At 40.0% G+C, this 144179-nt stretch overlaps 4 protein-coding genes across 9 annotated transcripts in view; 2 read left to right on the top strand and 2 right to left on the bottom strand.

Annotated features, from left to right (window-relative positions):
* Positions 1-4484, bottom strand: part of plp1b (proteolipid protein 1b) — a 5627-nt gene extending 1143 nt beyond the window's left edge. The window contains exons 1-6 of one of the 2 annotated variants that reach the window (XM_083889377.1): positions 4376-4484; positions 2185-2371; positions 1939-2095; positions 1438-1615; positions 1100-1173; positions 840-905 (exon numbers count right to left, since the gene is read on the bottom strand). In XM_083889377.1, coding sequence (XP_083745503.1) covers positions 840-905; positions 1100-1173; positions 1438-1615; positions 1939-2095; positions 2185-2371; positions 4376-4379 — 666 coding nt within the window. In that variant the 5' untranslated portion in view covers positions 4380-4484. Of the gene's footprint in view, positions 1-839; positions 906-1099; positions 1174-1437; positions 1616-1938; positions 2096-2184; positions 2372-2710; positions 2823-4375 lie in introns of those variants that run through there. The other variant, XM_083889376.1, reaches the window with a different exon arrangement.
* A 7702-nt stretch (positions 4485-12186) lies between these two features.
* Positions 12187-28145, bottom strand: nlgn3b (neuroligin 3b; the record flags this gene model as incomplete). Of its 4 annotated transcripts, XM_083890171.1 has the most annotated exons (6): positions 12187-12985; positions 15703-16492; positions 20158-20343; positions 21206-21355; positions 23088-23147; positions 27665-28145. In XM_083890171.1, 6 exons carry the CDS (start codon positions 28143-28145, stop codon positions 12187-12189), a joined length of 2466 nt encoding a protein of 821 aa, XP_083746297.1. The 4 variants fall into 4 exon arrangements, with proteins under 4 accessions (XP_083746297.1, XP_083746299.1, XP_083746298.1 ...); XM_083890173.1 differs by lacking the exon at positions 23088-23147 and having other exon boundaries at positions 21206-21348; positions 27655-28145; XM_083890172.1 differs by lacking the exon at positions 23088-23147 and having other exon boundaries at positions 21206-21415.
* A 9760-nt stretch (positions 28146-37905) lies between these two features.
* Positions 37906-46637, top strand: cchcr1 (coiled-coil alpha-helical rod protein 1; the record flags this gene model as incomplete). Its single annotated transcript, XM_083889631.1, has 19 exons — positions 37906-37975; positions 39842-40124; positions 40209-40373; positions 40500-40617; positions 40773-40967; positions 41216-41379; positions 41483-41597; positions 41761-41871; positions 42649-42795; positions 42952-43062; positions 43340-43446; positions 43541-43653; positions 43760-43832; positions 44631-44749; positions 44853-45041; positions 45750-45851; positions 46030-46175; positions 46265-46412; positions 46498-46637. 19 exons carry the CDS (start codon positions 37906-37908, stop codon positions 46635-46637), a joined length of 2616 nt encoding a protein of 871 aa, XP_083745757.1.
* A 15170-nt stretch (positions 46638-61807) lies between these two features.
* On the top strand, positions 61808-135383 carry LOC310927906 (glutamate receptor 3-like; the record flags this gene model as incomplete). Of its 2 annotated transcripts, none has more annotated exons than XM_083890319.1 (15): positions 61808-61895; positions 62794-62952; positions 79105-79344; positions 96217-96404; positions 109903-109956; positions 110598-110759; positions 111096-111263; positions 111515-111619; positions 114428-114535; positions 116655-116861; positions 118983-119356; positions 121372-121570; positions 126652-126899; positions 133875-133989; positions 135138-135383. In XM_083890319.1, the coding sequence occupies 15 exons, from the start codon at positions 61808-61810 to the stop codon at positions 135381-135383; spliced, it is 2661 nt and encodes an 886-aa protein (XP_083746445.1). The 2 variants fall into 2 exon arrangements, with proteins under 2 accessions (XP_083746445.1, XP_083746444.1); XM_083890318.1 differs by lacking the exon at positions 133875-133989 and adding an exon at positions 127644-127758.
* Positions 135384-144179: the final 8796 nt, after the last annotated feature.

Raw genomic sequence — 144179 nt, 5'->3', positions numbered from 1 at the left:
GTTGATTGGGTGGCATCCAAAGTCTCAGAGACAATATAATGCAAAAAAAGCTCTCTGAATGACCGAACACCACAAATTGTTGATTTTATTGAATGGACGTGAACTGAATGGCATTTAAGGCCACCTGATGGTTCAGAGGCTAGCATTGTTGCCTCACAGCAAGAATAGTGTGCTCTCTGGTTAATCCAAAAACATGCAAATTGCTTTTTAGGTTAATTGGACTCTCTAAATTGGACTTGCGAACTGTCCAGGGTGTACCCCGCCTATCGCCCTATGTCAGCTGAGATAGGCACAGCACCCCCGCGACCCTCCGGTGGACGATAAAGCAGTAGATAATGGATGGATGGACTCTCTGAATGAACCGAAAGTGTGAGAGTGAATGGCTGTTTGTCTGTGTATGTTTGCCCTGTGATTGACTGGAGACCCCATGTCTGCTGGGATTGGCTCCAGTCCCCCACTACACTCTTAAAAACAAGGGTTCCAAAAGTGTTCTTCTACAAGGGCTGAGGTTCTATCTGGAACCATTTGCTTCTGAAAAACCCTTTCCTGAAGAAAGAGTTCTTGGTAACACTAATGGTTCCAGTAAGAACCATTTTGAACCAGAGAACCCTTTAAAACCCCTTTCCCAGGTAAAGGCTTTTAAAAGGGTTCTAGCTGAAGAACCTTATATGGTTCTACTTAGCACTTTTATTTCTAAGAGTGTATACTCATGTGGAAGACAACAGCAATAGTAAATGTTTTGATGTACTGTATAAATGACATTTAAATGCTGGTATATTCTTTTATAAGTTGTAGAAAAGAACAAAAACAGAACAGAAAGATAGAAAACAGTTGCTCACCAGTGCCAACAGAGTGATCCCAGCACCAGCAAATGCAGCTATGTACAGGTCATAGGTGACGTAGAACTGTAATAAGAAACAAAGATCAGGGTATTATTATATATATACAGAGAAATGAACCAATGTTTCTGTCATTCTTTCAAATAAAAACACTCAGTTACACTCTAATTTAATAAGTCGTAATTTAGAATTGATTTCTTTTATTGTGCACTCTCTGATTTCGTAAGAATATTTTAAGAAAGTCAGACTCTTCCACTCACTTCGCTGGTCTTGCAAATAGATGCCAAGGTCATTCCACAAGCCTTCCCTGGCATCGCATTCCAAGGAAGCAGGCCTTAAATGAAACACATGACGTAAGTGATGCATCTCGTACTATCGCTGAATCATGATGAGCTGTGGTTGCGTTACAGCTACAGTTTGCTTGCAGATATACAGCACACGAGGGAAACGGCACTAACAAACGATACTTTATTATTTCATAACTAATTCAACAACCGGGTTTTGCACCTACTCCCTGATGATTAATTCACAGCCTTCAGGAGCACATTAACATTCTCATCAGGTGGACAGGTGGGCAGTCATTAAAAGAGCAACGCACCGTACTGCCTGGCATCCATGCAAATCCAGGCGTGCTGATTAATGCTGGGGGTCGTCTCAGCCAGGATGTTGATGTTGTGGCAGGTCTGCTCCATGTTGAACAGGAAGAAGACTGGAATGGCCGCGAAGGCAAACACTCCCAGCCAGATGAAGGCCAAGATATACGTCACGATGATGAACTGGTGAGATAGAAAAAAACACGTATAGTACATAAGGTCAGAGAAATGTGGCGTTGAAGCTCAGCGTGATTAATGTGCTGTCGCTAAAACGGCTATCGACCGTAAGTCATGAATCTGAGTCGAAATCATTGATGTTAGCATTGCTGTTTTCTTCTTCATTTGTGCACTAGCTTCTTCTTTTATTTTTGTCCAGGGCCTGGAATTGTGGAGCATTCGCAAAGTGCCAAGGACCGATTTTTGCTCTGGTTGAACATATACAGTACATAATATAGTTATTCGAATCCCAACCTCCTCCTCCTCCTCTTCTCCATCCTCCTTCTTACCGTCAGGCTGAGGCAGCGGCCACATTGGGTGCTCCTGAATTCGCCGAACGTCTGCTTGACAGCACTTGTGGTGTAGAAACCCTCAGCCAGCAGCAGGATACCATAAAGGAAGAAAAATGATGCCAGGCCATAGATCACATACTGGAAATATTTGATACTGGAAAATAACAGTGGGAAAAAAATAATCAACACTTGTATTCTTCTCTCTCCTAAGCGGTACATTTAATTTAATGCAGCATTACTCACAAAGAGTCCATGACCTCATAGTCCTGAACATTGCGGGCGAAGTAAGTCTCAACAAGGACTTCGGTCTGGGTCAACGCTTCGTGCCCACAGCCACAAAATAATGCCATGCCAGCATAGCACAGCAAGGTGGCCACCAGGGATGGGTAGGGCACTGCCCCAATGCACCGGATACAGCAATCATAACAACCTGAGGGGGCATAATATATCAGCACACAGGCGGCACACACCGCACATATAACCACACAGCACATTTATGCCACAGTGGGGAACTCTATCACCCCGAAAAAGGCCTCGCTCTGTCCGCAAATCCATGAGCAAACACCAAAACGAAAGCAACTTAAAAAAAATTAGACAGCACGAGTTCAAGCAGCAGTTCCCAGTGAAGCGTCCAAACAAAAGCAGTCGCCACTGACTTCACGGCAATCTCAATGCACGTCCTCTAGTGTAAGCTGTGCTGTGGAAGCAGCTAGCAAATATCCAAGGTGTTAATATAATGCGTTGGCAGAAATGGGATAGAGGAAAGCACCTAGGGCTTTGCAAAGCCAAGGCTGCCTGACCGGAAACATTTGCTGCTTCTGATCTCGTACTCCACAAGAAGAAAGATCCCAGCGCCAAGCAGTGATGAAGTGCAATGCTGCCTACAACGTATTGCTACTGTAAAGTAAGAGTCCCTGCACTGATTTCATCTGTACGTGAACGCTGTTCTGCTTGTACCAACGCTTCTCAGCGCGATCTCACTAACTCTGGTCCAGCCCTCTGTCTCCAGCAGTCACAGGCGTCACCAGGCAAGTGAGAGATGGCAGCGAACCATAAAGAAAGAGCATCTCTTTGTGGCTGCAGACACAATAACCTTTGTCTTTGCAGTGATTGGGGAGGAACAAAGGCCAGTGATGTTAAACAAACAAAGGCCATAGTGCCACACACACACACACACACACACACACACACACACACACACACACACACACACACACACACACACACACACACACACACACACACACACACACACACACACACACACACACACACACACACACACACAAGGTAGTATGTGGTGGCAGAGGAGGTCACCAGGACTGTCTCACCACCACTGGCAGTGTCACGACGAAGGACATCATCCATCTGCAGCTGGCTGAGACTGGTACCAATATCAATGCTGACGGGGGTGGAGTTCAAGTGTTCAAATAGTAGGTGGAAGCATAATGAGCAAGGGTGGGGGGGGGGGGGGGGGGGGATTTAAATATCCTCACAACAAAAACAACCCCACTCAAAATTGTGTTGATGCCGAAATGCCTAAGTGCCCCAGGCGACTTTCTCAGTGCATTAAATCTGATAATTTCACAAATTACAGGCTTGGATTTGGAAGGAAAAGAGGCTGTGAATTAAACAAACTGCCTCGAAAGTATAAATAGTAACAGCAGGAAGACGGCTAGAGTTCCAAAATATTAGAGTGCCTGCAGGCGCCCACTCTTCAGCTGTGCCCCGCTGCAATGGTGAAACAGAATGGAGCGTCGTAGCCTGTTTTTCATCGGCCGTGCAAAAAGGCATTCGTGCATTTTACAGCAGATGCCAGAAAATCAACAATGCAAAGCTGTTGAAAAGGCGCGAAAGTTAGCGCCCAAGTCATTTGTATGAGAGAAACATTTGTTATCACAAGCTGTTTGGGTCCACAGTTCTCATGCTAATTTGTACCAGTGACACTTGTGGGAGTTTCTGACCCCTTTCACATGAGTGACCTGGCATGACCTTGGCATGATTAGAGCCTCTGCCCGTCTCTGTCAGCCACTCTCAGCCAAGTCTAGTCCATGGTGATAGAGGAGGTTAAATAAGGATTCTGTCTTTGAAAAGTAATTAACCCTCGCACACAGTCCTCCTGTTTGTTGTTTGTTTTCTCTTCAGTCATCTGAAATCATCACTCTCTGTTAAACTGTGTTATATGTTATGTAAAAAAAAAAAGAAGGCAGGAGTGAATCAATCACGGTCAATAAAACATTCAATACATATCAAATGAACCACATGTGGATATTAAAATTGAAAACAAAGAATTCATTTGCAGCAAATATCGCTAAGAGGGGAACATGATGTCGAAAGACATATTAAAGGCGACATTAGTAAGTTATAGAAGTCCACATTTTCAAATCACATTAATAAAAGATTATACGAGTTATTAAGAATTCTGTGCACTCACCCATGTCCAGAAAGAAGTGCAGACTTATTGAAGTTTCACTGGGCGGCTTTGTGTCGGTGATATGAGGATATGAGAAGTTATTCCCCGCCACTCCTATATGAATCTGACTCCCGCTTTTGTCTCATCAACAATAGATAGACCACATCTCCCCGAGCCACATCTTAAAGTCACAAAGTCCCATTTCAGCTGCCAATCATTATTTATAGAGCCATGGGTCCAGGACTGGCCACAGAGAGCGTGTCACAAGTTCCATTATGAACTTTTTTTTATGGTATTTGGTGCAGTTTTACACAGTTTTACACTGTTTCTGCCAAATTATTGTGGCTATTTTTGATTATGCGTCATAGGCAATACATCGAAAAAGGGAGTGTTTACAATCAAAATTGACCTAATTTAACTTTAACACTCTGCAAAATGTATTTTTCCCCTCCTTTTAAGGGGGAAAGTTTGATTCTTTGAGATAATAAAGACAAATGAATTCACACAGCTATGCCAGCAATGTTCATGTTTTCAACAGAATTTCTCAAATTGGTATGCATTCATTGGAAGGGGTGCATAATGTTTCATTAGCATTCAATAGTTCATGTGGTCACCATCAGCATGCATGTGTTGTATATCCCCACACATACACACACAAACACACACACACGGTGCACGTCAGCAGTACAGCACAACATTAACATTAAGATTTCCCAGCGTCCTCGGGAGCAACATTTTTAAAAAACGCTCACGGAGGTGAGAGTTATGCACTGACAGAAAGTGAAATAAATCGAAACACCAGCGACTGACATTGATGAAGTTGAATAACAAGGGTGACATTGACGATCAGGTCCAGCTGCTGCTGCTGCGCTCCTTCTCTCCCTCCTTCTCTCCCTCCCTCCCTCCTGTTTGACCCAGTTGATGTCAATGCTTGCTTCAGTACAAAGAAGCCAGTGTGAAGCAGTAAAAAACACCACTTTTTTTTTTTTGGACTAGACCTCGTCCTATTTTTGCTTTCCATTTTACACCAAACATCTGGAAATAAGTCAATTTTTACACATAAAAACTAGTGTACGATAACATCCTTATCTTTTACCGAATTCATTTAGATTTAATGAAAAGCAAGCAATATTTGTTTTAAATGGAGGTAACAGGCAGTTTGAGGGACAACAAATTAAACTGGTAGTGGATTAAAAAATATAGCCTCAAACTCAAAATGTTTCTTTTCAATTTGTCTGGGTTTATCTTTTTGATTTTAAAGAAAAACAGAAGCAATAACAGATCAAGCAATTACTTTGTAGGAAAGGATAACTGGCACTGGCTTTGAAAAATTGTGTGAGAGAGACAGTGAGAGCATTAACTAAACTGCATTAGGGGTTTAAAGGGACACTGTGTAGTATTTATGGGTTTATATAACCCAAAATCCACTCTTTTATACATATTATGTGCTCCTGCATTGTCTAAGCGCTGTTTAATAGTTTTTGTTTCATTTTCGTAGTGTTTCAAAAAGTCATGTAAAATAACATGGCCGCGGTTGCATAGCCACTGTTAGCAGCGAGACGCCATGTTTCTACCGGAGCCTGTAAGGACAAACGCGAGAGAACAAATCAAGCGTCTCTTTACTTGTAGCGGAAGTCCCGCCTCCTCTCTCTCCGCTTCGTCTGCTACGGCCGCTGTAGCTCGCCCTCTCCCTCACCTCACGAACCTCATCTGCTGACACGGAGAAAGACGACGAGGACGACATTTGACCAGCTGAGGATACCGTAGCTCTCAGGGAAGGGAGGGGGTGAGCAGAGGAGCAGTTCTTTGTTGTAAATTTCAGCCTCTCCTCTAGATGGCACTATAAACTACTTACTTCCCCTTTAAGTGCTAGTGGTTTAAGTACTAGGGTTAGAAGGTTAGGGGTAGGGTAATGGGTGTTTTTTTTTTATTTTGTGAGAGAGACAGCATAAATTAAACTCTGCATTAGGGGTTTAAGTGCTAGGGTTAGGTCTAAGGGTTAGGGGGTAAGGGTAAGGTGTTAGGGTAAGGTGTTAGGGGTCGGGGGTTAGGGTAAGGGGTTAAGGTGTAAGGTGTAAGGTGTAAGGGGTTAGGGTTAGGTTCACTATAAATAAAATAGCGAATTAAGGGACAGGCTGAGGAGGGCGCGTCTTAGAGGTGTGATAGCTTTGATGATGTTTGAAAGAAAATGTGTGAATAAACGTCATCCCACAAAAAGCGCATGCAGATGGTCGTCGGGGATGAGAGCAGCTCAGGTGATGAATTATTGGGTCGACACTTAATTAGACCGTCTAACAGACATTAGTTAGTGCATGAACTGACTTTGAATAAACACAATATTGAATAAGCTCTGAGCTAAATTACAAATGCTACCAGGATGCATATATTAAAGACTGATTTGCATAATCAGGTGGAAAAATGTACATATTTCACGGCCCAACTTCCCGGACAGAGTGGCAACAATGTGGACTTGCACTGTATGGGTTTGCAGTAAGTATATACGTGATAGTCATTTTCTATAGCTACTTGCTATGTGCAATTATTTTAATAGGCATATGTTCAGGGAAGAGGAAATATTTGCACTCTCTTATCACTGTTGTATGGTAATGTGTGGTTTTTTGTCTTGTGACAAAACAAACAAGCACATGGAGGATGAAAAATGTCAGGCTCAGTGGGAAAATGAACTCCCTCTTTCCAAGGTGAGGGGCTCTGTGTATTTGTTTTACCACTTGATTAAGTTAAGATCAAACCGAGTTTTCCCTCCAACTGGGTGTTCACTACAGCTGACATGTTTGATTCCATTTCATGTTTATCTCTGATATGGCTGTATGTGTGTATGAAACCCTGGTTCATGTGTTCAAGGATAAACCAATACATTCCTGGAGAAGCAGAGTCATGGGAGTTAAACCAACATGAAAGGTATGAAATGTTTGCCACTTTATTTTGCTGTTAGACAGCCTTCTTTAAAAAACAGAATGTTGTAAACCGCTATGTCCATACAGAAATCCAAGGTTTTTTTTCATGGTCTACAGCTTCCTTGTTTGGTATGTTTGTGTCCCATTGAAGGATTTCAAATGCATAAATCAATTGAAGACATCTTAGACACCTAAGATGTTTGAATTTGCAGTGGAGGCAGCAGTGGGTCAACAAATCAAACCAAATAAATTTTATTTATATAGCCCACAATTATAAAACACAGTTTCACGGGGCTTTCACAGTGTTGGCAACCTCCTCTGTCCTTGGACCCTTGACCAGGGTAAAGAAAAACTACCAGGGAAAAAAACCCTTCTAACAGGGAAAAAAGTCCTGTGTGCTGTAATATAACATTGCTGGCTTTCTCTATGGGTTTTGTTACAGAGAGGAGGAGGTTTTTTTTAGAAAGGGACACAAACTTCCATACGGGAAAATCTGTCTAATGCCAGGATAAAGCAGGGAATATACTCAAGCAATTGTAGATTTTGAAGCGTTTATAGTCCCTGCTTGCAGCCATGTTGTCAGTGAGAGCAATTGTCACCGTCAACACTGTGTCAATACCTTATACCAGTGTTTCCCAACCCTGGTCCTCAGGGAACACTGCCCTGCATGTTTTAGATGCACACCTGATTCAGATGAACAGGTCATTATCAGGCTTCTGCAGAGCTTGATGACGAGCTGACCATCTGAATCAGGTGTGTTAGAGCAGGGCAGCATCTTAGGGCGCTTTCACACCACTAGTTGGATTATTTGATCCGCACCAGGCAATACAATAGTTATTATGTAACATATGACTCCAGTGTGGTCCGCTTTCACACCAGCAAACGAACCAAAATTGGCCCGATTGACGTTTCATCAATGTGTTTATATCTTCCGGTAGAAAAGCGTCAATTTTGACTCACTATGGAGCAACACGTTCGCACATTGCTACTTGCTCTGATCTTCGTTTATTACCTCTATATTGGCCATTTTTGGCAAAATATCCAATTTGAGAATGAGTCACGGCTGCGTCTGGAGAACAATCAGCTGATGCACTGGAGTCGGCGAAGATGTATAGCGCGTCATTTCAGGCAGAGGAGACGCTATTTTCATGAATGTGGTCGTGGTAACTATGAGATGAAGATTGCTCCAAAGACCTACAAGGTAGGCTATGTCCATGGCATTTACTGCAGAATATGGTTTGGACCCGAGTTCGCGTTCTTACCAGAGGGACCGCACCAGAGTCTGACATTTGGCGGTCTCGGTCCGATTGATTTGGTGCGGACCCGAGTGCGATTGATGCTTTCACCCTTTCCATTTTGTCTGCACTGTCGTTTTCTTTACCCTCGTCCTGTCTGATTTCCCTGGGTGTCAGCACCTGGTCCCGGTTCCCTCTTTTCTTCTTAAGTCTTAAGTTCTTAAGTCTCCTCGGGTTCATCGTCAGTGCCTTTGTATGTCTTCACGAATTTCGTATATCCTGTTTCCATGTCTAGATTCTAGAGTTTAAATCTAGAGTTTTTTCGTTTTTTTGTCATAGTTTAGTTTTGTGCCTTTTGCTTTTGCCTTGCGCATTCCTTTTTGTTCCTGTTTTTTTATGAGAGTAATAAACTCTCTTTTTACGCCTCTGACTCCGTCTCTTTGCCTTTGGATCCTTTCCCTGTTGTGACCACCCTGACATAGAGCTTAGCTCAACTGTTTCTCCATTAGGGATAGTAAGTAGTACCTGGTGTTTTTTGGTACCTGCTCTGACGAGCTGAGCCAATACTGAAATGTGACGTTGACAAACTACCGGAGAGTGTCATAAGTGGAAATGTCATGAGCACGACGGCAGACACAGGAATCAAACCAAACAAAGACCAACTGTAGATCAGTTAAAAAGTAAAAAATTCCTGAAAAGATGCATTAACCCTTTAAGGTACTACTCAACTATTTGGTCGACCACACTTTAAGTCACTATATCTCATTGAAAAATGCATCAAGCTGAACCTGAATGAGACATCTCTACCATTGTGTCTGTGAGCAGCAACAAAATTCACTCTTTGATGATGTATATCGGAGGGACTTTCGAAGGTAAGACTATTTTGTTGACATATTATCATTTCAGATGAGTTTTTGTAAAGAATTATGTAACTTGATTCAACAAAAATAAGTCTTATGAAGATCAAATATTTTTTTTCAAAACATGCTCTACCAAACATGCTCTACCAAACTTGACTTGTCATTTTATGGTAAAGGTAGATAGGCTAGCTAATGTTGGTAAAATTAGGGGGAAAACGGTTGCAACCGTTTGGTAGAGGGCTGTATCTGAAATATTGTAGGGTCTAATTTAAAAACATATATATATAATTATCAATTATATATATATTATATATATTGAGGGCCAACGGTTGGTGTAGTGGTTAGCACTCTTGCCTTTGCAGCAAGAAGACCCGGGTTTGGAACATCTTCGGAACAAGGGCCTTTCTGCAAGGAGTTTCCATGTTCTCCCCGTGTGTGCGTGGGTTTCCTCCGGGTTCTCCGGCTTCCTCCCACAGTCCAAAAACATGCGATATGGGGATTAGGTGAATTGGTCACTCTAAATTGACCGTAGGTGTGAGTGTGAGTGTGTGAGTGAATGGTTGTTTGTCTCTATATGTGGCCCTGCGATGGACTGGCGAACTGTCCAGGGTGTACCCCGCCTATCGCCCAATGTCTGCTGAGATAGGCACAGCGACCCTCTGGTGGAGGATGAAGCGGTAGATAATGGATGGATGGATGGCTATATTGATTGTCGATTGATTGATTGTTATTTTTCTTTTACTTTTTTTGGTGCGTACCTTAAAGGGTTAATCTTCAACATTTAGCAAGGAAATTCTCAAATACAAATATTCGACAAAGGCGTCTATTAAGTGTACTGGAAGAACTGACCTAATCTTTTTAATGAACTGATTCTAATGATTTGGTTCACTGAAAACAACTGTTTTTCTTCTCACTAGTTTGTGTTTGTCACAGCAGTTTAGTGCAACCGTGGTGTGATGACTCCGCCCACGTTGAGTAGGTACTGTAATGGAAAAAGACGTGACTGATACCAAACCGAGTAGAGTCGAGTGGTGCTGGAGCTGGATAGTGGAAAATCTGCAATTGTTTGTGTTCATGAAGACCAAACCAAACAAAACCACACAACAGCTACACACTGCAGCTTTGACTCTGACCATCAACTAAAACGAATCTTTTCTTTCATTGCTTTGTTTTGCACAATAAAAGTGGCCTTCTCCATCAAATCTTTGTCAGACTCTCTCTCAATGGACAATAAACACTGATGCTACAGAAGCAGAAATATTATCACTTTATGCAACAGATAACTCAGTTGGATGTTCAGTGTTATGCCAACAGTGTGTTAATGTAGCCTTGAGCTTCTGGCCTCAACGATAAAGATGAGAAGCCTGCTACAGAGCTCACCTCTGTTCTAACTCAACACGCAGCACAGCTTTTTTTCTTCAGTTCTGTTGTCGTCAGCCCCAGCATTCGTCAAAGATTTTAATATTTAAAATATAAAATTGTTGGCTTTGCCCTTTAAACACGACCCGGTGCAGTTTAATAATTTCACACATTTCACACAAGTGTTATACATATGAAATGCGATCAAATTCCACGTCTTTTAGTTCCAAAATTGTTTTAATAGTTGTCTTATTTTGATTAAACAACATTATGATAGGTTTCAAAGAAATCAAATCTCAAAGCTTGAAGTCCATCATGTCCATTCAGGAAAAAGAAGACCCCAGAATATATCCAGGTATGCACGGGGTCCACGATTGTTAGAGTTCACTCCTTTTTTTTTTTTTTTTTAAATGTGAATAATTGAGTTGGTATACATACAGTTACAATGTAATTACAATATTTTCTCTGGAGACCTTACAGTATTCATAAACAAACCACAAATAAAATGTTGGTCTAAGTTTATTCTGTACAAACAAGCCAAGCCAAAAGAACCATGAGTTGGTTAGAGTAGGAAAAAAACACATTTTAAGCAATTCTATTATTTTTTTTTTGAGTGAAGCATTAGTTATAGTCCTACAATGTATTAAGCAAAAACTGTTGGACACGTGAAACAAAGAAATATAGCAAGGATACTCAAATAGACTACAACAAATACACAACACTGCGTATGCAAAAACAGAAGGGCTAACTTCAAATAATGCCTAATTTACATTTTTGTAGCGCACTTATCAACCCACACACACACATACATGGCCACCATATTTTGCAGTACCAGATATTGTAAATAAACTGGATAGTTTTACCACATGTGCGTCCAGTAAAATTCCATTGTTGTTATGAGTCGACAGTCATTCCTTATGTGAGTGAGTTACAAGGCATTTGAAAGTAATTACAATAAAAACACATTTCCATAATAAGCAATGTACCATGAGAAATATGTATAAAATAGCTTGATAATAGTAATAATAATAATAATAACAACAATAACAATAATACTGCTTTTTTCGTCTTTTCCCAGATCTCATCTTTCTCCACCACGGGTTGTAATGTCACTTTGTCCCACGAGATCAAAATAGATATCACAGAGTAAGAAAAGGCGTCCCATACAAATCCAACTGTATAAACATTATACTAAGTTCTTGCTAGGTAAAGTTTCAAAAAAGCCAAGGTGGGAAATGAAATGCACTTTTTTTTTCCCCTTTTAGGCTGCCTTTTAAAATGAGTATTATAAAATGACTCTGCAGTTATACTTCTATTATGAGAGAGCAAAGGCAGGATGTTGGTGATTTAACACCTTTGGAAAAGACAGAATGAACATATTCAATTCTATTTTACCTACACATCCTAAATACAGCTTTACATTCCATGTTTTACATATGCCACGTTTCTCATCTCCTGTCAAGTTATACACGTGTAGTAGAGTGGGTGCTGGGCAGACCTGCAGAGCTGTAGCCAGCTGGGAAGGTGCTGTATGGACTCATGTTGGAGAGGCCCATCAGCGAGTTGGGGATCATGGTGATGTTGTTGGGGGTCATCAGCGGGATGTCGTCAGGGGAGCGGTGCTGGGTGAGGGAATAGTCCAGGCTGGGTGACACGTGGAGAGGGTTGTGAAGCGCCTCGCACTGGTTTCTCTGCTGGGACGACAGGGTCTCGTCCACAGTGTTGGTGTGGCTCACGTTGTTGCCTTTGCTGTCGCGTTGGGGACTGGGCTGCTGAGACGTGTCCTGCCTGCTGCGCTTGTCCTTGCGGTAGTACAGCGCGGCAAAGGCGAGGACGTTGAGGAAGAGCAGCGACGCCCCTACGGCGATGGTGACACTGAGCTCTGTGGAGTAATCTCTCGGGTTGGGCATGATCAGTGGACCCATCTCCCTCCCACCTTCTCCGTCACTGTGAGCAGTGGAGGCGGGGGACAGACCGGTGCTGCCGGACCTCTTTCCATTGGACTGTGTAGGATCCAGGGGGGTCACCTTGGTGGTGGTGGAGGAGTAGTGAAACATGTCGTGTAGGTTGTAGAGATGAGGTACCAGGTGTTTCCAGAAGGCCACTTTGGTGGCACGGTAGTGATCGCGGATTCGAGGTTTTAGGCCGATGTGCAAGTAGAGTTGATCATAGGGGTCGTACTTGGACCAGGCCACCTCCTCAAAGCGGTTGGCCTTCGTGTGGATGAACTTTGTGTCCTGTGGCACTGGCTTGTTAGGATCCCTATGGACACATCGTAGAAAAGTGGGAGCATAGTTCATGAATGACAATCATTCGTTGACCTTCAGCAGAATTATATTGCCACAGCATGAGTTATTAATACACATACCGCAGTTGTTCAAGGGAATGATTCGGATGAAGCGGATAAAACGCAAAGTATTTGCTTCACTTGTGTATGTTCGGCTTAATGATATCTATCTATAGAGCAAGTTGTGTCTGTGATGGGCATATCTCGTTGACCGTTAGAGTTAGGGTTAGGGTGAGGGTCAGTCAGATCGACCAAAGATTTTGGATATGCGTTGAGCATGGCCCGATGGTGTGCATCCTTGATTTTTGGAGTAATTTTAAATGTATCAGAGAGGGGCACCGTAAGATTTTCTTTCATAGTAAGCACAGTCCCCCTCTATGCTACTTTTTAAAACAATGCATCTGCAAATACTGTGTCCAAAAAATATGTGTTTGTTGTACTGACATTGTGTACAAGCTCATAACTTTAAGGACTGATGAGTATTTTATTGTGACAAAACATAGTTTTACCGTGAGTGTGATGTGGCCACAATGGACGCGGTTCTACAGGTCGCTAATAGCCTACTGTTCTCTTCATATTGGTATAATACCCTGCGATAATGTAGACAATAGCCTACTGGTAACAAGCGAAGATTGTTAATGTATTAACGCGTGTCATAGCCTAACCCGACAGTTTTCTTTAGCCCAAATAGCTCGACAGTTGGAGGTTTTTGAATTCATTAATACATCAGATGTGTATCGGAGCACTTGGATGTATATATCCAACCTTCACACACAGCCTTATTTGACCATAAATGAAAAATCTTCTTTGCCTCCCACGATAGGAATACATACTTCCTACGGGCACTGCACTAGTGACAATATAACTATATAATACTACATATCTATATATTACTAATAATAAACAATATTTTTAACAACATTGTTGAGCAAGGCATTGCTGCAGTGGCAGTTTACAGTGACTCAGTTGCAGTGACGAGTTCAATGAGGCACGGACCCAACATCACTTATATAAGTATGTTATGAGTGGACATCCAAACAATAGTTGTGACAATAGCCAGAAAATACAGATCTATACATTCAATTTAGTGATTTTAAACACTTAAGAAGAGATAACACAACAAGAAGGGCAGCACTATGTAATAGCATTATTTCTCCTCAAGGGCTCAGCATTCCCTCACTGACACGACGGCCTACAGTGACCTGTTCTATGCTTTCACGCACGGTGTCATTGCAGCTGTACATTCAGTTTGGAGGAAAACTCCAGCAGGGCACACAGTGACTCCTCCATTATAGAGAATCTCACTTATCTTAAAAAACAGACAGCAAATCTTTGTCTCTGTAGGAAGCTGTCAGGATTGTTGTAGTTTTTTTTTTGCTGATAACTGGAAAACACTATAAAGGTTTTGTTATGTTAATGTGAATATAGAAACCTATAGAGATATACATATTGTGTCTCTCTGAAATAAATGTAAATAAGAGGTTTGTCTGACCTTCGGCCTATGATTTAAAGCCTATTTCAATAAAAGACACTAATATTTAGTGCCAGTGTATTAAATATGTGAGTGTATATATACAAGCAAATATGGTTACACTGTATATATTGTACAGTACATTATTTATTTGCTGTGCTAATTATTTGCAATAAACAAAAGTGACATTAAGCAGGGAGAGGTTTATGAAGTGCATCTAAACTGCCTCTTCGAAGTTTCTCTCCGACATAAACCTGTTTGTTAAACAGCAAAGCGCTGCTTCAAATATTTATGTGAATTAAGCTGTAAATTTCAAGATCCATCACCTTAAGGAAAGAGATGAAAGATTGCTACTCGCAGATTTTGCAGAGAGTAAACACAACACTAACTCTTAAAAGATTGGTTTTCATTAGATGTACAGGAATGTGTGTCTCAGATAATTTGACAATACAGTGGAGTACATTTGGTTTTGATTACTGGTTTTTGATTAGCCGAATTTGGAGGTGCCACTTAAGGCTGAATACGACAGTTCTTTAATCAGGGCGATAAAGGAAGGGTGACTGCAGACAGAGGTTTAACATCTCAACAAAAATCAGCTCTGTACCTGTTAAGCCCATTGTGTAACCATTCACAAGAAGAGACTAGAATAGGTAGGCTCATTTCCCCACAAACTTCCATTCATATATCGTTATTTTTGTAACCAATGGTGTCGCCCCCTGGTGGCAACAGAGTCTTAAAATGTATTAAAAGTTGATAGATCAATTTTGGGAAAAGTAAGGCACTTAAAAAGTATTAAAAAGTCTTAATCACGATTTCATGAGGTAACGATGCGCAGGCATGGTCGCCCTGCAAGATCGCCTCGGGCCGCGTGCGTACACGTCAAAATCTTGTGATGGTAAACGTGCAAAATAATATCCGATATCGAAAAAGTTTTTTACAAACTAAATCTGTTGTGTAAGTTAAATATGTGTTGCTGATTACAGCTTGAAGTGGCGATAAGGTAAAGGTCTTGAAAAAGTCTTAAAAATGAATTTAACTTCCTGCATATCTCCTGTATGTACAGACTATGGGTTTTCATGGCCAACAAATATGCTGAAGGCTGTAAAATGGATGCGTGTCGTAGTGTTGAGCCAAAAATGACACAGGACTTCTCATTGCTGCCAGAAAGGAAAACAGACAAAAACAAAATTAGCATGCATTAGATGTTCTGCTGCTACTCACCCACTCTTGGCAAAGTTGGTCCAATAAGTCATCACCACAGCACTGAGCATAATATCATTCCTCGAGAAGTTACAGGGGAACAGATCAGTTGGGCCGACCATGGGGATGCCAAACACGTAAGGCACCTCGTCTCCGTGTGCTGAGTCTGACCACACAGGCTTCATGAGGCTCTGGCAGTGGTGGTAGAAGGCGTAGAAGTATGTTGGAGAGCCATAGCGGGCGTGCAGGTCAGCCGTTACCACCGAGGGCTCCACCCACTGGTGGTCAGTGAACAGAGCCACCAGGGTCTTCCTCCTGGTCTCCGGGTTGTCCTTGTCAGCCCAGTCTGTGTACATGAATTTAATCGTCTCCCTCAGGGTGTCCTTTCCTTCTGGATAGCCGTACAAACTGTCCACAAAATCCGACACAGCAAAATCAAAGTCGCTGCCAGACACGCCGTCCTCCATGTCCATCACGTTCTCCACAAAGCGCAAGCCCTCCCCCTGATTAACCCCAAGCATTATATCATAGTTGAGGAACTCGCCCTGCTCCATCAGGATCTCAGGGTCATCTGGGATGACGTCTCCGTCAATGACAGGGCCAAAGGCCACGCGGTATCGGGCGGGCTGGATGTCTTGCTCCACCAGCTCCTTAGCGCTCTTCTTCTGCAGGCAGGAGACCATGTCGACAGTATCGAGCACATTGCAGCCAACTCTCTCAGCCAGCATGCGAGTGTATTTGACCGGCTGGTAGTTGACCGCCCAACTGGACAGCGCAGAACCACTCTGGATGATGGCTCTGTGGAACAAACCTTGGAAGACAAAATTCAGAGGAAAAAAGACAAAGGCCCAGGAAATAGTGGTTAATACATCAGCCGACCAAATCCATCAAAGCAATTACATGACTTATATCCATCCTAGGGCCACGCGGTTGGCGTAGTGGTTAGCGCTCTTGCCTTTGCAGCAAGAAGACCTGGGTTTGAGCCCCAGTCGGAACAAGGGCCTTTCTGCATGGATTTTACATGACCCTCCGGTGGAGGATACAAATCGGTAGATAAGGGCGCTTTCACACCAACAGCAGTTGGTGCGCACCAAACGATCCATTCGAACCAAAAACTCTAGTACGTTTCGTTTTCGTTGGTGTGAAAGCATCAATCGCACTCGGGTCCGCACCAAATCAAGTGGACCGAGACCGCCAAAAAGAGGTGGTCTCTGTCCGCTTGACTCCGCACCAGACTCTGGTGCGGTCCCTCTGGTGAGAACGCAAACTCGGGTCCAAACCATATTCTGCAGTAAATGCCATGGACATAGCCTACCTTGTAGGTCTTTGGAGCAATCTTCGTCTCATAGTTAGCACGACCACATTCATGAAAATAGCGCGTCTCCTCTGCCTGAAATGACGCGCTATACGTCTTCGCCGACTCCAGTGCATCAGCTGATTGTTCTCCAGATGCAGCCGCGACTCATTCTCAAATTGGATATTTTGCCAAAAATGGCCAATACAGAGGTAATAAACGAAGATCAGAGCAAGTAGCAATGTGCGAACGTGTTGCTCCATAGTGAGTCAAAATTGGCGCTTTTCTACCGGAAGATGTAAACACATTGATGAAACGTCAATCGGGCCAATTTAGTTTAATTTGAAAATAGAAACACACCTGAACATGGGTGACTGAACATTCTGAGCCGGTGTAAACAAAGCAGATATTCTCCTCGTTTTCTAACTTTCAAAACAACAATAGTGAAAAGTAACAGCAGGGATTTCTCTTTTGATTTAGACTTTCCTTTTTGTGTCTTTTGTTTGTATTGGGCTGTGACTAAAAGTGTCTCATTGCGTTTACCTCGCAGTTTCCATGGTAATTCCATTGCTAAATTACAGCACCGTGGCGCACGTTGACTGTAAAGTTAAATCCACTATACTGCAGGGAAATACTTTCTAAATCACTGTAAGATATATGACGCAATTACTGTAGAGTTGTAATAAAATTCAGAATTACTATTCAAACAAGAAAATACAGCTAAATCATAAATTAGACTAATTGGTAACTTACTCTAAATGTACAGTATCTATGACACAATAACTTAATGTAAATATACATATACTACTATTGTAATGTGTGCATTAAGGTCAAATAAAATAGAATAAATTGAATATATGCAAAGAAGCCTGCATGTGAAGTACTTTGAACAGCAGCAGAGGAGATAAAGAATTACAAATACTGTGTCTAATAAAGCTTTGCTGAGAAGCTGCTCGGTCAAACGGATGGTAAAGTAAATAAACTGGTAATGGGATGTTGATCCTTGTTATTGTTACAATAAACAAGGCAGAAATACTCATATTTCTTCGTCGAGCCTCGCATTTGTTTGATGTGGTGACACTGCTGTGCAGATGAGGGAGAATTAATGACCAATTTGCGACATTGTTTCTGTGCAGTGGTGGTTTTTCCTTACACCACTCACTAACAGACGTACAGTAATTGCAGACTCCTTAATATACGAGTCTAACAAGCTCCACAGCTCAATACACACAGACTGCTGATGTGAAGTGTGCAGTGGAGGGTGTGCGCGCAGAGCGGGATACGCAGTAACCCTGATCCTTCACTGTTGATACAGTCAACATTCTGTTCTGCTGGATACTGTTTATATGCACCGTGTCACCTCTGTCTCTGGGGATTTTGTTTCAAAACCTACAAACAACATGTGATATGTATCAACTCAAAAATACTCTGCTGAGGTTATGGCATTGCAGGAGGGGGGGGGGGGAGAAGGTGCAAGGACAATGTCACTTTATCCCTTTGATGCTGTCATTTATCTCATTTTTGTAGGGCAGCAGCTTGCCAGTCGACTTCAAAGACAGACCCAAGATCTTTGTGCATTTGCAGCAGGTCGAGCTACGACATCAAATATAAAGCTCACAAAGGATGCAAGCCGCAGCATCACTGGCATTGATGAAAAACACACTAATTCTGTCCTGAGTATCTGGCCAATAACACAAAAGAGATAAGAGGTTCAATTTCCACTCAGTCCCCACTATTGAAATACACATCTTTGTTTCTTGCGAGGAGCTTTGATCATGTAATTTATTTTTTTTAAGTGGATATTGTATACAGTTTACAATGATTGGCTTCTATTGTACCTTTTATAATTTTCATTTAAATCTTACATGGGGAAAATTTAGAAAATAGTTTGTGGTTTTGTTTTACACCAATTTGATAAAACAGTGCAGGTTTGATAAATGATAAGAGACTAGAATATGAGTTAACCCTTTATGGTACGCACCAAGAAAAAAGCAAAGGTAAAATTATTTCTTTGCATTTTTTATTATTTTATTTACTTATGATAACAATAACGACAATCAATATTTATTTATTTTTTTAATTAGACCCTACAGTATTTCAGATACAGGCCTCTACCAAACGGTTGAGACGTCTGTTCATAATAAACCTGGTTTGCATAATTCATAAAGAACAACATTAACAAGTGACATTAAGTGTTAGTGAGTTCAGCTTGATGCATTTTTCAATGAGATATAGTGACTTAAAGTGTGGTCGACCAAATGGTTGAGTAGAACCTTAAAGGGTTAATCAGAATGGTTGGAACAGATGGTCACAGGTGAAAACTTTATATTGCTCGTGTGCGTCTGTAAGAGCTTCACATATTAGGAGGCAAAGCTTTCAGGCTGATTAGATAGAATACAAAAGAACAAAAGCAATCACTTACTAAATGAATACTCCTTTTACTCTATTCCCATATCATAAGTTTTCATCTCCTGGAAAGACCATTTAGGGTTACACTGGAAACAAAGGACTGCATTCCACAAAGTAATATTGACATCTTCAAGATAAGACATCAGTTTGATTGAGAGAGAATTGAATCTTGCATGTAAAGTTTTTGATTTGGTTTTCGATTGCTTACAAAAGAGTGTGAGAAGACTGATAGTTCAATCGCTGAGCACATGGAAATGAAGGGTTATTGTTACGACTCATAGTTGATTTCTTGCTTTAAAACAGTAGAGTGCATCTTTCAAATATCGGCACATCTCTGTTACATTTAAAGTCTCTCAGTATAACATCCCTATGCTGCACATGGAAGTTATTCATTTTATGTTGAGACGGAGAGTATGACTGAAAACACACAGAGGCACCCAAGAAAACTCACTCATCTTCTACCACATTATCCTCCACATGAGGGTCTCCGGGGAGTGCTGGTGCCAATCCCAGCTGACAGAGGGTGAAAGGAGGCGTACACCCTGGACTGATTGCCAGTCTATGACAGGGCCACACCATTTGCCCAAGAAAAGTTTGTAAAGTGAATTCTACTGCTCAGGAGCCCCCACTGTTTGACTGAATAAACCACCAAATGCACCCTCGGTCAGGTCTGAGACAGGATTATCTCTTACCAAACAGAGGCAAAACAAATAACAACATTTCCAAAAGTTACGCAGTGCAGCTTTAAATGGCTTTTTTTTTTTTTTATTTACCCTCTGAGTGGTGGGACAATGTCAGCAGACTGACGCAGGATGCACCAATCCCAGATCCGAAGACTGTGATGCGGCCTGGGTCTCCTCCAAAGTAACCGATGTTCTTACTGATCCACCGAAGAGCCTGAATCTGGTCCAGCAGTCCATAGTTTCCTTTCGCAGCCTGGTCACCAGTGCTGAGGAAGCCTGAATTATGCAGAGATACAACAGAACCAGCACTGAAAGAAAAAAATCGACAGTATGTATGCCACAGCTTTGATCATAAGTTATAGCACAGCGGGGCAGCTGAACAGACCGACACCGTATCCCCTCAGGTGCGAATATGCCTCTGCTCTCCTACAGCGTCTGCATATAAAAGCCTGCAATCAGGAGTGTCTGTCTGGAACTGATCAGGGCTCTGCTCATCAAATCTGAATGCTCTCCTCGCAAAAGTGATTTCATAACATCCAGCACGCACTAATGAATAAATCCTTCACCGCACTATTTCTTTAAATGAATTTCATAAAACCACAGAGAGGTCACCGCTGCTCTTGCAATTTGACGCCATTACTTATTGCCTTGTCTCGTCCCATCTACACAACACACTGTTTTGAATGTTAAACACGGGGGGAAACAAAACACTGTTGACCTTGCAAATGCCTGCGACTGCAGCGCCTCTCCATACAGTATTTAAATCCTCATTCTCTTAAGAATGACATACGGTTGATAATGTTGCATGGATTAGATAATCTAAAGGAAGACAGATTTTGTTTTCAGAGCCGGCCTGTGTGCAACAAGGACAGGACATAACAAGTGTTTATGCAGCTTTTCCTGAGACATCGTATGCAAATCAAGGTATGCTACGCTGCCAAGATATCACTTACCTAAATAATGTGGTCCTTTTTTTCATTTTTCTGTTATTTGACTACTTCCTCTTATGGGTTAATAACAGCGATGTAAGTGGAAATTAACGACCATTATTGCAGTTTATTCTCCCACATTACACACTGCTAAATACCCAATTTCAAACACCATTAAAAGTTACCACACAGCGACGCTGTGTAATCACCTAATATTCCAATTCGGTAGTTGAGCGTGACGACAACAACGTTCCCGTAGCTGGCCAGCACACTGCCATCCATCATGTTCCCGGTGCCTTCCATATAGGAGCCTCCATGGATGTAGACCATCACAGGTCGAGCTTCAGAGTCCCTTATATCTGCAACACACACACACACACACACACACAGACACACACACACACATGCTGAGCAGAGAACTGCAGAGGCAACAGTAATGAAACTGAGAATTAATGAAGCACTGTTACTAAAGCTGTGCAGCGTGAGGTATGGGTAAAGAAAGGCTGCTCACAAAAGATGCTTCGAAGCAGCGGCCGAGCCTGTTTTTCAGAAGCTCTCATGATTTTTCGAGAATGCACTTTGACAAGAAGCGTATGAGTAAGATGGCTAAATTGAACACATTATAGGATGCAGGTAAAAATAATACTCAAGTACTGTACTAAATCTAAAATTCTCCACATTAGACCTAGACTGTATGAAAATGGACATAGTCTGGACGTGGTCTCACCAGGAGGCAACAATAGACTGAATGGAAAATAGCAAAGTTTTAATTTGATTTATATTATATATGAGGAGTGAATGGTCACAATCGCTAGTCTTGACTGTTCTTCAACAGCATAATGTGAGGTTTTATTTATTTATTTATTTTTTTTAATTACGATAAACCACAGCACATATGAGTGAACACCGGAATGACTGCAGGTGCATTTCCAGTTGCAAAAACAGATGGTCGTGATGCCGCCTGTAAGATTCTGAACTGCTATTTTCCAGCCTCCAGAATCGCAACACGGCCATTTTGAGGTTTTTTATAACTGGAAATACAGAGGCGTCACCTGCCACCAAGCTCTTATTAGATGATACCAGCTGTCAATCACACTTGAGGACTATTTCCGTCTAAATGGGACCAAAATACAGAAAATTGCTCCATTACAGAAGATGTGCAACTGGAGTTTGGGACCCTAACCCTTTAAGGTACTACTCAACCATTTGGTCGACCACACTTTAAGTCACTATATCTTTGAAATTGAAAAATGCATCAAGCTGAACTCACTAACACTTAATGTGACTGAATGTTGTACTTTATGAATTATGCAAACCAGGTTTATTATGAACAGACATCTCAACCGTTTGGTAGAGGCCTGTATCTGGTATACTGTAGGGTCTAATTTAAAAAATAATGCAAAGACATTTTTTTTTTTCTTTTTTCCTGGTGCGTACCTTAAAGGGATAAACTGATGTTACCCAAGAAGTTGATTCATTTTCCATTAGACTTCCATCTAAACAGCAGTCATCCCCTACTGGTTATTCAATATAATGCTACTGATGGGTAGATAATAAGACCATGTCCATTTTTACATACAGCCTATTTATAGAAAGAGAGCAAGTCCTTTACATATGACTGATATTCTGATCTTAAGTGAGAGGAAATGACTGTGATCTTACATTTTAACGTATAACAGTCCTGCACAAGCATATAAAAATATAATGTGTGTACATTTAAACAGAAAAGTAACTAATCACTAATCTACAGATATAGAAAATCTGTCCCATGTTTTCAGTCCAATTTGTTCCATGGACTAATGACTGGCCTTAAAAGGGCCTGTGAGACAGATAAGTAGATAAAGCAATCTCTGAATCAATGTACGTGGCAGCAGAGATGTAGCACTTTAGCGGAAAAAGGACCTGCAACTTGAGTTTGGGCTCAAAACATGAAGTGCAGTAATAGCAACATTTGTCTTATCTCGCCAACAAATAAAGAAAACCACCGCCGTGATTCTCCCAGAAAGAAACATCTAATAAATGTGAGCTCTTCATCAACCACACTCAAACTAACAGAACCCATGCAGCAGGACTATGTGCTCGTCCAAATACCTTCAGATATATGAGTCTCAGCGTGTGAGAAAGACGCCCCCTTTTTCTTGTGTTGGCTCCCTGGGATTCACATGAAAAAAAAGGCAAAAAAAAAAAAGTTACATGCAGTATGTTGCACTTTTCCTTGAAGATGCTTTTTGGACAAGATGAAGATGACATCTCACCGATGAATTTATGTTAGAAAATAATGATCCTGATTGAAACATCTACCCACCAAAGACGTGTTCCTTGTTATATTTGTCATAAATGATACCGCATAACATTGTGCAGTGTGTGCACCAGGGCTGAACAATAATATGCAAAAATACATTTGCCATTAGTCTGAGAGATGTCAGAATTGTTATTTGACACAATGTGAGTGGGGAGGGAATGTTTTGCAATTTATTTCTCACAGAAATATGTATAGAAATATGAATCGTAGGCCAAGGTGTTTCTGTAGCAACACGGCGCTTCGTAGATGGAACCATTCGCTGCTAAGAAAGGGTTTTTCAAGGGTTCTTGGTAACACTTATGGTTCTAGTAAGAACCATTTTGATCCAGAAAACCCTTTAAAACCCCTTTCCTGAACAAAGGGTTTTTAAAGGGTTCCAGGTGGAAACTGGAACCAAAAAGGTTTCTCCTATGAGGACAAGCCGAATAACCTTATATGGTTCTACTTAGCACTTTTATTTCTAAGAGTGTACAAACCCAATGCCTTAGTTTTGACCCAATTGGACCTAACACATCTCTCTTGGTTCCGTTTAATCTATGTTTACACAAAGTGTCAGGTCAATTCTTCAGATAAACCACCGCAGGATAATTACTGAAGATGTGAGGTGTGTGGTTTATAAGTGAATAATTAATATACCGTGATTTGTGTCGGGCATCGAGCCACAGAATAAATATTGAACAGCGGGGATTTCACAAACGCACATTTACGAATACCACTGGTGGTGATAAGAGAGCGTTAAAAAAAAAACAGCCAAGGTTTCACACCAGTGAAACAAAAATGAAAAGTCACAAAAGGTGTGTTTTCAATAAACAATGACAACGTCTGAAGAAATAAAAGTCTTTGGAACCAAATGTTCGGCTCGTTCCTTTGAAATATGAATACAAACGTGAAATTTAATTAACCTTCTGTGGCATAAACACAGAACCTAGTTTCTGATTAGTTTAAACCGTAGATTTTAATCCACAGCTGCACGAACCTGAGTGTGTGTACATGTGTGGCAGGTGATGAGCCCTTTAGATCAGGATACAGACTCGGGGCTTCATAATGCACAGGCTGCACCATTTTGGACAGCTACCCTCTCAAGGAGGCTGTTTATCTGTTGTTGCTATGCTACCATAGAAAAGCCAGGCAGAGTGGCGTGTTACATATGCACAAGCTGAACACGGTAAAGGCGTGAATGCATTAGACTGACTGTCAGAGAGAGAGAGCGTGGCAGTATATTCTCAGGGACAAACTGACGTATTAAAGTGACAGGAGTAAGAGAAATCTGTGTGTCAACAGCGGAGTTAGAGGAGATACAGTGTTATAGCGGGAAAGAGTGTAGTGGGAGGAAACTCAACAAATTATATTTAATATTTAAAATGACTACACTGTACAGTGAAAAGGATGATTAATTTCAATTTAATGTATGGTTATAATTAAGAAATCACATCTTATCATTATCTACACCAGGGATGTCAAACTCATTTTCACTGAGGGCCACATGTAACTAAATGTAACCAAATATAATATAACATAAAGATAACTACTCTGTAACATGTTTCTAAATAACTAATAATTACTTATTAATTTTCACTCGTCGCATGATACAATAATACACTCCGATCTAGTGGCGGTGCCGTCACTTTGCGGATAACGCAATCGACATGCATTGTGGGAAATGTAGTTTATGGTCACGCCTTAAATCAGCATAGACCTATTTTAACACAGATTTTTAAGACCAATTATTCACTCGTGGGCCACATAAAATGACGTGGCGGGCCACATCTGGCCCCCGGGCCTTGAGTTTGACACATGTAATCTACACTATGATGTCAGTTGCTGGTCTCTGAAACAGGGGAAGCTCATTTCAGGACCAGTTTATTTATACATAAATTCTCGAACAACTAGAACAAATAAATTATGTAGAACTGAAATGCTATATTAGTGTTTTTATTTACAGTCTATATGTACAAATGATTACCAGCTATTGTCTACAGCTTTTCCCTTGCAAAATCCACACAGGACTGAGGCAGAAAACGGTTCCACTGTCGTTCACATTTCCATGAAACGCTGTCAATCAAAAACTGGTTCCGCCTTTCAGACCGTTCCTCCAATCATCATGCAGAAGCCCAGCGTCTGCGCCCGCCCACTGCGCCATTGACTCCGAGCTTCCGTGGAAGTGACATTTTTCAGTTGAAGCTGAGCTTCAAGAGGTTTTAACCCTTTAACGTACTACTCAACCATTTGGTCGACCACACTTTAAGTCACTATATCTCATTGAAAAATTTATCAAGCTGAACTCACTAACACTTAATGTGACTTGTTCTGAATGTTGTTCTTTATGAATTATGCAAACCAGGTTTATTATGAACAGACATCTCAACCGTTTGTTAGAGGCCTGTATCTGAAATACTGTAGGGTCTAATTTAAAAAAATTTAAATCACTATCATTATTCATTATTGTTATCATAAGTAAATAAAATAAAATAATAAAAAATGCAAAGAAATAATTTTTTCTTGGTGCGTACCATAAAGGGTTAATGCGGAGGCTATGAAAATTACATAAGACAATCCGTCATCCGTGATTAAAAAAGAAAAAAAGACTGATTGTGAACAAACACGCGTTGTAATTGTGTTCTAGTGCACGTTTAGTATTGCAATGTAAATACAACACAGTACATGACTTTGACATTTTATCGGAAGATGAGCCTCCCTTGCTGTCTTAGAGCAATCAACACTGCTACTCTAGGACTAATGTGACTCCCAAGCTGAAAATAGCATTACAAATCAAATGGTACCACTGTAATTACCGCTATAACTCAGTTACGCTTTAAAAAAAAGCAGTGATTCCATGTGACATGAAATAATTTGTAGCAAACATGGAACGGTGGCACTGCTAGAATGACTACGTTACTGACTAATTCTTCATGACTACGCTGCCCTGTGGTGACAGCCAAATATGCTGGGCTCATCGTTTTAAAAGCTAAAAATCATTGCATAGTTTAGGTGGACCAGTACTTGGACAACACTTTACCTCAGCAACACATCAATCACATGCAGTGAATTCCTGCTCATCAAGTGGGAAATGGTGGATACTTTAAATGAGTGCGACATGTGAGTTCACAGTGATGTTTGCTCTGCATGGTAAAGCAGCAATGACACGAGCAGCGGTAACACACACATGCTATGGCTCCATTCAGAGCGGCTATTAATATCCCTCCTGCGTGATCCGATCACATGCTCTAAGTACAGGTTTGAGTGCTCCCGGTGCATCGCAAAAAATATGTCCCTGCATCAGATCGCCATGTTTGAGGACATGTGATGTCCACATTCCTGAGCGTGTATGAGTGCAGTTGTCCTCAAGATGGCTGCATATCCTTTGACCTGCTGCAGTTAAACAGTAGAAATTCCATTTTCTATACTTTCCATAGCCCATACTCACAGATACTTAATGCAGTACAATACTATACACTATATAGTATTTGTATTTGTAGCCACTGGCACAAACTGATCATCTGCTTTGTGCTTTTTTAATTATTAAAATCATATTTCATGTTACAGCAGCGTGAGTAGCCCCGCTTCAAAAATATCATTGCATAATGGTATAATTAATATCAAATTTCAAATCAATTGCTTAAGTTGTGCAATTTTTACACGTATTTGACAGTTTACCGTTTATTATCTCTTTATCTAACTGGTAAATGAGTGTTTTTGTCTTTTAAACGTTTACATCTTATTTTAACAACATATACCAGGGTTCAGAACGCTACCTTAATTTCATTGTGCAATGACAATTATCGCGCTGAAAGGTCACCAGCTCACGGCCACGGACATCACACGCTCACAAACTCACAGAGTCACAGAGTCACATCTCACACTGACCTGGAGGGTGAGTAATTGTGTTATTCTGTGTCCCACACAACCTGCACTCTGTTTCTGATGAGTCACTTAAACAGCTTATACCTTAGGCATGGTATAACAGATATTTTAGTGGTTTTAATAGCTTTTTTTTTTTTATAAACCGCAGTATATGTGGAAACCAGTTATGTCTACTCCTGACTCCTTTCTTCAGAGAGTCAGACTCAGTCTTGTTAAAAACATCATTTAGTTCACGCTGACAGACATGATGTCGGTGTTTGTTTGTTTTTTAAATGCAGCCAGGGTAAACTGAAATCACACAAAATGAATGATTGTGTGTGTCCACAGAACACATTTTAATGTCATATGAGAACAGCCGCACTTAGAACTGTGATCGGATCTCTAATGTTAATACCAGCTCTGAGCGGGGGCCTGTATGATGATAACAAGACAACACCAGGGCCACAATATCAGCCATTAATGGAGATGGAAAGTCATTGCTGTCCATTTTACCACACCAACTTACCATCCGCTGTTGGAGCATAGATGTTTAGATATAAACAGTCCTCGCTCTGATCCTGAATGTATGTGGCGACTGTGTCCAGGTTGTAGGTGAACCATATGGGCATCATGATCTCTGGCACGGTGTTGTGGATGTTCTGAGGGCACACGGGCATGAAGTGGGTGGCATTCTTGATACCTGACCAGGAGGAGGGCTGCTCCGGGGGCATGAAGCGCTTCTCGCCCAAAGGCGGAGCGGCGTATGGGACCCCCAGGTACTGATCGACAGGCCTGAGCACCTCGCTGGGCACAGGGACGCGGAGGCCTCGCAGTTTCCCAAACTGGGTGGTAACCGTTGGGTAGAATCTCTGGCTTGTTGACTTGGTGAATGACCAGCAGGAGCATAATATCCACCAAAGAAGAGCACAGTGGGTGATGGTTACAGTCCCTTGCTGATGCAGCAGGTGTGCAGGCAACAGATGGTCTCTAAATGGAGCCAGCCACATGGTCTGGGCAAGACAGAGCCCGCTGCACAACAAAAATGGACACTGTAGTGTCTGCTCAGTCCCGCTGTCCTGACCCTATCAAACAGACATCACTCACTGTGACTTTGACTCCAATGGTTATCAAATCTGAATGCACCTCAACCAGGTTTGGAGCGACTCCACTTCCGCTTCTCATTGCAATGCACACAGATCTGAAAACAACAAAAATTACCATCAGGGAAACATGAAAAGATGAGATAAAAAATGTGTTAAAAGGTAAAAAGTGAACAGCAGATACAAATGCTTCAAGTTTTATTCAAGTGTTTAAGATGACAGAATTACTGGGGTACATTTCTGTTTTCAAAGGATGATTCACTGCTTATTATATTTAAAGGTCCAGTGTGTAACATTTAAGAGGCAGAAATGTAATATGCTACCATAAATATGTTTCTATGAGTGCATATTCTATTCAAAATCAAAACCATTTTTCCCATAGCCTTAGAATAAGATTGTTATATGTACGTCAAACAGGGGCCTTGCTTTATGTGGACTATTATTTCAGCGGCCTGAACAGACAAACCAGCCAGAAGGTGTAACCAGGCCTGGGTAGGCTGATCTTTGTTATAAGCTGCACTTCCACTATTAGATGCCACGAATACCCAACACCAATACTCTCAATGGTCAAAATTCAAACAGATTTAAAGGTGCCATATGTAAGAATGTGGCCAAAACGGTTACTACATTCAAATTCAAGATGCCAAGGTCTTTTAGGTTTCGTTTTCTGACGTAACTGGCAACCCGTGGTTGCTCATGCTGAGACTCTACTGACTGCAATGATTGGTATATGGCGGTAGGTGGCGCCACTTGCCAAAACATGATTTCAAAACATAAACACGATTTGCAGTCTGCAAAAGATTTTTTTTAATGCAAATATTTTGGCTGTACTGTTGTTGTTGGTGAGTTCAGTTTGTTATATGAACATTATTACATAATGCACCTTTAAGCAGTCACTTCCAGGTCCATAACGCAGAAGTAAGACAAATGTTGTCTTTGTAAGTCCAGCATCATTTCTGACACCGCTATACAGTTCTAGCACGACTCGGCTACACGTCATTTTCCATTACTGTAGTACCTCCTCAAAGTGGGCGGGGCCATCATAGCATGGCTGCATGAAACTGCCGTGACGTCATACAAAGCAGTTGTTTTCGGTGTACTGAATCAGTTCATTAAAAAGATTAGTACTTCCTGCATGACTGGAGAGACTCGCTCTGACATACAACAGTCACTGACCTGAAATACGGCTCACAATTGACGACTGTCCTTGCTAAATGTTGGAGATTAATGTACGTTTTCAGGATTTTTACGTCGTTTTAGCTGATCTGCAGTCCCGGCATTGTTCGGTTTGAGTCCTGTGTCGGACGTCTCTGACCAATCAGTCACATTTTAGTGTCAGCTCAGGAACCTCTCCAGAGCAGGTACTATCACTAATGGAAAAGCAAAACAAAGGAGTAGAGTTGAGCCTCGCCATGCTAGAACTCTTTAAAGGAAAAGCGCCGTAAGAAGGGCATAAATCGTCCAGCCAGCTGTTCACCATTAGCATAGCTGTTATCCTTAAATGTTTTTTAGGGAACCTTGGGACAGTATATTTCATTTCTGCTCATTTTATTTTCTGTCGCTGCTGAGTGGAGTGAAGAGGCACCACTGAACACTGTCACTGAGCTGTGTTGTGTTGTTGTTGTTGTTGCCTTCTCCTTGACTTGTGCACTGATGAATCAGGGGTGAGAAAAAAAAACCACCACAGGGCAGACCAAACACTGGAATATACCCACTCACTTTAATTCTTACACACTGCACCTCCAAGAAACACCTAATATCCCACCATCATAAAACAGCGAATGTAATCCTGCCTTACATCCAAGAAACACTGTCAGCAACTGACAGAAAAGTGCCGAACATCTCCAGAACAAATGTGCCTGATGGGACCAAATCCTCCTCGTAAAACAGAGTAACTGCACGTTAACTGACGGACTTGAGGCGGACTTATCTGTAGCAAAAGATCATCTGAGTTCAACGTCTGACGGAAAAGATCATTTAATGGAAACTACAAGTGAATCCACGCTTTCCTTGCATTTCCTATCAAGAGTAAACTCACGTGCCTTGTGCCACGTCCACATTATCCAACAAGGAAAGACACACGGTTCCCACTGAGTTTGTCAGTATACAAAGCAAAAACAAGCTTGTTCAACCAATCAAATTTATTGATAACTTCTCCCCCGGCATTGGAAAACAACCGGCTTAGCCTCCCTCTTTCAGTCCGATGAACCTATCCACTGAGACAGGAGACGATTTCTGTCTCCGAGTATGAGAAACCAATTAACCACAGACAAGATGCATTGGCTTTCCTCTTTCACATTCCCCGATTGCAGCAACGTAAACACAAACAAAAGCAGCTCATTTTTTGTTTCACAAACACAGCATATACTGTATACCATCTATGGACATCATTCGAGCCTGGCTTTCTTTTTTTTATTTTTTTTTATTTGACCAATGCAACCAATCAGATCACGTTATTTTCTCAAATAGTGAGAATCGCAGTGGTTCATTTGCATGTTTCTGCCCTAGGCCAGCTTTGTCTGTATTAATTAGCACGTCCCCGTAGCCAAAAAGAGGGACAAGACTTGTTTAATCTCCATCTGTTATATGGAAATAATCTAAAGCAACCGAAAAAATGGAAACAGAGAAGACAGATAAACGCATTTTTTTATATTTTTTCCCCGAAGATTGGGAATTCGCACCGATATTTAGTCACTGTGATTCAATTTGGAGGGAAATCCAACATCACGAGTCAGATCTGGTTAGTTGTCTGCAGCTTTAAAAAGCAGCCTTTGCATTAGAAAAAAAAGACAGAGAGAAAAAAGACCAGTGGGGCGCTATAGATCAAAGCGATAATATAAATTCTTAAAACGAGTCTAATTTCCTTCTGAATAAAACATGGATTCATGATATAAGCATCTATACGTTAGCACATTTGCTTATCTGTGTCAAGTCAAACATTATATTTTTGATTCAGAGCCAATCTGAGGGATAATTAAGAAAAGACTTTACCTTATATATAGTCTTTCAGTTCGTTTTACTGGTTGTAATGTAGACTGTACGCTGCTTTCACCTGGACTGCAGAGTATTCTTTGTCCAACTTATGCTCTGTGATGGGACACATGTGGATAAGAGCTTTGTGGCCCACACCAAATAGGCCGTGCAATAAAATCAAGCCATCACTCATCACTTTTAGGACAATTTAGGCCAGGGCTATTCAACTATAATTTCCAGAGGGCCAGCTTTTCGGGTCAACCGCTGTACTACTATTTTGTGTTGCATGTACAGTAAACGGATACAAATAGATACAAATGTTATAAATTATTTTGCACTTATTTATTGAAATGGCTGCTAGTTTTGTGCAAAAAAGATATGTAGCAAAACCACCAACATTCAGGTACAGTACAATTTGCGTATAGTGCAAAAAGGTTACAGTTACAGTACCACCAACATTTGGGTATAACAGCTGACACAACTGGCTCTTACAAAACTAGAGGTAACAATATAAACAACAATAAGGTGCAATGGCCACAATAGGCTATTTTTGCATGTTTTAATACATTCATTATTTATGGGTTAATGGGCCGCGGGCCGGTCCAAATTGCTTTAAGGGCCTTAAGTTGAATAGCCTTGATTTAGGCCATACATCCATCAACAGACAAGGTTGAAACTTTGCGAATTAAAATGCATGTGATAACTCAGCAAGTGAGGGATATGCAAAAGAGCATCAATATGTTCTACAACCATACGTCTATTATTAGACTATAACTCTGCAGCAGATGTTTATGCATCACAAAGTCCTGCATTTCCTGCATCCCAAATACTTTAATTCCATTTTGAGTGACTTGATCCCAGTTACAGAGCCATTAGAATGATTGCTGTAATCATGTTTCACTCCCACCTATTACTATCTCTACACCTTCATCATTGACAGGCACACAATTCAACACCAATTCAGCAGTAATAAAAAATCCCTGGGACAACATTATCGATCAGGTCCTGGTAGCCTGGGGGGGCCCTCGACATGAAAGCATCTGAGAGGGAGCCTCGTGTGTCAGACATAGTGGGCTCCCAATGCCCTTGTAATTCGACTGGTGCGGATCAAAAGTGGATTCCCCCCATTATCCTCATAATTTAGCAGTGGAAAAAAAAACACAGCTCATATAATGGCATGCAGGTAACAGAATGACCAGTGCTTTATAAATATATGCACAGTAAAAAAAAAACAAGACACAGCCCATATATAGCATCGACAAACTGCTCTAGTGTGTGTGTGTGTGTGTGTGTGTGTGTGTGTGTGTGTGTGTGTGTGTGTGCGCCTCACATTGTGACTGGGAAGCTTGTTTAATCTAGGACGGTGCAATATTTGATAAAAATGGGGAAACTACTCAAATAGCATCCCCACCATCGCTGAGGAAGCTATGAAATCATTAATAATAATATTATTCATCAATAACAATGATGATGATAATAATAATTTTTTAAAAAATGTCAGTGATCAGTCTGATTGAGGATTCATCTCACATCACACAGCAGGGAAAAAAAACACACAGAACAATTATTATTATTATTAGATGAATTAGAACTCACCTGTTTTTACAGAAGCTGACACGCGCTCCATCTCGACATATCCTCCATACCATAACCCGTCCGATCCGTTTAGCTGGAAGAGACACAATGGTGCTGCTGATGCTGTGTATGTGTGTGTGTGTGTGTGTGTGTGTGCGTGGGTGTGTGTGTGTGTGAGAAATATGTCCCCGGTGTCGCTATCAAACACACAGATCTTCACTCTTATCTCCTCGCTTCGCACGGTCCGTCTGCTTTTGCGCATTCACGACGCCAAGGTCAGGAGCGCCAACGGTTTTCAACGGAGCGCCCACCATAGAGATTTCTCTACGGCGCCCACTGCCAGCGCGTTGCTAGGCAACCACCGGGATACGCCAGTGTATTAGATTCACCCCCCCCACGCCTCCTCCTCCTCCTCCTGCTCCCCCCACTTCATCAACAACCGACAGCATCCCAATTTAGAAACCATTAACCAAACACCTTAACTTCGCTGCGCCCGTGCACTTACGCAGCTTTGCGCACGGACAAAAACCCCATTTACCTTTCTTCAGATAAACGTGGCCGTGTATGAGGTGTGCAGGAGGAGAGGAGAGGACAGCAGAGGACAGGAGAGAGGCATGTGTGAGTGTGAGCACATTACAGTTCACTGGGATAATCATTATCCTGCTTGCAAATAATGGCCAACCCTGGCAACATGAGGGCTCTGATAAGAACATTGCAAAACAAACACGTGTTTGCCCTCGTTTGCATTAAAATTTGAATTCTGATTAATTATCTCTTCCATCCTTTGTTCTCACAGTGGCGAAAGATACCTGCAATGGCAGCTTTTTTTTTTTAAACACCAGGCCCATTGCAGACTGGATGGACACTGCTGTGAGGCAAAATGACCACAGGTGGCAGGATTTTTAGTCCAGTACAGAGAAGTGGAAGCCTAATTGCAAATGAAAACTATATGATGTATTATGGTTATTTGAAGGGTCTTTTATACATAACAGAGAAAAGTAAATATTAACATAATTATGATATGCATTCTATATTTTTCAATTAAGTGCAAGAACCATTCTGCGTTACAATAACCTAAATCCAACCCATAACAAAAGCAGAAATGTGGAACTATTCTCTAATATGCTTCTTTTATTTACTGTATTTAATTATCTCATCCATCCTTTGGCAACCTGACCACAGGTGGCAGAATTTGAAGTATAACTTTGATTGTGGTGGGGGCGGTGGGGGGTCCCATCTCCTAATTGTTGCACAATACCGTGTCACCAACCCAGGTGCCACCCTGACAGATGTGGGCTTGTGTGGGCCTTTTCCACAACGCAATTCATGAAAACATTAAAATACAAAATTACAAATAACATATTTTACATTTTGTCTGGTTATAAAGGATAAGATAGCATCCAAAAGGGCATTATGTATGTAGATCATATTGTATATGTAAAACTGAAATGACAAAAATCTTTAGGGAAAATAAAACATGTTTTCCAATTACACTGTAACATGTTTAGACACACCTCAAATTTTGCATTTGAGGCTTTCAGGGGGTTTCGAATGTTTCGCACACTGAATTTATGTATTTTAGTCAATAGAATTTGCTTGTGGAATTTGATATAGTGTGTTTTGTTTGGGTAATCTTATTATTCGATAATTTCAGGAGAAGCGCTACTATTGTAATTTACTTTAGAATCACCAAAAGGTCAAGAGTCAAACTTGGCAAGATTGGTCTGATACGAATGTGTTTTTCCCTGTTTACTTTTAAATCAAATGTCTAATGTTAAAGCCCATAGAACTGCAGTGAATGTCTTTTGACCCAAGTGTTTATGGACTATTGTGGGACATGTCAAAGAAGATTTGATGTTATGACAGACAATAATATTTTCTGATTGTGTCGTTTTATGTCTCCAATTGTTTTTCAAAAATTTACAATGACAATGCAAAGTCTTCTTAATGTTGATTTATTCAACCTTTATTTTAATGGAAAACCTCCAGACCTTGACATAATCAGTGCATGTCTTAGGTTAAAATGACCACATGTGATGGCAGAATAGATATTACAAATTAATAATTATTTTAGTATTTAATCAGTTTTTTTTTGTAATGCAGCAGTTAAAATAAACCGATAAAATAAAATAGGAATACAATAATGGGACAGTAAGAATTTACAAACTTCAAATCATATCATAAGACTTGTCCTCATCCTGCTCTTTATTTCATTATTGGTGTGTAGTTATGAAATCTTTTGAGTGAAAAAGAATATTGGTGAAGGACAGCAAAATAAAAGTCCCCTCTTTCTCTTAGAATAAGTAAAAAGATTTTTTATTGGACGGGTGAGTTTATTTCCAGCATTCAAGAGCTTTATTTGCATCATTCAGCATTTTAAAATGTTCCCTAAACTTTCTCTCTCAATGTAGAGAAAAAATACATGAATGCTTAGCTGAACCCATCTTAACGCTATAAATCTAACTTACACAGACGAGGCAATGTCCACACAGTTGCTGACAAAGCAAACAAATTCCCCACATTTGCTTTTCTTAATGCTCAGAGGCCAACGCTGTGATGCTGCGCTTTGTGCATGAATCGGCCTATAAAGAGAAGGCATTGTCTTTTGCCTTGTGATGTCTTTTTTAAAGGAAAATATTGTCCTTCATTTATTATGTGTTGCTTAATCAGGGCAGACTCAAATGCATTTTAGGTCATAAATACATGGATGTGATTTTGTTTGTGTCGCCTGTTGTTTACCAGATTATTTGTGTGGATTGTCTTTCACTATTACCCCTGTGAATTGGATAAAATCCGACAAATTCATTTCTGGAAGGCAGACATTTTAATTAAAGACATCATTTACTATTCATATTTTTTTTTTTGCATCTCAAGTGCAATTTGAATCAGCTGATTAGGGATAAAGCAAAAAGAGCTGCTGGGATTTCAGGGAAATCTGCTTTATCCTTTGATGAGAATAAGACAATATTGTTCCCTTTTCTTTTATAATTAGAAGAATCACCTTTAGGGCGTAAGTGTGCAATAAGAGGATTGTTGCCATGGTGACACGGGTAACAAGAAGTTACTATCAATAGGTCAGGCACCGTATATACAATCAGGTTCATAAATATTGGGACATCAATGAAACGAAAACAAGATGTGTTTTAACTGCCCACTTTCAGCTTTAATTTGAGTGGGGACACTTTTTCATTTTCTTTTAACCCTTTTCTTCTCTTATAAGTGTCATGTATATGTTTCAAGGATTATAGACATTATAGACCAAGGGTCTCAATCTCAAATGACCTGTGGGCCAATGCGCATCTATTGAGGTCAAGAGGGGGCCAGCCTAGAGAACAAAATGTGGGGAAAAAAAACAATTTATTTTAAATTACGTAAATAATATTGTGGACAGATGTAATTAAAATTCGTACCAGGAGCCGTTTTGGCCACTGCCATTTGTGGCTCCGGCCCTAACAAGTGTATTTATATATGTAATAGAATGTTGTATATGATACATTTAATAATGAGATAATTATGACCAAATGTCTTATTATTACTGTTATAAAAAACATTGCTAGCAAACATATATTATATTCTATCACCTCGCTGCAGCTGTGCCTCAGCTACACACTGTGTTTACAAGACAGTGAGGTCATGGGTCATGTTTTCATTATAACATGATATTAAGTGGGGGGGCCGCTTGCCGCCAGTTTGAGACCCCTGTTATAGACATACTTCTTTATTAGCTCTAATATTTAGTTCAAAGAAACAGAGCAGCATCTTAGTTCTGACCTCTTTTTTTATAATATCAAATAAGGGCCAGTGTTGTCTTTGTTGGTGTGAATTCCCTGCGGTCCTGTCAGATCCCTCCATCCTCCTTGCTTTGTTCCTCACGACCTGCTGCAGTGTCTGCTCTGCTAAGAGGATACGACACCAGCATGCCCAAACAACGTACAGCACTCCTGCATCCTCCAAACCCCTTCAATACATTATTGATATGATACAAGGCTCACATCAGTCTTTGATGTTTCTACCGACATCCGTTGACTTCCTTGGTGGAGAACCAGATATTTTGTCACTGCCTTTTGAGATATACATGTATATAAAATGGGAAACTTTAATGAACTCTTTGGGGAAAGTGCTTCACATAGCAGACATAACAGAAATAGATTCTGGGGAAACATGCACGATATATATGAAAATATGGTGATAAATGTGAATATAACAAACGGTGTAAAAAACAACAGATGCAGTTTAATTTGCAGCAGTTAAACTTAAAGGTAACGTGCAGATGGAGGACAGTGGGTAAACAGAAACACATCAAAAAAGGGAACACAAATAAATGATTTATGTACTCAGGACTCAACAAGCGGGTTAGTACTATTTTAAATATAGATACACATAGAGCATATAGAAGTACTGTAGATACACACACACACACACACACACAAAAAAAGCATAATTTATTTACGAAACCAAACTAACAATAGCACTCAGCGTTCCCGCACAGTGTCAATAAACTCTCTTGTCTTGCTAAATTAACAATTATTTAAAAAACAAAAAAAACTTAACATAATCTGGATTGCAATCACCACCAAATCTAATCATCTCTTAGGCCGATATAGTATCTTATAATTGTGACTTAGTATCTCATCATTATAAGATACAATTTCTTAGTTATGACTTAATACTCTATATTACATGATTAATGGTTTCCATAGTCTCTGTACCTGCACAATGACAAGTTGAACCTAATTTAATCTCATCTAAAATGGAAGCCTGCAAGACATGACTCAGGGATTATATGCAAAGCAGCAGGTTCCTTCCACTTTCCCATGATGCATTGCGCAGCTGTAGCAGTTCACTTCAGTTCCTAACATACAGTAGTTTTACTCACACCAAGTGAAATGTATGCATGTTTGCGGGATTCTATAAGCAGAAGTCAGTTCACCGACATAACGTCTTCGTAACTAAAGGTTAGCTACCTAACTACTGCTAGTTTGTGGAGATTATTACTGACTTAAGCTTGTAACTAAGGCAACGGCGAATGACGTGAGTCGCGGGAGAAGTTAAACGAAGCTGAAAGAAGACGCTGCCAAACAACTGTGGACTGTTCAACCACTGACTTTATCTGCGGAACATGGAGAGACTTAATGTAGGAAATGAAAGGCTTGTCGTACCGACTGACTTCACCTCACCAACAGCTCTAAGTAAGTTGTTTTCTTTTGTCGCATGTGTTTTGCTTTGAGTGAAACATTTGCTCCAAACTCGAGCATGTTAGTTGCCATTAGCTTAAATAGCTAGCTTGTCTGCATTCAGTGGCGTAGGGCAATTAATGCAATCCCTAGATGTTTCCCTGCTCCAACACACCTGATTCAAATAGTCAGCTCACCAGCAAGCACTGCAGAAGCCTGATAACAACCCATTAATTTAAGTTGAATCAGGTGTGTTGGAACAGGGAAACATATTGCAGGACAGGGGTCCCCAGGTCCAGGATTGAGAAACACTGCCCCATTTGTGGCTTCTAAAGCAAAAATATGAATTAAAATAATTGATTGTTTCTAAAGGAGTGTCTTTCTAGAGGAGAAAAGTGATGCAGTGCCCTATAAGATGCCCTTGCAATTTTGTTTCCTGCAGTTTCGTGTCCTTCCAATCAAAAATTGTTCAGCCCTACATGACAGTGTCCCAAGTGTTTACATTTTCACCCCTGCCTGTCCTAATATCTGTGTATGCCACTGTTTGCATTTGTCACCTTCCTTTTACATAATCTACATTTGTGGTGCACAGACACAGTACAGCAACACATTTAAAGGCTTCCAGTGGCATTAAATGATGCATTCAGAATCTTGTTCAAGAATCAAGATCCCATGATGGACGTGCTAGCCATGTATTGTATATGGAAATGCATGGGTCAATTAACTGAATCAATAATGTAACCATAATCACCTTAACGGAGACTATATAAGAGATGCATGATCCAGATGTTTCTATCCATTTGCTACAATCACTGTGGTGGACTTGTAGTATTTGTTTCATTGTTATTTTGGTGTTCCTCATTTTTTTTTACATTGATATGGACCTACAGTATGTGTCAGTACAAGGTCAGCTCTGTTTGCAAATTAAAAACATATTTTTCTTCACATACATGGAAGTGTCTTAGCGTCTTTGCACTGCAGTCATTTTGACAGGCCACAGTGTGAAAATCACAGGTGTAATCGCTGAGTTTGGATGGTGTCACATTGTCCACCAGCACCTGTTCTTTTGTATTCTAAAGACATCTAAATAGCTACTGTGCAAAGGGAACCTGTTCTCCCTCAGTTTTTAGGGCATTGAGAGCATCATCCCTTCACCTTGGTGAAGCCAGTATTTAAATTTAACTTAATCTCTGATGACATATCATATGATCATTTTATGGCCTATTACTAGCCTGCTGAGTCTGCCAGTTATTTGATTTTGTTCTGCAGACATGTATGGCAAGGACGCCATTTTGCCCAACTCGAACCAATTATTGGTCTGATTGGTCATTAGGTCTGTCCAGTTGCGTATAGAGGCATTTTGATTTATGTTTGTTGGTCATGCTTCTTGTTAGTGTAAGGTGATGAAACCCTTTCTCAAATGAGATTGAGACCAGACTGACCTAATACAACACACCTCGTACATCCCACTCTTTTAAGAAAAGAGACTGTCAAAGGGAACTGTACAGGATACACATGCTAGGCCTGTTGTAACATTAGGTTTGAATGTTGACTTTGTTGACAGGAGTGTCATGTTGTTGTAGTTTTTAGTATTACTACATGTAGTAGTGTAGTAATATTTCATATAGCCTTGAAACTAGAGGTCAATCATGTGTGTCTGCAGTTCACTCGTATATTAATCATGTATAAATCTTGACATTTTCTCCAGTTAAGATATTTGAATGGATCTAAATGTGCAGAAAATTATTTTTTGATTATTAAACTTGTTTTGTTTTTCAAAACTAATATTAATCATCTTAAGTATCTCTTTAAGAAACACAAGAAGGCTTATCTAGCTAACAAATGCATGCAACCCCCCAAAAAATATATGATGTTTTGTAGGGAATGTCCAGGAGGACCTGGTACCCCCATCCCATTTTGCATCTAGTATCCAGTCTGCTGGAGCACAAAGAGGTTTTCAAATCAAAGGGACAACCTCCTGGATAAACCCTGGTGTCACCTCAGTACCATCAGGAGATCCCAGTCCTGCCAATCCATGGCTCGCCATCACTCAGGCCCAACAGGAAATCTTGGAATTAAGGAAGGAAAATCAGCGGATTATGATGTTGCATGAAAACAGCATTAGAGGAAAGAGTGTGGATCATCCATCAGAACTGAGGCCAAGGTATCCTATTAATGGATAAAAATACCCTATTGTTTGTCAGATGGGTGATGACATAACATGAATATGCCTCTTCCCCAAACACAGATCTGCAGAGAGAAGTGAGCAATGGTGCAGACGGGAGTCAAAGTGGCATCTAGAAGAGAAGCACAAGGCTGAAGCTGAGAGGTTGAAGGGGCAGGTGGAGGCTCTGAAGGAGAGTGAAGGAAGAAACCGAGAAGAGATTAGAGACAGAGACAGCACCTTGAACAGGTAGAAGTCATGTTAATGTTACCAAGTGATGAAATGATTTAATGTTTTAAATTGAAACATATTTACCTTGTTTAACATTGGCTAATTATTTAGATTATCTATTGTGGCATAACTTTTGTATCACAGACGGAACCTTGAGTTGGAAACCATGCATGAAGATCTATCGAAGGCGAAGGCTGAACTCAGCCAAATCAGAGACAGGCTCATTCAGAGCAGTGCGCAGAAGGAGAAAATGAGCTCAGAGGTAATGTTGTTTACCAACTACGAATTTAATTTCAACACCAAAGGTCACCTGAGAGTTACATGCTTTATATCTTAAAACTCATTTTGGAAGTTTGGTGATGGATATTTTTAGTACAGTCTGTTTCAGTGAAGAAAGTTTTGTTCTGCTTTATGCAGCTTGAAAGACTTAAATCCGAGTCTAGTGAGGAAGTTTCAAGGCTGAGAAGAGATGCAGACAGGAGGGAAGCAGAGACACAGATGCTCGTCCTTAGGGCTGAAATGGGCAAATCACAGGCTGAGGAGGAGGCCAAACAGAAGACACTGCAGCTGTCAGAACATTTGGAGGAAATGCAGAGGAAGCACGAGGAGGAGGTGTGTGCACAAAGAAATTTAAACCTTCATAAATCTTGTACATACTGATTTGGGTGACCTTTCTACAGCTCTAGGCCCCACATCTATGAACCCATATCAGCAAGCAGCTGCTCTGCTGAAGTGTCCCTGAGTCAAACACTGGCATCATAATTCAAACTAAAGTGAAAAGGGATTGTTTTTTAGACTAATAAATTATTACACATCTGTGTGTCCTAAAACATCTATTGTTTGCCTGTTTTAATTTTCAGCTGCAGCGCTCTAATGCTTCCCACACTGCAGAGTTGGCGTCTGCACGAAAAACCAATGATGAACTGCAGGACAGATTTCAATCAATGACCTCAGAGGTGCTGCAGCTGAAAAACACTCTGGTGGAGGTATCAACTGAGAGAGATGGCCTTAAAGAGCATTTGAGGTGCCACAATTACAAAAGAGCAAATACAAAGTAACATCCTCTTAATGTATTTCGAAATGTTCTGTCATATTCACTGCACTTAAGGATGCCATTTATTTTTCAGCCAAATGGGAAGAGCTTTTGAAACACAATCTGCAACACTGCAAAGCCTGAGAAATTACATTGGCCAGTTCTCCCCAGAGGAACAAGAGAAGGAGAAATTAAATGAAGCTGTTGAGGTGGAGACTTTTTTGATAAGTATTAAGTATAAGATCAGGCCACTATCAAGTGCTTGCATCTTAAAACACTTTTAAATATGCTTGCTAAAGATTCATGGACATGCATTTTATAATAATTCACCTAATAATGTACTTTTTAATGTGAATGTTTTAAATTTTACAGAGGCTGAACAAGGAGAAGGCAGCTCTTCAGATGACTGCAGAGCTTTTGACAATCAGACTAAACTCTGTTAATGAGATCCTCGCCCTCCAGGAAGAGAAAATGGTGATGAAGGTGGGTGTTCTTTACATAACAGTGCATGATATTATACTGAAGTGTTGAGGCACCTGATGCATCATGAAGATGTTCCTCGTAATTATGTTCCCCCAACAATTGATGATGGAACAGCTTCAGGCGAGATTGCACATTTTGGCAATACGTTATCTGGCAGAACGTTTCAACTGAGGTGAATCGAGTCAGATGTTGAGAAGGGTGTGAAATATGTTTGTGTTTAACAAGTGTTTGTTGTTTCCTGTCCATAAAAAAAAATCGCATTATACTGGTTTCTTTCTAATTGTCTGACATTATGTCCTTTTTGTCTGTATTGTCCACCCCTAATGGTACTCTGCCATCTACAGGTGCCATTAAAGAATAGTTTTCTCGCCTTTTAGTGCATTTTAGTTTATTTGAAATGAAGACAGATGGTAGTTACAGTAAATAACAAGAGTCTTGGTTTTTAAACATACATACAATATGGGACGTAGGGCTGCAGCTATTAATCAATGACTAAATTCAATTAAAACATTAAAACAAGCTCTCAGATTTTCCAGCTCCTTAAATGTGAATAATTTATTGTTTCTTTGCTCCATATAACAAAGAAAAATAATTATCACAAACAAGATTTAATGGACCAAACAACTAATTGATTAAACAAGAAAATAATCCACAGATTATTAAATTATGAAAGTAATAGGGAGAGTAATTGCTAACCAGTGCTAATTTGAATTAATTAATTATCCATTCTTCATATGCAGTATTTGCTTAAATGTGTGTGTGTGTGTGTGCTTATAGAATTCTATAGACTCGCATACTATGAAGAATGGACGTGAAGGCGTTCAAGTGATAAAGCTGTGGAGAGAAAAAGTCTTCAAGTTATGTGTTCAGCTTCGCTCAAAGGACATTGACTTAAGAAGAGAAAGAGAAGAACTCCTTTCAAAGGTATGGAAATGGTCTGTTACTATATCTATTACTATATTGTGATAAAGTCATGTCCAGTGTGTGCCCTAATGGTTCATCCCATATAAAATGGAAAGTACAGCAATAAAATGACCAATAATATTCATAAAGTAAGGGTTCTCCTGCGTTGCGTTTTAGATTGGATCCTTGGAGCAGCAGCTCCAGCAGGAGCAGCACCAGGCCACTGTCCTCCAGCACACTCTAGAAGACAGGATAGCTGAGCTGGACCTGGAGAGAGTGGAAAAGGAGGTTAGCTCCAGAGCAAGTGATGTGATTTACGTAGCTGTCGGAAATTTTGATGATGCACAATAAATTTGCGGCTGCTTAGCAAAGTGATGAACACTTGGTGCATTTTTTATTTTTTTTTTGTATACATCCCAACACAGGATGCTGACGATATCAAAACTTTGCTAGTTCCTGAGAGCAGTTGAGGTTTTAAGAACAGCAGCTGGCCACAAAGGCGTTCTGAAAACTGTGCTTCATCATAGATTTGTGTAAGTTAATCTATCATATGTCTTTTAACCAGACGTTGAAACAAGACTTGGCCCATGCTCACAAGGAGAATTCTGATCTGCAGTTGCAGTGCAAGAAATGTGAGACTGAAAGTAAAATACTGACAGAGGCGGTGCACAGGTAAATCAAGAATGCGTAGAAGGACAAATACCAACATGTATTTTTGTCAATGTTGAAAAGTTACATAACAGATCATTTTGGTTGTGCCTCACAGATTTAGGCTGGCGTTTGAAGGCAAGATGGCAGAAGTGGATGCCGCTCAAACAAGGCTCAACACTTTTACCCAGAGGCTTATGTTCGCTAAAAGACGAGTGGAGACGACCCAAGGTGCGATGACTCTAAAGGTTAATGGGATGATTGCAGTGCTTCACTTTTAAGCGCATCGCTGTTGTGTCTCGTAAATAATTGGCACGATGATATTTTTGCTTTACAGGTTTGATCATGAGGAGAGTGGCTTTGCAGAAAATTCAGCAGGCCAGTAAGCAGTCAGAACAGGCTGCTGACGGGTACATTTTAAATCATACTCTTTCACTTCTTCCCTGCCTTAATTTATGTAATAAATGGATATTCAAACATAATTCTGAAAGGTTCTTTTTGAGCCCTGTTGATCAAAGTCAGTATCTGTTTGTCAATATATATTTGGTACTTGTTAAATGAAAATTATAGTGAATATTTCTGGGAAGGTTTAAGCATAAATTTAGTGAATTAATGGAAAAGTCCAAGCCTACTAATCGGGGGTGAGTGTTATGCTCTGGTGAAGGGCAACAGCGCTGCAGTGCTACTGGATTACGAGTTTATAAATGAACATAGGAAACACTGCATCATCTTGCAGCTATAATGTTTATATTGGGATATTGTGTTTTCTTATCACATAATATACCAGTATTATCATGAACAATGTGATATGACACAGACTTACTACTAATGCCGTTCCTATTGTAATTATATGCTTCATGTTTATACTAAAGTTGGTAGTATACACTACCGTATTGGTTTCCAAAACATGCATCGAATTAAGTGGTCGAACCTGAACGTGTCTATTTCAGGTTTGTGTGGATTTTAATGGGGCTGTGTAACATATTGAGTGTTCAAATCAATACTGTGATATTTATAAGGAGCAGCATCAGTATATCACAATGAAGCAGTTTTATGTGGCATTAGTCCTCTAGATACAAAAGCAGTTATTTTCACTGTTCAGAGTTAGGTCTGATTTGTTAAACATTGTGCTGTTGTTTTTCAGCCTCTCTGCTTGACACCGTGTTCCTTTTTATTTGCTCTGCCTTCTCGTCTGTCTTGCCCTGCAGCCTGACAAGCCTCCAGACACAGCTTAGTTTGGTGTGTGAAGAGAGAGACGAGCTCACACATGAGCTCAAAAGAACCCCAGAGCTCATAGAGAAAGCTATGGCTGATCTGAAAGAACAGTGTGAGCACCCTCCCAACTCCTGATGAATTATTATGGATGATCTGGTGGCTGTCTGTAGCCCGGCAGTGTACACATGTTGGTTCACTTTGTGTATCTTATACAGATGAAAGCAAAGATCGGCAGCGGCAGCAGGAGCTGGAGCAGAGCTGGGCAGAAGTTCGACAGGCTGCGACCGAGAAAGACAAGGCCGAGCACAGCCTGCAGCATATCCAAGCCCAGCTGGAGGAGAGCAAGGTCAACCTGGAGATACTCCGCTCTGAGCTGCTCATACAGCAGGAGCACAGTGAGCAGGGTGAGGCAGCAGCTATTTAAGCCATATTACTGCTTTTCAGCCTTGATTTATCTGGGGAAAGGACACCGAGACTCCCTGCTATTTTTTTTAGAAATGTCCTTCATTGCGTTCTCCTCATATTCACACCTGGGATCAGGCTGCCACTCCAATCTGCTTGGTAGCTTCTCTGGGGCAGTAGGGGATTAAGTGACATGCTCAAGAGCACCTTGACTATAGTTTTTCCACCAACTTCAGGGAGTATAATTTGACTTTGTAGTTGCTGCATGTGCCACAATTTAGTTTTTTGCCAATATTTTTTCATACATACTGTTTTCCCATCAGCATTCATTGTTCATCTATGGTAACACAGTATGAAACAGAATACAGTGAGGTTAGGTTAATCTTAATCTTAGTTTATTTCAATTATCTTATAATCCTCTTTCAAATTCATCTTTGAAATTCCTAATTTTTCCATGTCAGTTGAACTTTGTGTGCCATTTGATACTGGACTTGTGTACATCTAGTATTTTAGGGCTTTATTGCTGAAAATGTCTGCCTGTTGTGCCGTGAAAGCAATCTGAGTTGACCAAATTAGGAATGTTACCGCTCAGAAAGCAAAAATAAAATCAATTACCAAACAAAAAGTAATAAATAAGCAACTGACAAGCAAGCAAGTGTTTCTCTGTTGTATGATTGTGTATTAAATAAGTAATAATTGTTCCACTTCAGTCCTGCAGCAGAGGGTGTCTGAGACCGAGGACCGCTGTGTCGAGAAGCTGAGAGAAATGGAAGTTCAAGTCTGTACGGCCAGGAGAGAGCACACTAAAGCAGGTAGCAGGATGATCACAATGTTATTTATTCCACAGAAGCGTGACACAAGGGACTCAAGTAATATCCGTCATACAGACTGTAAACTAATATGACTGGAAGTGTTTACACAGTATATAGTAGTATTTCCTGATGACTCTTCTCTCTCTCTCTTCTTGTCTGTCTGTGTTGTCCCTTGCAGTAATGACATTGCGGCAGTTTGAGAGAGATGCAGCAAGGAAACAGGATGGCATGAGAGAGACTCAAACTTTTGGGGTTTCACACACAAAGAGGAAAGTTCAAAATACACAACGAAGGAAGGTGGACAAGGACAAAACCCTGCTTCCTGTAAGAGGTTATAAAAGACATATGACAGCCGTGAAAAATGTTTGTCTCCATTTGTGTTGACGTCCTCATTTGACCCGAATCTGTTTCAGGTCACTGCTGCTGAGCGAGAGCTGGCGAGCATCTATACAGGTGTTCACGCAGCAGAAACTTCACAAAACTTTGCTGCTCATAGAGAAAAAGAAAAACCTCCAGAGAGGAGCAGCTCTGTGCAGGCAGGAGTCCAACTACCTGCAGATGGTAAGAAGTGGCATACTGCTTGTTCTTTTTTTAAATCCAAACATTTATACAGATGTGACTGAAAGAAGCCTGTGTGTCCCCTCAGAGAGACTCCTGTCTGTTTTGGAGGAGCTTCACACGCTCAGTGTCGCAGTGGTGCACAGCTCTGAGGACTCTGCTGAGGAAGAGGAGGTGGAGGCAGAGAATAACAGCATGGGCCCATCCATAGGCAGCCTGCACCACTGATACCTGAAGCTGAGTCACAGGAGGCAGTGGGAACATCTTAATTTGTACAAAAGGTGGGCAGTGCCAAGAAAATGCAATCAGTGGGAACAGTTTGTTTGAAAAATGTGCTGTGATGCATTCACAAACAACATGTAGAATACAAGTGAATTAAAAATATCTGACGAGGTCTTATTTAATCAGATAGTAAAGGGAAGAAGGTTTATGAACAATATGATCTATGTGAGAAAACACAGACAAAGCTTTAATAAAGACGAGCAACAAAGACATCTGATGTCAGAAAAGGAAAAAAAAACCCTGCACAGCAAAAGCACATGCAACTGCTGCTCAGTCGCAGGAACACAATTCTAAGCATTGAAAGTGATGATCCACTGCACGCTCAAATGACGTACTTGGTTTTATTCAGAAGTGACATTTCTGCCTGTGGCTTCCTCAGGTTTACGTGGCTCAGTTACACAAGTATTCACAGCTGAGCTAAATAACGGATCACTTTACCGATCGCAAGGTCAACATCCTTTTTTTGGCTGGATGGAAACACACCTTCCAAAAGAATATGTAACAAATATCAGCATGGTTTCCAAAATCATCACACGATTCTAAGTATAAATGTAGTAAATTGTGATGAAATCTAATAAATACAAGTTCTATTTTTAAAATCAGATATTTTTTGCATAAATAATCGTACATCTATATATCTTTATCTACCTAGCTATAGATGGATGGATGGATAGATAAAGATATCTATCGCAATAGTGTCTCAATATAATGAATGACTGAGATGTCCTGTATGATTTCATTTGGAAAGAAATCAATAATTTCTATTTATGTTCATTGAGGTCAAACTTGAAGTGACTTTTTAGTATGAGGATGGATGATGATAAACGTTATGATGAACTAGATAATTGTGCCATTTGTCATGTTGTCATGAGTGCTAATAAATTTTTCAATAGCTCTTAGTTTTGAGCCTCTAGGTGAAAACAGCACATGGAGAACCGAGGGAGAGCGGGGTAAAAGTACTGATAAAGTCTGCACTTTGCACCTTGATTTTCTAAGAGCATCACAAATTATTTGTAAGGACACAGTCACTGCTTATGAGGTGGTTTTTCATAGATAGTGCAAGAATAACGCTTTAAAGCTGTAGTATGCAACTTTAAATATAAACACGTCGGTTACATTCGAACCTTTGACAGGCGAGTTCTCACGTTGTCGAATCAAACACAACTCTGCGTATTTCGGAGTGTTCAGTTTAGTTTGTAGTTGTAGTTCTCTGAAGCGTGTGAAGTGGTATATGTATGTGTGTGTATATATATATGTGTATATATGTATGCATTATTATTATATATATATACATATGTATATGTATGTATGTATGTGTGTATATGTATGTATGTATCTATATATATATGTGTGTGTGTGTATATATATACATATGTATGCATGTATATGTATATGTGTGTATATATAATATATATAATATATATATATATACATATATATATATATACACATACATATGTGTATATATACATGTGTATATATACACATATACATGTGTGTATATATATATGTAAATATGTATATATACACATATACATTTGTGTATATATATATGTATGTATGTATATACATATACATATATATTTGTATATGTATATATACATGTGTGTATGTATATGTATATATATATACATATATATTTGTATATGTATATATACATGTGTGTATATATATATATATATATATATATATATATATATATATATATATATATATATATATATATATATATATATATATATATATATATATATATATATATATATATATATATACCACGTTTTTGAGCCCTCATCTTTCTGTCATTAGATTCTTTCAAGTCCAGGCAGATTTTATACCTGATTATAGCCAGCAGAGGGCGATATTGTCCAAGGTGACAAGCAATCATTTCTCTCAATTCTTTTGTAAAATCTGAATGTAAGAGGCATTTTAAACGTGAATTACGTTTAAAAGAGGGAGAAACACATCATGATATGAAACTTTTTTGTTTGTTTTTACTAGGGATATGAATCATGGGAGATATGTTGTGAAAATGATTCTACACTCTATCTGGTTTAATTCTGCTTTTTTTTTTTATCTGAAAAGGAAACCTGCCAGAAACTTTAAACGCTGCACTTTAATTTCTCCCCAAACAACAAACAAACATTAGGACAGGAGGCCGGCTGCTGTGGAATGTGTTGCTCTGTTGAGTGTTGCAGCAATACATGTTATACAGCTTCAATAAAGGCATTTACTCTATACATCTTCATAGCCTCAGCAGTGTCGAGAGAGCAGCACAGCAGCTGGTCAACACTGTGGTTAACCGGTGAATAATTTAGCAGAGCACTGCAATCCCGACGTGATGTGAAATAAATGATGTAATAAAAACGGATTAATAAGCTCCTGAGCAATTCAGGACTAATGACGTATAAAACATATGGTCCAAACAACTAGGCGCACTTATCTTATTTGTAGTGTTTCATTTTATCGGGGGTGTGGGGGGTTCTGTGCCAATCTCAGGGTACACCCTGGACAGTTTGAATGAGGAACACTCTGTAGACAAATTACGGGTGCTAGGGTTACACAGAGGCCTTTGTGATTTTCCATTGATCAGCTGCTCTATATGGAGTTGTTAGGTTTGTGCTAAGGAATCTAAGTTGCTCATTTAAAGAAGGCAGAAAAATGTTTTTCTGGGAACTTTATGTTTGGCGTTTGCATCCTTGTGGGTTTCCTCCCACTGTCAAATCATGAATGAATGTTATTCCGTCAGGTTGGTCCATCGCAGTGGCGATCAATAAACAATAAAGATCCTTTCCCGTTCTTTCTACATTGTACACAAATTAATGTAGAAGTAGTCAACCCTATAACTACTGTATTCAATCAGTGTTAAGGCTGCTGTAAAAGGACAAACCTTCTGAGTTGCCATGATGAGACTGACGCTTTCAAAGCCTGGTGAGACTGGACATACAGATAGATAGCGATTTGTTGTGTGGGAGATTAGCTCAGAGGCTGCATTTCCTCCACAGCCTTGGAGTGTTTGGTGTGAGCGCCACTATCATGATGATGTTTTACTCTGCAGTCCTGTCTGGAAGGCACCATCAGATACAGTCTGGCTGAAATCTTAATCTGTGGCTTTTTCTGTCACACTTGGCCAAATGTCCCCGAAGTGAAATTGTCATGGGCCTCGTCTCCGTTCGCGCTTGCTCCAGTCAGCGACTGGAATGAGCTGCAGAAATGGCTCTCGCTGGGCAGTTGTTGCCACCGTGCTTTCTCAAGGTCGTGGCGATGTTATTTGGCACATTCCATTGAAACGTCTCTTTATTTGCTGACCCTTATATATTTAATAAATGGGTCATTCTGAGCACTAATCCTCTCATGAAGTTTAGATATATATGCACATTGTTGCGTTGTTCCTGCAGGCTAGGGGTCAGAGGTGACTTGGATCTGTGTCTGAGGCTGATGTGATCCTGTAAGTCAGCGGTCGTGGCGACCACCATTGCTCCATGCTGCAGCAGAGCCTGGTGGATGGATGTGTGCGCTACTGTGGCAGGCCGTGCTGCAGGCTGGAACAGCAGTCACGGAGGAGCAGTACAAGGAAATACAGCCAAGTAAACCCTATTTATAGATGCAGGCAATGTGGAGCATTGTTTAAGCGCGGATTGCGGCGCTTTCAGAGTAATGGCCTTGAATGAGGAAGACGTGTGTTTTATTCATTCAGTCTTTCTTGACATCTCGTCAGTAAGAATGTCATCGACTATGCTTTCTTTAAACAAAGAAGTGTGATAGATGAGTTGTATTTTAAGGTCTGTTTTGTAACATTAAAATGTGTTACTGGCATAAATTAAATATACTTTAGTACTATACTACAGGCAGAGCATGCGTTCCATGTTTAGAAGCAGAAATGAGCGTCTTCTGTTACATACGCCACGGTCACTGTTCGACATAGAGCTTAACAACTCGAAATTTTCACTTCAATGGTATGCAAAAGTTTGGGCACCTCTGTAAATGTTCATGATTTTCCTTTATAAATCATTGGTCATTTGGATAAGATATTTCAGTTAAATATATCATATAGGAGAAAAACACAGTGATATTTGAGAAGTGAAATAAAGTTTATATGATTTACAGAAAGTGTGCAAGAATTATTTAAACAAAATTAGGCATGTGCATAAGTTTAGGCACCACAAAAGAAAACATTTTTTGCATCCACATTTTGCAGAAATAACAGCCTCTAAACACTTCCTATAGCTTCCAATTAGAGTCTGGATTCTGATTAAATCACACCACAACTTTTCAATAATATTCAGGTCTGGGGACTGAGATGGTCATTCCAGAACGTTGTGTTTGTTCCTCTGCATGAATGCCTTAGTAGATTTTGAGCAGTGTTTAGGGTCATTGTCTTGTTGAAAGATCCAGCCCCGACACAACTTCAGCTTTGTCACTGATTCCTGGACATTGTTCTCCAGAATCTGCTGATATTGAGTGAAATCCATGCGACCCTCAACTTTAACAAGATTCCCAGTCTATGCACTGGCCACACAGCCCCACAGCATGATGGAACCACCACCACATTTTACTGTAGGTAGCAAGTGTTTTTCTTGGATTGTTGTGTTCTTTTTCCACCATGCATAACGCCCCTTGTTTTGCCCAAATAACTCTATTCTAGTTTCATCAGTCCACAGCACCTTATTCCAAATGTGCTTTAGCATACCTCAAGAGACTCTATTTGTGATGGGTGCAGAGAAAAGGCTTTTTCTGCATTACTCTTCCATACAGCATCTCCTTGTGTAAAGTGCGCTGAATAGTTGAACGATGCACAGTGACACCATCTGCAGCAAGATGATGTTGTAGGTCTTTGGAGCTGGTCTGTGGGTTGACTGTGACTGTTCTCACCATCCTTCGCCTCTGCTTATCTGAGATTTTTACCGGTCTGCCACTTCAGGCCTTAACTAGAACTGTGCCTGTGGTCTTCACATTCCTCACAATGTTCCTCACAGGTGAAACTGAGAGTTTAAATCGCTGAGATAGCTTTCTGTATCCTTCCTCTAAACCATGATGCTGAACCATCATTGTTTTCAGGTCATTTGAGAGTTGTTTTGAGGCTCCCATGTTGTCACTCTTCAGAGAAGATGCAAAGAGGAGAAACACTTACAATTGACCTCCTTAAATACCCTTTCTCATGATTGGATTCACCTGTGTATGGAGGTCAAGGGTCACTGAGGTTACCAAACCAATTTTGAGTTCCAATAATTAGTGCTTAAGGTATTGAAATCAATAAAATGACAGTGCCTAAACTAACGCACATGCCTAATTTTGTTTAAATAATTATTGCACACTTTCTGTAAATCATATAAACTTTATTTCACTTCTCAAATATCACTGTGTTTGTCTCCTATATGATATATTTACATTCCATCACATTTTAATTCTCATTAACTTCACTCTTAGAAATAGAAGTGCTAAATAGAACCATATAAGGTTCTTCAGCTTGTCCTCATAGGAGAACTCTTTTTGGCTCCAGGTAGAACCTTTTTATAAAGGTTCTACCTGGAACCCTTTTGGATTGTTCCACCAAGAACCCTTTTAAAACTCTTTATTCAGGAAAGGGGTTTTAAAGGGTTCTCTGGATCAAAATGGTTCTTAATGGAACCTTGAAAAACCCTTTCTTCGGGAAAGGGTTTTTCAGAAGCAAATGGTTCCAGGTAGAACCTCAGCCCTTGTAGAAGGACCCTTTTGGAACCCTTATTTCTCAGAGTGTAGTATACATGCTCATATTCACATTTGCTTATGTGTACACTTACCAACTTCTGTAATGTAGATCATTCTTAACCACTGGACCTTCAAGTCTTTTAAGCATTGACATATTTGAGGAAGTTTGTGAAGCTCTCTTTTTGTCTGGTTTTCTCAGCATTTTAGATCAGACTTGGACAATAAGACTGATTTATACTGAATCATGGTTTCTTTTCAGCGTGGCAATGGTAAACATGTTGTCTCCTCCTGTGCCAATCAGTCACCTTGTATGAGGCTGTGATTGCAATTCTGAATGCAGTACCGAGCTGTCTGCAGTGCTTATACGAGGTGTGTGAATGAATGGACAAATGGTGTAAAGAATACCCTCCGTCTGTAATTACCGCAGTGCAGCTGACTCACAAAAATGTTATTGGCCTCCATGTGTGATTAACCTGCTCAGGATTCTATCCGCATCTCTAATGGTGTCACAGATGACTCCGATTCATCAGTTCACTGTTGGCAGTTAATGTGCTTCTATACATATATGCATATGATACATGTGCTTTAATCAGTTGCCACATCCTGGAATGAATATCGAATATCCTGCAGAGCATGAGGGAACAGTTCTAAAGCGAAAGTATTTGTGAACTATGAAGATCATCAATTGGAAGTCAGCCAAAGGACACAAATCCTAATGTAAATTCTGTCCTCTCAAACATCTGTTGTTGAGATCACATCAGGCAAACGAAGAGATGAGGAGAAAACGGCACATTGATAATTAAAATTGCCAGACTCATTTGTTTTGTTCTGGGAGCGCGTTGCCAATGGGATATCCAGTGAGAGCCATGGGGATGTTTAATCAAATTTCCATTAATGTCTATCTGTGCTGCTGCACCTTAGCTCCCTCTGGTTACCAGCATGCTGTTCAACTAAAGCTAATGACCACATTAAAAAAATAATAAAATAATAATTCTCTTTCAGCATTGTCTCTATTTGTGCGCAATCTGTTCTATATGATGGTTTGATTACTTACTCAATATTGCAGTGGACAAGTGGACTATTCCACAGTGTTATTCACTATCAGTGTTTTATCCTCTTGAGAAGAAAAACTGTGCTTCACTTAAAGAAATTGAAAATAACCCTTGAGTTTTTTTTTTTTACTACGGAGCCTTTGAAGTGACATGAGAAAAAAACAACTGGTGAAAAAATAGTCGAGATCTCGAGTAAAAAATATGAAAAAATAATTTTTTTCCCCAGAATTTATTTTTTTAAAAATGTCATCTTTTTTTGGAAACTAGAGTAACAAAATTTATTTATTTTTCATAATTATTTGGAAAATTGAGATCTCGACTTTGAAAGACAAGATAAAAAAAAAATAATAATAATAATAAATTTTTTCCCCAGAATTTATTTATTTTTCATAAATTTTTGGAAACTCAAGATCTCGGCCTTCAAACTCAAGATTTCCAAAAAATTTAATTTTGGAAAAAAATGTCATCGTTATTTGGAAACTCGAGATTTCGACTTTGAATCTAAACAAAATGCATTTTTTTTCAGAATTTTTGGAAACTCGAGATCTGCTGTTATTTCATTGTGCGTTTATTTCTTAATGTCTTGATTGATGTTAGAGGATCTAGTATGATTTATATTCGTAATGCTTAATCAAATAGACTCATATTGATTGATTTTACTCTAATTTGCTCTGAGCCTTCAGATAAAAATGAAAGGACTTTGTGAAACATGTTGGTTTCACTCAATGAAGCACAGCAGTATCCTCAGTAGGTGGTTAGGTGTTTTTTTTTTACTCCCCAAGCGATTATATTCCGTTTGTTTCACTCATAAATATTCTTCATTCAGGCTTTAACATAAACTGTCATACAATAATATGAATACAATAGCACCATAAGTGCTTCTAATAACCTTTGGAAGTAAAACACGTCACCGAATAACATTTAAATGGTCAAGATTAAACAAAGAAGAGCAGTTAAATGACAGACTATAAGCTGTAACCCATTCAGAGGCTGAATCTTTGTGGTGGACCATAAATACAGGCATTTTTTACAAGATGCTGCAGGGAATGAAACGTAAAAAGGTTTTATCATGAAGTTTTATTGCAATCAGTGATCTCCTTTTATCTGCTGACCTTTGGTGGTGTAGCTTCAGACCATTTGTCGCAGCCCTGGTGTTTGATAACACATCACTCAGCCATGTCATCATTTCATCTCCAGAGTTTTACGCGCGCCGCTTTCAGCGATGCATTTGTGTTGTCGTCGCACCTCGAACCTCTCTTGGGAGCCACTGTTCCAAATGAGCAGGCCTATCACTTGCTGTCCATGGCTTTGGTGAATATTATAAATTCTAGTTAATCCGCTGCTCAATATGCCCCCAGGTTTTTTCCTCAGTACACGATATTGGCTGAATATTAAAGGGAAATTAGTCGCAGGCAGATCTGTGGTGCATACGGAAGCAGCACGTAATCACACTTTTTTTTTTTTTTTTTTTACTGCTTGATCCTTGACTAAGAATAAATGATGGTCTCACAAATACACAGAGCGTCACTGTTTGCAAGCGTAATTTCTCAACCTGGGTAATCCAGTGCCAACAAAGTGGGCCAAAAAACTAAACAAAAAAATCAATGAAGTCTATGCACCACTGTGCAACAACCTTGTCTAGTTATATCAGACAATCAACCTGTGTTTATAGTTTTAAAAAAATGCCTCAAATTCTTTTTATTTTGACAAACATTTCTGTGACACAGCAGGAGTCTGTTTTTCATTTTCTTACACAGGATTGAATGAACCTTATTTTGCTCTTTTATTGGATGTTTTTACAATCTCTGCTTTTTAGTGGCTGCTTTTATCTTTTCTGATGTGTTTTATTGTGCTTTTAATATTTGTATTTTTAAGCACCCTGAGCTGTGTTTATCTATGAATAGCGCAATGCAAAAAGTGCGATCATTTTATTAGCCCTCATTTATGTTACCTGCATAAGGAAAATGAAGCAAACACTTATTTTGTTTGTTGGAAAATTTGTTTTAAGTTCATGTTAAAAAACGTTTTTCCCTATACGTCACCTTGTCAGCGCAAACTGCAGATATATTGATGAGGCTGCACAATTGCTCATCCAAAGACACAGGTTCAAACTCTTGTTTGTCAGACTTTGCACAGCTCATGTCCACATGTTGTTACATGACTTCCATGTGTTTTTAAGCTCCTACTGCATATTTTTAAGGTGATATTTCCTTTAAAATGCAATATTTTTTTAGGCGAGAGAAAAAAAAATCCTTCAGTTATGCTGTGTTCCATGTACATTTACTCTGACACAGTGGCATCTACAGTGAAACTTACACCTCTGGTGGAATCTCACAAGTGTTATCTGTAGTTTGATACCAAGATACGATTCACATTTTTCTCTATTTAGTTTGGGCATGTAAATTTCAAGCAGGGACTCCAAAAAGAGGGTCAGGGAAGAAGTGGTTAAGGGACAGGAAATGACATCAGCCACAGAGGCTACTGGGAGCTAACAGCAGTTAGCATTTGGAAAAGTGATAATTTGAAGGCTCTAGCAGGCACATTGCCATCATATATAACCTGTATCCACTGGACAGATAAATCCTCTGAGGCTGGAAGTTTGTGTAGAACTCTGTGCTGCACGGTTTTCAGATACCGTCGTCCTCACCAGCACTCTTGTGTGATTTACGGACAAAGCAGAGCTCTGCGAGACAACAATTCCAGGAATTTAGCCCATTGTGACGTCCCAGTGAGTGTGGAAGTCAACATTGCATGTTTCATCTCCTGTACTTAGACTGAGGAGGACCACAAAAATGGGAGTCATCTTTTTTCACACTTTGCCGTCCGGTAGGGCCTCCAGAGTCCCATATATAAGGATTGAAATGATTAAAAAGTTGATTTTGCAGAATATGTCCCCTTTAAAACATAGCTGGTGTTCGTCTGCATCTCACTTACTAGCAGGGCTTCACTCTCAATCATCGTATTGCCTGCTTTGCGTCTTGGAGCAGTTCCAGAACAGCACCACGCTATTAATTGCGATCACCATATGGTCGCTACTTCATACTTCATTTTTACTTATCCTCCGTAGGAAGTAATGGAAAGGCCTGCTGGCATTTCGAGTCTGATGAATCTAGCTAAAGAGGCAGAGTATCAGAGACATTTAGTGGGGGGTGGGAAGCCCCTAAACACATCTCATTTTGCTGCTGTGGAAAGTGGGAAGCAAGTGCACTGTAGTGGAACAGTGATAACCTGAACTCTCTTCTGATACTTATAGCACTCATAGAAACACTTTCTGATTCTGTGCTGTTCTCTGTGATAGCATTGCTTCAGTGTGGAGGCTGCAAAATCACTCTGGCACCAAGTGCAGCATCAAACCATCTCATAGAGATGCAAATACCGCAAGGTGAGATTATATGCCAAATATATAATCTGCATTTATATAGTTTCTCTTTTTACCAGATCGATAGATAGATAGAAAGACAGACAGACAGACAGACAGACAGACAGACAGACAGACAGATAGATAGATAGATAGATAGATAGACGAGATGAAATACATATGCCAATGCATATAATATATAGGATTACATGATATATAGGTTGAAGTTAGATGTGATTGACTATTGACACATTGACAGTTTAATTATATAGTATATGTATATATATGTGTATATATATATATATGTATGTATATGTGTATATGTATGTATATATATATATTTATGTATTTATGTGTGTGTATATATATATATATATATATATATATATATAGTACCTGGTATCATGGTGAGGTTTTTTTCTTGTGGTCATAGGTAAATTAGTCTGAGACCAGATTTTAAAATTTAGAATATATCCCCTAATATATTTGTGCTAATGAGCACCTCAATGCTGTACTATAGTTGTTGTAGTGTATATTGTCTGGTTCAGTAACATGGTTCAGGAAACTATACTTGGATAATTGTTTTTTGTAGCAGGGAATCTTGAATATATAATCTAATCTAGATCCTTTATTTTCATTTGTGGAATTGGAACTTAATTATGGTCCAGTTACTTTGTCCTATGAGAGATTAAAGTTGTATGCCAAGCATTAAATAAGCACAGACTCAGATGTGCTGCTGATTTTGCTGCAGCACAAATGGGAAACGGTAACGAGCGCTACCATTCCAGCACACACATATACTGTATACATGAATATATAATACAAGCACACGTCATTACGAATCACACTCTGCGAGCATAATTGATATTGTATTGCTCAGCTAATCTAGTGGAATGTTGGGGTTGACCACAGTGAGTAAGCAATACTGGAGTGAATTAATTTAAATGCTTTGAAACGTGAGTACTTGTCTTTAAAAATGGAGTTCAGTTACGGAATTTCAGTAGATTTAAATCCCATTCATGTGCACACAGTAGCATTAAGTACACTCCTGAAAGATGATTAAATATCAAAGCCTGAAAATGACCTGTAAACCAATAATGTAACACTATTAGTGGTGTAATTTAGTGGAAATGTTGCTGCTGTAGCTCAGGCTGTGAACATTATAGACTTAGAAATAAACAGAGCCACAGTGTTTAAGGAGCAATAAAAGTACTTCAAGTTCAAATCAAGCACAACTGCTTTAGGATGTTTGTATCAGTTTTGTTTAATTATTGGAGCTTGTTTGTGATTGGCTGCAGGTCTGCGGATGTAGGGCCACACATTATCATGTGAGGTGAGAGGTGTGTGTGTGTGTGTGTGTGTGTGTGTGTGTGTGCACACGCTGAGCTGCTTGTGCACGTATGCTGATCGTAATTCCTGTGATGTGAGTGTGGTTGTCAGGCAGAACACCATCTCATTGTGTTGTTTGTGGGTGAAATAATGGGTTCTATAAGACGTGTCTGCACTGATCTTTATCACTGACCCTCTGCTGTCTGTCCATACAGTCATTTTGAAAACACTGGGGTTTTATAATTTTTAACACTTCAATAATAATAAGCTAAATGTGAAGCTAAATTGCAGCATAATTTCATATTTTGTGTCAAGTTTTCACAGTCTTGACAGTAAACGCGGAAACACTAATATTCTGCGTATTTATTCCATGTATCCCATTGATACTTCCTTATATGGACATTCTGGGTGTGTTTGTTTATAAGTCACATATCCAGGCTCTAAAAATGTGTTTTCTTTCATCTTCTTATGTGTTGTTAAGTCAAAGTTATGATGCATTTTATATCGCATTTTTAGTGGCGATACAAAGTAACAATAATTGTGCAGAAAACCCATAAAGTTTCAAGCCGAGCAAACTTTGAACTGTGATGTATTTCCAAATTTCATTCAATGTAAAATTTTTAGTACTTTTTGCTCAGGTGTGTTTATATTGTAGGGGCAAATTAAAGACAAATGCAAATCACAAACACAAATCACACAAACGCTAAACGCAAACCTTTGATTTGCGTTTGCGTTTTTTGTTTTGCGATTTGCGTTTTGTGATTTGCGTTTTTTGTTTTGTGTTTGTGTTTGTGTTTTTCGTTTTTTGCGTTTTTTGGTTTTGTGATTCGCGTTTTTTGTTTTGTGATTTGGGTTTTGTGTTTTGTGATTTGCGTTTGTGTTTTTTGATTTGCGTTTGTTTTTTGTTTTGCGATTTGTGTTTGTGTTTTATGTTTTGTGATTTGCGTTTGTGTTTATGCTATTTGATTTGCATTTTGTTATTTTTGTTTGTTTTTTGTGATTTGCGTTTGTGTTTTTTGTTTTGCGTTTATGTTTTGCACCTCAGGGCCACCGTAAGATTGCCAAGGCTGTGCTGAAAAAAAGGATGTAAGAAATTCTGTATTGCACATCCTTACAGCCTCTGTATATACTGTAAATTTTAACATATTAATGGAAAAAAGCAGCTGAAATGCTCTGTGTTCTAAGGGTTTATATGTATTTTCATCAATATTAGAGGGGAAATGAATCCAGCTCATCAATCAATAATGAACTCAATACATAGAAATTAGGTTGCTGTTTTTGGACACCCTGCATCGACTGGTCAAGTTGTGGACAAAATGACTGTCAATTCCAATGACTTCTACAAGTAAGTCAATTATAATTCTAATATATAGCATTAGCAGTAACCAGTGTTTAATTAGTGATAAATTAAGTAAGAAATCAGTAATTAGCTTTCACATCTTGGCTGCTCTCGGTCTCCACACACCTGCAGAGGACAGCAGAAGATCACACTGCTAGTGTTCAGGAACCTTGCTGTATGAATGCTGCTACAGATAGATACTCCACAGCCTTAAAGGGATAGTTCAGATAGTTAGATAGATGCACACACACGGGGAGAACATGTAAACTACTTGCAGAAAGGCCCTTGTTCCGACGGGGGCTTGAATCCAGGGAACCTGGGTCTTCTTGCTGCAAAGGAGAGCAATTTAGAGTGTCCAATTTTTCTAATCCCCAAATCTGCATGTTTTTGGACTGTGGGAGGAGACCGGAGAACTCAGAGAAAACACACGGGTGGAACTGCTGATCGCAAAACCCATGCTAATTTTCGTCCAATTTGCCTACTCCCCCTGAAGCAACAGATCCTCAGAAAGCGGTCCTGGTTTTTGACCCCATGGGGACTACTGGTCTCATGGTGTTTATGCTTGATATGTTACCAAAGAGCTGACACACACACACACACACACAGATTTGTGCAGCTACTCTTCATAGGACTACATTGACTAACATTCATGATTTGGAGCCTTAACAAGTATTATACCTAATGTTAACCATAACCAGATAGCCTAGACCGGAGGTTCCAATTAACGCTGTTTTTAGTGTGTATCTGCGTCATTACCTTGTTTATGAAGCCCTGAAGGTTCTAAACAAACAGTTCAGCCACTGCTGAGAACGCTGTGTTTTATTGTAATCTCGGGCTCAGCGAGATCTCCCCTCTGGTTGCGTAAACAGCGGTTCTCATGAACAGCAGATCCTCCTGCTCCGGGCACTAGTACGGGCACATCCGGTTGCGTACAGTGAACCACAGAAGAAGAATAAGAACATCAGTTGTGGAGGTGTTTCACGAGCGACAGTGTCTTCTGACTCTGGGTCAAATTCATAAAAGGGACTGCGGTGGGGAGTCGTGACGAAGCTATTTTTAAACATTGTTAAAACAATGTTTTGATAATGAGTAGCAGTGCATCCACTGTTCCAGAGGGGGGAGCTGCGCTTCTGAGAGCTGGTGTGGTAATTATGTCACTTCCGGGTATTGGCCAATCACAAGACAGTTGGGAAGGCTCTACGCTGGCTGGCCAATCACAACACAGTCTGTCTTCTGTGGGAGTTCAGTCTGAAATACCGCGGCTGAGGACAGCGTCAGGTTTCTATCGGCTCATTTACAGCAACTAGGAGGTTTTTGACCATAAAAACAAGTTAATGTATGTAAGTAGACCTCCATAACTAACATATATGTGCGATAGGACCACTCTATGTGAGCTTTAACTTAACCAATTCTTTAGAAATAAGGTTCTCTCTCATTAGGTACAGTTTTTGGTCTCCATGAGGACTACTGTGTTCATGCCAGAAATGTTCCCAGAGAGTTAACCAACACAACCCCAAAATCCTTATATTATGAAAAATGACGTTATGAAGACCAGCCAAAATGTCCTCACAAAGATGGGTTTGAATCCAAATGTCTCCTCACAGCTTACTGCACACACACATACACTGGTTTCCATGACTTCAGAAGACATTGCATTGACATACATTCATGTCCTGGAGACTTAACCTAAATGACTTCTGGCCTAATTCTAACCCTGACCCTTATGTTAAACTAACCCTTACGTCAGCCTAACTTTAAAACACGTGTTCTCCTTAAAATCTATCAATTTATGACACAATGTCACCAGATTCTGTGCATGTTTGGTGTGATACACAAGCTCAGGCTGCACTGCCTCACACACCAACTCTGGTGACGTGAAGAGGAAGAAAGGAGGCTTCTCTTATTATAATTCAACGTCAGACCAAGTTTTATACACGCACCCCATCCCTCCCTCATCTCCCTCTCCTCTTCTTCCTTATCTCTCTCGCTCTCTGTGGTCCTCCTCCAGCAGTAAGGAGATCAGCTTCCCCTCTCCTCCTCCTCCTCCTCCTCCTCCTACATCTTTGAGATTGGGCTTAGGTTTCCAGCAGCATCTTCAGCATCATCATCATCATTAGAAGCAGGAGCAGGAAGGCTGGCGCTGCAGTTGCGTTGGCACACATTCAACGTGGGTGCACACAGTCAGTGAGTGAGTGAGTGAGTGAGAAGGGAGGGGGAGAGAGAAAGAGCCGCCGCATCTTGTGGATTTCTTTTGCGCACAGCCGGCGTACATGGTTCTCTCTGCCGTGCCTCTGTCACATCCACACCGGGAGTTCGTCTCACTTCTCGCGGAGGGAAAAAAAACAAAAAAATGTGGCATCGCACAATCGCGACAGTCGTTGTTTTATTGTCTCTCCTGGAGGACGCGCTGGCCGGCTTCCCGAATCAAATCAACATCGGTAAGTTCGATGTGGGACGCGTTTCTTTTGTTCGCGTAGTCGAAATAGGACACGTCCCTGCAGGTCACTGCAGAGATGACTTCTCACAAACCCATGAGGTTTTTTTTTTTTTTATTTTTTTTATTTTTTTTATTGTTTTATTTTTTTGGTGGGCGGTTTGATGAAACTGTAAGTTTCAGTATCTGCAGCGTTTTCATTTCACTATGCACCTGCTCTCCAAAATCATCTGATCTACTTAATGTCCTCATGTTCCCACATTATAAATGCCCTAAGCACTGAGAATAAAAGTGCACTGCTCGTGCATGTTAAGAAGGAGATGTGACATTTTGTCCTCAGTTCATGTCCTCAATAAATCATCCTTCATTTTTTTATTGTTATGTGCAAAGGTTTATGGTCTATTTTTACTTGTTTATGCTCTGTTTTTGTTATGCATATCTATCTATCTATCTATCTATCTATCTATCTATCTATCTATCTATCTATCTATCTATCTATCTTATACTATATTTATTTATCAATCTCTTACAATTAAAATAATACAATTTAAAAAACAACAACATAAAAAACCCAAAAACAATTACACTTGAACAATGGCATAACCGTGGAGCCTGATAATCCAGTGTTTGTGAAAAAGGCCCCAAACACCAGGTTTATTCATGACATGCTCGAGCTTTATATAGTATAATATATAGTATATAATACCTAAGACAACTTTCAGCCACATCTATCCAATCCAAATGCCAATGATCGCAGAATTTGACAGACCTAAAAACAAAAGAGCTGCTGCCCTGAGACTTTGGCACAGTGTAACATATATATATGTGTACATGCTGTATATGTACAGGAACCATCTTCAAATGGACAGTAAAGTGTAGTGTATGTTTGCTTTTCCATGTAGGTGGACTGTTCATGCGCTCCACGGTGCAGGAGCACAGCGCCTTCAGGTTTGCTGTGCAGCTGTACAACACCAACCAGAATGCGACGGAGAAACCCTTCCACCTCAACTACAACGTGGACAACCTGGAGTCCTCCAACAGTTTCTCTGTCACGCACGCATGTGAGTACAGTTACATGATGTTCCAACATTCAGCAGCTCCATAATGAAGCGTGATGGCATCTCGATGACCAAATGTAATGTTTATTGTCAACGGATTGAGTTAGTAATTCCAGAGGAAGTGATGATGAAACTAACATGGCTAGTTTTGTCTTGGTTGCGCTATAGTTTGACCTAATCTTTCTCCTCAATCTCTCCACAATGAAACACCAACATGTCCCCAAAGTCATCTTTACTTTTAAATGTTGATCAAATACTTTTCAAATAATTCATTCATTACCACTAGACTTGTGTAGATCAAGATTAGGCCTTGATAATGAGTTATAACAATTACATTTACAACTAAAAAAAGCACTCAGAGAGCGCAGACCTCCGCCAAGGCAGCTCAGTGCCTACAAAACAGCAATATGTAAATTGCAATTAAAACACTAGACAAGCTGATTCAAAATAAGTGTAGGGTCGCAGGATATCGACTGGCGGGCCGCAAGTTTGAGACCCCTGCACTAAAACTTTATTTTTTCATTAAAAAGTTGTTTTGACAGTTTATTTATTTTTGATTACCTGTTTAATGTGCACAGCAGTGTGGGCACAGAATGCAGATCAGAGAGACGGACCATAAGTGCTATATAACAAATGTGTTATTAAGTTAAGCAGATGGAGGGGGAAAATGGCCAAACAAATAATCCATCCTCTACAGCTTCATCCTCCGTATGAGGGTTGCATGGGGGCGCTGTGCCAATCCCAGCTGACATATGGCGAAAGTCAGGGTACACCCTGGACAGGGCCACGTAGAGACAAGCAATTATCTACTATCACACCTACGGTCAATTTGGTGCCCAATTTGTCTAATCCCCAAATCTGCATGTTTCTGGACTGTGAGCAAGTCAACAAAAATAAACAACAACAAAAATTTGCATCATATCAGCCGTCGTCGACCAGAGAAAAACCACTACTGTATTATCATAGCATCACGGTGTTACACCATCTTAACAGCAGTATTCATTTGTCTTACTGCACTTTATTTTTTTTTATAAATAGCTTAAAGTATCGACTGTAACACGTTGTAATCCGTGTATTCATCCCTGCAAACATGATGGATTTGATAGGAAGGGCTGTGGAGTGTGAGATGGCTTCATAATTGGTCTACCAGTCACTCCTCTGCCATGTAGGGCACCGAGTTCTGTCTGGAGAATTAATTTGTTATCCTTCTTCCCACCAACTGCTCTTCACACTCCGCGCTTAAAGATCAGCTGCGGCTCTTCAAACTCTGTCAGCAGCTGCAGAGATGCCTGTGTAAGCTAATGAAGTGAGAAAAAGGGGGCTTAAAAATGGCAAACAAAACTGTTAACTCATACATCAAGGGCTTGGTTGTAATAAAAATCCACAGTGCTGTTGAAGTGATGTAGTTGTTTGTGTGTGTATCGGGGAATGACGAGCAGCCTCGGGCAGAAATTGCAGGCAGATGCAGGATTACGCTCTTTCACAAACTTGCACCTTAACGCTGCCCAGTTGAACCACAGCCTTGGACTGTCTGCTGATGAGTAATTACACTGGAGCAGCTGTGGGGTCAGTGCTTAGCTCAAGGGCACTTCATTAGTTGTCGTTGAGGAAGATATTAATACTACATGCTGCTCGTCTTATCCACATCTGGGATAAAGCACACACTCTCCTGTAATTTGCCCTAATGCCATAAAACTATTAATACAGTAATGTACAGGTCCGGGGCCACACGTGTGGTGTAGTGGTTAGCGCTCTTGCCTTTGCAGCAAGAAGACCCCGGGTTCTCGCCCCAGTGTGAACAAGGGCCTTTCTGCAAGGAGTTTGCATGTTCTCCCCGTGTGTGCGTGGGTTTCCTCCAGCTTCCTCCCACAGTCCAACTGGCGAACTGTCCAGGGTGTACCCTGCCTATCGCCCTATGTCAGCTGAGATCAAGCTTTTAGCTAGGATTTTTTAGAGGGTGTCCCTCCTTGCCCTCCGGAACCTTTGTGTGGATGGAATGGATCATTTCTCTCTGCGCAGTTTTATCCCCACATCCATATATGACACGTACATAATGATCTTTATGACAAGGATCGATTACAGTCGCGATGAAATACGGGGGATCCGAGTAGATCTTAGTAAACCGTTGACTCTCAAGAGCGCACCTTTCATTGTTTTTACTCCGTGGTCTCATTCTTTCTTTAGAAGACGCTTTCGTGCTGTAATTAAGGGAAAAACAGATGCATCAGTTGAGCTGATCTCTTTAGTTAACTGTTCAAAGAGAGAGAGAGAGAGAAGTGAGTGTCGCGGGGAGTTCATACTCTGCTGCAGCCAAGTTTCGCTTTTGCACAAAGAGACTTTCCAGCATTTAATAGGTGCTGTTCTACCTATTAAAGGGCGTCTTTAGGGCGTCCTGCCTAAAAGTAGGGCGTCTAGTTTCTTATTATTTTCAGTACAGGGTTAGTCCCCAGGACGCCCGGACGCCCTGCTGGCTAAAAGCCTGGCTGAGATAGGGACGGCACCCCCCGTGACCCGTGACCCTCCGGTGGAGGATAAAGCGGTAGATAATGTATGGATGGATGGAAGTCCAGTTGCTACTTGCTCACTTACCTTTGAATATCCACAGTGTGAACAAGTTGTATTATTGACCAGACCATTGGCTGTCATTACATACAAATTACATACAAATAATTGTATAGGGAATCAGTACTAAACAATGGTTGTTTATGCACATTATCACATTGCAGCAATTCAGTGAATTTAGGCATGCAGACATGGTCAAGACAAACTCGCACCAGAATTTTATGTCACTCACACGCTGCTTTGTCTTTCTGTAACTGTCAAGTCTTGTGGGATTTAAGTGTCACTAGTGCTTCATTCAGAAATCTAGACTCTTAAAGGAGACATATGATGCAAAATCAACTTTTTAATCATTTTAATGCTTATAGTTGGGACTCTGGAGGCCGTATGAGTCGGCAAATTGTAAAAAAAAGACGACTCACTCATGTTTAGTATAGTAATAGTCTATTCTATTCTAGGCTCCACAGTGCAGCACAGAGTTCTACACAAACGTCCAGCCTCAGAGGATTTACGTGTCCAGTGGATACATTTTATATATGATGGCAACGTGCCAGCTAGGGTGGGCAAATCGATTTAGCTAACTGCTGTTAGCTGATGTTATTTCCTGTGTCTCATTTGCATTTAAAGAGACAGGCACTCAAAACCGAGCGTTCTTAACAGGGCTGTTTTGGCTGTGGTGCTTCTTCCTTGAGGTATTTTGACCAAAGCATGTCACAGACATGTTCATTAGGACACCAGGGAACTAGGTTAACTTGTAGAAATAGGGCATATTATGTCTACTTATGTCTATTATGTTTAGTAGATAACATAAAATACCCTGTAGGATTACATTGTATATTCTCAGTGTCATAAACAATGGGCCCATGTGGAAAAAACCTGGAATTCTCCTTTAAGTGACACTTTACTTAGCATTGCTGTTGTTGTTTTAGAAACTGCTGAAATGCCGGGATTGTCACACACAACCATCTCTATAGAGTTTACAGAGAATGGTCTGATAAAGAGAAATGATCTAGTTTTGTGGTCGGCAAAAATGCCTGGTTGGTGTCAGAGGTCAGAGGAGGGAATGGCCAGACTTGATGTATTACGTAATGCACCTTTAATGTATGTAAGTAGACCTCCATAACTAACATATTATGTGCAACAGGACCACTCTATGTGAGCTTTAAGGTGTCCTGTGTACCTAATAAAGTGGTATTTTCAGTCTTTTGCTTTTAAACAGCAGGAAGTTTTTAAGGGGGAACTTAATCAACACTGTTTTACCACTTGTGGTGTCCTATAGAGTGAATCTGTGAAAACCACTGTATATTTTTAGACCATGCTCTTATTAACATTTACCACAACAGCGGCGCTGACTTTTAGCAAAATACTTGCTAAAGTCTTTCTTCCCTAAAAGCATAAACAAAAACCAACATAATTAGGCGAATTAATTTCAGCAAGATGTGTTGAAGCAAGATGATGCTGGTACCATTTGACTGTTTTGTATATTACACCAGTTTTTCCAAACTGGTGTTGATGTAACAAATGAATGTGATGATTATGATTTGACACATTTCATTTCTGGCAACAATAGGTTAGTCATCGTTATGCAGCTGCCTTCAAAGTGGAAATATGAGGGATTTTAAATCTACTTATTTGTTGTGATCATTTGGTTGGTTTACAAAATGCTTTACCACTACTACTACTATATACATTGTTTTAGATAACTGTATAATTAGGGCTGCACTTTTGAATCAATATCTTGATTTAAATTAAAGGTGTATGATGTAATAAAACTAAAGCAACTGGCCGTAAAAAAAAAAACCTAATATTTCACAGAGACTCAAGGAATAGTATTCATATAACAAACTGAACTCACCAACAACAACATTACAGCCAAAATATTAGCATAAAAAAAAATATTTTGCAGACTGCAAATCACATTTATGTTTTGAAATCATGTTTTGGCATGTGGCGCCACCTACCGCCGTCTACCAATCATTGCAGTTAGTAGAGTCTCGGTTGCCAGTTACAGTGGGGAAAACAAAACCTAAAAGACCTCTGTATTTTGAATTTGAATGTAGTAACCTTTTTTGGCCACATTCTTACATATGGTGCCTTTAAATAAAAAAAGTACATTAATTTAGTATTCTCTGTTGAAGTCTGCTTTTAGTCTTTTATGAACGAAACGTTTGAGGATTTGTCGTCACCAGTTGACATTTTTTCATGACATTTTGACATTTTGTGGGCGAAAAATCAAATTGATTCATCTGGAAAAGAACCAAGCATTACTATAATAATCAAGTGAGTGACGGAACGAATGAAGGAAGTAATAATTAGTTATGTAAAAGACAGTCATTATTTTTTGTTGAGTGCTCAGTTGTTGCATTTGTTGTATACAAAAAAACAGTGGTGTCCTCCAGCTGGGTCAGTACATAATAATGATTGTTACAAATCCCTCATGGCAAACCACTCTGTTATTGGCAATATGGATCAATAGGTGGAAGGCTACAGTCCAGTGTGCGCCTGTGTGTGTGTGATTGTTGCAGCAGTTTGTTCTCCACTATGGAAAAATCAATTCTTACCAAGCTTTCATTTTCTCTATGGGAGAGTCACTTTCTGCTTGCAAATGTTTGATTCTCCAACCAGAGATGCTGAATTTCCACTTTAATGCTTACACTGCAGAACGACAGTTTAAAAAGACAAACCACCCTCTAAGCAGCCGATGATGCTTGTATGTTGTAACAAAGAGAACCTCACTAATGTGGCTGAAGTGAAGCTGCTGGACGTATTGATGTGACACTGAGCCACAGGCCAGGATGTAGTGTGCATAAATGCAGAAATAGGAGGGGTTACATCCATTAAGTCTGAGGTCAGGGCAAGAGGAGACAGGGCCGATGGCCATGCCGGACATTACTAGAGACAAGTTAAATCAAGTGGCAACACAGCGTTTTGTTGTAGTAGACGGATAATTTCATATCATTTTCAGGTATTTATTCAATGGCTGATCAAGCTTCTGTGTTTAGCCTCACACTGCTTCACACGTCTTTGCAAGGTATAAGACACAAGTGTATATTAGTAAGCTCCTTTGTATTTAAATATATTCCCCATCTGTTGTGTCACTATGCGGTAGCCAGAGATAAATGTTTATTTTCAGATCACCTATTATGGCTACCTATCCTCCCTCTGCTATGACTCAACCAGTGTGATGCTGCTCAGACAGACGCTAATGTTAGAGCACTCGAGTGTGTAGGCAATGGACAGTCCAACTAATGCAACACAGCTCATGCAGCCAGAGATTCTTCTTCTCCCCCTCCTCCTACTCTCCTGCTTCTTTTTCATCGTCTTCTCTTGCCTTATCTGGATGAAATGGCAACATTTTAGCAAATAAAATCCACATTTTCATCACTCGTTTTGATTAGAAGATTCATCCGAATCAGAGTTACTTCAACACATGCACATTGTTTAAATTTGCCACAGTGTACTTCACGACAAAGAACAGTAAATCCTGATTTGGCTTGCATTTAAAAATGCCATTGTCGGTGAGGTCACTGCCCGTCTCTTCACACTGACGAGCTCAACGTCGTTCTTTCTTACAGAGTGAGTCATCTGCTTTTCTAACCATCTCTGTGGAGAGTGACAGACATGACAACACATGCTTGTGTGTGAAGTCCACTGATGCTTAGATTTGGTGGCGCTGTAACAGCCGAGTCAGCAGATTAGTCTGTTTCTTTACAATCTATTCTGAAGAACCAGGAAGTTGAGACAAAATTTTGATGACAATATTTTTTACTTTTACTGCAAATGAATATCGGCTCCAAATATCTGTTATCAGCCTCCTTGACTACTAATGATCTGTATCGGCCCTTAAAAAACCATATCGGTCGATCTCTACCACACTTAGAAATAGAAATAAAAGTGCGAAGTAGAACCATATAAGGTTCTTCGGTTTGTCCTCATAGGAGAACCCTTTTTGGCTCCAGGTAGAACCTTTTTATAAAGGTTCCACCTGGAACCCTTTTGGAGGGTTCCACCAGGAACTCTTTTAAAACCCTTTATTCAGAAATGGGTTTTAAAGGGTTCTCTGGATCAAAATGGTTCTTACTGGAACCATTAGTGTTACCGAGAACCCTTGAAAAACCCTTTCTTCGGGAAAGGGTTTTTCAGAAGCAAATGGTTATATATATAATAAGGGTTCCAAAGTGTTCTTCTACAAGGGCTGAGGTTCTACCTGGAAACATTTGCCTCTGAAAAACCCTTTCCTGAAGAAAGGATTTTTCAAGGGTTCTTGGTAACACTAATGGTTCTCCTATGAGGACAAGACAAAGAACCTTATATGGTTCTACTCAGCACTTTTATTTCTAAGATTGTGGTCAAAATCACTGAATCGGATTATCAGACAAATAAAAATGTAGAATCCGATACAATCCAAAAATCCTACACTGTATATTGCATGCTTCACTATCCACACACTGTAGAAACTTAAGTAAAAGCCAGTAAAACCATTTTAGCTGAGTCACGTTTGGGCTGTTTATTCTTCTTTTTGAGAGAACAATATCTGTTACACAGTTGGAGAATTATGTCTTTGAAATGACTGGGTACAAATGGTCTAAAATGACTGTTTCCGAATAATAAAGGTATCAGCAGATACTCAGGTTATTGAAATCGGTATTGTCCCATCCCTATTTCAGACGCTTTGGTGTCATGACTGTTTGTTTGTGTCATTTTCACAACAAAAGAACACAACTCGTCACTAAATAATACTTTGTATCATTCTATTTAATATATCATGGATACAGGTCAAACTGCACTCCCAGTGCCCTCTGCTGGACAGTCTGATGCACTTGTCGGCTGTAAACTCGAAGGGGTTTCTGAATTTTTTAGTTGATCATTTCAATAATTGATTGTGGCGCTGTTTACACTCTGGAGTGTGTAGACCAGTTTTTTTTTTGGTGATTGTTGGACTTATTGTTGTAAAACAAACATTCTGGGTACATAGCCAAACAATACATACCCTTAGATCCATCACATCTCATTTAAAATGACACGTGGTGAATGTTGCATGAGCACAAAATTGCCCGAGGCAGAGCATTCTGCATGATCGTGGTCTCCATCCGCACTCTACGGCAGTGTCAGTGTCTGTGAGGTGACTGATAATCAGAGGAAGAACAAGTCTCTTATTTAAAGCCACACTGTGCATTAAAGTTTCCGTTTCCTCCCTAACCTTTCATTTCACTCATTCTGCCAGTTGAGTTTTTGAAAACTCTGAATCGATCCTCTCGTTTAAGGACCCACTGAAAAGAAAGAGATATTCCCCTAAAAGCATGTGTCCCTTTATTATGATGCAGAGATAAAAATATCACTGCTTCTGCAGCCAGAGTTCTGTCAGTTTGTATGAGCTGCCTCAAGTTGACGAGTACTCATCCTCAGATGTGCCATTATTAACCATAACAAACAAATTCTTTCTCCGAAGACAGTTGTATTATCATTTTAGTTACCGGCAATGATATTTGGATGTACTGCTATGGGGCAGCACAGCACTCATGGTTCATTGTGCAGCATAAAAGCCTTATCTTTCTGTGATTAAATGGCTGCTTATGCCTAATGAATGAGCACAATAGAGGCTGTTTAATATCAGTTGACTCTGACGCACAGACTCATAATTCCATGATCCCGTTTCTTGTTTTTCTCGAAACTGAAACTCTCAAATGTGGCTGGTTGAAATGGCGGAGTGCTGAATAGGATTGGGCCAAGCCACTGGAGATGCGCCGTTTCATCCTGTGCCTCAGAATGCGCTCACATGCCAGTGCTGTAACAGAGCGACGGTGATCACTACTGACAAGCTACAGTGATGCTGCAGCAGTTCGTTGCAGTCTTACACAACGTCCTTCGGTGTGGCTGCCTCTGATGTTGTATTGTCCTCTTAATTTTACCCGAGCTTATCCAGGGAAATATCCTGAAGATATAGATTTCACTAAATTGTAAAAGTTGTACAGACGGATGGAAAAGCTTTATTGGTGTTGTATAAAACACAATGAGATGAAAGAGTGTCGCCACAGGCATCGGTGGACAACAAGTTAATGTAGGTAGTATAGGAGGTTTGATGAAATATTTCACTGGTTACATACAGTTACAGAATAGTGTGTTGTAAAAGGTGTTTATGATTTACGTGGCACAATACAAATACGCCAAACCATAGGCAGATTAGTTTATTATTCTGCAGTATGTCTTTTCGAGTGCGTTATATTCCTCTGTCTTTTCTAACAGTGGTCCTCAGAGGATTCCTTTCTCTCCTTTTTTGCAGTATATGCAAAGCATGTGTAGGTGGTGAAGTGTTGGTGCTGTTACTGCACTGCAGTGCAATATTAAAGTGTATTTTCCCACACAAGGCTCCAGTAGCCACAGGCCTCGTCTCTGTATCGCTGCTGTAGATTTCCTTCTGTCGTGTTGTTTTAGCATGTGGGCCATATTCAGTTGTCTTTCTCAGATTAGGGCTAATCCAGTGAGTGTTTTGCCCCGCTTGCTATCTGCAGGGGGTAGTAGCTCACTGAAAGAAAAAAACACTGTGTATGATTTTACCAAGCTCTAATCTGTAGAGAAGAGGGAATTCCAGCCAACTCGCGACGCCACCACACTGCCTGAGGAGAAACACCTACTCAGGCTCCAGTCCCTTTATGCCCCGTGCTTCCTGTGTGGTTGGTCAACTGAGAAGAATTGCACAACAATGCGGGCTGTAATGCGGATAAAAAAAATATGGAACGCTTAACACAGAGATCATTTACTGTGTGCACTTTGCTGTCAGATAGAATTTCATCTCAAAGTAAACATTTACTGGGTATCTTAAGTAAGTGTGTTTGTCTCCCTGTTGAACTTAGACCTCGTTAGATGCTTGAAAGTTTGACCTTTTAAAAAGCTCAGGTACAATATTGTTGGATATTGCCAATCATGTGTGTGTTGTACACAACTTTTGGGGTTTATTTGCCATTGTGACGTTAAAGCTCCCATAGAGTGGTCCTGTTGCACATATGTGAGTTATGGAGGTCTACTTACATACATTAACTTGTTTTTATGGTCAAAAACGTCCTAGTTGCTGGACAATAGAAATCTCTCCTCACTGAAGCTCTCGTCAGCCGCGCTGTTTCAGACTGAAATCTCACCCCCAGAAGACAGAGTGAGTTGTGATTGGCCAGCCAGCGTAGAACCTTCCCCACTGTCTTGTGATTGGCCAATACCTGGAAGTGATGTAATCAGCACACCCGCTCTCAGAAGCGCAGCTCCCCCTCTGGAACGGTGGATGCACTGCGACTCATTATCAAAACAACATGACTCCCCGTCGCAGTCCCTTTTATGACTTTGACCCAGAGTCGGACCCAGAGTCTGAAGACGTCCACAACGGACTTTCTTCTTCTTTTGCGGTTCAATGTACGCAACCGGATGTTCCCGGACTAGTGCCCGGAGCAGGAGGATCCGCTGTTCAGGAGAAATGCTGTTTATGTAACCGGACCATGTTTTTTCAGAGATCTCGCTGAGCCTGAGATTACAATACAACACAGCGTTCTCAGCAGTGGCTGAACTGTTTGTTTCGAACCTTCAGGGCTTCATAAACGAGGTAATGACGCAGATACACACCAAAAAAACAGCGTTAATTGGAAGTTCCATTCTAGGTCCGCTTTAATACTGATTGCACAGTGAAGGAGTAGAAAACTCACACCATCTGAATTTATATTGATCCCCTGTAAGCTTTTTCTCTATGCTACTGCAAAGTTTTTGTAGAAACAGTCACTGGAATTATGACACAGAGGAACGTCTCTGTTTCGTACACAAAATAATGTAGAGGATAGTGTTGACTTGGTTTCTTCACACAGGGGAGCTTATTATGTCACAACATAAGCTTTAAGGAAAAGTACCTGTGTCCTTAACAGCTCCTCGTTATTATACTTTATGACAGTGTCCAAACAAGAAGCCAGAGGGACTAGAAAGTTGTCTGTAATTACACAGTCCTGACAGTAACAATGCTGGCATTGTGTTTTTAGTAGTGCAGCATGTTGCCGTGCTAATATTTTGTCTTAAAGAGAGTGATGCACGAAAATTAAGCAGTCACAAAAAACAGTAATACTGACAACTTGTTCTTCGTCGTCCAGAGAAATGTTTCACTGCCCAGCTCAGTTCCATGAGGAAACACTGATTCTCCTGAGTGTCAGTCGGTACATTTACAGGATTTGTTGTCATCCACTGCCTAAGTTTCAATAATTTACAGCTTTCCGTCCATATTTTTCAGCAATAGTGATGTTAAGGATTAGGTTAATCCTTTACAGGACACACATTTGAAATACTTGGAAATTAAAATGTCTGTATAACTGTATAACCCTACTTTTTGTCTTCTGGAACTGTAGTGGAGTTTTGAGTGTTGCAGGCCTCTGCTGATTGGTCAAATTTCACAATGATGCTTTTGGTGATATCTGCTGATTGGCTGAGTGAAATTCAGGTGTTTCTAAGATCTCAAGGTAACGCACAGTAATGCGGTTTCAGATGTCTGCCAAAGTGACCAAATATAGTTATATCCCAGGTAAAGGGTTAGGGTTTGTGGTTTGGCAAGTACTGGTCATTCCACCAGCGTGGAACGACACAAAATCTGGATTGTCCTGTGAAGGGTGATGCCACCACCAGATGACAATCCTTTGAGGAACGAAGTAGTTAAATTTCCACTTGGTTTGGAGTGCCCTCAAACGTAAATTCCCCTCGTTGAGGGAAGTGGCTTCCCTATGGAATTGGGACACCACTATATGCAAATTAGCGTAGTGAATAGTGCTGTGCAATAGTTAGCGCATGACACGTTTCCATGACGACTGACCGGAAGAAGACGCAAGAAGAATGACATCATGTTTACGTGCCGCGACACTGGAGTCCAGGCACCGTTTATCAGTTAGCTCCATTAGCTGCATTAGCTCCTTTTAGCGCCATTAGCTCGCCTACAGTGGAACTGGAGCGGTCTGTTTCTTAAATAAAAAGAGCAGCGCTACAAATAACCAGCGTACCTGTGCCTCTGTTTTTAAAGTTAAGCGTTACTTTACAGACTCATTTTAACAATCTGGACATACATGACGTAATTTTTCCGGTCAGTCGCCATGGAAACGCGTCATGCGCTAACGTTAACGCCGTTTGACGCGTTAACGTTTGACAGCACTAGTAGTGAACATAACGAATGTGCTAACCTACTTCACAAACTTTCTCGAAGCACTCGGCAAATAGCCACTAGCTAGATAGTTAGCTAGTTAGCTTTCATAAATCGTCAGTTATTGTCTGACATTAGTGTTCAAAGCTCAACGGTCCTTTTGATGTATATCAAACCAACATATTCCAACACATTTCGACATTGTAACGTGCTTATTTGTGAGAATATACTTACAACGATATTGTTCCTCTGCTGACATGGCAGCCATCTTTGTTGAAAAAAAATCAGCCGGCTCGCTGAATTCACAAAGCATCATGGGTAATTGGAGCTCACTACATTTTGAGGGTTGATTATAAGGGGGAAATCGCACTCCCTCTTGCTCCCCACCTACACGAGAACACACTAAATTTAGGGTTAGGGCAAATATTTAGGGTTTGGGGAGGTATTCGGATCACAAAAAGTGAGAGTAATTCCTGGTGAGACAATTAATTCCCATGTTTGTGGATGCAAAGACATGATGGCCTACATAAAAGAGTATTCTGTATGTAGCGAAAAGGCTTGAATAGATGAATATTAAATGGTTTTCATTATGTTTAAGGGCCGAATTTAATGTATGTGCTTTGACACAAACGTCACAGTAGTTTGTTAGTCTAGTCCTTCTTTGACCCCCATCCTTTATAAGTTTGGTGATTTTGGGACAGGCTCTGTGTGTTCGTGTCCTCTGCCTCCTCCGCTTACTAAACATATGACCCTGGGACAGGTTGGGGCAGGAAAACAAATTATTGTCCTGCTTCTGTCCTCTCCTCCAGCGGTGCTGCGAGCGCCGATCTTAGAAAAGAGGTTAAAAAACAACTTTCCACCAGGCAGAAGCAAAACACAACAGATTATTTGTTATTGTCACAAAAAGTGAAAACTATTGTCCTCCCTTTTGTGCAAATGCAGTGAATCTCCTCAAACCTCAAGGTTATTTTCAGTGTCCAAAAAGTTCACTCCCACATTTCCGTGTCCTCGTACTCTACTTTCTTACATGCGCAAAGTCTATTTCCTCACTGCACGCTGTGTTCTCTTTTCAGACTAGGACAGCAGCTCCTTTCTATTCCCCGCAGCTACAGAGCATGAGGAATTCACTTTGTCGGCTCGGTTACTCTGAAAGTTGATCCCTCTATCGGTTTTATGTAGACTCAGAAGAGAGGACCCTGGGACCCTGAGTTTCTGTTAGGTGTGAGACTGTGCTGGTGCTGCTGGAACTGTTGCATCTACATGTTCAAGCTTTACGAGGTGAAGAGTGCAGAGGAATGGAGGTTCAGGGAGAAAGATGGACAGCAACGATGGTAGTAAGAGGCATAAGTGATGGAGGAAATGAAAATAGAAGGGGACAGAGTGTGAAGCTCAGGATTGGATTTTGGAGTTGGATATTTATCATGCATGTTAAGAATGTGTTAGTATTCAGAGTAGAAATGCACAGAGTACAAATGTACATCTCTTCTCTTCTTCCATTTACTGTAGTTGACTAGTGTTTACTGCTTTGTGTGTGTAAATTTGACATTTGGTGCTGTTTTGCAAATTAGATGAATAATGTGTAATGAGAAATAATTCAGAGTAGCTGTCACCCATGATGAATCCAAAACCCAAACGTAATAACAAAGTGGGAGACTTGTTTACCAGAGGCTCATCAACGTCATCTATCAACAGACCCTTATGCTTTTAAAACGACTCTTGATTTTTGTGCTCAGTTGTGTGGATTGAGTGTTTGTATTTTTTACACTGGTGAGATATGAAGTGTGAAAAAGCTGAGAAAATGGTGGGACGGTGGGATGATTGAATGACAGAAAGAAGGAAAGAAAGATGACTGACCTGAGTTATCTTGTGTGTCTGTGTAGGTGAATTGGTGGTTATTTTAAAGGTGTTGAACTTAACTGAAAATGTTTCTATTTCATCAACAGACATCAATGCATAGGGATAGTCAATCACATTCATGCATTTCAAGGTGCCACATGTAAGAATGTGGCCAAAAACTACATCCAAATTCAAAATACAGAGGTCTTTTAGGTTTCGTTTTCTGACGTAACTGGCAACCCGTGGTTGCTCGGCAGCTGAGACTCTACTGACTGCAATGGTTGGTAGACAGCGGTAGGTGGCGCCACATGCCAAAACATGATTTCAAAACATAAACGTGATTTGCAGTCTGCAAAAGATTTTTTTTAATGCAAATATTTTGTCTGTACTGTTGTTGTTGGTGAGTTCAGTTTGTTATATGAACATTATTCCTGAGTCTCTGTGACATATTAGGAGGATTTTATGGCTAGTTGTTTAAATTTATTACATAATGCACCTTTAAGATATAATATGTAACATTTCTGCATTAAAATCACTTAAATTAAACCTTTTTTATATCCATAGAAATCCATATTTCTATTCAGAGTAAGACTGGTCATCCTGTGTAACATCTCTGCTATAACTTCTGAGGCAAACCCCATGAAACATTGCGGAAGGAAACAGTTGGTACTCATAGTTAACAAGTTATTTTTAGCTAACAACTATGCTCTCAATGCTCTGTTTAAATAACAAGAGCCAGCTAATCAAATGTTGGTTTCATTACATAAGACCATGGGGACTCGATCATTATGTAATGGTGGTGGAAAAGAAATTATTCATAAAGTCTGTGCAAATTCATGGGTGAAATCATCGTGAGTCATGTTTCACATATTGCTTAACATGTGTTTTGCATGCAGTCATTCATATTGCGGGCTACAGGCTACACTTTGCACGAAAAGCTGCATTTCACCCCTGCATATTCTGGGAAAAGACACCTCATTAAATCACATCAGGCAGATAAAAACATCATTAAACACTGATTAGTTATACTGAGCAGCTTCTGAGAACAGGGTCGTGATCTATGTGGAACAGAGAGTCGTACAGCTCTGCCTGCATTGACCAGCATTTCCTACGCTCATTACTAAAATAACTAATCCACTCTTGCTTGTTGTTATTAAACCCATTTATTATGTACAAATAACATGAAATAGTCAACACCTTGTAAGAGTGAGTGTCTGATGTAGCAAGCGTTTGTGGCCAGAGCTCATTTCCATCGGCACGCAGACGGCAGCACATAGGGCTGGATATAAATCTTGTATACTGCAGCTAAGCACGGTGCCTGCACATTTGCATGCTCATGTTTCAGGGTATTTGTCCATTAAGAGCTGAGGCCAGTGCACTGATTTCCCCATTATATCTAGTTGATTGCCCAAGCGGTTGCATTTAGACCAAGGAGAAGTGAAGGGCAGCGGGGAGCAGAGCAATGGCCACAAGGAGCAGACATTCCACATGGTGCCCATTTATTCAGATAGTCGCTGCTTCGCTCGCAAGATTAATCTCGTCGTGATGTCTCCCCCGTTCACAACTTCACATTAAGGTTTTTAACACTTGCACTTGTCAAGACGAGACGAGAAGAATTTAACTTGAATTATACTGTGAAATTCGGGCTTTGTCACTGACGCTTTTTCAGCGCGGAATTTGTGCTGAAGCGTGTCGCCATCTGTTAAAAATCAACCTGGGTCTCCAACGCTCTCTCTCACTTAAAACGTGTCTGCCTGCAGGGACACAAGGAAAACTGGGTTCAAAACCTGATAAAATCTACATTTCAACTACAAGTTGACAATGCCAACCGTTTACAATCAGAAGCTGAAGTTTTTAAATTGCTCACTCTTCTTCACCAAAGTCCATGCAGAAAATCAGTGTTTGGGTTAATCTGAAAGAAATATTTCAATCTCCAAAGTCACAAAATAACATGTTTTAACTTACAGACCAAGGCAGCTGTGGATCAACAACTTAAGTGTGCCATGATATAAAATCGCTGATTTTCTGTACTCGTGCAGTGTCCCTAGGAAGTATGTATTCCTATACTGGGAGTTAAAAAAAATGTTTCAGTTATGGTAATGCATGATAAGGAACATAAAGGCTAACATAATACACTGTGCAACATCATTAGGCACGACGCAATTTTTAAATTTTTCGATTAGCATTAGTGTAGCTAGCTGTTGTGACTGTCAGCCACACCAGTGGTTAAAAAATGTGCGTTGTGCCTAATGAGGTTGCACAGTGTTTGTATTATGTTAGCCTTACGCTAATGCTAATCGTAGCCTCGCTAGCTTACCTTTGGAAATAGGTTCGCCAAGTTAGCCGCAAAGTAGTAGCATGCTAATGCTTAATAACATAAGGTGACATAAGTTGTTTTAGGTGAGCCTTGAGATAATATGTTTCCAGGCTGGTTCTGACTGGTCAGTCTGAACAATGTTTCAGTATCTCATTCCTCTACACTTTAGAAAACCTAAACCATCACTTTAAATGTTGGTATACTTTGACTGATGGAAATGACCTGACCATAAATGACCCTAATATGCCTTTGTGCTCATTTCTAACCCACTCTCTCTCTCTCTGTCTGTCACCAGTCTGCTCCCAATTCTCCCGAGGAGTGTACGCCATCTTTGGCTTCTATGACAGGAAGTCCATGAACACGCTGACCTCCTTCTGCGGAGCCCTGCACACCTCCTTCATCACGCCCAGCTTCCCCATCGACGCCGATGTGCAGTTTGTCATCCAGATGAGGCCCAGTTTGCGTGGAGCTGTTCTCACGTTGCTGGACCATTACAAATGGGAGAAGTTTGTCTACCTTTACGACACTGACAGAGGTAAAGAGTAATATTTGAATATAGTCAAATATAATACACACTTTTATGACATCTATGCAAACACCACAAGCTTACAAGAGAGACTGGTGTGTAATCACAGAGTCTCACATTATCGGAGAGAGTAGAAAAAGTAATCAACCTGCCATGGACTGCTCATACAGAAGAATTATACTGCATCGTTCTCATCCCCAATCCTGTACATTTTAATGTGTGCCTGCGATGAACCTAAATGGCCTGGTTGTGTGGTTGAATGCAGCGCTCAGTTGGTCTTCGCTTGAGAGGGATGAGTCATTCACAGGTGCGGCTCATTTGCTGCAATGTATGACTTCAGCCGCTTGAGCTTTTAATCCTCAGAACTCTTGATTATCATTTAGCTCTAATTGGATTATATACAAAGGCAGAGTACAACATTATTCCTGCATGTGCTTCATGGCCTTCCGTTCCCCTCATGTAGGCCAACTATTTACAGACTTTTTTTTGTCGTCCTCTTAGCGACGGCATGTGAAACAACACAACTCGGTGTGTGTGAGCACGGCACGACTGAGTGTAGCAGTAAAGATGTCACGTGTTTTAACGTGTGTTTGCAGCTGAATGAGTGGATGTGGAAATGTTCTGTGGTGCAGCTTCTCCCGTTAAATGTGCCACTGTTCAAAACTGTGCATTTCAAGTATTTTTAAACTGGCGTAGAGCATTTCTAGGACAAGTTCCCTCCTTTTTTTTTTCTTTTTTTTTTCCACTTCCCCCACCTCACTTAAAATACAGTATCTCCATTTCAGGTAGGTGTCTAATTCTACTGCACACTCATGGAGCGGATTCTCACAGAGCCATTTTGTGCATCTGCGGGAATCTGTTTTGGCAGAATGTTGAACAAATCTACATATGTTTGACACAAAGGAAAAACAACTTTGTTTTTTTTTAGAGACACCGTGCAGCAGCACCTACATAATTGTGATGCAGGTGTGCCTCAGTTTTAATGATCTGGCTGATGTATCTATGTTTTTGTGCCAGTGGTTTGAGATTATTCATCTGATGTGTTTCAGAGGAGATTAAGGAGTTTTTATCCTCTCTTGGCTACAATCAATGTTCTCAGAAGTGCCGCCTGATGTAGCCCTTAGAGCTCTGTCTGACTTTGTTTGCCTCTTTCACCTGCTGTGTTGGTGCTGACGGCCCTTTATCTGTAATACTCTGTCCCTTTCCAGACTTTGACACAACAAAAACTCTGCAGCTTAGGATAGATTCCTACTTGCTGCACAGCTTGTGTTTGCTGAGAGTTAGCTGTGCTTTTTTGGCTCTCAGTCGCGTCCTGCTTCTCCTCATCAAGGTTCTGGAACAATATCGCCAGTACGCGTCCAACTGTCTGTTTAATCTCCATTATCGGAAAAGGGCTTCATTGAGGGCCAGAGTGGGAGGAGCAGGGGGGATATTTCTTAACCATGTTTGTGTGAGTGACTATGACAGCAACAATGCAACATGTTGGATTTTGCAGTTCATTCAATACTGCCTAAATGAAGCATTAACCCCAATCTCAACCATAATCAGTTAATGCCCAACCCAAACTTCAGCACAATTGACATTTTTGCCCTTTATTTAACCTGTTACTCCAAAATGTCTTGACCCTCATAAGGACTACTCCGCACACACACACACACACACGTCTACACACTTGGTTTTGGCACCTTTTCAGGACCGTTCCTGGTGTAAATGCTGACCTTTTTTTAGGAGCAGTTAATCTTCATGGGGACAGAAGTCTGATCCAAATTCAATTAAATTGTATTTGTATAGCGCCAAATCACAACATACATTATGTCAAGGCAGTGAACATAGACAACATCATGCAGAGCAGAGAAACCCAACAACCCCACAATCACACAATGAGCAAGCACTACGCTCTTAGAAATAAGGGTTCCAAAAGGGTTCTTCTACAGGGGCTGAGGTTCTACCTGGAACCATATGCTTCTTAAAAACCCTTTCCCAAAGAAAGGGTTCTTGGTAACACTAATGGTTCCAATAAGAACCATTTTGATCCAGAGAACCCTTTAAAACCCCTTTCCTGAATAAAGGGTTTTAAAAGGACAAGCCAAAGAACCTTATGTGGTTCTACTTAGCACTTTTATTTCTAAGAGTGCAGGCATCAGTGGAGAGAAAAACAACCAGAGTCAAAGATGTGCAGCCATCTGCCTAGACCGGTTGGGGTGAAAGGAATAACGGGGGACAGAGGAGAGGTGAGGGACAGAAAGGACAAGTGGGAGATGAGGTAGAGACAGAAGAAGAGACCAGAAGCAGATATACAACAACTCTGTCAAGTTATACATTTTTACAGGACAGTTAGTCAGTGATGACTCAAGAGCCTAATTTCTAAGGCTCTGGTTAATGCTCGGATTAAGATGTAGACTTAAAGTAAGTTGTAATACAATCAAGGCGTTGGAGACTAAATATATATTATATATATTCCACAAATTCAGCACTTTCTCTGGGGGTTTGAAGTATAATCCAAGCACTGGTGCGATACTGATATGTTCCAAATGACCAGTTCAGTAGTGAAGTATTAAAAGCTGGAAGATTTTCAATATTGGCTTCTTACTGTTGATGATAAAGAATACAGAGTGCTGAGCATTTATTTATCACCAGTCATGAATGATTGACATGATACTAGGCTTTAGAACAGATACAATATTGTTACAGTCAAAGACAGACATGAAAACTGTATCAGGATCCAGTTTCTGCTTTTCACTGGAAACCTGGATCTGTCACCATATGAGAGACAATAATACAGTATCTGTCCTCAACAGGACCATTGCCACATCCGAGCAGAGCTTTATATGAGAACAAAGGCAAAGGCATGTTGAAAGTCAAATCCAACTTGGAAAAAAATCATTAAAATGAAACTGTTGATCCTCTGTACTAGATCTTGGGGAATGGGACTCTGCTGCCCCTTTCATCACACACCATAAAGGGATTTTTATATCCCAGCCTGAAGGCATAACTACCATCCAAACTCTATCTGCAGTGTGGAGTTTTCACTGTAATAGAAAATAAAATGCAGACAGATCATTTAATATACCCATATATGAAATGCACTTTTAATTTTTGTGCGTGTGTGTGTGTGAAATTGGAAACGTTATCAACATCAAATAGTTTCAGCGTCACTTTCTTGTTGGGCATGCATTTGCTCTTTATGCAGTGTCACGCTGATTTAACCAGTTTTTAAAAAGACTAACTTTGCACCTTTACAAACACATGGGTCATTAAGCCCATGTTAATCTGCTGCAGTGGAACATCACCTATTTACCCCAGATATATAGGCTATGAAATAAAGTCATTAAACAGGTGAAAGGTGCCTAATGTTGCAGTCGTTAATACTTGAATCCTTTACTTAAATTAATTACGATGATCTGACTGATGAAATGAATGATATTGAGCACTGTTCAAAGTTTTATAAATCAAAAATATCTACAAACAGGTGCCATATGTAAGAATGTGGCCAAAAACGGTTACTACATTCAAATTCAAAACACCAAGGTCTTTGAGGTTTCGTTTTTTGACGTAACTGGCAACCCGTGGTTGATCGGCAGCTGAGACTCTACTGACTGCAATGATTAGTAGACGGCGGTAGGTGGCGCCACATGCCAATGATGATGATTTCAAACCATAAACATGATTTGCAGTCTGCAAAATATTTTTTTTAAAGCAAATATTTTGTCTGTACTGTTGTTGTTGGTGAGTTCAGTTTGTTATATGAACATTATTCCTGAGTCTCTGTGACATATTAGGAGGATTTAGATTATTTACACAATGCACCTTTAAAGCTAATGGCTCCACCTCATGATAAAATGTGTTTTTTGAATGGAGTATAAGTAACTGTACATGCTTGTGATCTCAGCGTGCCGTTCCAAACTTGCCGTCTAATGCATTCTTCTTGATTTATGCATGCAAGCTCTTCATTCTTTGTTTTTGCCGTCAAAATGAAGGACTGCAATCTAACAACCTTTACTGCGGCTTTTCCTGCATTTTCGTGCCGCTCTGACAAATGGTGACGACCGGGATGGCGGGGGGGGGGGGAATTTGCATTCCCTGTGTAATCACAGCGGCCTCCTGCTGAATGTCTGGTTGGTTTCGTCTCTGCGAGGAAACATCTGATTAATTGCACGCTGCTAAATAGCTGCACTCAGCAGCCAGGCACACAGACTCATTGAGAGAGACAGAAACTCAGACAGAGAGAGAGAGAGAATGATGCCAAGCAGCTGTTCCACTTCACCAACACCTTACCTCACCTTCACTTCAAGATGGACACGCATCAATACGCCTTGAACCTCCCCCCCTTCTGTTGGTAAACACTGTTCGTCTCCCAGGCAGTAACACAGTACTGCGACTGACGCAGAGATTCATTAATCAAGCTCTTCTACTTCAAGAGAGCTGTTTCCCCCTCTGTTCAAGGACTCTTTTATGCCTCATAAGCAAAGGAGAGTGTCACGGAGATACATGAAAGAGTAGTAGTAGTGACATTTCAAAGGGTTCTCCAAAGAATCCAAAAGAGATGCAGATGAGAAAATACAATAGAAACCCCAAAGGTCAGACTGGACTTTGTCAAATCAATTTAATATATTCAATATTTTCTTACAGAGAACACATTTGTTTTGCTTTGTGCTTTCTGGAATTCTCTTAAACCCAGTGACTAGTAAATGGAATCAGATCGTCTCAAGATTTACAATGAAGGATTGGAGTGTGTTTGCAAAGTCGGCGTAGTTGCTACAATAAAAAAGATGTCGAAATCAAATGATATCTTTAAAAATCCCCCGACCTTTCATTAGAATACGTTCAACAGACTTCCTCTTCCACTGAGTCTACTATGTGCTACTATGTTATCCAAGCACATATGAAGCCTTGTCTTCTCAGTTTGTGTGCCTTTATTGTCTGTTTTCCTTTAAATGGGAACATCATTTACCAAACTGAAAGAAGAAACGAGTGATCGAGACCATTAACCCAAGGAAAATGATGTAAATCAAGTGATAGTCGGCTCATTTCCCCCCATTTTCCATTCAGAATCGCCCCCTGGTGGATAACTGCTAGTTACATACTTCCTGTACTGCCTCTCAAACCGGAAGACTGTGGCCATTTTTTACTTACAGTATATGATAGTAATGCTGTCTCATTTTTTAAATCTATTACACAATAAATGTTGGAAATATATATAAACTGGAAATTAAATTTTAATGGCAATACCTGTTAAAAAACTGCAATTAGATATTTTCCTGAAATAGTTCAGCCCTAATTATAATATTATAATAATGTTACAAGCTAAATGTTACGTTTTGCCTGGTAAGGAGAGGAAAGAAAGAATCCCAACGGGTCACACAATGAGGAAGCACTAGGCATCAACACACACAGAGAGAGATAAAAAACAGACCTTTTTTAAATTTGTATTTCACCTTTATTTTACCAGGATAATCCCCTTGAGATTGCAAATCTCTTTTCCAAGGGCGCTCTAGCCAAGTCAGCAGCAAACGCAACACACACAACAACAAAGACAACGCATCCAATTTACAACAGGACAATAACAGACATTAGAGAGTCGCACGACAGAAGCATAAAAGCAGTTATTTGGATTCTAAGTCCTTCAGAATTCATTTTAAATGATCCAGAGAAACCCGATTTTGTAGTTTGAAGGTGTTCTGTAGAATGCCCTTTTTCCACATTCTCTTTGTACACTGTAAAGTGCAATGAGTAGTGTCCATCATTTTTGGGGGAAACACCATTACCTATGTGAAAGGTAACGGGGAAGCAGAGCGATACGGGGGATGAATTCTCTGAACCAGACACAGAGATGTGCAGCCATCTGCCTCGGCTGGTTAGTAGTGGACAAAAAAAGAAAAAACATCAACAGTCAAACAATACAACAAGTGTCTTGAAATAGGAGGAAAGGGAGAAAACAAGAGAAATATAGAACAATACAACACAATGCAACAATAACATAGGCTGGAACAGACTAAGCCTGCACAATAAAACCAAAAAGGCAAAAGATGAGGGACAGAGGAAAGAGACTAGGAGCCGGAGTGTTTGAGAGAAGAGTTGGCAGAGAATTAAACCATAGAACAATAGGAAAAGTAAATTAGGATAGTCATGTGTATGTACTGTGCACTGACCTCATCTGTGAAATCCTCAAAGAGTGCGGTGTGCAATCACTGAGAAGATACAGCTGAGGCGTTCGCTGCGGCTCGAGCTGTTTCTGCTTGAATCGAGCCTCTGTTATCAGGGACATCTCTCTCTGTAGATGCCCTCAAGTGACACCAATTGATCCATGCACGTCTTCGCATGCAGAGGCAGAGCGGCCCAGACGACACGTAAAGCTGCGGACACACGCTGCAGCACCAAGCCCTTTGTCTCTCCACGTTACACATTATGTATTATTAACGCACAGTATTCAGCATGAGGTGAGACTTCATTCAGTTGGATGGTTTTGCTTCTCGGCAGGAATGACTCAGACAGTCATAAAGCACAGATTTAAAGGTGCGGTGTTTGACTTCTAGGGATGTTGTTGTTGATAATTCTGCCTCTGTTTGGTCGACATGAACTAGGGGTGGGTAAAAAAGTAGTGATACGTCGTTGTCCTTGCTTGCGGAACACAAGAATCAATACATCAGGGCAAAAATTGGTATTTTACGTAAAAAACAAATGAAGGCGCTCTTAAGTTTCACTCACCAGGCGTCGGTACTTGATGTCTCCACTTGGCGGCGCTTTTCAAATGAATGTGGGAAACTTGGGTGGGAGTTACCGGTCTGAAGAAGAAGGACTGAACAGCGTGGAAATGGCAAAATAAATCTTAACTTAAATAAATCCAAACTTTTCACTGACATTTAGTTTTCTTCAGTTCGATAGATATTGTGATGTATCGCTACACTCTTAGAAATAAGGGTTCCAAAAGTGTTCTACAAGGGCTGAGGTTCTACCTGGAACCATTTGTTTTTCAAGGGTTCTTGGTAACACTAATGGTTCCAGTAAAAACCATTTTGATCCAGAGAACCCTTTAAAACCCCTTTGCTGAATAAAGGGTTTTAAAAGGGTTCTTGGTAACACTAAGGGATTCTCCTATCAGGACAAGCAGAAGAACCTTATATGGTTCTACTTAGCACTTTTATTGCTAAGAGTGTATGTGATTCTCTTGCAATATATTGAGAATTGTTGTATCATATCATATTGTGAGATACCCACCCATAACTTGAACAGAAATAATTATTTGTAACATTATTTGTATTGTACTGAGGCTCCGTCAAGCACTACTATCAGACCTGAGTGAAGTAGCGTTTGTGTATACAGCAGCAGCACAGGGGCGGGTGGAGATAAGAAGCATCAGTTTTCAGGTTTGGTTTTTTTTAGTAGTAGAATTTGCAGCTGTCTTGCTTTCCTATGCTGTTGCTTTTGCATGTCTTGACATAAGAAATAAATAAAAAATCACTACCTGTATGCAGCGTGGGAATGTTGCTGGGCAACATGAGATCTAAAAACCACCATACTGAGAAATACAGAGAGAGATAATCACGAGGAGCTGAGAATGTAACAGACATTTGTTCATATTTAAATGTTGTCTTGTTACGGTCAGCTGGCTCTATCAAGACGTTACATTATTGTAAACTGTTGCATTGCTTTGTGAAAATGTGTGCTTTGCTTGAAAGAAGCGAGTGCAACTCTCGGTCTCATTACAGACAGTCTGTAGCGTGGGCATCTCTACATAACCCACTCAGTCTGCCAACACAGCACACGAGGACGCGCCATTACTACAGCAACCAAGCATGAGTGAATGCTTATCTCTAAAGAGTGAATAGAAAGTGTCGATTTAGATCTAGGTCTCTTCACATGTCTTTCAGATAATTTGCTAAATGCAGTCACTCACTGTTTCACTGTGTCAGGGCTGAATGTGAGGCCGTAACATTTGTGTTTGGGAGTAAAAGCAGAATCATCTGCAGTCAGTACAATGAACATCGTCTGTATATGCCCTTGATGCTATGCACTGCAGTGTACAAGCACACCAGCATTCTGTTGCTTTTGTGGATGAGAATATTCACATTCTGGCCCTGGGAAGACAGATGGTTTGAAAAAGGAGAGAAGAAAGCCATTTATGTTTACCTGGAGAAACCATCACTAAACAGAGACACCGACTATCGGCCACCTACAATGCTGTCCTGAGCTCTGTGGGTTAGGATCAACAAGCAAACAACAACAGTGAAGTCCAATACCCACAAAATTGTCAACTCTGCCTCTCAGGTGACAACCTGTTCACAACTTGTCCGAAACTGGGAGGGGTGAACAATTTTCACGGCTCTCTGGATCAGCCTCAGAGGTTAAATACCGGCTTCTCTTGGATGAGAGGTGAAACATCTTCAACTTAACTCGAGAAAGTCCAACTGCTGAAGAAAATGTTGTTGCTGCGTTCAGTTGGTGTCATATTCTTGTTTTGGAGAAGAAGACAATAACCACAGATGTGTGCGTTGGTCAGTCCATCGCAAACAGATCTTTTGAGTGAACGAACTGAATGGAATCACTTCATGAACTGGTTTGTTCCTTTCTCAGTTCATTTGAGCTCAGCAGCGAGCGTGCCGGCCGGGAGTGGAACTGTCGCGTTCTGTGACTCACTCGTGAATCTTCGGCGAGCGACGCATGCCAGCGAGCAGACGGGAACGAGGCTACACACAGAGGGGGGAGTCTGTCAGTTTACGTTCAATGAACAAACCGATTAGCGCTCTGTCGCTCACTCGCCTGCACACACAGAACACACAGTCACTCACTCATGATTCACAAACCTACTGCACTCAGAGAACTGTCTCTGAGGACGAGATTTTACGTTCACCTACTGTGCTGATAGTGGCGCTGTGTCACTCACTCGCGTACTGCACGAATGAACTGAATGACGGATTTGGCAGGGCACTTTGCTCCTGCTAATCACTGAATGATTCGGTGAATGAATTTTTTGAACTAATCATTTTAATGAATGGATTCTAGGGAACCAGTACAGTCAAAAAACTGCCGTTCCCATCACTATTGTGTGGAACACTACACTGATGCAGACCTTCATTTTAGATGGTACACTTTCCGTCACTGCCCAAATCAATATCATCACTCGGTTTGCATACTACCACCTCCTTAATATCAATCGTCTCCATCTATTTTTTATTGTATTTTTCTGCTCTTTTAATCATGTAATCTATGGTGACCTTCAGTGCTTTGAAAGGCTCCCTTAAATTTTTTTTATTATTTTTATGATCATTATCAGTATTTTTGTTTTAGTCTGAATGTGACCATGTATTTGCGCGTGGGAATGTGTGGTGATTCTCTTTGTATGTGGAGCTTTGAAACTCAGAGCTGTGAAACTCAGTGCAGCGATTATTGTTTCAGGACCCTGGACAGTTCCCACAGTGCACACTGATCTGCTCCCTCAGCACCGAGCACGGTGTAGTTTATTCATTATTGATGTATTTCTCAATGAATGTGTGTATGAAAGATAATTATTAATGCAAGCAGGGAAGTAATAAAAGATATCTTTTAAGTAAATAGATTGGGTATGATAACAAAAACACTTTGTTTGAGGGAGATAACTGACAGTAATGTCTGTCTTTGATATCTGTTATGATTAACAATAATCTACCAAGGCTCATCCGTTGTGCCCTTGACTCATGATGCTGCCACATGAAAAATTAGAAATCAATACATATAATAATAATAATCGATTATTTAACCTTTGACCATCAGATGTGACCTCACTCATCCTGTTCTTATCTTAAGCATCTGTTCACTCCTGACACTAAACAGGAAACGGACTGAGCAAACGAGCAGTGAGAGGTTTATTTTGTGCTGAAGCGAAGGTTTTCTTTCCCTCCGCAGCCCGGCATTGTTGTCACAGACGGAGAAATAGCCACATCTCTAAATGAATTGAAAGGAAAATGAAAGTGAACGCAGACAGGGAGCGAGGGGAAAGAACAGAGGAGTCAGCAAAGCCTTTGTGTCGCTCCTGCATCACATATACAGCAAATGGCACAGAGGGCCAAGCACTGGCAGACACGCTGTCAGATGCACCAAATGTTTTTTTACTCCCACCCTCCATCTTTTTCTGTAAGCTCCAGCTTGTCACATCTAATTTGCTTTAACCATAGTGTTTTGCAGAGCCAAATAAAAAATAAGGTGACTAATTGAGAGCCCGTCTGCTTTATTAGACACTGCTCTGTTTATGCCTTGACTTTTGTCTCTGTGCTGCTAAAATGCCTCTTGTCTATTTTGAGACACTTGCTTTCAGGATGGCACAAGGCCATTACAACAGTCGTCTTTTTGCATTATGAAAGAGATTGATGTGATGTGCGCTTCCCTGTTTACCCAAGAGGAAATGCCATTTATTCGCTTAAGAGATAGGAGAGTAGAAATAGGACAAGTTAGTTCTCACTGATGGTCAATCTCTTTGTAAGTAGTCCTAATACAAATTTGTATGCGGAAGGGACAGTTATTATTGAAAAAATTAAATTATTACTTGAATTATTCAGTTCTCAGAAATGTGATAAATGCATTCAGCCAAAAGTTTATTTAATCACGTTTCATAAATTTACTATTTCCTTTATACAATATATACAAGTTTATAATATGTGTTTTTCAGTTCTCGCTCTTTGTGTTTATTTCCAGAACTGTAATCATCTTAGAGTGCAAATGAAGTGCTCAATAAAATGTGCTGTTAGCATCTTTGCAGCTGTTCGTAGAAAACAAATAATCAGTTTGATTAAGTCTGATCAAGGATTTGGCAGAAGTGGGAGGTGTGGGGGTGCGGGACTATTTTGAAGAAGAAGCTGTTATCTGCATGAAGAGCAGACGTTAGGCTTATTGTACTCAACAGTGTCCTTTAACTGTCATCTGGATGCTTTAATCCTTTTTACCTCACCATTCTGACTAAGATCACTCACTAAAAACAATAATATAATCATGTAGAAGATTTTTTTTTAGAGATTTCACTGAGGAAGGTCCGGCGATTTTGTTTGAGTTCAGCTTCGCGCTGAGGATTAGGCTTCGGATGACAGCAGCTCACTTCAGAAGCTTGCAAGAGAATTTTAAAGAGGTCACCTTGTCCGGTGAGGAGTGGGAGGGACAAGACTGAGTCACAGTTGAGACGACACACACTACTTTACGCCGTCATGTGAGCCGCTGCCCAAGACAGATGAGAGGAAACACATGGACAGGTGCCAGTGGTGCGTCAGTCAGGCTCTTTCCTGTACATTTGCAAATACATTTCCTGTATTTGAGCAAATCATTTTCCATTGTAGTTAGGTTGAGGGTAACCCAAAAAATAAATTGTCCCTAAGATTTAGCCATATAGTCCAGCCCTATTTACAGTCCAGAAAAGTTTTAGGTCAGGGCAGTGAAAATATGGGTCATATTCACTATTAATCTAAATGAATGATTATGGCTGCTGTAAGTGATTTATTGCCACTGCGGACAGTAATCCAAAGCAGGCCGAGTACAGAGAGCCCTAATTCGGTGAATTTATTTATTTGACACACAGCAACATTAGCGTTCATTCACGTAGACACTTGACAAATGTAAGTCCAATATAAACTCGCCTCATCGCTCTGATTAGGCCTCATATATTTTAAAAGGAAGACAATGATGCAGCTTCTCCTCATGGTTCGCTAATGTTCTTTACCGTAGTCACATTATAAATTACTAGAAAAGCACTCGGATAGGGCGGACCTCCGCCAAGGCAGCTCAGTGCCTTCAAAATAGTGATAACTTTATGGACAGACAGCGAGTGTTGTAACCAGTGATAATGTTATAGTCAGACAGCGGGTGTTGTAACTAGCGATAACGTTATGGTCAGACAGTGAGTGTTGTAATAGCGATAACGTTATGGTTCAGACAGCGAGTGTTGTAACCAGTGATAACGTTATGGTCAGACAGCAGGTGTTGAAACTAGCGATAACGTTATGGTCAGACAGTGAGTGTTGTAATAGCGATAACGTTATGGTTCAGACAGCGAGTGTTGTAACCAGTGATAACGTTATGGTCAGACAGCAGGTGTTGAAACTAGCGATAACGTTATGGACAGACAGTGAGTGTTGTAATAGCGATAACGTTATGGTTCAGACAGCGAGTGTTGTAACCAGTGATAACGTTATGGTCAGACAGCAGGTGTTGAAACTAGCGATAACGTTATGGACAGACAGCGGGTGTTGTAACTAGCGATAATGTTATGGCCAAGGCAGCTCAGGCAAGGCAGCTCAGTGCCTTCAAAAGAGCGATAAAAATAGTGATAGCATCTACGGATCACTCCCAATCTGTGACTTCTCGAGTTATGACAGACAAACAAACAAACTCTGGCCAAAACATATACCTCATTGGCGTAGGTCAATGATGTTCACGGAAAACTGAACTAAAAAGCACAGTATGCATGATGTCTGCATAACTGTGTTTAATGACATGCATACTTTTACATTGACATTTTACATTACCACACATTTAGATGATTTGAGATCTCCCCTTGTGTCACTGTTGTACGTATTTCGGTGCAGAACATAGCCTTTAGGCGATATGCCCCTGATTGTTAATATCTATTATTTTTCAGGATGGTACTGAATAATTGACTCTGTAAAATGCCCTTGATGATCGCCCTGCCTGCTGGCTGTTGTAAACCCTACCATCTGTTTACAAAGTCAACCAAGTGTCTTTGACCAAAAAGACTTTAGTCATTTGTGCACCGACTGATAAATCATGCCAGTGTTAATACTCACCAGGAGACTAAGGTGTCCTTTGACACTTATATTTCTCATTTGCATTGTAGCTATTGATGTTAGAGCACGCTGAATGTCATGTTCGGTTAAATCCCTCAGTTCTGGACATTTAGAATCTCGGCTTTTATTTGCAGGCATCTTTAATTGTGAGCACGTTAAATCCCGAATATCCAGCTTAGTTTCGAGAAAATGAACCATACTCTCAAGAGAATTGTTTGTAAATCCCCCAAATCTTTTTTCTTAAGCAACTACTAACACATTTCAAAATGTCATGCGTATCCCAGCTTATGGCGTTCAGTGCTATGTGTCAGAATACGGGAAAGGGAGCTGACACTCAGCCTCTGCCTTTTCATTTCCTCTCTGCCACCAGAGATATGCTGTGGTCGAGGCTTGTTTTGATATCTTTGAGGATGATGAAAGAGTTGAGCTCAGTTTGAGGACAGCTCAGCAGCTCACTGTCTATAATCACACTCTTAACAATGCAATGAGATATAGCAGAGTGGCACTGACACCCCCATTTGAATTACCTCGCCTCCCTGAGACGTGTGGACACACGCCTCCTTTGCCTCCTTATACTCCTGGAGTGGTTAATGTGGCAGCGCACAGCAAGAACCACTTGTCTTTAAAGGCCACACCTGATCTGAGTGCTGTTCGCCAGGCACTTCACTGTGAAGGTCACTGGCAGGGGAATGGAGGCTGAACATGTCAGCCAAGTCATCGTGCTCAGAATACTTAGGTGCTCTGGTGTGAACCTGTCAGCTCACATGTCCTTAAGTAATGGCCAGTGGTGAATAGCAAGTTCCTTTTGCTGTGATCAATGCACTACCTTTTTTATTTCACATTTCTGATCTGGTTCATGCAGATTAACACAATATTGTATTGTGTCATGTAAATGTCCTGCCTGCAGGAAAGTGAATGGACTTGGTGGAGGTTTGATCTCTCTGAGCAAATTTTTTGTAACTCACAGTTCCAGTGATAAATCTTTTATTGCTTGGTTGCCAGGCTAATGCAATTATAGCTGAAAACAATTACTCTTTGGTACAAACTTTGGTTTGTGGACAAAACAAGACATTTAAGAAAATCGTAATTTCCAGGTTTGGTAAACACTGATCACTGACATTTTATGGACTAATCGAGTGGGAAGAAAACCGTAGAATCGGGAGAAAACCCACGCACACATGGGGAGAACATGCAAACTCCATGCAAAAAGGCCTTTGAGGTCTTGAGTTCTAACCACTACACCAACCGTGTGGCCCAAATGCTAATTATATCAATGATATTGATTTTTGTAAAAGGGCAGCGAAATAGTGACCCATTTTCTCTCACAGGTCAATAAGCCAAACCCTGTGTCCATAATAACCTTGTGCCTATTACACATGAGTCTAAATAATGTTTTAGTGGAGTTCAAAATAATTATTTTTTATTTGAGGAACCTGTAATGTTTTCATGCTGCTTTATCTTGTGCAAATGCAATCAGTCACAACGTGATGGATCGTATATAATCATCCATTATGGTTGTCAGTGTTGGTGTATGTGTTAAGCTCAGAGAATAGTGTGTTACGTGTTTCTAAGTCTAAGCACATGTCACAATAACAGATGTTTTGTTGAATCAGCTCCAAGAAACCCTTAAATAGCTTGACCGGAGATTCTGACCTTCTAGAAAGACGCTCAGTCAACCTCTGACGGTTCACCTCCACTTCCTTTTAACACCAGTATGTACTGTATGCTCACATTTACAAACAAATATAACCACTAGAAAATTCCCCCGGCGAAATTTGGATCGTGCCTGCTTCTTGCTGCCGAATTAAACGTGTTCAGGGAAGTTCCCTTATCACACTTATCAAGTTTCGTGCAGATGGGACAATGTTAGACTTTACTTCCTGTTTCAGGAGTTCCACTTCCTGTTGGGAGGTCATCTGTTGCAGACATGTTCAGGACGGGCCCCTGGTCTCACATTTCAATGTACAGCAAAGTTAGTGGGCACTTCCTGTTTAAAATGGCCGACTTCCTGTTGGGTCAAGGGCGTGCGACCTAAACATGTCCAGGGAAGTTCCCTTGTCTCACATATCGTGTTTCATGTAGATTTGTCAATGTATAGGAAAAGTTACATTTAACTTCCTGTTTCGGGCGTTGCACTTCCTGTAGTGAGGAAACAACACGTTTTAAAGTTGTCATATTTCAAGAACGGTAGATGATAGAGATACATTTTTGGTTTGTGAGCATCAGGAGGCTTTCAGCAGCTCCCACATTTAAATTTGTGAGAAACGGGTGTGAATTTACTGAGAAATGACACTTTTAAAATCACCCTTGATTTTTCCCAAACTCCAAATCATCAATTTTAACATGGGAGTCAATGGGAGCTTGGCAGACCAGAAGTCAATGCACTTTTAGGTGATTTTAAGAAAAACTGCAAGTCAAATAAATAGAACACACAGGGTGAGACAACAACCATAGCAACATGTTTAAGTTGGAAATTGTTATGCAGGAGAAGAGTTTGTTTAGACATTTATGTGATTCATTTTCTGGATCTCAGCTAGAGGGAGCCACTCTAGGTGGGCCCAATACACACTCATTATAAAATCACAAAACTTAAACTGTGATTGTTGAAAAACCGTAATATGTATCAAAACTTTGACTTAAGTGAGAAAAATCCCAAGTCTTGTGACCCGTTTTAAGTTTCAATTACGTGAAACGCCTAGAAAAGTCATAGCACACGATTCCCGATCGAACTGCATGTTTTGATATTAGATGTGTGGGGGTTTTCTTAAAGATTTGGGACAAGTTACGCGCCAAAGTTTTGGCAGAAGAGGAATGATATCATCAAGAAGAAGCGCGAAGATAGTTGCACTGCAATGCATTCTAGTGAGACTCGTATGCCTTGCAGCACCACTAATGATGCCAAATATGGATCATATCACGCCACTTTTAAAGATAAGCTGATAGGCTGATGACTTACCTATTTACAGTAAGGACATTCAAATAAACCAAAATCAATTCTATAATTATTCAAAACAAACAAAATAAGAATAAATATATATATATATATAATAAATAAGAGCCGACTTCTTCACAGACCCTGATGTGTTTCTTTGGGTGATTTAGAAACTGTCTTGGTTACTGACTTTGAATTCTCAACGTCTTAGTAACGTCTCAGTGGAACTGTACAGATTCCTGTGGGCAGAGTCTTTTCTGTGTCCCCGCTGAATCGGGTTACTTTAGCTCAGCTTCCTCCTTTATGCCTCATCTCCTGATTCATCCCAAGACACAGCGAGCTGGACGTCTGGACGCGACACAATGCTAAGACATCTTGGGACACCATTATGTTCTTTTAAGTATTTATTCTAGATGGCAGAGATTTAACTTGAAATTTAGCCTTTGTTGGAGAATTAACTTTTGGTCTGATGGGGACTGTTGTGTGCATTTGTATTTACACCATATTTAAATGCATGAATTGCGATTACATTTCACATGTTTACTTCATGAGCAGTGGGAAAATGAAAGACCCCATATTGCCATCAATATGCTTTATGTGTAATCTTAACCTAAATTCAGATTAAACATCACAACCCATTTTCGTTCGGCAATTACTCATATTTTATATTTTGTCTATAAACTGACACCTAAATGGATACAGGTCAGATCTCTTTTATTTTGAAAATACAATACCTTCTTTAGGTTAGCACTCAAGGGCCTCTCTGCATGTGTGTGGGTTTTCTCCGGTTTCCCCATAGTCCAAAAACATGCATTATGGGGATTAGGTAAATTGGACACTCTAAATTGACCATAGGTGTGATTGTTAGAGTGGGTGGTTGTTTGTCTCTATCCCCGCCTAAATGCCCTATATCAGCTGAGATTATCACAGCTCCCCTCTTGACCCTCATGTAGAGGATAAAGCAGTAGACGATGGATGGATTATTTACTTGTTGTGTTTCTATTTGAGTTGCATACATTACTCTACAGAAGCAGCAAAGACACAAGTAATTCTGACAAGAGCCTAATACTACAAGAGAAGAACCAAACTATTGTTGAAAGCTAGAATGCACCTGTAGCTCTTCTGGATTCTCTGTACTGAACTTTACCAAAGTTGTGTAATGGAGCTCTTCTTCTTCTGCTCCTCCAGGATTTGCGATCCTCCAGGCCATCATGGAGTCGGCCGTAGCCAATAACTGGCAGGTGACGGCTCGCTCGGTTGGGAACATTGTGGACCCCACAGAGTATCGACGCATCATCGAGGAGATGGACCGACGACAGGAGAAACGCTTTCTCATTGACTGTGAGGTGGACAGAATCAACTCCATACTGGAGCAGGTACAGAGACAACACACACCTTTTGTTTACCTCACTGTTTGAATTATTGGATTATGTTATAACTCTCAGCACTTGGAGTGCATCATAAATGCCTCAGATCTTTGCCTTCTCATTTCGACAGGTGAGGTTAAATGAAGGCATGTTATTTGTTGTTTGCTTTGTGTGTGTACATTATCACCTGGGCTCAGTTCATGTAGAGAAATGAACTCCTTCCTTGTTTCCTTGGTGATCATCAGTGAGCACTTTACCCACCTGTGTGTCGGTTCACATTCAGTGTTTGCTTTTGTGCCAAGGGAGAAAACGATTATTGCCAAAAACGAATTAAATGAGGCCTAACTGAAGCTTTGCTTCTTCACTCAGTAAGTCATTATTGATTATGCGGAAGATTAGTAGCCGTGTAGCAGATGTGGTCACACTTTGTCTCGTGAATTCATTTTGAGGTGTGCTGTGTTTCATGTACCGCACTAAAACATATATAAGGACAATTAAACAAGTGAGTACTTTGTTGTAAAGCATAAATGAAAACATTAATATAAATGATAATTATTGATCCTAGTCTTGTGTGTTGACTAGCAAGGTTTGGGTCTGAGCCCCAGAGGATTGTCAGATTTCAAAGTGGGCCTCGGCACTCTTACATTTGGGAATGGCTGATCCAAGGTCATGTTTTCCCTGATGTGCAATGTTGTGTGTCGTCATACAAATAATTAGCATCCTCTCTTAGGAGAAACATTGAAGTAGCGTGACAGTTATTGTCACAACCGGCGCTAGTAAGGTCACAGCAGCACAGGGGACTGGACCCCAATGCAGATGGCAGAGGCAGCCTCAATAAAGTCTGATGAAAAACTTATGAGATGATGGTGATATGGGCAGAGTTCAAGATCAGAGAAGACAATTTCAATGAAGAGCAGGCAGAAAGAAATCCAGCTAAAAAAAGGCCAGTTTATCAACATACATTAGAGGCACATGTGAATATATCTTAACATTTTGGTGACTACAATTCCGTAAACTTGAAGTGATGAATACACCCAGGAGTAGGTGACTGATTTTCAAAAAAGTGGGAAAGAAAATTGGAGAGAGAACACTCTCGTCACAACCAGGTGCACGTGAGCTGTTACACAGAGGAGCAAACTGTGACAATGAAACTGCTGCAGTGCTTTAAAAAGAGGTCAGTTTGGATAGTTGTTTGGTTGTGGAAGTCAGTGGCATGCACAGGCAGGGGAAACAATTTAAAGGGCACCTACTCCGCTTAAAGGGGACTTTACCCTATTTCTCCAAGTTAACCTAGTTCCCTGGTGTCCTAATGAACATGTCTGTGACATGCGTTGGTCAAAATTCCATAAGGATGAAGCACCACAGCAGTTCAATCACCCTGACAAAACAGCCTTGGTGAGAACACTCGGTTTAGTAGTATCTCTTTAGGTCCACCTTAAAAAAAAAAGGAAAATGAAACTTAAGGGACAGGAAATGACATCAGCCACAGAGGCTACTAACAGCAGTTAGCATTTGGAAAAGTGATCATTTGCAGGCTCGAGCAGGCACATTGCCATCATATATAACAGTATCCACTGGACAGATAAATCCTCTGAGGCTGGAAGTTTGTGTAGAACTCTGTGCTGCACTGTGGAGCCAAGAACCTCCGGTTTTCGGATACCGTTGCCCTCGCCAGCACTCTCACGTGTGCTTGACGGACAAAGCAGAGCTCTGCGAGACAACAATTCCAGGAATTTAGCGCATTGTGACGTCCCAGTGCGGAGGTCATGAAGTGTTTTATCTCCCGTACTTAGACTGAGGAGTACCACAAAAACACGGGTGAGTCATCTTGTATTCACACTTTGCAGACTGATAGGGCCTCCAGAGTCCCAAATATAAGGATTTAAATGATTAAAAAGTTGATTTTGCATAATATGTCCCCTTTAAGGCTGGCATGTCCAAAGTGCGAATTGGCGCCAAAGGCAGTTTGGCCCTGGGAATATGGACCTCCACACATTATTGTTAAATGAAGCAAGTTCAAGTTGTGTTTTGCTTTTTTTAATGTGCTGTGTCTTTCATGATTTGCAAGAAGGCCTTGGTATGTTATTGATCATCGATATCCCAATGAACTGTTGATTTTTTTGAAGGTCTAATATATCACTGAAAATAAAGTTATATTTTTTTTTTTTTTTTTTTTACCAGACAAGTAAAAAGCAACTGCCTTGTCATATTTTTACATGACCTGCTCTGGCCTCTATTCAAAACCCTGGCTTGTGATTGAAGAAGGCACTTAAGTGCACAGAGTTTTTGTCCATTAGGGCATCAAGTCTATTATTTCTTTTTCTTTCAGTCCAAACTGAGTTGTTTTTTCTTTAATCATACATCACTGTCATAGAGGCATCAACTAAAATGCTTCTCATTCACTTTGAATGGACCCGCATCAACCTGGTTTCATTCATGAGGCAACTATCTGGCAGATTATACCTCACCCATTCCTTTTTACTTGTTTGAAAAACTTTAAATTCCCAGTACAACCCTTAAAAAGTACATTTCCACTTACCAAACATTGGTTTTGGTTTTTATTTTGCCTCAAATCAATTGGTTTCATTTGGCAGATTATACTTCAACAGTCATTTATACTTTTTGTAATACACTTAAAAGACCAATACAAGCCATAACGTGATTTGTTGCATGGGTTAGTCATTGCAGCCTTGTAACATTTTTCTGCCCTAAAATCACTTGATTTCAATCTAATATTTGACAGATTTATATATCACCCAGTCCTTTGCACTTGTTGGAATACACTTAAAGAGCTGACATGCATGTCACCACATGGTTCCAACGGACGTCACAGACAAGGTTGTGATTGACAAGGTCAACAAAGTGCACCCGACGATAGCCGACATGATAACCATCACGACATAGTTGGCCATGACAGACACTGCTCTGCTAACCCACTTAACCAGTCCTAAATCATACAGTAGAGGGAGTTGAAAACACATGGACACACCTGAAGGTTGTGTGTTTCCTTTCATTTGTCACCCGTTGCCCACAGCTACTCAGTAAGGCAATGTGATAAACCCACATACAGCACATTTTCCCTGCGCGTGTATGTGAGCACATTTGAGCGATTAATCCCGATCACGTTTTAACCTTCTGCTCTCTATCAAGGTATCTTTGTGTTAAGGCTTCTGTCCTCTATCTAATGATCTTCATTATCGCCATACTTACGGGTTTTACTCTGACCTTCACTTGAGATCTGTCTTTATTTCCTCTGACAAGGGGAATATTTAAAAAAAAAAAAAAAAAAATGTTCTATTAAATGTTCTTTCATTGCTTCCATATTAGATCCGTTTAGATAAAGATGACCAGTTGGTGTCACACCAGGCTTGTCCACCCAAATTCTCACGGTTTGATGTGAGTGGTGGCCTCGTCAACAGCATCTGTCACCGAAGCATCTCTCCATATGCTTGAGAGTGTCGAAGACACGCTTGTGTCTCTCGAGAGTGACGCCTTATACAAGCTGTGACATCAACACTCGCTTTAATGTAATATCAGCTCCCAGTGTAAGTAGGACACGCTGTCCCATAACAGCAACAACAATGAGCCCTACTATAAATAGCCTACCCTTCTAGCCTGAGGGACGATCTCTCACTAAGTCAGGAGTGAGCAAACACAACAAGATCACACAGGCAATAAGGAAGCGATCATTCTGGACATGATTTATCTTGTAATCAGTGTTTCGTTTTTTTAACCTCATAAATAGACAATAATCATCAAAATAATGGCCAAATATGTTCATTCACATTGTTACGTCCTCCCAGTGTATGTTTAATAAACTCCTGTGCAGACAGCTATCATTTAATTTGTGCTAAGTACTTCTGTATTCAGGGTAGTTTCCGTTGTAACAGGCTTTATTTGTTGATAAATGTGCAGTGGGATTCTCCTCACTCCCCTGCTGACTCTCTCACCGCCTTTAAAAAATATCCGCCTGCTCATCCCTTCAGTAAAGTAAAGACGGAGCGATAAACACCTCTAAGGCTTCTCATCAATAATAGAAACAGTGGATTTATAACCGTTGCCAGAGAGGTCCTATCACCTCCAGCCTCCTCCTGTTCACTGGACAGTCAGAGAAAGACTTGTGAAGTCTGAGTGTCTCTCTTTACCCTGCGCTGTGGAGGGAAACAGGAGAGGAGCTGGAAACCCAGAGGTGCACTGGAATTCCACACCCGCAGTAAAACAAGACATTGTAATTGGATTATTTAGATTACATCTGCTCTGTTTGAATTGTAGTTTTGTTCACGTGAACATTGTTTCAATGGCATGACAAGTAAAATATTTTCTCAGTGGGGCTGTTTTTTTTTATGTTTGAAGGTCCCATATTATGCAAAATCAACTTTTTAATCATTTTAATATTTTGCTTTGATATTTGGGACTCTGGAGGCCCTACCAGTCGCCAACGTGTGAAAAAAGATGAGTCACTCATGTTTTTGTGGTCCTCCACAAAAAACACGCAATGTTGACTTCTGAGACGTCCTGGAATCGTTGTCTCGCTGAGCTCCACTTTGTCCGTAAACTACGCTGGCGAGGGCAACAGTATCCGAACCGGAAGTCCACAAAAAGTTCTATTATTGGCTCCACAGTGCAGCACAGAGTTCTACACAAACTTCCAGCCTCAGAGGATTTATCTGTCCAGTGGATACATGTTATATATGACGACAATGTGCCTGCTAGAGCCTGCAAATGATCCCTTTTCAAAATGCTAACTGCTGTTAGCTCCCAGTAGCCTCTGTGGCTGATGTCATTTCCTGTCCCTTAAGTTTCGTTTTAATTTCGGAGCACAGATTCTGTCTGACACAGTCACTGGATTGAAATACAGCAGCAGGGTTTGTGATGCACCTCAACTCGCTTGGAACCTCACCAGAGCAGGTACTAAAATAAAGTAACACGTACCAGATACTATCGTTAGTGAAAGAAGCGCAAAATAACCATAACGTGACAAGTCGAGTCAAAGAGCTGGGGCACCCCTGAGCAAGGTACCCAACCCCCATTGCTCCCCAGGTGCTGCTCAATGGCTGCCTGCTGCTTCTAATTCTAGTAAGTATGTGGAGAATTGGTTAAAATGCAGAGAAGGAATTTCCCTAAGGGATTAATAAAGTAGAAAATACAATAACAACTAAAAAAAAAAACCTGGCCTTCTCTATCAGTTTGTTGAGTCAGTGAGTGTCGGCCTGCCTGAGGGTGCTGCCCCCAGCACACTGTGGTGTGGTGCCTACTGCATGAGGATGCACATGGTGAGAAGCACAGATTGTAAGAAGGAAAGTGTGGGGGACCTATAGTTATTTGCTAAGATTCCAGTGGACAAGAAAGAGCTACTACGATGTGAACTCTTTGGTGCCGTTCTAAGGGCGCTTTCACACTATTAGTTTGATTGCTTTGGTCTGCACCAGCCAGAAAAATGTTACAATGTAGCAAACAGACGTGGGTACGCTTTGCTTTCACATATGCAGAGTTTTAAACGAACCAAAATAGACCGCGGAGATCATCGGCACCGGAACCAGACTAACCCTGGAACGTCAGCGCCACGGTCACCGGAGCTGATCGCTGCCACTCTAAGGGCCAATTCTATGGCGTCATTATAGTGCCATATTCCGCGAGCATAAAAACATAATCAGCGAGCAGAAAGACCACTCTCCGCGCGCTCGCGAACACTCTCCGCGCGCTCGCGAACTCTCTCCGCGCGCTCGCGATCTCTCTCCGCGCGCTCGCGATCTCTCTCCGCGCGCTCGCGATCTCTCTCCGCGCGCTCGCGATCTCTCTCCGCACGCTCGCGGTCACTCTCTACGCTCTCGCTGTTTCTCTCTATAACTTCTGCTCGCTCGACTTTGCTGACTTTTGGCACTGGGGGGCGGGTATTGAATAGACGCCCCGTAACACCCCCCCTTTCTGATTGGTCACTTAAACGCCTGGGTCAGAGCCAATCCGAGGCAGAGTAGGGCGGGTCATCATTGCAGTTGGTGGCAGAAGAATGTGATTTAGAACGGAGAAAAAATAAGTAAGTAGAGGAACAGACAGATATTTAAATTAAGAACTTGCTTCAAGGGAGGATGGAGGCTCCTTGAAATCAAAGCACATGGGTTATCAAAACAGACTAGACTTTCATAGTTCCCATAGTTTCTGTAGTGGCCGTTTGTCAAACAAATAATGATTTCAAATCAAACTTCAAATTATGTGAATCAAAAGGCCACTGTTGCACAGAATAACCAAAACTAACTACTCACTAAACAAAAATACTAAACTAAACAGCACTAAATAATAACAATAAATAAATAGCTCCAACAGTTTCTATGGAAGCAAAACGTGTCTAACATTTAAACTGAAATGCATTTGCATTTCATGTTAAGAATAATAAATCAATCAATCAACCTATTTTATTAAAATCTCCTTGTCTTTTTCATTTTTATTAAAATGTCCTTTTCTTTTTCATTTTAATTAAGTGAAAGAATGAGTAGTTTTGAAAAAGTCAATTTTATTTATACTACTCATTCTTTCACTTTTTTCTCTGACATCTCCGTCCGCCGTTCTAAATCACATTCTTCTGCCACCAACTGCAATGATGACCCGCCCTACTCTGCCTCGGATTGGCTCTGACCCAGGCGTTTAAGTGACCAATCAGAAAGGAGGGGTGTTACGGGGCGTCTATTCAATACCCGCCCCCCAGTGCCAAAAGTCAGCAAAGTCGAGCGAGCAGAAGTTATAGAGAGAAACAGCGAGAGCGTAGAGAGTGACCGCGAGCGTGCGGAGAGAGATCGCGAGCGCGCGGAGAGAGATCGCGAGCGCGCGGAGAGAGTTCGCGAGCGCGCGGAGAGTGTTCGCGAGCGCGCGGAGAGTGTTCGCGAGCGCGCGGAGAGTGGTCTTTCTGCTCGCTGATTATGTTTTTATGCTCGCGGAATATGGCACTATAATGACGCCATACAATTCCATCCCTCAAGCTCAACCCTTATCTTAACTGGCCCTCAAAACCAAGTGTTTAGGGTTATTTTGTCACTTAGAAATGGGACACCCCTTAAATGCAGATACGTCTTCAGACTGTAGGGGGCAGAATAACGCGAAAGCTGCGTCCAGTCTGTCAACTCCAAAGAAGAAGAAGAAGAACACATTATATCACGATTATTTATTTATTATTTTATTTCAGTCGTTATTAGGTTGTCAGTTAGTTATAAGATGATACTCATACAAATACCACAACCACGGACATATTCAGCTGACAGTTACCACACACCACGGCTTATTGAAGGGTAAACGATAGCGAACGATCGCGTGTGAGCACCGGCCGACTATTGACAAAAGATCGTAAAATAAAAATAAATGTTACGCAACAATGAAGTCAGTAATCCATTAAATGGGCCTAAACTAAGATAATACAATGGTTTTCATCTTTTTTATATCTCTAGTAACAAAGAAAATACTCGCTTCGCTGCTTTCGACGCCATCTTTGTTATGTGAAAACACGCAATGCATTCTGGGTAGCCCTTGCTCCCAAGGGTGGTGTCGGAAAATCTCAATATTGAGGGCGATACAGCCCTTAAAATTGCCCCTCAACTTAATTTTTCTGAGAATCGGGACAGCACTTGCACTAGAGGGAGCGCATTTTTGAGATTGAGGGTTAAGATTGAGGGTTAAGCAAGGAATTGGAATACACCCTAACTCCCATTTGGTTTGGTTGCTTTCACACCAGAGGGACCATACCAAAGTAGGGCAGATAAAGCGGTCCGAGATCACCCCTTCAGGCAGGTCTCGGACCGTTTGATTGGGTGCGAACCAAGGGACCAAACACATTTGGTGCGCACCAAATGCTGAAGGTGTGAAATCACCCTTAATTACTGTAAATGGTCTGTATCTTCATAGCGCGTTTCTAGTCTTGATGACTACTCAAAGCTGCTTTACACTACAGTTTTGCCTTTCACTCACACTTTCATCTTCGCTGATCTTTGATGCCCATTCAGATACCGCCTCAGGTATCCGAATGAATCAAACCGACAACCTTCAAGTTGAAAGACAATTCGCTCCACCACAAAGCTAATGTGCTGGCCAAAAACAAACTAAGGACTAAGGAACATAACAGTTACAACTGTGATGAATAAAACTATAAAACTAATAGGACATGACATATTCATATTAGGTCTCCTATAAATAGGATCAGGAGAGAGAGGTAATTTCTTAGCTTCCTAACATAGTTGTCCATAGCAGTTTTATTGTGTGCTTAAGCCTTCCTCATAAGGTCAGATGTAATGTTCTGCTTGAACAGAAACAAATAAACCTCCACAACAACAAGAGAACTGTCTGTGCTTAGGCCTTCATTTCCCTTGTCTTAACTTGAACTACAAAAAAGACAACAGGGCTCCTCAAAAACCCAAAAAATGTTGACAGTAATAAAGGATGTTTTTGTGCCGCTGCCTTTGTAGCACAGACGTTTGAAGGAGACCCAAGAGAAAGTTCTGGTTAAAAGCAACCTCAGTGAAAAACATCATCAAACACTCAGGAGACAGGAGAGTTGGCAGCTGTAGTAAACACTGTAGGAACATCACAAAATTGTACTTTTTTTCTTTATTTTGCTGAAATTGGCATTCAGTAAAAAGGCTGTGTAGTTAAGCATGTAGCTACCACAAAAAGATAAACTCACGCATGTTTTTCCATGTTAATTAATAATTAATGTGAAAGTTATTGATTTTGGTGTTATACATACTCCCACTCGTCACTTTATTAGATATACCTGTTCAATTGCCAATCAAATTAGTTTTCTGTGTTTTGATTAGGGAATTCAGACCTGTATTAGCAAGAGGACCTGCTGTAGATTAAATCAAATATCAGAATGAGGAAGAAAGATGATTTAAGTGAACATTGCATAGTTGCAGGTGCCAGATGGGCTGGTCTGAGTATTTCAGAAACTACTGATGTATCACTACTGGGATCTTCAGACACAATCATCTCCAGGCTTTAGAGAATAACCAGTAGGCAGTAGTTCTCTGGGCCTTATTGATGCCATAAGATGAGACTGGTTTAAATGATAGAAAAGCAATTGTAACTCAGGATAGCAGCTCCAAACAACTCTCTTTGTGTTTTGCAGTATAGTGATGTTTAGTTGGTGTCAATTGCGTAAAGTGCTCTACGTAGGTTACGGAGACTACGTTGCCAGAGAGGCTGTTGCAGAGCCTCTGCATTGTCTCCGGCTGCACGAAATATTTTTTAAGTGTCCGTCACTCCGTCAAGGGACAACGGAGACGGCAAGAGCTGCGATTGGTCCTCAGGACAGGCCGAGATAATGCTGCTCTGTGCCGGCCACTGTGCGCACCGAGCGTCCACAGAGGCGGAGCTGATCACCGCCGACAACGTCGCTGCCAAACTATAAATACGTCATATCTTAACACACAAACCACACATTTAGACTCTAAATGGCTAATTTCACGCCTCAAATGACACAGGGACACAGAAAAGTGAGAAACAGCCACTGTTTCAATGTTATTCCGCTGCAACAACAACAATAGTCTTTCTCTCTCGGACGCCATTGCTCACTGTAGCCAAAAGCACAACAACCTTGCGTAGCGACCCCTATTGTTCGGGCTGGAAATTGCAGTGCGTATCCGGCACCACGACGGAGAACTATGAAGGCTCGAGGGGTCTCCGTGGTTACGCAGTCAGATAACGCATTACGCAGTCGGAGAAGTATAATGTGGCCTTAATGCAAGATGCCGACAAACAAGTTGTAATGTGACTGAAAACACAGATATGTGCTCATGCAAAGTGTTAGAAATGAATTATACTTCTAAAAAAAAAACGCAGCAGGTTGAAGGAATAAATGTTTTTTTGCCCCCATCTGCCCCTGCACTGCTGCTGTATACATACAAATGCTCCCTCAGTCAGGTCTGATAGTGTTGGCTGATGGAGCATGTTTTCAGATGAAAGATGCTGAATGTTACGTTGTACCAAATAGAAGCAGACTACCACAAATGATCAAAAATTACATAGTGCGTCTTTAAATTGTTTTGCGTAACATAACAATAATTAGTCAACTGGCGACTTTGCGATGTCCGTACCGGCTCTGAAGGAGGCAGCAGGCAAATCACTGCAACAAAGAGATGCTTTCATCAGTGGGAAGAGAGTCAAATCCTCCTGAAGTCACTTTGGCAGACGTCCAGCTCGGCACAGGACTGTGGCTCCAGTCTGCTCAATTAGCTTGAATTCCCACAGGAATATTTAGACTGATCGTGCTGCAGCTCGGTCCTGCTCAGCCCAGCAACAAGCACAGCACAGACCTGTTCGGGCGACAGGAGTCCTGTGGACGGGACCTGAGACAACTGCTCTCCCTCCTTTTCTGTCTGTCTGTCACAGTTTGCCTCCTCCACACCAGACTACCTCATATGTCTGATTATATCCTTAATAAAGAGCTGAAAACTAATGTTTGTAGCAGGAGTCTGGACGCTGAGCTTGTTTTATCAAGTTCATTCAGTCGTGTTGCACGTTTTACAACCAGTTAAATATCAAGTGTGCAACATTTAGGATAGTTTATTGGCAGTAATTGAATATAGTACACATAAGTATGTTTGTAAAGGTGTAAAATCGCAACTACACTAATCAACATGCCCAGGCTGTGGCTTCATATTATCTATATATAGCTGATATTTGCATATTTTAAAATGGACATATTTCTGTGTCCAGTTTTTCTGTTTATTTTTCTTGGTACATTACTGACATGTGGTCGATCAGTGCAAGAGCATGAAATCATCAGACTGGACATCATGCAAAGTAAGAAAGCACTTCTGGTTAAAAACGCTGCAATTTGCCCGTATTTTTTATTATTATTTTAATTGATTATATGCATTGCATGCAGTCGTGCAATGGCTGTGCCAGTAATGTCTCTCTCCAGATTAATTCAGACTAAATAAATGGCGACCATTTTTGTGCCAACCTGGCTGTCGACTACAATGACTTTAATTAACGATTTCTTTAAAATGAACAGGACTTTTGCCAGATTTACTGTAGAAACCAGTTTAGATTGTTTACATTCAATGAGCATTAAACTGTAGTCGCTTGTCAGTATGATTGGAACCGCAGGTTGCTTTTGCAGGTATTTTTTTCCCCCCTCACCTGTCTGAGAAATTGATTTTGACCAATAAAAAGATACGAGTCCTCGACATGGAAGACTCTGACCTCCTCTGGGTTACTTTTGGTTTCATATACTCACAAAAAATCCCTTGGAAATGTGAGATTGAAGCATCACAATCCTAAAAAAAAAAATGTCTTACGACCACATGCTGCTATGTTTGCAGTGCAGCAATATCAAGTCGAGAGAAACTCCACACTGAATCATCCTCCACCAGAGCATTCAGTATACCACACATTTTCTTGTAAAAACTGCTTGCTGTTTGTTTTTGAATTGTTTTTAGGGCATTAAATAAAACATTAACAATCAAGAACATTTTCCAATTTACCATATTATTGCGATAATTGTAAAAATGCTTGTGTGAATATATTTTTTGAATGGACGTTGCCTTCATTTGGTTTGTGTCTGTAAGCTTTTTCTTCAAGCTTCCCAAAACAGAGGAAACAGTTCAGCTAAAATGATTACTTATGTTACCAAAAGTGGTATAAAATGTCATGTTCCAAAAACATCTTACTGAGGACACATTAATATATTAATAAACGCAATTCATCATACCTCTTTTTTCAGTGTTCATGCTTGAAAAAGAATAATATTCAGTCGTCCATGTTTTGATGGAGGCACTGTTGAACCACAACATAATGGTGCCCCGTGCAAGGGTTTGAAGAGAATTAATAACAAAATTAATTATTAAAATTAATTAATAATTTGTATTAATATTTTCTAACCAATTACAAAGTTGAATCACAACAGGCACAATCGTGTTTTATCTTATTAGATTACATCATCTGAATAATATATATATTTTTTTAAATCTCCATTATCTGCCTATAAATGATTGGCTCCGATATTATTGTGCAAATTACAATTTTAATTTTTGTGACTGTTGCATCGCAAATCATACATTTGCAATATCTGTCAGAAAATTGCAACAATATATTTTCTATATTTAGTTTAAGGCTTGGCTTAAAATAAGATCATTATAAATCCTGAAGTCTTGGATTGACTGGAAACATGCAGCCTTCCTCTTTAAGGCACTTAAAATAAACCACAGTGTCTGTATTTAGCTACATAAAATAATGGTAATTCACCACAATTGACCCGCCGTGAGTGATTTTATTGCAGTGTTTGACAATAATATATATATATTTCCCATATCCGTATGGAGTCTTGTGCTTTCTGCCTGTGCACTGCTGACAGACAGGAGCTGTAGTTCGCCACAGCTTCATTAAGTGCTCGCTGTGTGCTTGCTCTTGGGTCAGTGTGGCTTTCTCTCACATGAATGAATAGCAAATGAAAAGCATTTCATGACAAAAAGCACGGAGGAGCTTCTAGGAATATTTGCTCATGAAAAACAGGGGGGAAGTGGTGCTTTTTTTTTTTCTTTTTTTTTTAAAGTCAGTGATGTGGAGATGCAAAATGCACAGTGAGTCATTTTGCATTTCATGGGAAGGTTAATTGGCTTTATTGGTGAAATTGCTCAGAGTGTGTAAACCAGTCAGAGGTGCAACCTTGGAAAATAAGACATTTAATCACTCTGACAATGCACGTACATAAGACACTGAGGCACGGATATAAACAGAGGATTTCAAAGTGCACAGGTGTGAGGCTGCAGATTCATTTCACATTCAAAAAGATGTGTAAAACAATGAGGGGATGTCTGCCTTTGTTTTTTCCCTCATCTATATTCAAATTATTTATGGAATCACTTCAGCATAACTCTTTTTTTTCCCACTTTCTCTCTGGAATTTAACATGTAAAGGATTCAGTGCCTCAGTGTACTGAGTATAAAGTTGTGGGCGAGAGTAGAAAGTGAAAAGACAGGGGAGGAAAAAAAAAACAAACAACTCTCCACCCCCACAGTATGTTTTTGAAGCTCTGAACTTGGCAGAAGAGAATCAGAATAGAGGCGAGAAGAAGTGAGGGAGAGCGGCTTGGCTGGTGGAGAAGCGTAAAAGAAATCAGTGCGTGCAGCTCTCTCTCTGCGTCTGCAGGCAGGTGCTGTACAATGATTTTTGGAATTAATTAAGTCTCTTGTGCAGAAAGAGGGAGACTGTAGAGCAGAGGCAGCTGCAGAGGGAGGGAGGGAAGTAAGTATGCTGGAGCCTTGACCTTATTTTATATGTTGAAGTTAATGGAAAGGAACAAGCACTGTCATCACACGTTCTGCCCTCTCATGTGTGTCACATACAAAAAAACCCACATTATGCTTTCATGACTGTGCAAACGTAGCTTTAAAATCTCTCTCTCACTAACTACTTTGCGTGTGTGTTATGAAACTGAAGGTCTATGTTATAATCTCGACCTCTCTAAATGTTCTCAGATGTATATGTGACTCACTGTGTCGACCTCTCCTCCTGCGACTTGTAGGTGGTGACCACGGGAAAAAACAGCAGAGGATACCACTACATCCTTGCCAACTTGGTGAGAGAGCTTAAAAATATTAAATTCAACACAACACTGATGCAATACAGTACGAAGGCATGTAACTCTCTTAACAGCATAGTCGAGCTGACTGTAGTTTTCCCAATAAGTACTTATGTTAGATTTCCAATTGAGTAAAGTTGAGCAATTAAATGTTTCATCTGATTAATTTGTTCAGTTATGACATTTTACAACCGATCAGTATCTGTGCTGTTTATGTCATCATGTGAAAACACAGATCATAGCAAGTCCATAGCAAGTGATTTGTCAATTGCTATATATTTGCTCATTTAAAGGGCACTTTTGCTGACGTGTTTACGATGTGATTTTTCTGCTGATGATAAATAACCATAACAACTGTTTAGGACAATGCTCCACTCCCAACAACAAACAATACAGGATCCAACCACGAGGTGCATTCAATGACCCTCAGAAATGTAAAAACTTGGTGCTGCCACCCTGTGAAAAGATCTGTTAATTTTCTAACAATATCATGACATTGATATTTTCTGAGGGCATGGAGATAGGTGGCTATATGCTTCAAACTATTTTTATTCTATGGCCTTTAAAATCCTCCTAATATTTGACGACTATGTACTAAAAAAGGCAATCATTCCAATATTGTTGCACTTTGCTCTCAGGGCTTTTCCAATGTGAGCCTGGATAGAGTCTTTTCTGGTGGAGCCAACATCACAGGCTTCCAGATCATCAACCCAGACAGCACCATCGTCCAGCAGTTCCTCCAGCGCTGGGAGCGCTTGGATGAAAGAGAATTTCCAGAAGCCAAAAATACTCCTCTGAAGGTCCGTGAAGCATGTTGCCGCTTTCTGCATTTACATTTTAATTTACCATCTTCAAAGACCCCACTTTCTTTCTCGCCCCTGCTTCTTCTAGGTTTTAAGGTATAATTCTGCTGAAACCAGAGAAAATATGTCATTCTCAATCATTTCTGAGTTGTTGCTAAAATAACTCTCCACTTACTCATCCTTGAATAGAGGCTGTTTTCATACTCTGACAATTTCTATGTCAATCACGATGTGAGGCTGTGATTTCCTTACTTTCATCAGTGGCACTGTTCACTGAATCACTCACTGTTAACTGAATGTTGTCACTATGATTTCTTGTGGCCTTTATTGCAGTACACATCAGCGTTGACCCACGACGCCATCTTCGTGATCGCAGAGGCTTTCCGCTACCTTCGGCGACAGCGAGTGGATGTGTCTCGCAGGGGGAGTGCAGGTGACTGCCTTGCCAACCCTGCTGTGCCCTGGAGCCAAGGCATTGACATAGAGAGAGCCCTCAAAATGGTAAGGCCAGAGGGCATTAGCTGTCTTTAAAACTTGCATGCATGAATTTTATCTGAGTATTCATTCATATGGTGTAAGTGAAAGAGTTCAGGTAATGCTCCATTTCCACGCTCTGGTCAAAATCCATCAATCCTGCTCCAGTCCATTCACATGCTCTGCTCCTTATATTATTTAGAACACAATGCTGTATATTACAAACACTTGCTTGTGTAATTAACATGTGTCGTCATTATTTTCTCGCTGCTTGGCAGGTCCAAGTACAAGGTATGACAGGAAACATCCAGTTTGACACATTCGGCCGACGATCTAATTACACAATCGACGTGTATGAGATGAAGTCAGGAGGCCCCAGGAAGGTAAGTGGGCATATGACCTTAGAAACATGCTGCAGTGTGTCCATTTTTTCCCCACAAGCTTGGACAGGTGTCGTTTAGCTACTTAGCTTGACAGATGTAGTACTTGTCAGAGTCTGTTAATGTAGATGCTGAATGATTATCTCCACCACCATTAACAAAACACTCTGTTCTTAAACACATATATTAATCCTTGGATGATAAAGTGTTATTTTCAGTAGTACATTTAAATCAGAGGTCTCAAACTCTCGGTTTATTTTGAAATTCTGTGAAATTTTGTCACAGATATCGTACAGCAAAACCGTGATGAATTGTGTCATAGTTTTAATATCATATCACACGTCTCTACTGAAAAGTTGCTTTATCTAAAAAAAAAAAAAAAACCCTACTAACCAGTTTTGATGCTCTGGGGGCCCCCAGATCATTTGACTTTGAGACCCCTGGTTTAATTATTAGCAAAACTTGTCCTAAATGTGTCCTAACACCATAATGTTGTCTTAAAACTATTCTTGTGAATTTGGAAGATTATAAGAATTGTTAATTATCTAAAATTAGGTATAAAAAGCAATTGCAACGACCACTTTAGCTTCATGCTAACAACACAATCTATAGCCTGCACTATATGAAAACCAGAACCAGCAGCTGAAGCAAAAACAACATCCACTTCAAACAGCCATGAGCATTTATAATGTCTTCCCTTATGTGTTATGTCTCACTATCACGTGTTTTAATCCAAAACTCTGCTGTTAGCAACTAAGATAATGACTCAAAGCTAACGGAGCAGGGCTTAGGGCCTGTCCCAATTCAAACCCTAGCCCTAGATTTGAGCCCTTGCCCTAGGTTTTGCGCATTCCAGCGAGGGTGTAGGATGTCCCAATACTTTAGGAAGCAAGGGGAAGTGCCTATCTTCCCCTAAAAATGCCCCTCACCACCAAGTCAGCTCTGGACCAGGTTTGCGGGCAAGGGAGTATCCCATGATGCCTTGCACACTTAGCCAGCGGCGATTTTCTGGAACAATATGGCGGCTACTGGTGCAAACGCCGATATGCAAACGGAATATATTCGCAAATAAAAGTCTGAAACGTGTTGGAATGTGTTAGTTAGATGTATACAGACTGTTAAGTTATAGTTTGAAAATCGTTATTTGACGACGTTCGTAAATATGCTTCGCAAGAGTCTGCCCATGACCGGGGTGTGTGTGTCATGTTCTGTTTAGCATATTTCTTCTCCGTTGATTTAGCAAAAGATAAATCAACATAGCTCTGTTGGAAGTTCTATATGGTGGTATTGCAGTTCACAGGCAATGTCCATCAACGCCATCTACTGGACTCGGGTGAAATCAGACACGTCGATGATACCTGTGATGTAGGGAACACATTCGCTACGCTAATTTGCAAACTAGTGGTGTCCCATTTCTTAGGGGAACATCTTCCCTTGCACTTTCCTCATTGAGGGGACTTTACTGTGGAGGGAACTCATAGCCAGTGTTCTCAGAGCAAGTGAGAGAATTGGGACTGGGCCTTAGCCTGTAGTGGTGGCTCAATTGTGTCATCGAGTCATGTTTAAAGGTGCCATATGTAAGAAAGTGACCAAAAACGGTTACTACATTCAAATTCAAAATACAGAGGTCTTTTGGGTTTCATTTTCTGTGTAAGTGGCAACCCGTGGTTGCTCGGCAGCTGAGACTCTACTGATTGCAATGATTGGTAGACGGCGGTAGGTGGCGCCACATGCCAAAACATGATTTCAAAACATAAACATGATTTCCAGTCTGCAAAATATGTTTTTAATGCAAATATTTTGTCTGTACTGTTGTTGTTGGTGAGTTCAGTTTGTTATATGAACATTATTCCTGAGTCTCTGTGACATATTAGGAGGATTTTATGACCAGTTGATTTAGATTTATTACATAATGCACCTTTAAGCCGATAGTAAGTTAAGTACACAATATTTTTAGGCACTCTCAGAAATATTTTCTAACCTGTATAATGTCTTAGATCCAAATCTCTGAATCCATTTCACAGGGACTCCACATATGTTGATATATCTCAATATAATGTGAGCTAATTGTTCCCTCTACTCTGCTGTAATTAGGCAAACCAAAAGCAAAAACAATGTCTGAACATACATACACAGACACACAATGTTGGTGTAGAGGCCAGCTTCATGACCCTGACCCTTCACAATAGTGGTCCACATAGCTCAGCTCACAGGTCAACGTACATCACAGCGGAACCTTATATCCAGATACAGTGCGAGGAAATCTGCAGTGACAACTGAGTGAGTACTGTGTGTTCCAGACATGGATTGTTTTTCTTGGCTGAATTCACCCGTGTGTGACAGAAATAAACATAATGCAGCTCCGGGAATCATCTTGGGTTTTGCAGACACAGGCCACCAATTGTTTTTTTGTCTTTATTGTTCTGTATGTGTTTTATAAATAGAGCACGAGAACAACCTCCTGCATACGCGAGATAAGGCACATTTTTTTTACAATTATAGCATTTTTATTAAATTTATCAGTGTTCTCGTACATTGGTGCTGCTCTCCTCTTATATAAGAGAGAACATTTGCTGAGCCAGGAATAGATTACTCCTACTCTGCTGAGTGTAGCTCAGGTGAAGTGAGAAACACCACTACAAGCTTCTTTTTCTGGGAGAGAAAATATATGTTGGGCAAAAGCAGCACACACACAAAAACAATTCTGTTATACACATAGAAGCGACCGATTCACACCCACTTGGGAGGCTGTACTGTGAAAAATCTCCCTCTGCTTCTTGCAATAACTGTGAACCTTTGTATCATTTTCAGATCGGCTACTGGAACGAATACGAAAAATTTGTATATATAATGGATCAACAGGTCACCAACGAGTCCTCTTCTGTGGAAAACCGAACAATTGTGGTCACTACTATTATGGTACACACTTGAGCAGGTTTTAAATGTTTCACTTTAAGATTTCTGCCACTCAAGGTCAAGGTGTCCTTTGTTGCAATCTGTCCTAGGAGGGTAGAATTATTTTGTTTTCTGTTGCTTTCCATCCACTCACTACATGTTGAAACAGTCGATTCACCAAGAGTGTTTCAACTGTATCCGTGTGGGTGCCAAAGCATTTTGATTTTTTTATATTAGGGTGGGCTGTCGTAGTAGTGACGTCACAATAACGGCTTTGGTAACGATAAAATGTAGAGATAGGCTCCATCACATTCACATTCAGTGCATACGTAAGTAAAAATGTTTCCCCCTCATTAAGTAAAATGTCAGTGACGCTGTGGACAGATGGTCCAGTCGGTTGAGCCTCAGTGATTGGAGATGAAATGATCTGCACAAAAGGACATAAACAAACAAAGGTGGAAACCTATGGCTGTTTATTTCTCTGTGTTCAAATTTGCTTCACGTTAACAAAGCGCCTGGCACTGAGTCATGTTATTAGATTTGTTTAAATTAGGCTCAGGTGTAGAGACAGTGATAGTTAGATCAGTGACAGTCATCATCAGCCATTTTTAAATGTACGATAAGGTGCTCCTTATCTTACATTTAAAATCATGGCGTCGTGTTCTTTCTGACTTTGTCTATGATGTTTTCATCCTAGGCAAATTCAGAATGTAATAGCCATACATTCTCATTTAAGTCTTCAAATACTCATTATCTTCATGACCACACAGTCAGAGTGAGGGAAGAGAAATAGGGAGAGATGTGTCACCACATTTTTTTTTGTCACTGCCATGCCTTTGCTTTGATTTAAAGGTGCCATATGTAAGAATGTGGCCAAAAACAGTTACTACATTCAAATTCAAAATACCGAGGTCTTTTAGGTTTCCTTTTCTCACGTAACTGGCAACCCGTGGTTGCTCGGCAGCTGAGACTCTACTGCCTGCCATAATTGGTAGACGGCGGTAGGTGGCGCCACATGCCAAAACATAAACATGATTTGCAGTCTGCAAAATATTTTTTTTAATGCAAATATTTTGTCTGTACTGTTGTAGTTGGTGAGTTCAGTTTGTTATATGAACATTATTCCTGAGTCTCTGTGACATATTAGGAGGATTTTATGGCCAGTTGCTTTAGATTTATTACATAATGCACCTTTAAGACAACTCTTTAGTTGAGTATTATAGTCATTTCATGACTTCATTTTGTTTTTTGTGTGTTTCATAACTTTAAATATTCACTGTTCATGTCCAATGAAAGACCACGCTATTATTATAGCATGTGAATCTTTCATATTTTTTTTATCTTTTATAACATTGCACATATCTTCACAATGGAAATGAAGGTGAAGGACAAGAGGAAGAGAAACAACTGTAGATGTTATAATATTATAAAGGCATCATGTAGCACTGAGGATGATTTCTAGAACATGTACTGTACATGCTGTGTGACAAACTGAAACCCCATCGCTGACTTTTCCAAGATGACACAAGTTTCTAAAGAAAATGGCAAACATGTTTTAAAGGTTAGAGGACATACAGAGATGCTGTGGAGGGAAATTAAACAACAACGTAAAGTCTGGCCAGTGCTTTTCTGAGGTGGCTTACACATATTGTACACTTAATAGTTGTCAAATTAATGAGTAAATCTCGACGTTCAATGCTGTCACTGACATTTATTTTATGAACTGGAAAAGTGCTCCATTTGACTTGTCCTCCACTTGTGCGATGCTGATGCAAAGCACATGTAAACCCAACCCCCCCCCCGCCTCTGTCTGTTGCCCATTTCCACAGATTTAGATTTTGGATGAGCATAGCATGAGGGAGCCTTGATGTCCTGCTTCGCCTCCTTTTTTATATGTTTTACATGCGTCCCCCGCCGGCCCAGGTGGCCTCTTTAACTCCAGCAGTGACCTGCTTTTTGTCCCACAGTAACTTGCCCGTAACTGACGCATTTAACCTCTGCTTTGTTTGTCTTTTTTCTATGTTCCCTTTGTGTCCTTCTGTCATTCCCGCATGTGTGAATGCTACAATACCAGTCAAGGCCCACGATGTTGTTTTGTTTGTGCATTCTGTGCCATGAACTCAAAACTCTGTTTAATTAACAGGAAGCTCCATACGTGATGTACAAGAAAAACTATATGCAGATGGATGGGAATGACAGATATGAAGGCTACTGTGTCGATTTAGCTTCTGAAATTGCGAAACATGTGGGCATAAAATATAAGCTGTCAATAGTGCCAGATGGGAAGTACGGTGCCAGAGATCCAGAGACCAAGACGTGGAACGGGATGGTGGGTGAACTGGTTTATGGGGTAAGTGTCTTTAAGAGAGGAGGGGTTTTTCACCTTCTTCTTAACCCTCAGGTTTGCTCAGGCACAATTTCAGTACACATATTTTCATGTTTAAAGGGGACATATTATGCAAAATCATCTTTTTAATCATTTAAATCCTTATACTTGGTACTCTGGAGGCCCTATCAGTCGGCAAAGTGTGAAAAAAGATGAGTCACTCGTGTTTTTGTGGTCCTCCTCAGTCTAAGTACAGGAGATAAAACACGCGATGTTGACTTCCGCGCTTATTGGGACGTCACAAGACGCTAAATTCCTGGAATTGTTGTCTCGCACGGCTCCGCTTAGTCCGTAAAACACGCTGGCGAGGGCAATGGTATCCAAAAACCAGAAGTCCGCGAAAAGTTCTATTCTTGGCTCCACAGTGCAGCACAGAGTTCTACACAAACTTCCAGCCTCAGAGGATTTATCTGTCCAGTGGATACATGTTATATATGACGGCAATGTGCCTGCTAGAGCCTGCAAATGATCACTTTTCCAAATGCTAACTGCTGTGAGCTCCCAGTAGCCTCTGTGGCTGATGTCATTTCCTGTCCCTTAAGTTTCAGTTTTTTTAAGGTGGACCTAAAGAGATACTACTAAACCGAGCCTTCTGAACAGGGCTGTTTTGGCAGGGTGATTGAACTGCTGTGGTGCTTCATCCTTATGGTATTTTGGCCAAAGCATGTCACAGACATGTTAATAGGGTATAATATGACCCCTTTAAAGTGAACATTAACATGTAAAAATGCTATAAAATATGTTTATCAGCTTCTTGTCTGCCATGTTCAGCCAACTCAGTGATTGTGAAAGCTGTTGTCATTGAGCGCTCAGAGATCAGAGCAGAAAAGTTCATATTTATTCTCATTTATTTAAAGAATTTTCTAAACTTTTCTGTTTTATCATCTGTCTCGTGGCTCCCTCACACTTGAACTGGCTTTAACCAGATGATTCTGCATCATTTATGAGACCTCAGCCGCCGAACGAATGTTAAAATTCCTCACACGGCACAGTGGAGTCCTGACAATCCTTCATTCAAACAGTGCTACAGTGCTGATTTCTTCGTTCAATATCTGCAGTTATGCGTACACCAGTATTAATAGCTTAGATAAACAGAAATGACCTTCTGTAGTGAGTGAAATGGCCATTACAAGCCCTTAGCTGTGTTTTTGCATTAACAGTGAATTGCCATTGATTAGCCTGTCAAATGTTAATGAACTCATACCAGAGTAAATAATAGGCAGCTGCATTCAATTGCAATCCCTCCTAATCTAATAAATGAATCACCTAGGTCAAATATTCTTTTTTTGTTCTGTTTTCTTATGTTTTTAGTCGGAGTGTGGCCCAGTTATAATACCACTCCTCCCCTCAAAGAATCTCACTGTAAGCGTTTGTCACTGCAGTGAGATGCTAATTAATGAGCCTGTCAGGCGTTGCAGAGGATCTGATGGAGGTGAATTGAACAGGCTGATTCACATTTCATGGACTCCTTACACAATCCCCACCTCCTCAGTCTTCCAAACCCTCTGCTTGATTCATGGAGGAGATTTGGATGGAGACAAAGACATTAACCAACTCCAAAGCTGAGTGACTCACATTTAAATGGCAGCAGCTTCTTCTCTTTATTCCCTGAATACACTTTGAAACTAAATGCGTGACCATGTTTATGTGATCATACGGCAGTGTGAATGAACAATAGTTTTTCCTGCATTTAAACGACATTTTAAGGTCCAGTGTGTAAGAATCCACTTTTTCCAAGTGCATCAGGGAACTACGGTGGCCTTCACATACCAGAAAGTATATAAACACCTTTACAACTTTGTCCACACTCCCACTCTGCACTGTTTACTCCTTATTCTCCATTGCTTTATCGAGTTTATGTGGGCAGAGCTGTTCGTTTTAATTCTTATAGTGAGCTTTTGCTTCCTTATCCCTTCAGATTGCTTTAGAAAGCCTTATTCTAAGGCTATGAAAGCCAATTTTACACATCAACATACTTTGCCGATAATCCTGAATTTTCCCACACTGGACCTTTAATACATTGATGGATATGTGTGATTTCATCTGTTGGACTAACATACAGTGTGCGTGTTCTCATTTTCACAGAGAGCTGACATAGCTGTGGCTCCTCTAACAATAACGCTGGTGCGAGAGGAAGTGATAGACTTCTCTAAGCCCTTCATGAGCTTGGGCATCTCCATTATGATTAAGAAGCCCCAAAAGTCCAAGCCCGGGGTGTTTTCTTTCCTGGACCCACTGGCCTATGAGATTTGGATGTGTATAGTTTTTGCCTATATTGGCGTGAGTGTGGTGCTCTTCCTGGTGAGCCGTTTCAGCCCGTATGAGTGGCATCTGGACGAGAACGATGAGGCCAAAGACCCTCAGAGCCCCCCCGACCCTCCAAACGACTTTGGGATTTTTAATAGCCTGTGGTTCTCCCTGGGTGCCTTCATGCAGCAAGGATGCGATATCTCGCCAAGGTTGGTTGTTGTGTTCATTCTTCACCAACTCCCAGTTGTCCTCGTCATCTCTCTGCATTTTATAGTCCCAAATGTACATTTCCATCCTACCATGGTGCATATGGGTTATTTTGAGCTTTGGTTATATTGCTCTCCACCTACACTCATGCCTCACTTCAATGCACTTTCCTCCCTCATAAAAAAAGCCTCATGCTACTGTACATCTTTGGTTCATTCTTTGGAGCTGCATGCTGCCAGTGATGCAGCTCATCACCAAAATAACTTATATCCACCATGCTGAGGGCTGTAAAATGCACAGGGGTCATTACATTTCATTCAAAGTAGCTGCTTGAATTCCTCATGACTCTTGGAGGGCTACCGTGTTTTTGCTGCATGTCCCATTTTACGCTCATCAATTTGGTGCATATAATTTATTTTGTGTGGAAAAAAAAAAACCTCCCATCAGCAGGATCATGAGTACTTCCACTCATGCAGCTCTTCCATTCATCTCTCCATCTCATTCATCTGTCTGTTTTGATGGTCTTTCTTTTGTAAGAGAAAATGTATGACAAAAAAAGATTTAATTCTGTGATTAAATTGATGTTGTGTTTTTTTTTTGTTTTTTTTTTAATTATCTTGTATTTCAGTCAACTACAAACAAAAACCCATTTTAAACATCTAAAGTCCCATGTGTGAGGTAGAATTGAGAGATATTATTGTGGCTTCTGACAGATATAGATTTTGATGTTGAAGGATAAATACTGTGTATAGTTGAGCTTAACCTGAAAGAAGCACAGAGGAAGTGACTTACTGAAAACACAAAGTTGAAATGAGTCTCCAGTGAATCAATTGAGCAGCAAATGAGGATCTTGCTGCTGATTCTACACTCTTGCCCAAGAGCACAATAAAGCTTAACAGAGACCAGCTGTTTCCAGGTTGGTAGGATTACAAGAAGTTATGAAGAACTTTATGTAATCTAGAGTATTCATTCCCATAAATGGGTTGTGGGATTTGTTTGGGGGGGTTGCCACAGTAACTTGGCTCATTTTTTTTTCTAACCTTTTAATACAATTTAAGTCAAATTATTTTAATTTGATAGGAATTGAAGATAAAATAGTGACATTGCCTGATTGTATGAATTGTTGTTTTTCCTTTTTATAAAGGTTCCAACTGGATCCCTTTCGGAGGGTTCCACCAAGAACCCTTTTAAAACCCTTTAAGGGTTTAAGCGTTTTAAGGGGTTCTTTGGATCAAAATGGTTCTTACTGGAACATTAGTGTTACCAAGAACCTTTGAAAAACCCTTTCTTCGGGAAAGGGTTTTTCAGAAGCAAATGGTTCCAGGTAGAACCTCAGCCCTTGTAGAAGAACCCTTTTGGAACCCTTATTTCTAAAAGTATACACACAGAATTCACCTTTTTGGACCACAATATTTTTACAATGAAGGTTTTTTTTTTGTTCTATAGTTAGTTTATAGTCAAAGTTTTGTTCTACATAGCCACAGCTGCCCCTAATTCTTCTCCTTTGGATACTGACCTAAAAGTTTCAAACGCTTAAGCACCCCCCGTCTTTACGAAGGATTTACAAAGAACAGGATGTCTGACAGGGAGGTTTGGCTCGTCACGCTGTTTTGTGGTGATCCACAATGGTTGTATTCCCTGTGGCCTAAATTTGTAGTGCACAGTGTCACATTTCACATTTAATAACCAGATCAAAGAAGAACAAATGCATCCACTCAACATCAGACTCATAAACTGATGACCTGGCACGAGAAGATGCTTACAGTTACTTGGCAACATTAAAGAAAAGTTCACAGCCTGCTTTAATTCACTGACGACAAGAAATGCACACAGTATAACAGTACAGTATAGTATGGTATATGGCTGTGGAATTAACCCAAGCGATCTTGGCTCGATTCTGGAGCAACAGAGGTCTGGCAAAGTGTCAAACTTTGAGCAGAGAAGTAGAAAGAAAACATCCTCCTACAGATTGGAGCACACTACTCTCACGTCTGTCTGCTTTACTTCCTCCTCTCAGGTCTCTTTCAGGGCGTATTGTTGGAGGAGTGTGGTGGTTCTTCACCCTCATCATCATCTCGTCCTACACAGCAAACCTGGCTGCCTTCCTCACTGTGGAGAGGATGGTCTCTCCGATTGAGAGCGCCGAAGACTTGGCCAAGCAGACAGAGATTGCCTACGGGACATTAGACTCAGGCTCCACTAAAGAGTTCTTTAGGGTGAGTGTCTCGTGTGGCCGACGTCTGTGCTGTCATTGTTGCTGTAACTGTAGTTAATGTTGGCCGAATGCTGAAAAAGTGTAAAGTGGGTTTTGATTAATGACCTGTCGGGTCATTATTGAAAGAAACAATAATGTCTATAATTGCATTTGTTGTGGACATTTCTCTGCTGCTGGTGAAGAATGAAACAGAGAACTTCTGCCGTCCGACAAGTTTTTATTTTCATTTCAAGGAAAAGGTCAATCTTCACAGGAGTGATCCTTGCTGGAGAAAGACCTTGCTCAAAGTGAGCCCTCCACATTTATACCTGAGCAACTTCTGAACAACCCTTTTGCTTTCCTCCAATAGGCAAGGAATCTACCTTTTCAGGGCGTAGCTATGCAACTCCCCTTTTTGCATTCCTCCAATAGACAAAGAGTCTGCCATTGAAGGCGGTGTTTTTGCCCCTCTTTGTCTACTGGAGATATTGGGGAGCCGACTCCCCGTGGATGCTGTAGGAAGGTGTCAGTTCAGGCTAGACACAATACACAATATACAATACACTATACACAAAGGACCTGGTATTCTCTACTGGGCAGGTATAGGGTGATGGGCAGTTTTAGCTCTGAGTCAGAGAAATTGAATTAACCATTACACATTGTACTCTGATACAGCATTTAAGACAAGTACAGTAATAATATGATACTTAATAAGTATACATAACTCAGTGGGACGCTGTGTTTAATAAAAACAGAAATTCCATGTGCAGTATGTAAGAATGAGTGGCATCTAAAGCCCTGTTCATCCCTACCTTTCCCACCCACGTGTCAGAGAACTACAGTGGCCTTCACATGCTAGAAAAGGATATTGTTCTTCTTAATTTGCAGAGTAAGCATCGACTTGAACTCGTAAAAAGTACACTCTGGGTGGTTTGGTAGAAATGTGTCAGTGCGAGATGTCGTTCTCCATTTAGCAATTAAGACTCTTGACTGAAGTACATAAAAAAGGCCCATTCTCAAGCTACAAAACCCACACAGTTTTATTTTCAAGCAATTATTATACACTTATACAAATATACTTATGGGTATTATATTAAATATCTGCCAATAAACCCTCCTAAATGTTACACACTGGACCTTTAACTGTTACTGAGGCAGTAAGCAGAGAAAAGAGAATTGCATTTGTTTTAAGTCATTTTAAAAGTATCATCCCATTTCCACTTTGATAACCACAAACTTAATTATGATTTCTACATATTAGTGGTTGCAAATTCCACTATGGTTTCAACATTAACTTTATTGAAGTCTACCAAATTTAAATGCTTTTGCAGCTCTGCATTTTTTTTGACAACAAGGAATAACGCACTCAATCTTGGTCTCAATAAACCAAACCGCTCAGCCTCGGGGGAACCTGCGCTTATATGTACTGGAGATTCATTTCTACCTTCACTACAGTAAAGTGCTCCCTAAGCAAAGGGAGCATATATTGTAATTAAAAAAAAGCTTTATACTTAATAAAACTAATAATTCAACATCAAGTAGTTTAGGCCTTTTAGTGGGGAACGTGGAAGATGGTGTATTCTGTGTGTATAGGTCTTTTACATTTCTAGTAGATTATCTTGTTTTTTGCAATCCATTTCAGGCTTGCTACTGTCACTTTTGAGCATGGAGCAAATCAAAATATAATCAAATTTAAACACGCACAGCTTTCAGGCGAAAAGCCAAAATACATTTTAGTGCAATTTAATTCTTGTTTAGCAGTGGAGGGGAGTGTTTTTGCAAATATGTGTGGAAACTGATTCAGTGTATAGTACTGAGTCAAGAGGTTATGTGTCTGGTTTCCATGTGGATTGTGTGGCAGGTCTATCATGACACTTTTTATACATGATATACAATATTTGACGTTTGTATTGTTGTAGATACACCAGTCATTATTGAAGGATAATTTGTTGAATAATTCTCTTTGTTAAGCCTGACTACTGTAGTGAGACTATATTTATCCGTCCGACAGCATTAGTGCCAGCCTTCAACCTGCTCCTGACAACCATACATTGCTGTCTTCACACACGTCCCAGCCTGTCATCAGCTATTATTGTCATGTTTACACAAACACGCAGACGAACGGAAACTGTGCATATGTCACGAATGAGCTCGAGCCTCCGATTTATTACATCTCGAGTGAATTATTTATGTTGCTGCACACAACACTGCCCCGACAGTTTGTCAGTTCAGCCCTATGTTTTCTTTTACTGTTCACCTACCAGATGTCATGTGGGATTGACTCACGCCGCTGGTGAACAGTCGATTATTAATTTCCCACATTTTCACACACTGTGTACCAGTATGGGGACATCCTTTACAGCACTGGATATCATTTCCTCTAAGGACACTGTCATCAGACGGTCAGACAGCGAGTGTTGTAACCAGCGATAACGCTATGGTCAGACAGCGAGTGTTGTAACCAGTGATAACGTTATGGTCAGACAGTGAGTGTTGTAACCAGTGATAACGTTATGGTCAGACAGTGAGTGTTGTAACCAGTGATAACGCTATGGTCAGACAGAGAGTGTTGTAACCAGTGATAACGCTATGATCAGACAGCGAGTGTTGTAACCAGCGATAATGTTATGGTCAGACAGTGAGTGTTGTAACCAGCAGTAACGTTATGGTCAGACAGCGAGTGTTGTAACCAGTGATAACATTATGGTCAGACAGTGAGTGTTGTAACCAGAGATAACGTTATGGTCAGGAAGCGGGTGTTGTAACCAGTGATAACGTTATGGTCAGACAGTGAGTGTTGTAACCAGTGATATCGCTATGGTCAGACAGCGAGTGTCGTAACCAGCGATAACATTATGGTCAGACCGCGAGTGTCGTAACCAGCGATAACTTTATGGTCAGACAGCGAGAGTTGTAACCAGCGATAGCGTCTACGGATCACTTGTTCCTGGTCCCATTGCGGACATTTCCTGAAAATTTCATCCAAATCCATCTGTGACTTTTCGAGTTATGTTGCTAACTATCAGACAGACAAACAAACTCTGGTGAAATCATAACCTCCTTGGTGGAGGTATTAACCAGGTAAAAGTATACAATAGCACCCAGTTATAAATGGTTAAGAATAGTCTTCGGGTTGAGAAATAAGCTCCCCGTTGTAAACCCTACAGATTCCCAGTTTGACTGAATTCACAGTTGATACCTGTTAGTCATACTAGTGTCCACTCACATGTGTTGTGGTGTATCATCTACTGCATTTCCCTCTAAATGGACATCATGCTGACAGCATGCTCTATTGAAGATGACCTGGCACTAGAGACTGAGTCCATTAACTCCTCATGAAAATGTTCACACAGTTGTTTTTGTCAAGCCCTGGTGGCTAACCGCCGCCTCCACCCTCAGCCCGTTTTTAAACATGAAAAGCACATCTGAGCACATTAACGGTGGCTCGGTTCAGTTCGTGTGAGTCAGGACAGTGTGACAGTGAACCAGCGTGCTCTCTGAAAGTGAGGAAGGTAAAAGGAACTCACGCAGCCATCATTAATGTCATTATTTACACCTGTGATTCTCCCACTGTGACCTGTCACGGCTGATATACAAAGGGCCCAAATGGAGGTGCATCTCAATAAATTATTATTATCATTCTGTACTGCGCTTTGGTCCACTGTGCTTGTTATTGCAAACCTGTGGCGAAATATTACAAACCTTTATTTGTTTTAGTTTTGATGATTTTGGCTTAGGGCTAATGAAAACCCATATTTTAGTATCTCAGGAAATTAGGATATTACACATGACCTATATATATAAAAAATTGATTTCTAAAAGTAAAACAGAAGAAAAGTTGCTCCAAAGTTTGGAGGGTTTTGAGACTTGTTTTCCTCCTGTCAGATTATGATGCTGACTGTTGTGTCCTGAAGAGAAGACCCTGAATACATTTGAGAAAAAGAAATGTGTCAATCCAAAGTTCCCTCTGAGATGTTTCTCCACTTTAAGCGCAGAAGAAAAAGCTCACATTAGCCCCATGTAAATGCAGATTCTTGATCCTTTCTATCGTAGACAGCTGTGTACTCCTGCTCCCTGGTGACGGGTGATCAGACTGTTGCCGGCCATTTTTTAGCAGTGTACTGAGTGTCAGTGCAGGACTGTGCTGTTCATGTGCTGTTGCTGCTCCAGCTGGCAGCTCAATGTGCCACCGAGGTGAAGCTGTCAGTCCTGGAGAGAGCAGGTCACATGGCACCACAGAAATCTGCGAACACAGTCAAACAACAATAATAAAAAACGATCTCAGCTGGTGTTTGGCTTTGTATCGTGAACAAATGATCAAATGGGATTTTCTTCTCTTTTTTCGATCAGTTCATGTCAATCAAACTGAGAGTTCAAGCAATAGTTCTTGTTTGAGCAGAGAAGATGCTCTAAAGTGCAGTTTGACTGATGTCATTCTAAATCTGTTCCTTTAGTAGCTATTAACCTCACTTGGTCCTATAATAAAATACAAATGTTTTAATTAGAGCTGCCAATTGATTAAAACATAACTAATTACAGAATTTGCTTGATTTGATTGAATATTTAAATATATATATTTCTAATTTTTAGATTTTAAATAGTGTTAAAGGTTTAAATGTGGTTACTTTTGTATACAGTATATACACTTATATTGTACTAACATAACAACAGAACACATGCCAAAGTAAAGAGTATAATAAACCATAGAAAAATGAAATCATTTCTTGTTTTTTTCTCATATTACTGTGGTGCTCTGTTTTACTCACAGTTAGTGCAAATGACTGCACTTAAGTTTTTAAACAGTGAACTGTGCTGTGTAATTGTCATTCTAATAGAATTATTGATACCACACACGCTCTGCAGCCTACTAGCTCAACTACAACATTTAAACTTAAAGGGTACATGCACTATGCAAAGCAGCAGATGAGGGCGTTTTTTCCATTTTGAATTGAGATACAAAGTGTGAATTAAATGTTGTTAAAATGTCTAACTACTGCTTTAATTCAAACCCATACCAATTATTAACGATGGTTGTCTATGTTGTTGTTATTTGAAGAACATGACTTCACGCTTTCCGTCTTCTCTTTTTGTCCTCAAATGCAGCGCTCCAAAATAGCGGTTTATGAGAAAATGTGGTCGTACATGAAATCGGCAGAACCATCAGTGTTCGCCAAGACGACGCCGGACGGAGTTGCCCGGGTACGAAAGTCGAAGGGCAAGTTCGCCTTTCTGCTCGAGTCCACTATGAACGAGTACATAGAGCAGCGGAAGCCATGCGACACCATGAAAGTGGGCGGTAACCTCGACTCTAAGGGCTATGGCGTGGCCACACCCAAAGGCTCTGCATTAAGGTGGGTGGGATAATATAACAATACCCTCCATGTTGTTATAGTATTCCACCTACCCTGATGTCTCCTTTTGTCATTCTCTTCTTCCTCACTCCTTAATTCTTCTTTTGTTTTTCCTCTAACGCTTTAATGAGTGAACAGTATTATGAGTGATTTGACTTGATCACACATGTTCAGCCATTTTTGTTCTGTCCAGTGTATCTTGTTTGTGTCTTTGCTTCTTTCTCTTGAGGTATATTTCTTTTGTAGAATAGTCACCATTTGAATGTTGATATGCACCATCATCCTCTTTCATGCTCTTTCCCCTTCTCAACCTGTTCCCCCCCCCCTCTCTCCTCTCCTGGTTTCTGTGATGCCCTTTTGCATTGCTTCTAATTCAACACTGAAACACACATTTCTGATGAATTTGCTAGTTAAAATGATGCTCTGTCAGTTGTGATGAATGTTAAGCTGCATGCTGGATGTTCCGATTTCTAATTCAACGATGACAGAATATCCCCATCCCGCACACTTCAAGTTACAAGCAATGTGACCCTCCATGCCACCTCTCTAATATTTAACGTTTTCTTTGCTGTAAAAAGTTCTTCTCACCCTCCCACACCAGTGAAATTCTTTACCAATTTGTCCCTCCCGTGCTCCCCTTTATGAACCATTGATATTTATCACTATTCTTCACTATTATTATTCTATATTAGATTTCTCACGGACCTGTTCATTTTCTTACAAGTTATGTTTTATCGTTTCAAGAAATGCTGTTAACCTGGCAGTGTTAAAACTGAATGAGCAAGGCCTCTTGGACAAATTGAAAAACAAATGGTGGTACGACAAGGGAGAGTGCGGCAGCGGGGGAGGTGACTCTAAGGTCAGCCTCAATGTCACCAAAGTCGGGTATCCTAGAACAGAGTAATCGGCAAGGCTGTCGTCACTGACTCTAGATTTTGGACCCAAATTCTTCCTCTATTGTAATGGTGCAAATGTGATCAAATGGGAACCCTTCACTTGGCTAATGGAGCAGAAAAAGATTAGATCAGTGCAGGATTAATAGAAGGTTGATATTGTGTTTGTGACAGACTAGTTGTTGGTGTTTTTTTTTGGCTTGTGGCTATGAAAGACAGACACAAGCTTTCACGCTGTTTTTTATATCTACAGGCCAACATTTGTATTAACATGATCAATATTCTAAAGTTGAAAGATGAATGCACTCTCCAATCAGCCAACTGGGAGTTATAGGCACGGGAAACAGCGTTGTCTTGAGGGGACTAAGCATCAACAGGCAAACGTGAGAATTCTAATGAAAACTAACGGTCCAAACCTTTTTTTTTTTTTTGTCCAACATCCTCTCACTGAAATCCAGCGTAATACTGACAGAAATCTTTGGTTGGTCTTGATCCAAAGGCCAGTCAAAGTCTTTCCATGGCAACCCACGACCTGGTTAACCCTGCAGTTAGTAATGTGCAAGATGTTTGACCAGGGGCTCCATTTGCATTAACATTCAGACAAAGAAGAGGAAGTACATGCTCATGTGCACATGCTTTATAGCATTTAATATCCTTACTTTTACAAGTTTGTAGCTGTGCACATCAGGCTCAGCTCTGCAGAATAGCTGGGACCTTTCATATCAAATCAGCATGTCCTTTAAGGGTGCTATATGTAAGAAATGTGTGATATTAAGGCATAAAATGGTATGTCATCTGAGATTAAGAAAACATGTTAAATTGAAGCCAGTGTATTCACAGTTTAAAATGTCACTGTTTCTGTTTTGATGGTTTGGTCTATTGCATTTTCACACACAAGTTGTCCTACTCTTGGTGGGAAGTGCTGAACATTACCAAACCTCAAAAGCCTCAGTACCCATCTCAAAAACGTCTTCACATAAGAAGAAACAGTGGAGATGTGTTATTGTACCTTGTTGTCTTTTCTCAGTCTGTCCCACACTAGACCATTTTACAAATCTGACTTGATTTAAAACAACATTTTTAACCGATTTTCAATGTCTTTCAGTCTAGACGCAGAACCACACACTTGATCATTTATCAAACGATTCCAGGGATCTCACAGAAACTCACCTTTAAATTCAGAATATAATAGAATATGAACTGAAAGTGTCGTCGTCAGTTAATAGCAGAAGGAATCAACTTGTACACAACATCTCTTTCCTGGTCAACTAATGCCCCAATCACTGTTCAATTGTAAATGTCAAACATACTTACAATTTGAAATCGGGAAGACTCGGATGTATCTGATGGCGTTAAAATCACATCTTTTAATCCCTCACACGACGGGACCAAATATCAAATAATCTGTTCAAATCAGCCTAAAATCAGAAGAGCCAGATCTGGTTCTGCCTTGCAAAACTCTACCAAAAGGGCTCAACATTTATAAGATAAAACAGACAGCGAGACAGTAATGTATGAGGCATAAGCACATCTCCACGTTTTCATATTTTTAAAGTAGACCTATTATACCCTATTTCTCCAAGTTAACCTAGTTCCCTGGTGTCCTAATGAACATGTCTGTGACGTGCTTTGGTCAAAAAACCATAAGGATGAAGCACCACAGCAGTTCAATCACCTGCCAAAACAGCCCTGTTCAGAACGCTCTGTTTAGTAGTATCTCTTTAGGTCCACCTTAAATGTCCACCTTAAAGAAAAAACAAAAAAAGTAAAACGAAGCTTAAGGAACAGGAAATGACATCAGCCACAGAGGCTACTGGGAGCTAACAGCAGTTAGCATTTGGAAAAAGTGATCATTTGCAGGCTCTAGCAGGCACATTGCCGTCATATATAACATGTATCCACTGGACAGATAAATCCTCTGAGGCTGGAAGTTTGTGTAGAACTCTGTGCTGCTCTGTGGAGCCAAGAATAGAACTTTCCGGTTTTTTCGTATACTGTTGCCCTCGTCTGTCTCGTTTGTTTTACGGACAAAGCGGAGCTGTGAGAGACAACAATTCCAGGAATTTAGCGCATTGTGACGTCCCAGTGAGTGTGGAAGTCAACATCGCGTGTTTTATCTCCTGTACTTAGACTGAGGAGGACACACACAAAAACATGAGTCCCACTTTGTTGACTGATAGGACCTCCAGAGTCCCAAATATAAGAATTTAAATGATTAAAAGGTTGATTTTGCATAATATGTCCACTTTAACATAGCTTTCTCCACCGTTATCCTGCTGTAAACTCTTCTTCAGCCAGGTCAATTCCACGTAAGTTACCCTCATTCATTTGAGCAGCGCCACCACGTGGAGACACCAAGTAGCGACGCCTGGCGAGCGAACCAGGAAGGGACTGTTTAATTTAGATCGCCTTCATTTGTTAATTCAAATATCGGTATTGGGTAATATCTGCCCTAACATATTGATTATCGTATTGGGCGAGGAAGGACGATGACATATCACCAAATGAATAGTTTGTCCCACCCCTACCAGTAATCGTTAATGGTTGCTGTCGCACATGTTTTACATATATCACCTTTAAATGAGTGACACTGATGAGGATTTATTTCTATCAAATCTGTAAATGAGGCCCCTGATCTTGTGTTTCAGACGCACCAGGCTCGGTAAAAGCCCGTTCTGTGGATCCGTCTCTGTCTCTGCTCTGCAGCTTGCCTCATGACCACAGCACTCGTGGCATATTGTGAGAGAAGAGACGCAGGCGAAACTTTCTGTTATCAACTGTAGTCATTCATTTCTGAGTGAGCAGAACATGGATACTATCGAGTGGGATAACACTAAGAAGAAGCCGTCTCCTTTCACGAGCTTGATCCCCTCGGTTAGAAATCGAGTCAACGATCAGTGTGATCGCCGTCACGTCTGACTGCCATGTTTCTCTGTTTTTATTTCACTTTCAGAAAACGCACATGTGGGTAATTTAACAATGGAAATATATTGCGTGTAACTACCACTGAGGACACAGTCACAGCAATCACATAAAAACAATGTCATTTCATCATTTGGCTGCTATGATATAAATGAACACATTAGATATTTGTAGAGTATATTTTTAAAAAGGTATTTTTATATGAATATTAAAATATATCGCTTAAATCAAACAAAAACTACAGCCAGGATACTTAAGTCACATGTTTACAGGTATTATTTTTTATTAATTACAGTATTTGCATCATTGTGGGTAATTGATGTAATGTTTTTTACTGTTGTGAGTTATTATGAGGGATTTAAATCCAACTCATGACCTTTATGAGATGAAATGTTTGGATTAAGATTTTTTTTTTTATAAAGAATTTAATGCATAGGTGTTATGTACTCAGATTAGGTTTAAACACATTGTGATGAGAGGGTGAGACACTGACCCAGGAATATTAACTGATGAGGCCAAACTAATCTGCTGAATTAATTTCAAAGTTTCAATAAATACTGTTCTCTTACATGACCACATTTACAAACATAGGGTTGAAAAACCAATCACTTCCCTAAGGGGATGCCTCATTTTAGTATATGAAGTGCTCTTAAACAATACGCTGCAAAGAGAAGATGTACATTATAATTATGTATCTATGGATGTAAAAGTAGCATTATTTTTTATTTATTTAAAACGTATAAGACATTAATGGCACTAAAATGCAATGTAAGCAAAAGTTTGTCTTCGCATGGACGGTCACATGACTTGTTTTGTTCCCAGTGAGTTACTGAACAGCCGATTAAACATTCATACACTGTTAGTAAACGCTAAAGAGGGGGAATTAAACTGAAGTGAGGCTCGCATTAGAAACACAGGACTTAAATAGACAAAAGATATACACACTTCTATTTTTAAATTCATATATATCACTTTGCAATTAGAGACAAGATAGTGTGAAATAAGAGAAAACGTTTGATTGTTTCCCATTCCACACTGTCCCCATGAGTCTAACTCATAATTGTACATAGTTCAACAGATAGATTAATAATAATAAATGTTTAATTTATAGACTTTAGTCATCGAGTTTCCTCTAAAGCTCTTGCTTTAAGTTTTATTTTCAGTTTTTATTTTATTTTCTTTCAGAATATTAGATATTTGTGTCGTAAATTCCTGTATGTTCAAAGTCAAGAGGCTTAAACGTATGGCAAAATGTTCATTTAAATGTCCAGCTAATGATATAAGCATAGTGTTTTGGTGTCTTAGTTATAATTACATATATTATATTATAATAATAATAGTTTAAAAAGGGCGATTGTGGTGTTTCCTCACTGTGAACACTCACTGCAGTATATTATGTAGAAGTGCATGGTCACCACCTGGTGGTGAGCGCCTTTAATATTGATATATGTGTATTTATGCAAGCGTAGGGAAAAGTCATTCAATTAGATTCCTCTTTCCCAGAATTCTGTGCGACATTGTTCACTTGAACCCACTCTTTAAAAATGACAAGTTATTGCAGTTATAGAGATATTTGTTTTATAATTACATTTTTTGACAGTAATTTTATTTAATTAGAAAATAATCTATGAACTACTTCAGTTTATATTTATTATATAAAAATTATTATACTTTGAAGCCTTTCGTAAAATAATAATAATAATAATAATAATATACCCTATGTCATGTTAGTCATTTCTATCAACCCTCATTTAGATATTTTGGATTTGAGTGCTTCATATAATCTTTAATCTGCCTGGTAACACTTTTTATTACAGTGATATCACGATTAATGGTAATACTATAGTAACCATTTTGTAACAGCAAAGTAATAGAATAGTGAAAACTTATTTCTATAGTTATCATCAAGTAATGGTTTGGCAATAAGAATAGACAATGTGTGTGTGGGACATAAGAGAGAATTAATTTCAACGTTATAATCTGCTAAATATCAAGTTAGATGGGGTTTTCTTTGTTTCTTTTTACAAAAGTATAATTTTACCATTTTGTTATTGTACTGTAATGTAAAGTGTTACAGTATTACCATGATACATCTACAGTATTTCATGAATATTAATGAAACAATACATTATTATTATTATATATAATAATAATAATTATTATAATTATTTCTGTAATGGTGATGCCTCCATTAATTTCCAATTTACCCTCCTGTGCTAGTACATTTATTACAATAATAAACATTCATTCATTCATTCATTCATTCATTCATTCATTCATTTATTTATTTATTTATTTATTTATTTATTTATTTATTTATGTATCTATTTATTTATTTATTTATTTATTTATTTATTTATTTAAGTCATCTCAAGAAACACATCCAGTGTTTCATTCCTTTATCGTTTGCGTGGACTTACAGAAAACAAGAGAAAAAAAGACAGCATAACAGTGGTGAATGCAATATATTTGATGCTGTTGAATTACGCACAACGATGATTGTTCTGAAAGGAAATCAGCCTGGAAATTGGGCAGTTGTGAAAATTGAGCATAATGTCTCGCATAACAACCCAAAAAATAGTTGAATTTGGTTGAGACTCTCACATCCCAAATTTTATCTAGCTCATCTTACTGTCAAATACTATAAAATAATGTCTAACATTATGTATAAAATGTGGGGGGGGGGGATCATTATGAGCTCTATATAAAAGGCTGATTTGTGAGACATTACCCTTCAGCGTAGCTGTATTTCAAATTGGACTGCTGTGTTTTGTCTGTTAGTCAAGAAAGGGTTCCTGTTAGATTCACCTCGCTAAACATCAAAACAAGGCTGCACAAACAAATATTTCCTGTCATTCAGCAAAAGCTATGCAGCATCTTCAAATCTTTCCTCTTGTGATCAGTATGTGCCGATTACTCAAAGCGATATAGCTGGGGTCTGGCATGTTAGGGTAGTCATGGATTACAAAAGGTCACATATTTATGTATATCTCTATATATCTATATATATACTGCAGTATTGCTTGCTATCTGTGATGTGTTGGCCAGGACCCTACTCTATCGCTTTGCACAGTATAAAGTAGTTTTTTTTATAAAAAAGAAAGTTGAATAACATAAAATAACATAATAAAATGTTATTTATGTTATTTCCCACGTGAAGAACTCCTGTAAACCTTGCAGTATTGAAACTCAGTGAACAAGGCATCTTAGACAAGCTGAAAAACAAATGGTGGTACGATAAGGGTGAATGTGGAACCAAGGACTCTGGAAGTAAGGTCAGTCGCTGCAGGTCTTTTTATACTGATTGAAAAAATGCATTTTGACCTTAACTGTTCATATGCAAACATCGACAGGACACATTTGAATCACAACATCTTAATACTTGCTTATCTGCTCTCAGAAGAAAAAAAAAACATGTAAGACATTAAAAATGTTGCTTTACACATAGTCCCAATTTATTTACACTCCTCACAATTCATGACATTACCGTGACTTTTTTTTAAAATGCTAGACAATTCAGGATTTGTAAAAATTGAAGCATGATTACACCCCCATTTTATCCATACCATAAATTTGAAGAAAAAAAAAAAGAAAAAGTTGAGTCATAGAATTGAAACCATTATACTGCTATTTTGTCATATTGAAATTTAGTTTATTGGTGTTCTTATTCATTTGTATGCAAACTGCATCGGTTAAGTCGAGCAGCCGTAGTTTCCCCAAAGGCGTCCTCACGCTGACAAAGTCCAAACTGACCTTTAAATACCATCTGAGCACAAAGTGGTCGGATGGTATTTACTAGTCATGTCTCATAGATGGAGTGTCAGAGTCAGGAGCATTTTCTTACACATTTAATCACATGACTGAATTCCAGGTACAAAGAGTCCACTTATCTGCCTTCAAGTTCATAAAACGTCCCACAGGTTTAGAGTGCAAATGGTAAAACTCACATAAATGAATTTCAATATTACTGTTTGGCTTTTAATAGCAGCAAAATGGTTCAGTTCTCCTTCCACGGCTTGCCACTTTGATTGTACAAATGCAGTGTGTTGAGGTTTGAGCAGCTTACAGTTTGATAGGGAATTGAGGCTTTTAATCTGTAGACCTGTACGACCACGACCACCTTCCGTGAGAGGTGATCTCGTAAAGAGACCATGAAGCAGGAGAGACAACTCTCTACATTCACCTTACCAGCTCTTAAGTTAGAGTTAAGCAGGATTTAGACACATTTTTTTTATTTATTCTAATTCATCCAACTCTTAATTAGCAGCTACATCTCAGAGGGTTTGTTTACATTACTATAAATCTATCAGAGTTTGTGTAGGGTTTACTGCATGTTAGTGTAGGCACAGGCTACATGTTGTTTAAGGTGAGCCTCACAATGCCACTTCAAAAAAGTCTTAACGGTGGTCTTTACCTCCCCCAGGACAAGACAAGTGCATTAAGCCTGAGCAACGTGGCAGGAGTCTTCTATATTCTGGTAGGAGGGCTTGGCCTTGCTATGACCGTGGCTCTGATAGAGTTCTGCTATAAGTCACGACAAGAAACTAAAAAACTCAAGCTGGAGAAAAATGCTCAAAACTTTAAGCCGGCCCCTCCAGTAAACAGCCAGAATTTTGCCACGTACCGTGAAGGCTACAATGTGTACGGGACAGAGAGCGTTAAAATCTAGAAGGTAAGTCTTTGTTGCCTTTAATTCAAATGTGCCAATATTATGGATGCACGATATATTTCACTTTTTGCTCATTTCTGATATGCCGATATACAGTACAGAGGTAATTTAGCGTCTTCTGCAGTGAAACTAACGTAATATTTAGCAACAGATGAAGATATAGTCTTCTTATCCTTTAAGGTACTACTCAACCATTTGGTCGACCACACTTTAAGTCACTATATCTCAGTGAAAAATGCATCAAGCTGAACTCACTTAATGTGACTGAATGTTGTACTTTATGAATTATGCAAACCAGGTTTATTATGAACAGACGACTCAACCGTTTGGTAGAGGCCTGTATCTGAAATACTGTAGGGTCTAATTAAAAAAAAAAAAAAAAAAAAGTTGATTGTCATTATGGTTATCATAAGAAAAGAAAATAATAAAAAAATGCAAAGAAATCATTTAAAATAAAAATGTCAAAAAAAAAAAACAGTTATAGAGGGCACCAGCAGATCTGATTAATAATGAATACATCTTACATCAATATTGACACTGATATCAACATTACATAGATTATCTCAATGCACTTTATATAGTAACCATAGCAACTGTTGTGTTTGTTATTGTATTGTTGTTCATACACACACAAAGGAAAGGGGAGGGGCCCAGATTACACACAACCACAGACTGGATGACATATCTGACTCCTCCCACTGAATAATATACTCTGGCCAAATTGTTTATTCACCATCTTTTCATTTATTATATTTTTTTTTTATCCATAATGCTATATAAAGATGTGACTAAAATCACAAAGAAATGTGTTCATTTATATTTTAATAATTTTACATAAGACATAAGTTACCAAAAATGTTGTATCATTCAGTCCTACTGATTTATTTTGAAGTGTTTTGAGGGGCAGCCTTCATCCGTCTTGTCATTGCAGTATCTCATGATTTTAAAATACCCGTTTTTCCACTTTAACCGTCCTGTTGACAGCAGGACGGTTAAAGTTTTTAACAGCAGTTTTTTTCGCTGCAGTTTTTAACAGCAGCGAAAACCTTAAATGTTGGGTTTTCTTTTCCGAAAGTGACCCAAACAATACAAAAAAGGGAAATATTGCCTTTATTCATATTTCTTGTCTTGGGTAGTTAAAATCAACATACACAGATACACAAAAAACACACTGGTGACTAATCTTAGATAGAATGAAAACTTACTTGTGCGGGTGTACAATTTTTTTTTATTTAACCTTTATTTAACCAGGAAGGTCCCATTGAGATTAAGAACCTCTTTTTCAAGGGAGTCCATCACTCTTCCATCATTTCATTGGCCTAAGTATAGCAAGTAAGTTCTGTCCACCAAAGGACTGTAAAACACATACTGTGTGCCGCAAATGTGAGAAATATTCCCCCTAAAACGTACACTGGACCTTCACATTTGCATCCACCAGTCATTTAATTCCAATTGTTCTTATTTCCAAATGTCTTGGCCCTGCAGAGATCAATTTCCTGGTGCATCTGGATGGAAAAAGCCACTCTGTGTGATCCCGACACCTTGAGGCTGGCATCCTGGAGACAGCAGCCTTCCTCCTCATCAGCTTGGGACACAAGCCTAAAGTTAAAACGTGCTCATTTTGGTTTGTGAGAGCCGTCACACTAACAGAGGGCAATGACACAGCAGGGCTTTTGCTTCTGGAAACATGGGATTTGCCTCTTGTAGTGCCTTATGGAGCATTTCAGCATCATGGCAATGCATTTACAATTTGACTCGCAACAACAACAACAACAACAACAAATAAAACAATCCATGGAACTGTGGCAACATGTTGCTTCAAATGACAATTAGATGAACTGTTATTATGTGATATTTTTTTTCTATTTTGAAGAAGAAGAAGACCCAGGATTTGCGATGAGAACACCGTGGAGTCACTGGAATTCTTTAAACACATATTTTTGTGGTGAAATGTTGAGTTGGATAAATATATTTAGTGAAGTAAAAGTCATTTTCTTGTTTTAATCTAAGACTATTTTCAGTGTCATACTATTTAGGACAAGCATCCATCAGTAAGGATATAGGTATCAATAAAACAGAGATTTTGCCCCAGGTTTCACTCAGAAGATATCAATAATAGGAAACTAGTGGTCATCTGAAAATGCGTAGGTGGTGTTAACTTTTAAAGCCTGTTGGACTTCATGTACAACTGTTCACTTAGATGCTTGTTTTAAATCAGCTTGTCTTGACTGCCACAATTTTTGAAACAAGACAGGTTTTTTATTGAAATGAGGTCCGCTCTTAATCACTCTGTGCCATATTTTTGAACTCGGACAATTTAGAAACCGACCAGCCCATTTTTAACGTAACATATTGAGATGGTTTTAACGGTCAGTTTACACTCTGTGCTCACACTTGGAGACATTCTCGTGTAAATGCGGCGTCTGCAGCTCTGAATCTCAAAAGGTTGTTTTTTTTTACGCCATAGCTACGTTGGTTGTGCTGAGCTTTCTGTGCCCACGTGTTAAGCCGAAAATGAGCTGGTGAATTGTACATCGAGGGAAGTGCTACGAATGAAACATTTGTCTGTTTGTATAAGTGAACTTTTTATAAACTGGAGGAAAACCGTAAAACAAAACAAAAAAAAAATGCTATACCACGTATGACATCATATGTTTCAGTATATCAGGCTTTCTCATCCTTTTTGTTCCCAGATTAAGTGCATGTGAATTTGATGATCGTTTTACAAAACTGCAGATCAAAATGGATCCTGGTTTATTGTCCAGTAATGACATTCGTGTTCATTTTCATTTATTTTTTAATTTCCCCCCAGTTCATTTGTAAAAGTACCTCAGCCATGAGAGTTGCATGTATGGACACAATGAACCTCTGTGTGGAGGTCATGTACAGAGGATTTTATTACATTTCCTTAATAAAGACGGTTTGTATTTATTTTTTTGTTTCACGTCTTGCTTTTGTACAGTTTACTTACAGCGTGGACAAACGTGGTAACTGCTGCTTAAAAATGATCCACACATTTCTTAGATGTTCGGTTAACGCTCTGTTCACACCTGTTGTTAACATCCGATCACAGGTGTTCAGATTACACCTGCTGCTAATGCTAATGCTAATGTGACGTCACTGCTGCACGGTAAACGCACACCTTTCATTTAATTTCTCTTCACATACAAATGATGTTGTTTTCTACTTGTTACAGAAAGACAAAGAATCCAGGAAATGTTGAAGCTATTACTGTCTCGATTAATCGAGTGCTTGTCCAGAAAATGTATGAAAAATGTTGATTAGTGTTTCTCAAACGTGCAAATGATTATTCTTATTATTATTATACCCTATTACCCCAAGTTAATCTAGTTCCTGATTTTTTTTAATAATTAATATTTTAATATTTAATTATTTAAAGAAAGAAAACACCTCACAATACGATTACTATATTTGCCAAATCATACAAAGCGATATACTGACAGCTCTAGTGAAACTGAGCACCATCTAGTGGACTGAAATGTTAATGTATTTGGGAGGAATGAGCTTGCCTTGCTGGTGCTCGCTGAAATTTTTTAATGTCAACAAGACATGAGAAAAGCAAATATGTTAAAGAATGTCATAGTTTAGCATGTGGTCCAAAAAGTAAAAAAAAGAAATCTAAAAAGTCCCAAAAAAAAATTCAAAAATTTGACCAAAACGTCATACTATAGCATGTCGTCCAAAATTTGATGGAAACGTCATAGCATGTCGTACAGAATTTGACCAAAACGTCATACCATAGCATGTTATACCAAATTTGACCAAAAAAAGTTTTAAAAAAGGCCCAAATTTGACCAAAACCCCATACTATAGCATGTCGTATAGAATTTGACCAAAAAAAGTAACAAATAATTATTTTGTCTCAAATTTGACCAAAACGTCATACAATAGCATGTTGTCCAAAATTTGACCACAAAAAGTAAAAAAAAACTTTTTGGAAGATTGTTGCATGTTTGACTTTACGTGTTTGTTCTTTAAACAGAAAATGTGTCAAACTAAATGTTGTTGGGTACATAAGGTAATTTCTTCTCAAACTGCCGTCACTGTACGAACGTTCACTCGTGTACGAATTTTTTACAGCGCTCTTAACAATCGTATCAAAAACAAAGACATTTTTGTTTGATTTTTGTTGCAGGTGTGAGTTAAATAACTTAGATTCTCTTTCGTTCATACCCTGCTCGTTTTACACCAAAAAAGTTGTGTTAATCAAGAAATAAACACAAGCTACTCATTTATTATGTTGCGAGTACAATAATGTATTTTTTCCTGATTCCGGTTATTTATTTAAATAAACACTGCATTGAAAAAGCCAGAAATACACAATAAGAGTGTAAACTGAGAACATGTTTCTTTATAACATATGATAAATTCTTGCAATAGGTCTTTTTAAAGGATTTAAATGAGATGAATATGAACAATAATAACAAGAATCTTATTTTTTTAACTTTGAAACACATCTGAACTTTAATTCCATACGTCTAATTTCTACATAAAAGTGATCAAAGTTTTTTGCAGCGTTGAATTAAAACCATTTGTAATTGGTGTTTAAATGTGACTTTGTGTTTCTTTCTCATTTCTCAGATGAAGATCACTGTAAACTGACCACATTCATTTCAAAAGCTGTATTTTGGAATAAAAAGTCTTATCCTTTCTACACAGTGAATGAATTATTTCAACAATAACATACATTTACAATATAGTGATAAATAGAGTTTGTATTGTTTTTTTTAGAAGTAGTTTTAGTATGAAAGAAAAGAAGAACGTGAGGTCACGTGGAGGAAAGGCCACGCCCACCGGCGGCCAGGTATCACAGGTGACGTAAATGAGCAGGTGATTAACCCAACCACTCACACCTGTGTGTGTGTGTGTATATAACTCAACTCCTTCAAATGCTTCATTCTCTACTTCAACCTCCTCAGTGAATCATCACCTGAGCCTGAACTGAAGGTAAAGTAAAAAAATGTCAGTCGATCCTTTTGTCTTGAATCTTGTTCACATTTGAACGCGTTGTTTCTTACTAACGTGTCTTTGTTTTTTCTCTTTTTTACAGACTCAGCGACTGAAATACTGCTCATCCACCCGCCGTGATGTCTGTTCGGTGAGAGCCAGAAACCAAACCCTGTTCAGATTTCTGCCATTTTTGTGAAATAACACTTTAGTAAGTGACTTTCTTTCCAAAAACCTCGTATCTAGGACTTGTTCAGGCTCCGTTGGATCAAGCTGAACAATTCGTCTCATCGACATTTGCGAAACAATCCCACCTTTTACTAACATTTTAACTTTTATTACTCTCATCTCTTAACAGGTTCCGTGAGCATGACAAACCAGTCCAAACTCCAGCGGGAAGGAGGTGTGTATAATGACTTTTGATAGAAAACTAGTGGAATTACTTTTGTGTACGAGTGTTTTTTGCCATCACTTGGACAAGGAACAGACTGCACACAGGTGAGAGTGGACACAGCACATACTTTGCTTTTGTTGATTTATTCTTTGTATTTTTATACTTGTTCTTAAGCTTTGTGTTTTGTTAAACGTCTTCTCTTTGATCTGTTTCAGAATCCTGGTTAAACTGAGGACAGTGATGCACAAAGTCCACCATTCACCTCTAGCTCCAGGTAATCACAGCATTGTCTGCATGTTTCCTTCGTTCTAATCACGTTAGCTGTCATAATGGAATGTTCTCTGACCATTTTGTTTTTTACTCTCTCACAGGTTTCAGAAGCTCCATCCTGTCACTGCAGCAGACTTTCAACAGGTTTTTTTTTTTTCCCCCCCCATGTGCTCACTTGTTCACAGCAATGGTAGCAAAACTTACTCCCTGCACCATTTTCCACAGAGAAATGGTTGTTTTTACATCATGGCACATGGGCGTTAAGCCACTGCTGCCTTGAATAGTGACTTAAATGTTTGGGATTCCCTTAACATAATTAAATCACCATTTAATAATGTTCAGGTTAATACAGGCAAAGTTACATTTCCTCTATTTATGTATTTGTCTTTCTCTCATTCAGGTGCTAAAAAATGATCCTCAAGAGAGAAAATCCAGGCCAATGGATGTGAAGCAGAAAGTACATTTATTCAAGTCCATGCAGCTTGAGGTACGAGCTGCACCACGTAGCTTTTTTTTTTAATGTCACATTCTCCTCTTGCACTTTCTTAAACGTGCATTTCTTCTTCAGGATACTTTTCCTGCAGCCGTGGAAGCTTGGATAACAATCTGCCAGAGAAGCAGGTAAATCCCATCCACTGTTCTGTTTGACCACAAGATGGCGCCAGAGGACAGACTTTAACCTTTTTTCTGTATTGGCCTTTTACAAAAAATGTCTTGTCTTTATTTCAGACTCTGGGGATGTCTGAAGGAGTCATGCAGGAAGTGAACCCTCAAGTAATCTGCACAGGTACAATTTAATGGAAACTGTTTGCAGTTGTGTTGAATAAACATATGCTCAAAGGCATTTAAACAAAGTTACTTGTTGGTGTTTGATTTGAGGTCAAGCGTGTTGCTTTTATTTAATCTGAACTATTTTTCACTCACTACCATAGTGCTTCCTGTTAGCCACATTCATGCAGCAAGCTGCTAATCTGGAAGTCATTGAGCGTTGAATACTTGTTCTAATGCTGTAAGCTAACATCTGAAGATGTCATTTTTAAATGTCTTCCATTGTCCCCTTGCTAAACTTAGTAACCGACTAAAAGTTTGGTTAAAATTGCCTCAAGGTGTATCAAGCTTTAATTGTGTTGCATCTCCTTGACTCCGGTGTAACTTCAAGTGCTTTAGGAATTGTCCTTCCTGTTACCCACAATGCTTTTAGCTTTGAGTCATTCACACAACAAGCTGCTAATTAGGAAGACCTTGATCTTAATACTTGTGCTAATGTTGCTGGCTAACATCTGAAGAAAGTCAAAGTTGTTTAAATGCAGACTTATTGTGAACACTCAGCCCTATGTTGACTGTCATTGTCTCACATGGACTGTGTTTAAATTACAATGGTACATTTGTCTCGGTTGTCTTCTGCAGGATGCTGTTGAGATGATGCTCCACTTGGCTGAAGAACCAGAAGTTCCTTGAAGAGACAACTGTGCACCATCATGTGAGTATGTTGTGTTGCAGCATGTCACCACTTCAGTGGTGTTTGTGTTGAAGTTGTTGTGCTTTGTCTTCCAGAATGAAGATGGACTCTTGCAACAATTGTTTCCAACCTGTAGTAAGAAATCTGGCCAACCCCTCTTTCACTCCCTAGTTTAGTCTGCACCAGTTTTGTGTCTATTTGCTGCCATTTGGAAGAAGAGTGTTCAAGAATCCCTCGAGCACTCGTTTTCCAGAGAGAAACGTGCATTTAGATAGTGCAATGCAGGAATTGTTGTGTTTCAAAATAAAAACTTGAACTGTACTTTGTTTCAAATTGTTTTTCAAACATACAATTTTCTTTATTCCATGAGGAAGTTTATATAAATACAAACTATACATTATAAGTAAAACATTTACAAAAGTACATTCAATGAACCAGTGTTCACTGGAGCTAAGAATACATTATAACAAAGTACAACAACCAGAGGAGCTGCTGAAAGAAGTTAAACACAACAAAGTTAAAACATTACAAACAATGAAATGGTAAAGTTACACATTTACAAGTACTAACAAAGTCAATGACTGAGTTAAAAAAAAAAAACTGGAGCTACAGAGCTAGTGTCAGTCAACAGAACACAGATTATCAGCTGAGACAACAAAGAAAATGCTCAAAGTTTAATCTCAAACTAACATTTGTAAACTTCCAGAGACATCTTCTGTAACTGTCAGTGATCGTAGTAACGCACAACTTCAGTGATAAGACTACACCACCTCTGAAGTTGTGTCACTACGATCACTGACAGTCACTGAAGATGTCAAAGTTTACAACTGTTAGTTTGAGGTTAAACTTTGTCTTCTCAGCTGATAATCTGTGTTCACCTGCTGACAGACACAAGTTCACTAAACCAAATCAATATATCTAAGAAAATAAAAAAAATGGACTTTTATCACAAAATATTACCAATGGGAAAGGTTTGTCATTACTTCTTAGCTTTATTTAGAAAAACAAATGACACTACAACAGTAAAAATGTGCATTAGTTTATGGAGATGTAGTGAAGCGAGGAAGAACAGAGTTTCTTCTCCACTGTTTGACTACATCTCCACGCTCATGGAGCACACTAAACACACTCTGGTGAATTCGAATGGACGTGAATACTCATCGTCTCAGAGCGTTTGGAGAAGATGATGGACGTCTCCAGTTTCTGCAGAAGAGAAGACATGACGTGGTTTTTCACATGTCAAGTACAAAGATCAGAACAGGCTCCATACATCTGTGTCATAGTTTAGAGGCACACATTGAAAATAATGTATCAGTTTATATAGATTTAACATAAGCCACAGGGTTAGAGGTCTATTAGGTCACACCTTTGTATGTTTTATTCATTTATCTCTGATGTACAGCGCTATGTTTCAGCTCTTGTTGTTTTTAAATTGGACTGGATTAGATTAGACAGACACCTGTTCTGCACAGGAAAAACTGACCCTAACCCAGGATTATCTAAATTTGACGTTTATTTTATTATGTTAAATTTATTATAACAGCAGCATTATTTTCAAAAGACGAGATTATTAAAATAAAATTAAAGGAGATGCTATATTGAAAGATTAGTTTAATAATTTGATTTGCCAGATTAAGCAGGAGAATACAAACTTAGATCATTTTGTTTTTAATGTTAATAAAAATAGGAATTTGATGTTTCTTTG

This window comes from Microchirus variegatus (genome assembly GCF_963457635.1).
Source record: "Microchirus variegatus genome assembly, chromosome: 5".
Classification (NCBI taxonomy): domain Eukaryota; kingdom Metazoa; phylum Chordata; class Actinopteri; order Pleuronectiformes; family Soleidae; genus Microchirus; species Microchirus variegatus.
The sequence above is the reverse complement of the archived record's forward strand: the minus strand, read 5'-3'. Positions and strand labels throughout refer to the sequence as shown.